Raw genomic sequence first — 144,179 nt, forward strand, 5'->3', positions numbered from 1 at the left:
CAGCAATGCCCAAATCCCATGAATGAATAAAAAAAAATGTTTTTAGGGAGGGAGTTCCAGGATTTCGACCCAGGGGCTGTGAAGCAATGAATGGTGGGGATATGAGCATGTTGAGTGACTTGAAGGGCAACTTGCAGGTGGTGGTGTTCCTGTGCATCTGCTGCCCTTGTCCTTCTAGGTGGTAGAGGTTGCAGGTTTGGAAGATGCTCTCAAAGGAGCCTTTGTGAGTTGTTGCACCATCTTGTATATGGTACAAACTGCAGCTATTGTGCATCAGTGTTGGAGGGAGTGAATGTTGAAGGTGATGGATGGGTTGCTAAGCAGATGGATTGCTTTGTTTTTGGATGACGTTGAGCTTCTTGAATGTTGTTGGTGCCGCACTCATCCAGGCAAGTGGAGAGCATTCCACTACGTTCCTGAGTTTTGCCTTTGAGATGGTGGACAGTTTCTGGGGAGTTAGGAGGTGAGTCACTCACCACAGAACTCCCAGCCTTTAACCTACTCTTGTTGCAGCATCCAAATGGCTAGTGCAGTTAAATTTCTGGTGAATGGTAAGTACCCAACCTAGTTCCTGATGTTGATGATGAGGGATTTAGTGATGATAATATCATTGAATGCCAAGAGGAAATGGTTAGATTCTCTCTCGTTAGAGATGGTCAGTGCCTGGCACTTGTGTAGCGTGAATGTCCTTTGTCTGCTCTGCATGATGTGTGTGCGTATGTGTGCGTGTGCGTGTATATGAGAGAGTGGGAGAGAGAGAGAGAGAGAGAGAAAAAAATGACTATTGATTATACATCTATTGTAGTTTTTGTTTTATGGCCATATTAAGCTGAGAGAAAGGCAGTGGATCTTTCCTCATCCTAATTTGTTTCTTTTTCTCCTAATGCATAGTATTTCATACCATTATTTCTGCGCAATTATATGTTACGCTGAATCACATTTGCTGCCCGGCTGCCTCCTCAGATTTAAATTAATTTTTCCTCCAGGTGTTTTATCTAATTTAAATTTGAATTTGAACCTCTGAAAGTGCTTCATTGGTGTAAATTAGAAACCGTCACTAATCCAGATCACTTCTGTCATCACTCCCTCAACTCCCCAATAAGTGCCCACTGCTTCCTAACCTTCAGCCACATTCTTATCCGTTCCCCAGTTTTACCGTGAATGCAGCTAACCTAAGATTTAGGAGCAGAACTTCATTCAAAGTAAGTAAAGTTATAAATGATACAAGGAATGCAGAATATTGAATCTACATGCTATGCATGAATTAATAATAAACTAATATCACATCAGAGTCAGATGAATTGTGAAGCTTGCCAGCTGTACACAGGGTGAGCTTTAATTGTAATTCATCAGGAACCCTTGAAACAGCAGGCAAGCAACATGATACTGTTTAGTTCTGGGAAGATGTGAAACTTGCACTGCAATCTAGACCTGCTGTGATCCTTAATTTGCATTGGCAGAAAAGCAACCACATTTCAGGAACATATATTTTTTAATGAGGCAAAATTAGTGCATGGCCTTTGCATAACCAACAGCATTAGGCATGATAAATCATGGAATGTGCTACTTTATATGGATTTAGTGGTATTCCATGCTATGCACTTTGGCTTTGAAATTCGTTTACCTAGGCCTCTTCTCCAGGTGAAAAATGGATACTGAATGATTCAACATGGCGGACAGCCCGTTCAAGCTCAGTCCGAAGCAATGGAGTGTCTCATGCCGCACTGGTTTGGGATCACTGTAGTAGTCGGAAGCTGGATTAGGCCTGTGACACATACAAATCTGGGACCTAATGTCTGTTGCAGGCCCCTTTCTGAAATTGGTGCGCAGCGGACTGCAGCATGCACCATAAGGTTTTGTCAGGCACACAGCTGCTGAACCAGGGGTTCTTAAAAGGGCAGGCAGAAATTGGATGGTGTTGGAATAGTCTGAGCACAGAGGATAAATAGACCTGGAGCCTGTTCAAAATTGGGCCTTAGGCCTCATTTAGATAGGAGCTGCAGACGCTTGCTATCCCGACCCCATGTCCTCTCAATCACACTGATAGCTAATGCCACCTTTGTGACATTGTCCCCTCCCCTACTTCAGCCCATATTCGGCTGAACCCCTCAGCCACCCAGTTGTCAGCTCCATTCTCAACTATTCCAGTGCTTAAAAGCAAAATACAGCTGGCATTGGAAATTGGAAATAAGAACAAAAAATGTTGCAAGTACACAGGAAGCCTGGCAGCATCTGAGGAGAGAAAAACAGAGTTAATGTTTCAGGTCAATAGCCTTTCATCAGAACTGGTGATGAAAGGTCACAGACCTGAAAAGTTAACTGGCTGAATGTACAATAAGAGGGCTGGAGGGGTCTCCATTTAATGTCTCACCTGAAAGGAAGGACCTCTGACAGTGTAGCATTCCCACAGTCATGTTCTAGATCATGTACTCAAGTCTCAACAGTGAGACTTGAATCCATGACCTTGCAATTCAGAGGCACATGAGCTACCATTGAACCAATGCTGATATCTACACCTAAGAGCGACTGGTATTGTAATTTTGATTATATAGATCAGCATCCTATTTATTGTTCTGGTTGCTTCTCTGTATTGATTGGATGCATTGAGATCCCAATCTACTAAAACCTTAATCTACTAGACCTCCTTTTATTTTGACGCTGTTCAATTGCTTAAGGTACCCTGAGTTAGAGGAAGGAAAGTTTTCCAGAGCTTCACCTTGACTATGACACAAACTTTTGGGAGGTGCGCACATAAGCTGACTCTGGGGTAAAGCTAGGAGTGGGCTCTGCTGCGGTATCCTTCAGAGCAAGATGAATTCATTTTCTGACTTACCATGGCTTACACTCATCATCAAGGCCCATTGAAGGCCTGGGGAAGTTGCCAAAAAAGGAACCATACCATAACCCAATTAATAGTCTCAGACAGGAAAGGAATTGTAGAGAAAATAATGTCAGAAGAGAGGAGAACACTCTCTCAAATACCTACAGGCCAATATCACAGAGTTGATGCTAGGAGACCGGTGATAGTTTGCTTGCTTGCTCTCTACCTGTCAGGAGCAGCTGGAAGACCCACAGAGAAATAATAAAATACCTTGAAATGAAATAAAGCAAAGTGGAGTTATCTTAAATGTGCATATATGAAGCTGAGTGCTGTGTCGCCATGACAACTCTCCAACATCCATTTCGATTACAATCGAATGGCTTAAGAGAGCTTTTAAAGCACTTTTCTGGGAAAGTTAATTTAAACAGAAATACAGTGCACAACTCATTTCCAAGGGTGGAGGTTTCCACACAAAGTCAACTGCACCTGATGGAAGAGCATGGACTGACTCAGAGAACATGATTATCAGCTGATGCATCATTGTAAGTGGGGCACACCATTAAATAAATGGAAATAAGACAAGGTCCTTGGATCCCAAGCACTTGTTTTCATTTGGGCAGGCTTTCCAACAACAAAAAAAGCACATACGCACAACACAATGACCAATGTTAGCTTTATCCCAGCTTGATTTTAAGCAATGGAAAATTAAACCCATTTGTTACTTTCTAAAGGAAATTCTACAGTTGTGATTCAGGGTACATAACTGCACTTCAATTTCAGAAGTATCAATTGACCTTTAGTTTGTTGATTTTATTTCTGATCTAGTTGCCGTTGGGTGAATTGTGCAAAAATGATTCTGTTCTCCATCTCCAGGTTCAGTTCTAGCTATTTTAATAAATGCCATGATAAAGCGTAGAGAGGAACTGCAGTTATCTCAAATACCACGAAGAGAGATATTTATATAATTATCTTCTGGCCGCCTCTCCTAGAAACATAGAAAATAGAAGCAGGAGTTGGTCATTCGGCCCTTCGAGCCTGCTCCGCCATTCAATACGATCGTGGTTGATCCTCTATCTCAACGCCATACTCCAGCTCCCTCCCCATACCCCTTGACTTTTTTAGAGTCTAAAAATCTATCTATTTCCTTCTTAAATATATTCAGTGACTTGGCCTCTGCAGCCCTCTGTGGTAGAGAATTCCACAGGTTCACCACCCTCTGAGTGAGGACGTTTCTCCCCATCTCAGCCGTAAATGACCCACCCCATATCCTGAGATTGTGACCTCCTGTTCTAGACCCCCCCAGCCCGAGGAAACATTATCCCTGAATCTAGCCTGCTGAGCCCTGTCGGAATTTTATATTTTATATATTGAAATTGCTAGTAAGATGTCTCCTTGGAAACAGCTGGTTTTGTGCAAATTCTCCCTTCCTTATGTGCAACAATAGTGGCAATGGCATTTCACTGAATGAGGGCTGAGAGATGCCATTGTTACAGTTACAATACTGTAAAATATGATAAGAACTTGAGTGTTTTCAGAAGAGGAAAAGTCCATTCATTGCCCCTTTTTCCTTGATTGATGCCACCTATTATCATCTCACTGTATCCTTCCAGAATGCCTATTAAATTAGAGCCAACATTTCAGGGAACAATTGGTAAACCCATGGGGCAGGATCTTTGGGGAGATGATGAAAGCAGCCAGTGTTTATTCAAGCAAATTCAAATTAGATTTCTTTTATTGGGATTGAGGTTATGATTAGTTTGAGACATATCGTGGTAAGTGTAGTACCTTGGGAGTAACGGGTGACTTTAAACCTACAGGGCTGGATTTTCATGGAGTCACGGCTCTTGAAAAAACATTGCTTGAATCTGATTCTGGGATTTCCAGCCCCATTCCTGGTGCCCCCAATATTTGTCAAGGTGGGATAAAGGTGTTGGCTGGCGTGGGTCGTAAGTCTGCACCCTGCACTCCTGACTTGGTTGGCTCCATGGCAGCATTGCCTATCCTTCTGCAATTTTTTGTGGAATAGGGCCAGTTTTTCAAAGGGTCCTAGTTCACAGCCAAGCCTCATTATGTATTCCCAGCTGAAAGCCCAGGCATCCATTAGTCTCTTGAAACAGCTGTGCCCAAAGGAAAACATTGCTTGATTGCTCTTTCTCTGTGATCTAGTCTGTCAATTGGACAATGTTTATTTACACAAGAATACGAGGTGTCAAGTATCTGTAGTTTCTGCTATTGAGACTTTAAATGTCAGAATAATTGACACTTTTATACGGCTGTAGTAAAAGCAGTATTTTTTTAAGGAAGTAGAAAGTTATGAATGAATGACTGGGTTTTAGAGCTTTTCTACAAATGCTGTCATCACTATAGGGTTCATTGGTTCTGTATACTGGGTGAATAGGCATGGAATTGCCATAGCTTGGCATGGAAGATATGAAGGGCTATGGGGGTGTGGGTAGAAGAGCATGAGGTGGCATGAGTTGGCATGGATCAGGCCACCACCCCCGAAACCCCTCCGCCACCCCCACCGAATGAAAATCCCATCCTTACAGGCACTTTCTCCCGAGGTGAATGGGCCAAACTGGGAAATTTCTTGATTCCCGCTACCCTCCCTCTGGGATGAAAATCTAGCCCATAGTTTCCAAAGCTCTCTGCCACTGGGAATTTTCCTTACACCTTTTCAGGGTCCACTGCAGGCTATTTGGGTAGAGATTACTATCTTTGAGATGTCAATCGGGTGACCTTGACGTCTCTATTTCCCCGAAAGCTTTAATGGTCTTAACTTGCACCCATAATTTAACTCACTCAACATGTGGCATCTGTCGAGCAAGGGGTCGATAATTCCCTTAAATTCCCAATAGAATGTTAGTTTTTAAATACAAAAAATTCCCATCTAGCTTTGTACTAACACCTAGCAGGACGCTGAGCTTGTGGAAGCCCATTAAAGATTCATGTTATTGCAGGCTAAAAGCCCTTTCGGCTCGTATAAAGATGATTGGGGCCCTGGAAAGATTGTTCATGTCGTAGTTTGTTATTAAAACTGCAACTCTTTCCACTACTTCACACTATTCTCCAAAGGGAGAACATGAACAAGTGGTAAAAGAAAACCCACTGAAAATACTTAAAATATTGATGTGGAGCCACAGAAGAGACAATGGCATTTATAAATTGGACAAAGCGTAGGCATCAATTTATGAAAATATTTTATTGCCTTCAGCCATTTGACTCTTCTTTCTGTGGAATAAAAATAAAGTGAAAGCACAATTAGCTACAACAGCTTGTCTTTTTAACAATGCTCCTTAGAGAGAGAGAGAGAGAGAAAGGGTCTGGTGGTGGCGGGAGAGAATCGCAGACTGTTTACTGGATGGAGAAAGGGAAAATGGATACCAGCAGAGGTCAAAGGTGAATATTGATGGGTTTGAAGGTAATCAAGGCACAAAGAAAAGGGTGGTAAGAAAGAGGGATTAGGGCGAGGAGGTCCGCAGAACACATGTAAAGCCTTACTAAGCGGCCATTAGTGATGGAATGGAAGGTGCATACTTGTATCAAAGAAGCAAAGAGTGTATATGGAGGACTTGGACTCTCATGTGTCACGTTAAACATAACAGCTGTTGTCGATCTTCTGGGCAGAGCAGGCAGAACTCTGCAATTACCATTTGTATTCACGCATAGTATAGTTACTGGGGGGAGTTTTTAAGTCCAGGGCAAACACGTCAACTTGCTGTAATTACTAATCAACCAAAGAAGGCTTTGCTGGCTTGGACAGGTTCACAGGGTGGAAGTTGGCCACATCCCCAGGGATATGCTATATGGGGAACTAGTCAGTGCGAACAGACCAGCAGAGCACTCAAATCTCCAATTCAAGGATGCTGTCAAAAGAGACGCGAAAGCCTCCAACATCAATCATGACAAGTGGGAAACTCCAGCTGACGACCGATGCAAATGGCGACAGCTGCGGGCAGGAGTTTGGCACCACAATGACATTTGGTTTCGGAAGCTCCAAAGCAGATGCCAACCCTGCCAACAAGGCATCAGCAGGGATCATTCCACACCACCGGGAAGGGGCAACTTCACCTGTGGCAGGCTTTGTTTCATCAGAATTAGCTTGTTCAGCCATCTAAAGAAGTACAGCAAATGATCTCATCCGACCTCACCAAAGTTCTAAGGTTGCATTCCCAACCTCTCTCACAGATGGGAGGATGCCTATCGGTTTCTCAACGCTGCCCTCTGGGCAGTAACCTAATGCCTGCCTATTGTAGAACCATTTGTTGCAAACCCTGCCTGATGAAATGAAGAGGTGAAGCTGAAAACTGCTCCTTTAAAGTCCAAGCTTCAACAATACTTTTATTAGACTCATGGACTCATAGACGTTGACAGCACAGAAGGAGGCCATTCGGCCCATTGTGCCCATGCTGGCCAACAAAGATCTGACTACACTAATTCCATTTTCCATAGCGCTGGAGGCTATGGCAACACAAGTGAGTATCTAAATACTTCTTAAATGTTACAAGAGTTTCTGACTTAAACACCCTCTCAGGCAGTGAGTCCTAGACTCCCACCACCCTTTGGGTGAAAATGTTTCTCCTCAACTCCCCTCTTAGCCTTCTACCTCTTACCTTAAGTCTATGCCCCCTGTTTATTGACTCCTCTACTAATGGAAAAAGTGCCTTCCTATCCACTCTATCTATGTCCCTCATAATCTTATACACCTCTATCAGGTCCCCTCTCAACCTCTGCTGCTTCAAGGAACACAACCCCAGCCTATCCAATCTTTCCTCATAGCTCAGACCCTCCAGCCCAGGCAGTGTCCTGGTAAATCTCCTCTGCACCCTCTCCAGTGCAATCACATCCTTCCTGTAATGCGGTGACCAGAACTGCACTCAGTACTCCAGTGGCCTAACCAGCATTTTATACAGTTCCAGCATAACCTCCCTGCTCTTGTATAGCCTCGGCTAATAAAGGCAAGTATCCCATATGCCTTTTAACCACCTTATCTACCTGTCCTGCTATCTTCAGGGATCTATGGATATGCAAACCAAGGTCCCTCTGATCTTCAGTACTTTCTAAGATCCTACTATTCATAGTGTAATCCTTTGCCTTGTTAGCCCTCCCCAAGTGCATTACTTCACACTTTTCCAGGTTGAATTCCATTTGCCACTGCTCTGCCCACTTGACTAGTCCATTGATATCCTCCTGCAGTTTACGGCTATCCTCCTCATTATTTACCACCCTACTAATTTTCTTGTCATCCGCGAACTTCTTGATCATACCCCCTACATTTAAGTCCAAATCATTTATCTACACCACAAACAGAAGGGCCCCAGCACCGAACCCAGCAGAACCCCACTGGAAACAGGCTTCCAGTCACAGAACTATCCCTCTACCATCACCCTCTGCTCCTGCCTCTCAGCCAATTTTGGATCTACCGTGCCACTTTGCCTTGGAACCCATGGGCTCTTACTTCCTTGACCATGAGAGACACAAAAGTAAATGGGGTAAAGTACGTATTGTAAAAAAAACACAGACTTTTGTTGTCCAAAAGTCTTCAAATGAAGCAATCAAAAACTGTCCAGGTCAAAGTCAGTTGGCCAGCAATTATATTGCACCCGCACCCTGGCAACAGATTAATTACAGATTGGAAATGGTACAGCCAAGGTGTCAACGAACAGCGTTTTGCTCCTCAGTTCAGTGAATGGCAGGGAGAAGGGAAAAGACACTGTTGTAGAATGAGGAAGACGCAGCAGATATAACTTGTGAGCATGGAGTCCAAGTTCCTCCACATGTACCTCCATTTGCTCGTGGATCCAGTCTAGGTATTCGGTGACCCTGGCATACACTCCGGGTTTGTTCTGATTTGCACAGCCTGCTCCCCAGCTTGTAATTCCAACTAACTTCCAAGTATTGTTCTCATTGCAGGCAAGTGGGCCTCCACTGTCTCCCTATTTACAGCCAAAGAGAAAAATTCAAAGATGAACAGAAAACCATGGATAAATTGCCCTCCGAGTATACCTGTACACCTCACACAAGTACAAGAGCACATGGGATACACAGGATTTTAGGTTTTGGGTTGGGACACTGGCGTCAGGGTCACATAGGGGTCATGACCCCACTCTGTGTGGGGAACAATCGCCCGGTAGGGATTTTCGCTGAATTGGTCAATTAGTGGCTAGAGGGTGGGCTCACTGCCCAGGTGATCCTCAAAGATGGAGGGCCAATAGGAGGCCTGCAGTTCAGGTCAGGAAGAGAGAGGGTGTCTCGATCTTGAGGGTCCCCACCCCTCAGCAAATTCCAAAGTTTTTAAATTTAGAAATGGCCACAGCTGCCAGGAGGCCACGATAGTGGAAGGGACTCCTGCACAGGGTGGTCTGTGGCTGCAGCTGTGACCAGGCAAGTAGGGAGGGTCTCAAAGCCTGCCTGGAGCACTACTCCCCTTCTCCTGGTCTACCATTAGGAGACCTCCTCCAGGCAGCTGGCCTAGTCCCAGCATGCCTCATAGAGCCCCCAGGCTGACTGGGAAATTCCATTCAGCCTCCGACAACAGGCCTTAGTAGGCCTTTAAATATCCTAATTTGCCACCTGCCACTTGCTGGTGGAGTGTACTTTGAACCCTCATCCTGTGCCCAAGAAAATGGCCCGGGAACGGAATGGAGCTGGTGAAAACTCACACCGGACAACAGCAAGTATTTTCACACTTGCCCAATTTGCTATTCACCCCTACATGGGGCAAAAACTCGGGGGATCTCAACAACTGGAAATACAAAAGTAGATATACACGGATACTTGTCCGCAACCTGTAAACATGTGAAGCTTTGGGAAGCAGGACTGGGCACAACCCACCTTCTGCAAAGGCAGAGCCATGTGGACTAATGGGGTGGATCCTAGGAGCAAGGGGAACTGGAGCTTTCTTACTAACCTACAAACATTGAAATGCAAGCAATCTAAAAAATAATGGCCCCGATCTTCTGTTCTCTGGATGGTCGTACCCTGGAATATGCGCTGGGGAACCCCTTGAAAATTGCCTGGAAGGTTCAACTTCCGTTGGGCAACTCACTTATGTCTGGAACCCTCCGAAACCCTGAGTTAAAGTCGGAGGCTTCAGATGGTTCACTTAGCAGAATAGTTACCCAAGAAATGCTAGAAGGATTAAAATCATTTCTAATTCCTAGGTAACTACGATACTGACTCTCCCCAACTCCCCACTGGACCTCCTGACTAATCCCTCCCGACCCCCTGACTACCCTCCCCCACCTGACAATGCCCCCACCCTCCTGGCCCCCCAGCTAATATCCCCAGACACTGCAAGTACACCCAGACTACCTCCCCACACCCCGATTACCCCCTACCTCCCTACTGCCCTCCTGACCCCTGACTATACCCCACCCCCAACCTTCCCCTGACTACCCGAACCCCACTGACCAACTGACCCTTCCCCCGATCACCCGACTCCCCCAACTGACCACCAGAACCCCACTCCCCGCAAACCATGCCACCCCCTCACCGCTTACCTCATAAACTTATCTTCTTTCCAAGCTTGTCAGGAAAGCTGGGACATTTAAACTTACTGGAATACAACAACTTGTGCCATAAAATGGGGGTGTGGCTTTGCTTTGCCCAACAATCCTTCTCTCAGAGGGGAAGGACTCCAGGGACGGGTACACTTTATATTTCTCAGCGAGAAATATGGAGCTCCAGTCTAAGGTAAGAAAATGGGAGCGGAACAGCAATCCGATGCGTTGTAAGCTTCTATAATTCTATAGAACTGTTTCTCCTATGCACTGCTCTAAAAAGTAATGGGAAGAATATTGCAGCCTCTCCCATCACTATTCATAGATCCGGACCACAACATGCATGGAAAAGTGCACGCTGTCACAGCAACTCGGACTCCTTGGGGAGCCAGTTGTTGCCTGGAAGGCCAATGTGGATCAGATTGGTGCCAAAAGTATGGGGTTTGATCCCCATTCTAGCTGGGACCTGCCTCCTTGCCATAACCATGGTGGAGGTTGCGGTGCGGTGGGTCAGAGCTGTGTCCGAGCAGAGAACTGAAGAAGTATGTCCATGGCCCTGAGAATATTTCACAGAATCATAGAATCTCACAGTGCAGAAGAGGCCCTTCGGCCCATCGAGTGTGCACCGACACGTGAGAAACACCTGACCTACCTACCTAATCCCATTTACCAGCTCTTGGCCCATAGCCTTGAATGTTATGACGTGCCAAGTGCTCATCCAGGTACTTTTTAAAGGATGTGAGGCAACCTGCCTCCACCACCCTCCCAGGCAGCGCATTCCAGACCGTCACCACCCTCTGGGCAAAAAAGTTTTTCCTCACATCCCCCCTAAACCTCCTGCCCCTCACCTTGAACTTATGTCCCCTTGTGACTGACTCTTCAACTAAGGGGAACAGCTGCTCCCTATCCACCCTGTTCATGCCCCTCATAATCTTGTACACCTCGATCAGGTCGCCCCTCAGTCTTCTCTGCTCCAACGAAAACAACCCAAGTCTATCCAACCTCTCTTCATAACTTAAATGTTTCATCCCAGGCAACATCCTGGTGAATCTTCTCTGCACCCCCTCCAGTGCAATCACATCCTTCCTATTTGGTTTTTACAGCACCATTGAAAGGCATGGGAATGAATATTCGCTGAGAGAAATAGGTATTCACAAGTAATGCGCACTTTTATAAACAACATAAAATACCAAAGTTAATCATGATTGGGAGGAGCCCTGATGGTGAGAAGTCTTCGTGAGTGACCAATTGCCAAGGCTTCTGGTGCATTTTGGGACCATACCTGGCAGGAATCGATCCCTCCCTGAAGGTATCCAGCACAAATCATTCTGGAGCTTATCCTCTTATGGTAAACCTCAGGCCGGTTGCACACGGGATTGGATAATAGGGGAACCTGGGCTGCCATCAGACTGAAAGAAATTTCATCTGCTGGATTACAAATGCACATCATTTAGCATATTTCACTCAATGGAACAAGACAATCAAAAATGCATTGGCCCAGGTTTAGCTGGCAAAGGTAATGGTGAGTTTAAGGGCATCTGACGCTATTAATGTGCGAATCAGCCAGCAGCCTGTGGTGAAGAAGAGATACCCCGTGGGTTAGAAAGCACCAAAAGTTGCTGGATGATTTCACCTGCCAAAAATGGCAACTTGCCCTCAACCTCCCTGTGAATTTTATGAAGTGGCTGCTGTTACCTATTAATGTCCACTCAACTCTTTTCAGAAAGTTAGGGCTGCAACTTAGCAGCGTAAGTAGCTTCCTGAGGAGAAGGTTACCTTACTCAAGTTGTCCATCCCAGAAAAGGAACAATTTAAACCATGAAGCTTCATTCCGACAGGTAGTAAATTGTTTGTTAGGGGTTTTTAAAATTCAAATTTATTATTTTTTCTTTCTTTTCCTTTCTGTCTCTCCTTTCTCCCTCTCAGTTCAATCTCTTTTTCTCCAACTGATTGATTTGAATTCACCCTATTTCCTCCTCTGTTGTTCTTAAATCACACTACACAAGATCTATTGGCCCCAATGTTTACTAAGCTGCCCATTGCCTTCACTATTAACTCACACTTCCAGTAACTTACAAGTCAAATAATTATCATGATGATGAAAATGATGGAGAGTGAGGGAAGAATTCTAAATAATGGGATCAGACTGCAAAATACACTGCTCCAACAACATCTGGACTGCTACTTATAATTTACCAAGAGATGTACAGGATTGGAAAAGCTCATTACAATCAATCTAGTTGGTCCCAAAGTTCAAAATATATTACACACTTGACCACTTGCCCCCTCCAGAAATCTACCCAGCTCCCTTTTAAATATCCATATAGTCATGATCATTTTTGTGAAGCTGTCAAATGTAAACTGTTCATTGACCTTCCCCCACTTTGAGCTTGTGTCCATGCCCCTAGTTACAGTTTTTGATAATGTTTTATAATTTATTGCCGCTTTGTTTAACACCAGTCGGAAACGGACTATATTTTCGTCCTTCCTAATATCTCCCCTCCGCCTCCTCTCATGTAGACAATGGAGGGTAGAATTTGACTTTGAGTGATAGTGTAAGCTGGCCTGCGGAACATTTCTGTTCATTGACATGGCATCAATCATCCAATATAAACCTTTTCACGCTATGGCTTAAAGTGGGGATTATACCCATTAGCCGGGACTTTCCGCTCCTGTTTACAGCGGGTGTCATAGCGGGCAGGAGTGGGAAATATCGGGATGTCGCCAAAATTGGTCTCACCTCGTCGTAAAATCAGTTTGCGATTCTGCTCCACCTGTCAATGGAAGGCCAGCACATTGGGGAGCTAATTTCAATACATTAGCATCTCATTATAAGCCCTGCTCAGTGGAACCATCCCACCACGCTGGATCATGAGCACACAACGTTTTTAAAATTCTTTCACGGGATGTGGGCGTCGCTGGCTGGGCCAACATTTATTGCCCATCCCTAACTGCCCTTGAGAAGCTGGTGCTGAGCCGCCTTCTTGGATGCTGCAGTCCACATGGTGTAGGTCCACCCACAGTGCTGTTAGGAAGGGGGTTCCAGGATTTTGACCCAGTGACAGTGAAGGAACGGTGATATATTTCCAAGTCAGGATGGTGAGTGACTTCGAGGGGAACTTCCAGGTGGTGGTGTTCCCATATATCTGCTGCCCTTGTCCTTCTAGATGGTAGCAGTCGTGGGTTTGGAAGGTGCTGCCTAAGGAGCCTTGGTGAGTTCCTGCAGTGCATCTTGTAGATGGTACACACTGCTGCTACTGTGCGTCAGTGGTGGAGGGAGTGAATGTTTGTGGATGTGGTGCCAATCAAGTGGGCTTCTTTGCCCTGAATGGTGTCAAGCTTCTTGAGTGTTGTGGGAGCTGCACTCATCCAGGCAAAGGGGGAGTATTCCTTCACACTCCTGACTTGCAGATGGTGGACAGGATTTGGGGAGTCAGGAGGTGAGTTACTCGCCATAGGATTCCTAGCCTCTGACTTGTTCTTGTAGCCACAGTATTTATATGGCTAGTCCAGTTCAGTTTCTGGTCAATGGAAACCCCCAGGATGTTGATAATGGGGATTCAGTGCTGGTAATGTCATTGAACATCAAGGGGCGATGGTTGGGTTCTCTCTTGTTGGAGGTGGTCATTGCCTGACACTTGTGTGGCATGAATGTTACTTGTCACTTGTCACACAAGCCTGGATATTGTCCAGGACTTGCTGCATTTGAACATCGATTGCACACCAATGTGTTTCACAACTGTACATAAGCAACATGCACCTCACGAGCTGCACCTGACTTGGGACTTCAAAGCTTGTTTGCCTACCTTGCTTCAGGCAGCATTCATGGTTATCAGCGCTAGACTTCACAGGCAGTGCCCCTTCTCTTTTAAGGGGGCTCACGGGCAAGTCTGTACCTACCAGACCAGCAGTAAGGTGGCGGTGGCTTTTCAATGGCTGCAGGGCTAGGGTTGTACTGGGGAAGGGGGGCATCCCAGAGCATGTATGAAGACACATGTTGATCTGTGCAAGTGGCCTCAAGGTGGTGAGGGCTGAGGAGGCAGTCTCCAGAGGAGGTGAAGCCAGATGGAGATGTGAGGGTGTGTGTGAGAGACTGAGTGGTGGTGTCCCTTTAGCTGGCAGTGAGTACGATGCTAGTGGATATGTGATGGTCTTGTGAGTGTGTGAGTTTGGAGAGATGAGATGGTTGCCTTACCCTGGCGGCACGGATGAGATCGTTCATCCTCTTCTGCACTAGATGGCCAACATCTCCTGTGCAGCATTGGCACTGACCACCACTGACACCACCTCCCAAGCCGGAGTGGTGAGATTGCTGGACATCCGTGCGGCCAGAGCAAGGCTAGAGGGCATCACGTCGGGCCTTCAAAAGGCATTCCAGTGACGGGTCACTGAACCCTTCTTGGCTTTTGGGGCCATGTCTTCACTGGAGCCGTCCTGGGCTGCAAGGATTGAGAACTGTGTGCGCGGTTGCAGTTTTGATCTGGCACCTGGAGCGAGGAAAGCGTGAGGTAATGGTGTGGCGGTGATTCGGAGGCTGCCTGTGAGCAATAGGGTCTGTTCCCTGTGGCTGTATAATTAATGAGGTGGGAAGCGGATGATGCAGCACAAAATATTGCCCGTGCCGCTGGTGGGAAAGCTCTCTTATTTTTAAGCCCGTCACCGCACTTGGTGCAATTGAGGGAAAATCCTGCTTATTGACTCCTTACTGGGCTTTAGTTCCATAGGCGACTCTCTCTCAATGTCTCACTCAGTTGAGCACTGTTTATATGTCAGTTTGGATGGCAAGTATCGTTGGACACACCATCCCACAGTGAACAGTGTCATAGTCAAGCCTTATATTCACAGTATGGATTAGGATCAGGAACGGCAACCCTGGCTGATTTTCTCTTGCCTATTCTTAAGACTGTGTTAGACTTAAGGTCAACCTATTTTCTTTTAAGTCATTTTAATCCCACTTTTTAACCCACGCTTTCTTTTACTACAATTTTTATGAATGTTTGTGGGTGGGGTTGCCTTAGATACGATACTCATACTTGTAAGTGGCACTTTGCAGTCCTGTGTGCAGAGATGGACAAAGGTGAAACAGAGGAAGACTGTCTAACTGAAGAAATGGGAAAACAGAGTGTACATGATTGCTTAATTGACAAAGGCTAAAAATGTGTTTTTCTGCTTTTGGCTTAACAGACAAAATAGCCCACCTGCAAAAACTGTGGGCAGGATAAGATAGGCACTGAGATAAAAACAAAAAACTGCGGATGCTGGAAATCCAAAACAGAAACAGAAATACCTGGAAAAACTCAGCAGGTCTGGCAGCATCGGCGGTGAAGAGTACAGTTGATGTTTCGAATCCTCATGACCCTTCAACAGAACTGTTGAAGGGTCATGAGGACTCGAAACGTCAACTGTACTCTTCTCCGCCGATGCTGCCAGACCTGCTGAGTTTTTCCAGGTATTTCTGTTTTTGTTTAAGATAGGGACTGAGACTGTTTACCCTCAAGAAAGTCCTGCGGACCATGGAGGATCTGTTCTGAAGTGTTTTTTTTTTGGCTCAAGGTTGAACTTTTATGAACTTGAACAGGGATATGTGCCACCGGGGGTGTGAGCATCGGTGCGAGTGACACACTTCACACTGTAAACATCTGGAGCCCAAGAGGGTCCGGGCAATCGTCAGGAAGTGGTGACCTCGTCAGCCACTGAAGACGTGGAGAGGGTTCATTCGGCAGAGTGACCACGCTGGAATGGGACCCTGGAACGTGGAAATGTCAATTGCCATTTTGTGAGTATACTTCTCATGACTTGGGATACCCAGTGAAGGAGTCTGATTAATCCACACGGTTGTTCTGTGCGGTTATACACCCAGAGTAAGACTAGAAGCTAAGCAGAGTATAGCCCCAGGTAAGGGAGGAGCTTTACAACTGACATGACATATGAAGTGTTTTCAGAGCCTGATGCTTTGTGACAATGCATGCCTGAGCATTAATGCAGGGTAACACTGTAGGATGTTACCCATTTACCCCTCTCAAACTTACTCCGTTCTTCTTTTGAAGAGTTGACCCTTTCTGTGGGGCAGATCCATAGACAGAGCAGCCCACCAGCAGCTCACTCAATTGGCCAATCCTTGTAAAGTAAGTCTGTTTGAACATGGGGGCGGATTTAATCTAAAGCTTCCGCTAAGTGCATTTCCCAGCAGAGATCATTTCATCATCAGGAGCAGGGGCCCTGGATGACCTTTCACCTCCTTGACCCAGCAACATGGAGCCCAGTTGCACTGCTCTGACTGGTCGAGATTATGCAATCATTTCTAAAAACGCTATTTACCTCCTTCATCGGTCAGACCCCATCCTGAAATCCAGCAGGCTGTACCTTCTGCAAAGTCCTGGCCTGAATTGGGAAGACAGATAGGCTGAATCCAATCTGCGTTGAAAAAAAAATCTGCAAGTCATTCCCTGGAAGCACTTTCCCAAACTAGGACTTCAAAACAAAATCCTAAAATAGCACAAGTTGAAAGTAAAACACGTCTTTGATTTCCATGAGTTGACGAACACTTTTTTGAGGGGTGACGGGATCTGGAGAGTGACAGTGAGTGAATTACTTTCTCTTTAGAGGCCAGGCAGCAGAAGGCACAGCCACCAATGGCACATCGGTGACAACTGGGGATGTGGGAGGGGATAGAATTGAAGGAAGGCAGAGTTTTTGGAGGGTTGTAGGTCTGGAGCAGATCGCAGAGACACAGAGGGCTGAAGCCATGGTGGGGCATGAAAACAAGGATGGGAGTTTTATAATCGAGACATTTCTGGAACAGGGTCCAATTCTTTATCTCCCTTTAGGCTTCTCTGTGATATCAGATGACCTTTCCTCAGTTTTCCCTGAATCCTGCTGGGCTCCAGGCTGTAACGGGCACTCTGAATCTTGCCTGGGTCACTCTGGGAACGCTTGGCCTGCTGAATGATGCCAGGCACAGAGAACGGAGTGAGGTTTTCACCCTACATAGTCGAGCCTGGTTCAGAGTGAAGCTCCCTCTACTCTGACCACAACTCAACGCCATCCTTGGCAAAAAAAAAAGTCAGCCTGTTGCGCTTGAGTGTCATTTCCATATCCCAGAGCAGCAATCCTGCTAATCTCCGACCAAGCCTAGACTTGGCTGAGTTGGGGTAGTTAATTTTAAAGGAGTTTTAATCTCAGAAGAGAACTGCTGCATTGTGTAATGCCTGTTTGGAACACTAGTCTTTTGTGTGGCCAGTCTGAGTGTTGTGTCAGTATTACGCCAATGGGTGGATAATTACGTACTGAATTTGTGCTGTGGACTCAGGCTCAGGGGGAATTGTATTGAAAGCGTGCCCAGGTTCGTTTTCAGATAGCAATGTTAAAGCTTAGCGAACAGAAGAGGCTTTTACCCAATCCACTTGGACTAAACCTTGATCCAGGTCACAAGTGAAAGGGCAGTTTGCTGATGCGCCCATTAAACAATTGCCACTGCTTTTATGTTTCAGAACGGGTCCAAAAAACCAAAGTTAAGGGTTTTTTCGTGAGCTTGGAAAGTGGGAGATGAAGTTACCATGAAACATCAGTGGCCTCTCCAGTTTTATGAGAGCAATATCGTGATCGTAGCTCCGACCTTTGTATTTCTTGTGGTGTATGATCTTCTCCACAATGTAGGACGAACTTTCACTCAGAGGCTGCTTTACAATTCCCACATATACTTTCCACGAGGAGAGGAATATAAACCTGAGGCCAGAATGGACAATCCTGGATTAGGCAGATGCATTTTGGAAATGCTCATTCTGTGATCCTAGCTGCCCTTACCCCTTTCCCAAGTGAGAAATCGCACTTACCCCAAGTGTAAGATTGAAACATTAATCCCCGCAGGGTCAAAATCTCGATGTGGGAGAGGGTTTTTTAAATGTTTATCTTAGTTTTCTGTCCTCTGCCCTTTCAGGTGTTGATCCAAGTACACCTTTCCCAGATGATCTCTATCCTCCTTTACCATGGCCAAAACAATGGCCTGTATGGGCCCAGCCTTGACTATCACACTGTTCCCCTGACCAGCCATCCACCTTCCACCCTTTGGAAACATGTGCTCATTCCAGGACTCTGCACTAAGACCCATTCACCCACCACCCCTGTAGCTTACTGACATGTATTAGCCCCCCCCAGCCTGGCAATGCCTCAACGTTCAACTTCTCATCCTCGTGTTCGGGACTGCACAGGACCTCACCTCTCACCCCTGTATCTGTAACTTTCAGCAGCCCTGCAGTCCTCCGAGATCTCAGTGCTCATCCAATTTGGTCCCTGATTTCCATTGCTCCACCATTGGTGTCTGTGCCTTCAGCTGCCCAAGCCCTAAGTTCTGAAATACCTTCCCTAAATCTCTCTCTCTCTCTCTGTCCCCATCTCTCTCCAGCTCTATCTCCCACTCTTCAATTTTAAGATGTTTGTTAAAGCCTCTTTCACCAAATTTTTCATCGTCTATCGTAATATCACTTTCCACAGCTCCGAGTCTGGTTTCCTTCTGATAGTTCTCCTGTCAGGCGCCTTTGGATGTTTTGTTATGTTAAAAGCGCTACATATATACAAGTTATACAAAATGACTCATATTTGCAGGCCATTCCAGCTAGGCCAATCCAGAACTCTCTGATGGATATCCACTTTCCATCAAGGGTCACCCTGGGTTGAGGTCAGGGCCGGAATTTAACGTGCGCAATGGGGACTTCAAACAGGCACTTACCTGGGCAGAGTCGGGCTCCCCATTTGTTTAAGCCCCCAATTGGATCAAAATCCCACCCCCAAGAGCTGCCAGCCAATCAGAGGCTGGCAAACCCCCAACACCAGCAGCGCCACCCAGAACTGTGGCCACTGCCAGTATTACACTCGAGGCTTCAGGAGGGGTCGGCGATTGATCCAAGACAGGGGTTAGTGTGGGCAGGATTGGGGTTGTGGGCGGAGGGTCACCTGTGAGGGGGGAGTAGGAAGGTTGGAAGCAAGGGGTGTGGCTTACTGCTGGGCCCCCAGTCCCTGGTACCGGATCTCTGAATTGGGCACAAGAGCGCCCATGAACGAGAGACCCTCCAGCTAGCTGCTGGGCCGCCTCACCGGATGACAAGTCCCCCGTTAGTTGAATATCAGCAATGGTGGGATGAAGCTCTTAAGTGATTCTTAAGTGGCGCCTTAAGGGCCACAGTTGGCCTCTGGGTGGGAAGGTTGCCTGCAACCTTGATCAGAGGAGGGCAGGGAGCTAGAGGGATTTCCACCCCACACCGACCCACCTGATCACACAGTCCCCCCCAATCTCTGAACTGACCAGGGTGGGAATTTGGGGGAGGGGGTGCATTAAATTCTGCCCCAGAAGGCGCGATGTGACTTACTCAACAACGCAGTGTGCAGCCGTCGCTATCCACCGTGAGGCGATGATGGACCCTCCACATAGGTGCTGTCCATCGAAGTGAAGACTTGCTTGCCAAGGCCACTGGCCTACCACCGAGAGATTGCCACCAACAATTCGGGGCGAGTACCTCGGCCGAGAGCCACACTCTGGACAAGGAAAGTCACACACATTTCAGGGCAAGCTACACATTTTAGAGGTTTGGTTCTTCTCTTCCCTCCTCACTGCCTGTTCCTCCCTTCACCCGAGAATCATAGAGTCATTTATGGCACAGAAAGAGGCCGTTTGGCCCATCAGGACAATGTCATCTCTCTGTAGAGCAATCCAGTCAGCCCCATTCCCCTGTTCAACCCCTGCAGCCCTGACAGTTTATTTCCTTCAAGGGTCCAACCAAAATCCTTATGGAATCTTTCAACGTCTCACCTTCCACCAGCCTCATAGGCAGTGAGTTCCAGGTCACTACCACTCTGGGTAAAAAAGTTCTTCCTCACACCACAACCATCCCACCTCCCCACCCCAGCCCACACCTGTCACCCAAAATCTTAAATCTGCATCCACTAGTCCCATCAGCTAATGGGAACAGTTTTTCTTTCTCTACTTTATCTAAACCTGTCACAATCTTGTACGACTCTATCAAGTCACCCGTCAATCTCCTCTGCTTCAAGGAGAACAAGCCCAGCTTCTCCAACCCAACCTTGTAGCTAAAATCTCTCATTCCTGGAACCATTCTGCTAAATCTCCTCGGGATCTGATCAAGGGTCAATCTCCCTAACTTGCAGTGCCCAGAGCTGGATGCAATACGGCCATTGTGGCCAAACCTGAGCTTTATAAAGTTTCACCATAACTTCCCTGCCTTTGTACTCAATACCTCTATTGATGAAGCCCCAAGATCCCATTTCTTTATTAACCACTCGCTCAATAAGGCCTGCCAGCCTCAAAGGTTGATGCACATGCACCCCTAGGTCGCTCTGCTGTTGCACACTCTATGCCATTAATTCGATATTGCCTTTCCCTTTCCCTATCCCTTCTGTCTCTTCTTCCCTCTCCCCCTTCCTGTACCCCTCTCACTTCATCCCCTTCACACACACTCCTACCTCACTCCTCCTGTGATAAGAATCTCCATCCCTCACTCCTTCTCCCTCCTTCACTCACACATTCACCCCTCGAGCTCCCTTGCTTCTCCCTCTCCCACGCCTTCTCCTACACTCACTTGGGCTCTTTCCTTTCCTTATATACACACTCCCTCTCCCTAACTCACTCCTTCTCCTGGAATATTCTCCTTCCCTTCCTCACTTTCACATCCCCATTCTCACTCCTTATATCGGCTCCTGTTCCCTCTCCCCACTCGCCCCTCATTGACTTCCTTCTGTTCTAATTTTTTAACCCTTTTCCTACCCACCCTCGATCCAACTCCCACTCTTTTCTGCTCCCACCTCGATTTGTGAATATAATGAGGCTGCTGTCTGTTTCGGGTGGGATGCTGCTCTCCTGATTTTGTGCCTGCTCATTGTTCTGGAGTGGTTGTGTAGTGTGTTAAATTTTCAGCCTGCTGCCCACCCCATTTCCACAGCAAAATGCGGATAAAAAAATAACCCTCATAGCAAAATGCACATCTTTAACTCCAAATCTGCAAACATCAACACTTCAATTTATCCTCCAGCTGGTGGTGGTGTTGTACCATTAAATGACATGGTCTCAGCAGTGCCACTTAAAGACTAGCGGTACTGCACCCTAGCGACCTCATTTAATTTACCAAGTGTTGGGTGTTTGTTTCATGAGATTTACAGCGTGTTACATTTCTATTTGTCTATCACCTTCTCACAATATTTTGTTTGTTAGTCTCTCTAACTTCCATCAACATCCTATATGGTCGCCAATGGCAAGGTGTCTTTTAACCTGAGAGTGTGGCAGAGGGATTCAATTGAGGCTTTCAAAAGGGAATTAGACTGCTATCTGAAAAGGAAGAATGTGCAGGGGTTATGGAGAGAAGACGGGGAAGAGCACGAGGTGAATTTCTCATTCGAGAGCCAGCGCAGACACAATGGGCTGAATAGCCTCCTCCTTCTGCACTGTGACAATTTCCTGATTCTGTGAATCTGTTCAGGCTGCTATTGAAATGCAAGTTTCTCCATTTTAAAAGGAATTTCTGTATTGGCTGGCGGGTAAAATTGTGGCGGGCGATGTTTTCTCTTAACATATTTGCATTAAATTCCTCAGTTTGCTACTTCAACGGAAAATAAGAAAGTAACCAAAAGGATCTCACAAGAGTTTAACAAACAGTTAGTGTGCAGGTACAGCAAGTAATTCAGGAGGCTAATGGAATGCCGTCCTTCATGACGAGAGGGATTGAGCATAAAAGTAAGGATGTTATGCTTCAGTTATACCGGGCATTGGTGAGACCGCATCTCGAATACTGTGTGCAGTTTTAGTCTCCTTATTTAACGAAGGATGTTAATGTGTTCAGAGGAGGTTGGCTTGATTGATACCGGAAATGAGTGGGTTGTCTTATGAGGAAAGGTTGGACAGACTGGGCTTGTTTCCACTGGAGTTTAGAAGAGTGAGGGGTGATTTGATTGAAGATCCTGAACAGTCTTGACAAGGGTGGACGTGGAAATGATGTTTCCTCTTGTGGGTGAGTCCGGAATTAGGCGGGGGGGACCACTGTCTTAAAATTAGGGGTTGCCCGTTTAGGACAGAGATGAGCAGAATTTTTTTTCTCTCAGGGGGTTGTGTGACTTTGAAGGGGGTGGAGGCGGAGTCATAAAATATTTTTAAGGTGAGGTAGTTAGATCCTTGTTAGGCAAGGGAATCAAGGGTTATAGGGCATAGATGGGAATGTGGAATTAGTAATACAAACAGATCAGCCATGATCTTATTGGATGGCGGAGCAGGCTCGAGGGGCCGAATGGTCTACTTCTGCTCCTATTTCGTATGTTTGTATGTTCATATGTAAATCGACACTGCACCAAGTGAGCTTATCACATCTATTTTAATAAATTCGTTTCTTCTTCTGTTGGTTTCCCATTGCCACTTCCTCCCGTTTTGCCTGACCTTTTGCGGCTTGACCCCAGAGATTCCTATAATGGCAGGTCAGAGTTCAGGGGTCAGGGATTTGTCAGAGATTGGCTGATGTGATAACTCGATGGAGCAGACAGGTTCCGTAAAGAAACTGTAAAACTTTATTACGGAGACATCTCGGAGTGTTTGCACCTAGACCCGATCCCTCGTCCGAAAGGCTCCGCCCCCCGGATCGTCTGCGCTAAGAGCTCACTGGTCAAACCACCGCAGCATATCACATGACCTGTGATTGACAGGAGGGAGGGACAATACATCCATTAACCCCATTTCCTCCCCTTTTAGTTTCTTACAATGACTCTTTACAGAACACATTTGAACACCCAACAAACATATATAAAATTTCAGGTGATTATAAATCAAGTCTCTGAGGTGCTCGTCTTATACAGCTAGAGCAGGTTAGCTATACCACTGGAGGTTCCCCAACAGGATCGACAGGGTCTGGAACTGCAGCATGAGACACATCGTCAAAACTGGGCAGCTCAGGATTTGGCAACTCCTCTGAAACATCTGGAATCTCTGATCACACAGCTCAGGGGCAGAATTTTCTACCTGTCGGGGTGGGGGGCTTGTGCAGGAGCGGGCGGGAGCTGACAGGTTCCCGATTGGCCCCCCCGATTGGGGGCGCGCCGCCATTTTAGCGTGACGTTTTCCCTGAAGTGCTGTGCGCTCCCTGTGCGGTGGGGGAGGGGGGTGGGGTGGGGATTCAGTCCCCAAGCAGGTCTGTGTGCTGTTTCGTGTATGCGTGTGGAGGAGGGCACAGATCTCTCTGAGGCAAAGTGCTGCCTCAGGGAGATTGGTTGAACTTTTGAAAACTTATTAAAGGTATGAAAATATTTTCCTGAAATGTTCCCTCATGTGACGCTGTCACATCAGCTGGGACACGTCCATTACTTTTATTTAAAAATCTTTCAGAACATTTTAAATCCCTCATCCTGCCCGTGGATGAGGTTTCATGCTTTTTCGGAAGGCCGCCTGGGATCTTCGCCTGCCCGCCGACCTTAAGCATTGATGGGCAGCCCCATTAAGTTCATTAATTAGTGATTTAATGGCCACAATAGGTTGTTAACAGTTTGGCGGGCACACAGCTCAGTCGGCTGCACGTCCATCGAACTGAAAATCTAACTAGCACAGGGTGACGTCGGGACGCAGGCCTGAAGTCACCCCACGTCATTTTACGTGTCAGCGGGTGGGCCCTGCCCCCGCCCCCTCTGGCCGACCTTGTCCCTGCCCCCTCTGGCCGACCTTGTCCCCGCCCCCTCTGGCCGACCTTGTCCCCGCCCCCTCTGGCCGACCTTGTCCCCGCCCCCTCTGGCCGACCTTGTCCCCGCCCCCTCTGGCCGACCTTGTCCCCGCCCCCTCTGGCCGACCTTATCCCCGCCCCCTCTGGCCGACCTTGTCCCCGCCCCCTCTGGCCGACCTTGCCCCCACCCCCTCTGGCCGACCTTGTCCCCGCCCCCTCTCGCCGACCTTGTCCCCGCCCCCTCTCGCCGACCTTGTCCCCGCCCCCTCTCGCCGACCTTGTCCCCGCCCCCTCTCGCCGACCTTGTCCCCGCCCCCTCTGGCCGACCTTGTCCCCGCCCCCTCTGGCCGACCTTGTCCCCGCCCCCTCTGGCCGACCTTGTCCCCGCCCCCTCAGGCCGACCTTGTCCCCGCCCCCCCAGCCGACCTTGTCCCCGCCCCCTCTGGCCGACCTTGTCCCCGCCCCCTCTGGCCGACCTTGTCCCCGCTCCCTCTCGCCGACCTTGTCCCCGCCCCATCTGGCCGACCTTGTCCCCGCCCCCTCTCGCCGACCTTGTCCCCGCCCCCTCTCGCCGACCTTGCCCCCGCCCCCTCTCGCCGACCTTGCCCTGCCCCCTCTCGCCGACCTTGTCCCCGCCCCCTCTTGCCGACCTTGTCCCCGCCCCCTCTCGCCGACCTTGTCCCCGCCCCCTCTCGCCGACCCTGCCCCCACCCCCTCTCGCCGACCGGAAAACGCTGCCCCAGAAATCGACGGTTCAACAGTAATGGCAGGTTGATCAGTTAATTGTTGGAATTCTCTCTGGCACTGATATGATTTACATACGTATGGATGATTCTATCCCTCACTTGTACCTGGAAAAGTAATGGACCAGTCGCTGAAACAATGGCTCCCAGAGCCCAACAGGGTCCACTGTTGGAATTTCGCATGTAAACCGTGTCACCTACACTGAATGTGCGAGCTTTACTGTGTATACCATGGTTAAATTTCTGATTACTCTGGTCCCACGCTACCTTCCCCTCTAAATTCGGAAACACCAAGTGTAAACGTGTACGCAGACAGCGTTTCATGAATAACTCCGATGGTGTTGGATCCATAGTCGAATGTGGCGTTGGACGATAACTTAAGGGAAACCGGGAAAGTCGAGATTCCAGAGTGCCTTCTGATAACTTTTTCATACCAGACTCAAAAGCTTGTACAGCCCTCTCAGCTAGACCATTCGATGAGGGATGCCAAGGGGCTGTTTTAATATGTCGGATTGCGTTCAGATCCATAAATTTCTGAAACTTGGTGCTGGTAAAGGCTGTACCATTATTAGAAACGACAATTTCAGACAGGCCACGAATGCTGAAACAGTGCCATCGCTTCTCGATAGTTGCGTTTGACGTTGGCAATTTGATTTCATATAAATTCATCCATTTTGAATGTGCATCTACAATTATCAAGAACACGATACCTAGGAATGGACCTACATAATCAATATGTAGTTGAACCCAGGGTCGACCAGGCCACTCCCACGGGTGCAGGGGAGCCGAAACAGGCAACTTCTGTTGTTGCTGACAATGGAGACAGTGCTTGACCATGTTTCAATGTCACTGTCAATGCCTGGCCACCAGACATAGCTTCACGCAAGCATTTTCATCTTTAATATGCCTGGATATGCACTGTGGAGCTCTGTCAAGAGTGGCTCTCTATCTTGAGAAGGTGCAACAGCTCTTGAACCCCACAACACAATTCCGTCTTGACAACTTAATTCCGTGTTTCTGACATGGAATGGTCTCAATTCTTCAGATACAGGTGAGTTTGGCCATCCTTGCAAAACAAAGTCTTTGACTTTCAACAATATTGGATCTCTGTTCACCCAATTCCTAATTTGTTTCACGCAGACACAGGCAAAGGATCTAAGAAATTCATTAATAGCACTAATTCTTCTGGAATGGGAGTATTTACAATACCATTTGGTAATGGGAGATGACTGAGTGAATTTGCATTTGCAATGTGTGGGCCAGGGCGGTACATAAAAGTATACTTGTATGCAGGTGATGTCAGAACCCAGCGTTGTATTCTTGCTGATGCTATTGGCGGAATGGCCTTGTCCTTGCTGAATAATCCCGTTAATGGTTTATGGTCTGACACAATGGTAAAATGTCACCCATGTAAGTGCTGATGAAATTTCTTTGCACTGAATACTACTGATAATCCTTCTTTTTCTAGCTGAGAATAGCCATTTTTGGCTTGGGAAAGGGTTCTCGAGACATAGCCAATGGGTCTTTCTAATCCCTTTTCCATTTTATGTGATAAAACGGCTCCTACACCATAAGGAGGTGCACCACATGTTAATGCCAGCTCTTCCGATGAGTCATATAAATACGACAAATACAGCAATTTCTTTGCTTTCACAAAGGCTTCTTCCTGTTGTAAGCCCCATGACCAAAGATGGTTCTTTATTAGCAGCGAGTGTAATGGCGCCAAAACAGTTGACAGGTTGGGTAAGAAACGGCAATAGCAGTTGATCATACTCAGGAAGGACATGAGTTGTTACATTGGATGGTAATGGTGCATCTTTTGTTGCCTGAGCTTTATTTTCTACAGGATACAAACCCAAGGCATCCACCCTGTGGCCTAGATAAGTGACTTCTGGTGTTTGAAATGTGCATTTTTCCCTCTTTAACCATACGCTGGCTTCCAGGAACCTTCTCAGCACCTCCTCCAAGTTGGCTAAGTCTTCAGCCTCGGTTAACCCAGTGAAAAGAACATCATCCAAATATACAATCACTTGTGGAAGTCCTTGCAGAAGCTCTCCATTGTTCTCTGAACAATAACGCATGCTGTTGAGGCTCCAAAAGGTAAATGAGTGCACTGGTAGAGACCCTTGTTTGAGTTAATAGTAATGTATTCTCTTGATGTGGTATTCAATCCTAATTGTTGATAGGCGCGGCTCATATCTAATTTTGTATCTGACTGGCAGCCTGCTAGCTTGGCAGATAAGTCATCTATCCTTGGAATGAGGTACTCGTCTATTTTTGCTACTTTATTTAATGTCAACTTGTTGTGTTCGCATATATGTCTGGTCTGGTCGGGCTTGACAACTGGACCTATGGGTGTGGCCCACTCAGAGGATTGAACAGGTTGAATTACACCCACCCTGCATGGCCCTGCATCCATCTTTTCTTTCAGTGCGTAAGGCACGGCTTTGGCCTTGAAGAAACGTGGCGTTGCCTGGGGATCGACATATATCTTGGCCTGCAAGCCTTTCAACTTCCCTCATTCATCCCGAAAAACCATGTTGTATTTCTCCAGAAGTCCTGGGATCCCACCTGGTTTTATATGAAATATCTCAGAGCAGTCGAGTTTCATCTTCTGTTGCCAACCTCAACCTAAAAAACTGGGTCCCTCCCCTTTTATGACTTTCACAGGCAGTTGGGCTCTTTGTTGCTTGTAAGAGACTGGGACGGTGGCGACGCCCTTGACTTGAACAGATTCTCCCGTGTAAGTTTTTAATTTAGCAGTTGTCCACTCCGAGTTTATTGGCTGTCTTCCTTCATTAAGGTACCTGAAAGCTTGCTCTCCTACCACTGTAGTTGAGGCACCAGTATCCGTTTCCATATACAGTGGCTTCTCATTTACTTGTACTGTCACCGCAATAGGCTCAGTTTTCACAGCGGTTACATTATACAGGGAGTGCACGTTTGCATCAGCAGCTTCAGCCTTTGCTGTACCCGCTAACTCGATCATGCTTGTTTGCTGTCTTGCAGGCTGCCTCATCTTTGTCCAGCATTGCCTAACCACGTGTCCCTTCTCATGACAATAATGATATTCTGCCTCTCTGAATTTGCAAGTATCTGCTCCGTGGTCACCTCCACATCTATAGCAATTTTGTCTTGAAGTCATTGATAAAGCCTTCCTGTTAGGCTTCTTAACGTTTCTCACGGTGGACATTGAATCGTGCTTTGATTCTGCAGGTCCGGTTTTTGCGCCAGGCTCAGCGGCAGGTTCTCACCCCACATGAAGTACGGCGCCATTATCCATGTGTTGCAAAGCCTGCGAGTCTCTCGCAGCACGTTCCATGGCGAGGGAGATTTCTAGAGCACACTTAAAATCGATACTGTCCTCAGCAAGCAAGCGGCGCTGAATGGCATCGTCCTTGACTCCACATAGCAATCGGTCCTACAGCATACCGCTTAACGCGTCCCCAAGGTCGCAGTATTCCGTTAACTGCTTTAGGTTCACCAGATGGGTTGCAATGGACTCTCCCGGGGCCCGAAGTGGTGAATTGAATTGAAAGCGCTGCATTATCATGGATGGTGTTGGCTGGAAGCTTGTTTTCACTCGGTTCACTAATTCACTATATGACTTGGAATTGAGCGCACTCAGGGCAGTCAGGTTGTGAATCAGGTTGGATGTTTTACTGATGCGCACACTTAATAGGATCACTTTCCCCTTTTCTTCAGCATTTCCTACAAAGTAAAGTCCGAGGCGCTCAGCATACTGGCTCCAATCTTCATTAGCCTCATATGGATCGATTCTTCCCAACAGCGGCATGGCAGGTGAGGAGTTTTTAAAATTCAATTTACTCACAGTAACAGGGTGAGGTGCACAGTCAAAGTCGATTTTACCCTCATCGCCAAGTGTGATGACTCGATGGAACAGAGAGATTTCGTCAAGAAACGGTTAAACTTTTATTACAGAGACATCTCGGAGTGCTTGCACCTAGACCTGATCCCTCGTCCGAAAGATTCCGCCCCCTGGATTGCCCGCACGAAGAGCTCATTGGTCAAAGCCCCTGCAGCATATCACATGACCCGTGATTGACAGGAGGGAGGGACAATACGTGCAGTTACCGCAGTTGAGTTCCACTTTTCTAATTCCTATGCATTCTTGGTGCATCGTTGAGCTGTATCACAGCACCACTTTTCTCTGTGTGCCCTCCTATCAGACCAGTCTGGCCTCACTTTGTATTAATTTCACAGTTCCATAAAAATGTAGCATTGAATGAGAAAGGAGGAGGTTTATTAATCTTCAGCTCATGCAAAACTCTACTGCCTGTTCCCTATTCTGCACCAAGTGCTGCCCCTACACTTGCTGATCTACCTTGTCTCCAGGTCCAGTGACACCTCCAATTTAAAACTCTCATCCTTGTGTTAGGTTCCTCCCTCACTCTATCTCTCTAACTCTTTATAACATTAGAGCTCCCTGCTATAACTCTCCATTTCTTCAACTCTGGCCTATGGTGCCCTTCCATTCCTTTGCTGCACCATTGGTGGATGTTGTAGGTTTGTCTGTTGTTGTCTCATGAAGAGATCTAGAGGTTTGTATGTTAGAACAGTAACTGTTTATTCTTAAACACAACTATATACGTATGTACAGTGTTCAGTCTGGCTACCTCAAGGCAAACTTCCAACCTACTACACACTAATACTGAACTACTACTATAGTCATGTGACTCCCTTTACATCACTATGTGGGCAGTAATACTTCTCCAATCCCACATTAACCTTTTCAGTCCTGAACACCGTACTACTACAGTGGTCATGCCTTAAACCAGCTAAACACAGGAAATGGGGGAGGCAATGGTGCAGTGGTATTGTCACTGGACTAGTAATCCAGAGACCCAGAGTTATTCTCTGAGGACCTGGGTTTGAATCCTTCCATGGTCAAATTTGAATTCAGTAAAAATCTGGATTTAAAAGTCTAATGATGACCATGAAACCATTGTTGATTGTCATAAAAACCCATTTTAGGGAAGGAAATCTGCTGGTCTGGTCTACTTGTGACTCCAGGCCCACAGCAATGTGGTTGACTCTTAAATGCCCTCTGAACAAGGGCAATTAGTGATGGGCAACAAATGCTGGCCTGTGCAGCAACAGCCACATCCCATGAATGAATTAAAAAAAAAAAATTAATCCCAGAACATTGGAACACAGGAGAAGGCCATTTGAGTCTGCTCCACCACTCAATAAGATCATGACTGATCTGGTTGTGGTCTCAGCTCCACTTTCCTTTCTACCCCCCCATAATCTTTTCCATCTCTCTCTCTCTCTCCCCTGCTTAAAGACCTTCATTAAAACACACCTCTTTAACCGAGCTTTGGGTCACCTGTCCTAATATCACCTTATGTGGCTTGTGTGACCTAGTATGCAAAGCACTTTGGGAAACTCTTCTACATTAACAACAATTTAATAATAATCTACACCTTCAAACAATTCGAACAGGATCCTCTTTCTATGAAACTCACCTAAGCATTTTAGTGATGTCACCTTGCCTGAATTACATTCGGTGCTGCCAAGAAAAGACAATCAGAAAATAAAATCAAAACTGAGCAAATACGTTCATACTAAAATATTAAAATGGTGACCAACACGGTGATAAAAAGGTCTTTGAGCTTTGCTAAGGTTCAATTTTTTGTTTTATTCCAATGGAAGTGAACTCCGAATACCTTGGCAATCATTGCTGGGTGTCCATTTACTGTCCACATCCTCCATATGCTGTTAAAATAACTGGTCTTACTACAGGTCGTTAGGTTCATCTCTGACCTCAAATTATACCCTGCACAATCCCTTCCAACATATTTAAAAACAAGTTAGATACTGTAATGCTCTGATATCCTGCCAAATTGAGATCAAATGAGCTTTGGAAATTTCTTTATCAAAACTGCTCCTGTGACCTTTAGATCTCATTATTATTACAGTAACTTCAAAACCACATTGGAATCTCTCAACTTGCAATAAACTCTTGTCTGGAGCCTGTAGAGCATCGGAAAGAAAATCAATGCTAAAGCAAAAAGCAGTGATTATAATAAATCATTATGTGTGCGTCTGACCAACAGTAATACCATCAGACATTAAGCTGATTATTGGATTGCACAGTTTCTTTCCTGCAATGTTTTCAAAAGTTGTTGCCTGAGAATGTGACTGAATTTGAAAAGTGTTAAATTGCCATGGCAAGGCAAAACAGTTTATATGAACGTGTTAAGCTTATAAAACACATCAGAGCTACTAATTTTTAATGGTTTAGGTACCTCAGTGGGATCACCATTTGTATCTTGGGGCTGTGGATTCTGTGCTGGCTAAAATTTACTTCCACAAAGTTAAGCTTCAGCTTCTCCTCAATGGATGCGATAGGGAACTCTGTGGAGTTGATGTAACTGGGGGACAGAAATCAGAGACATAAGGGAAAGGCCTCACTGATTGCAAAGCCAAAACCAACAGCGCTTTACAACATACAAATAAATATTCAAATGATATGTAAAATATGCTAAGTTATATATGCAAATTGGGAAGTCATGCCTTGGGCAAGAGACTCGGCATCACATGGCCTCCCGAGGAAAATCCAGGGAATTTCCCCATTTTATTGCACGTACAAACACAGGAACAAAGGGGGGACAGAAAAAGACCTGTTGCTCCATTCAGGCTGCCCCATGCGAGTGTGATACTTTATGTATCACAGTACCCGTTAACCTCTCCAGCCTGGAAACCTAAAGTTCGGAAACACCAGTTATCCGGAAATGTTTTGAGCAGATCCAAGCGACTCATGGCATCATTTTAATTCAGGACTTTGGGGGCAGAAACATGGAAGATACGAGATTTGGATAACTAAAGCAATTTTTGTTACAGTTTTATAATGTTTCATCACAGCTTTATGTTTCAAATCAATATTCATATCTACATTGCTTTCTGGTTCACACGCTTGTGGTTAGGCATTCTAATGTCATTGTATAATCCAGAAAACTCTGAAATCCAGAAATGACTTGGCCCCATGCATTCTGGGCTAGAGGGGTTACAGTGTATACTCTCTACACCACTCAAAACCACATGGCCTCTTGGGAGCTTGTGGAAAAAAAGCAGATTAAAAAAGGACAACACAATTTAAAATCATACAACCTTAGAATGGTTAAAGCAGAGGAGGAGGCCATTTGGCCCATTGTGTCTATGCAGGCCTCTCCGGCTGGCTCCCTGCCCTGCCTCCAACTGGTTCACTCTGGTCCTGATAACTTTATGCATTGTCTACCGTTTATCTGAGTTATCAGATCTTCTGTGCATCTATTGCACATCAGAGGCTGTGCAAGTTCCAGTTTCTGAGTGAATCTAATCATCAATCAATCACTTGCCCTACCAATCAGGCTATGTGAGAATGCCATGCTGTTTGGTAAGGGAGGAGGCCATTAGGCTCCATGGATCTGCTCTGCATCCAATTAGATCACAAATCTCACCTACATTTAACCACCGTTAACACATATCCCCCTTGATATCCCTCAGCAAACAATAATCAATCGACCCCAGTCTTGAAAGTTTCAATTGACTCAATGTCCATGGCCTTTTCAGGAGACAGTTCCAGATTTCACTTATATGACTACATGTTGACAATTTCCTCACATTTTGGGGCACCTTTTGTGTTTATTTTCCTAATGTTACTCCTTCCATTGACTCTCAGGTGTAAGGTTGCCTGTGTCACACACTCAGCTCCTTCAGATACTCTTCAACACTCATAACTTGAAGGCGATCAGGGATGGACAATAAATGCTGGCCTTGTCAGCTACAGTCACATCCCAACAGCAAATGAAAAACAAAACTCAGTGAGCATTGCTTGCCCTTCTAGGATGCTGTGCTGAGACACTTCAGCCAGAAGGTTCTACGTTCACTCCAACTTCTGTGCTGAGTTATCTAAGTTCATCAGTGATGGTGCTAGAAGCAGTACAGCATCCCTGATGTAGGGAAGGGTGAGGTGGGCAGGTGGGGGGTTGGGTGGAATTAAAACAGACTTCCCTCTTCATGATTATTAGGCTGTGTCTCATATTTGAAGTTCTTGGGGGTCATCATGACTCAGGACAATAATGCACGCAGGCCAGAGCACATCTCTCTCGATTGAAGCGAAAAGCGGGATTGATGTACAATGGGCAGCTGATCCAATGTGGTCCATTATACACTGTTAACCAAAGTCATAAATACCCCCATTGAGTGTACAAATTGGGCAATTGTGAGATTGGATTCTTCTGTCATGACCTCATCGATTGAGTGGCAGCTGGAGCTCACTGTCAAGTTTCTCATGACTATTCACACCGTTTGGACAAAGCCTCAGAGAATGCTGTTTGGCAGAGAACTATAAAAAAAGAAGAAAGACAGACCTGCATTTCTTTAGCGGTTTTCACGCTGCCCCCTCAACACCTCCCAAAATATTTTACAGCCAGTTAAACACTTTTTGAAGCATAGTCTCCGCTGTAGTAAAGTGTGGCAGCTAGTTTTCACATAAGCTCCGACAAAGAGCAGTGAGATGAATAACCAGCGGGATAAGGGTGTTCGGCAGAGTAAGGGTTAATGTGGGACTGGAGAACATTCCCACCCACCTAGTGATGTAGAGGTCAAAAAGAAAATAAACAGTTGAAAGAACAGCTGACTGTCCTTCAAGATCAAATGCAAATGGAGTAAGTAACCCTTCAGCAGTATGAAGAAATGAAGACTGTTGTGAACAGCAGAATGGAAGAGCAGCAGTAGAAACTCGAGGAGACTCTGTTGAATTACAAGAAAACTCAAGACGAAGCAATTGAACTTCGCAAAGAAAAGGAAAACCTGTTGAAGGACCTTCGCGTGTTACAAGGTCAAAGTTTGTTCCTCTGGGACAATTACGAAGGGAAGCAAAATGAATTTAAAGTCACCCTGAACAAACTGAAGAACCAAGATAAAAGCAAAATGCTGCGGATGCTGGAAATCTGAAACAAAAACAAAAATTGCTGGAAAACCTCAGCAGGTCTGACAGCATCTGTGGAGAGAAAGGCAGAGTTAACGTTTCGAGTCCGTATGACTCTTCATCAGAAGAGTTCTGATGAAGAGTTATATGGACTGAAGAACCAGTTGGCAAAGAAGACTCAGCAATATTCAATATTCCAGGAGGAAGCCAAGAGGTACAAGAAAGAAACCGAAGAGCTGAAGAACCGGCTGAATGGAACAGAGGAAGCATTGAAAGGAAAAGCTGTAGAACTTACCAAGTTGTGAGCAGAGGATGAAGCCATGAGTAGCACAATTACAGAGCTGAAACAAGTTAAAACTTCACTGGAGACAGACTTGGCCAACAGGGAGACCAAAATGATGGACAAGGACAAAGCTCTGCTGCAGACAGAGAAAGAAAAGACAAAAATAGGATTGGAAAATGCAAATCTAATGCTGAAGTTCAAGAAACTAGAAAAGAAAGCACAGGATGCCTCAAATGTACCGAGATCCATTGAGTTGTTGAAAAATGGCATAGCTGAAATTGTGAAATGAGTGGAAATGAAGGTTCCATTTTTGAAATGTCAACGTCCAGCAAGAACATTCGAGTCCGCTCTAGGAATGAGCAGAGTGCACATTCCCTTCAGAAGGAATGGGACAAGCCCATGGTGCCAAAGTAGACGGGCTGTTGATAAAGAGAAATGCAACTCGAAGGTGCACAAGGTAACCAGGTAGTTCAAACACAGATTACTACAATTTAAACATCAAACCAACAAAGTCAACTGAAAGCAACTGAGACTACCATTGCTCCAAACATGATAGGATGAGATCTGGAAGAATTGTCAAGTCTCCAGACCATCTGCCTTTTGAAGTCAGAGACTTGAGGCGGGGGAGGGGGTGGTGGGCAACGGGGGGAGAAGGGTAGCAAGCAAAATAAATATTGTATTGTGACTGTAGTTGGCTAAGGAATTGGGGAGGCGGTGTAGGATAAGGGTGTTCGGCAGCGTAAGGACTGGAGAACAGTATGGACTACATAGTGATGCAGAGAATCACGTGATAGTAGACTGTCTGTGGGGTAGAGTCTAGAAGGAGCATGGGACAGCACCCATGCATGGCAGTACCTTGGATATGTACATAGTTATGGGTTACCAATAAACAGTTTATGTTTAACCATACAAGCCTTCAGACCTCTCTGTGAAACACCAGACAACCTTTACAGCAACCAAATCATCTGTTTTGGTGATGTTAATTGAGAGAGAACTATTGGCCAGGACACCGGGGAGAACTGCCCAGCTCCCCAGCTCTTCTTTGGGATCCTTTACACCCGCCTGACAGGGCAGACCAGGTCTAGTTTTCATGTCTCACCAGAAAGAAGGCAGCTCCGACAGTGAAGCTCGCAAGTCCTTCAGTTTTTAAGAGATTAGGCTAGGGAAAGAATATACATTTTTAAAAAAAAATTGTATTTACCTGCTGTATCCCAGTTGTTTACACGCAGCGGTACCATGCACAGCATTCCATCCCTCCCAACACACCGTCCTCCAGGTACCAGCCGTATAAATCTGCACCACTGAACTTTTCCCACTGACTCGCACTGACAAAGCCAAGCAGAAAAGGAAAAGAGGGTAAGGTCACGGCTGGAGCAGATACACCTCCCAAATCGACAGTATAAGCAGTCAACAGTAGGCATTCCCCTGCCGAACTCTTCAAAACCAGCAGGCATAACATCATCCTGAAGGTCTGATGCTGGTTTGTCATGTGAGTGGGTCTGCTCATCGTTTGAATTATGGAATTATGTTCCATTCCTTAGCAATAAAAATCTTACGCTGTGCAAAGTACAAAATCTCATTGAGCCAGGTCTTTCTGAAATGGGGTATCCTCATGATGTGCACCATTAGGTTAGTGTTTTTATTGTCCCCATCAGCTCAAACGTTCCCTGCGCCATGACATTCTGGAAGTTCAAGCTGATAATGGCGCAGAGAGGGCAAAGGACCTTACTGTACGATGAGCCGATCTCCTTAATCGCCGAGGTTTGAAGATCAGAGAAGCAACAGAGGGAAAATGGAGAAGGAAATAAGGTGAATCAGAGTCAAATCAGGTAAAGAAAAGAAACAAAGAGAGGGGAAGGTTGATTAGACAAAGAGAGAAAAGGTACAGAGAAAAAAAATAGGGAAACCACGTTGAACTTTAAGGTTTGATATTTTTGAAAACCCAGAGAAGAATTTACTACTTGCAGGAATGAGGTTGAACAGGTTAAATTGGTCCCTTCCTGAGCCAGAGAGATTGTTTGGCATTGCATTGACATGTCATTAAATCATCCTGTCATTAAAGGATATGTATGCTATTAATTACCAACTTTCTGTGTCAATAATGAAGGCTAAGGATTAAATGTCATTTGTGTAAAGCAAGCAATGTAAATCGATCAGCAAATTCTGGAGATTAGCTACTCCCAGCGTATCTCTTAATCCCCTGCATTTGCTGGCCAATTTGTGCATGTATAACGGTGTGTAACATTAACGTGCTGGTATCTCTCCAGCAAAACTTGGCCCATTAGGAAAATGAACATTTAAATAAATTAATTTTCTACTTTACCACATCCCAGTTCATCTTCTCCCGAAGGGCAGTCTTTGGTACCATCACACCGAGCTGTGTGCCATATACACGATGAGGATGTGTGACACTGGAACTTGCCAATGCAACTGTGTGTGACTGAAAGAATTTTAATTGGTTTTGTAATTATTACTGGCTTTTAACAGTTGTTGTCTTACAGTGAGCTTTGTTTAAGAATAAATTAAAAAAAAACCAACTGGATTGATTTTACTTTATTCTCTCGTAGGACATGAGTGTTGCTGGCAAGGCCAGCATTTGTCACCCACCCCTAATTGCCTTGCTAGACCATTTCAGAGGGCAGTTAAGAGTCAACTGCATTGCTGTGGGTCTGGAGTCACATATAGGCCAGATAAGGATGGCAGATTTCCTTCCCTATAGGGAGTGAACCACCAGATGGTTTTTTTATGGGAATCAATGATAACTTCATGGTCACCATTATCAAGATTGGCTTTCAGTCCCCAGGCTTAATTGAATTTAAATTCCACCAGTTGCTGTTGTGGGGTGTGAACCTGCGTCCCTAGAACATTAGCCTGGGCACCTGGATTACTAGTCTAGTGACACTGCCACTATGCCACCATCTCCCCACAATTTTTTCATGCCTGCATTTTGGTTAAACTGTTTTTGCATCTAATATTTTTTCTCATCTGAAAGTAATGACTCAGATCACATTTACACTACAATGAGTGTAAAAGATCCATCCTTCAGGGTGTCTCTATTTCACTATGGAGTCAAGTTGGGCCCTAACACTGTGTTTACACCGGATAAGTCATTTTTGTGGTGCAGAGACTGTTTAAACTTGAACACTGGCAGCACAGCCTCATAAAATTATTCCTTATATTTTAGCATTGATGCAAGGTGCAAACACTTTGAATGGATTTCAAGCCTTTCTGTAAACGAGGCTGGAACAAGAGTTAAGGGTGAAATTTGTATTAGTACGAGTTTCTTTAATATTTTCATAATACAAAGGGCTATAAGTCAAATTCACTCTCAGAAATTGTCCCCCAGCTTAAGTGAAAGCACTTTGTTCGGCTGGTTGCTAGATAGTTTGTTTCAGGGAGGAGCCAAGATTCAACTCAACTCCAAATATGCTGCATGATTTGTTCAGCCATGAGCCTGAGTGCAGTTTTGTTGAGTTGAATAGACGGCTATTTACATTTATTCTGTGGCAATTATCATTTCAGCAGAATTTAAAATTCTGGTGCTTTTAATGGGAATCTGATCTTTACTGCCCGTTTGATGTCCCAATCCAAATTGAAGGTTGCACCATAAGCCCCTATGATTAGTCGGCTGCATAAGAAATATATTTTAAATAAGAAACGTTATTTCCCTGATAGGCTTATGCTACCTTTATTGTTTTGTCAATATTTGTGCCATCAGTATTTTGGTATACTTTCCTGATTCTGTATAATTTTATGACTTCTCAATAAACTTGACTGTTATTTCTGGCCATAATGTAATGATCTTACAGTATGATACATATTGCCTTCCAGAGTGGATAGAAGCGGGGAGGTGATGGCATAGTGATATTGTTGCTAGACTAGTAATCCAGAGACCCAGCGTAATGCTCTGGGGGGACATGGGTTTGAATCCTACCACAGCAGATGGTGGAATTTGAATTCAATAAAAACCTGGAATTAAAAGTCTAATGATGACCACTGTCAATTGTCATAAAACCCAACCTGTTCACTAATGCCCCTTTAGGGAAGGAAACCTACTGTCCTTATGTTGTCTGGCCTGGCCTACATGTGACTCCAGATGTGGTTGGCTCTTAAATGGCTCAGCAGTATCAAACCACTACAAAGCCTCAAAAAGGAATGAAACCGGACAGACCACCTGGTCATTGCCCTAGGCACCGGAAATGACAACGGCAAACTTGGCCCTGCAAAGTCCTCCTTGCTAACATCTGGGGGTTAGTGCCAAAATTGGGAGAGCTGTCTCCACAGACTAGTCAAGCAACAGCCTGACATAATCATCCTCATTGAATCATATCTTACAGATAATGTCCCAAAAACCACAATCACTATCCCTTGGTATGTCCTGTCCCACTGGCAGGACAGACCTAGCACAATGGTATACAGTCAGGAGGGAGTTGCCCTGGGAGTCCTCAACATTGACTCCAGACCCCATGAAGTCACATTGCATCAGGCCAAACATGGGCAAGGAAACCTCCTTCTGATTACCATGTACCACTCTCCCTCAGCTGATGAATCAGTGCACCTCCATGTTGAACATCACTTGGAGGAAGCACTGAGGGTGGTAAGGGTATAGAATGTACTCTGGGTGGGGGACTTCAATGTCCATCACCAAGAGTGGCTTGGTAGCACCACTATTGCCTGAGCTGGTCAAATCCTAAAGGCCATAGCTAGTAGGCTGGGTCTGCAGCAGATGGTGAGGGAACCAACAAGAGACGAAAACATACTTGACCTCATCCTCACCAACCTGCCTGCCGCAGATGCATCTGTCCATGACGGTATTGGTAGGAGTGACCACTGCACAGTCCTCATGGAGAAGAAATCCCACCTTCACATTGAGGATACCCTCCATCATGTAGTGTGGCACTACCAGCATGCTAAATGGGGTAGATTTTGAACAGATCTAGCAACTCAAGAGTGAGCATCGAAGAGGCGCTGTGGACCATCATCAGCAGCAGATTTGTACTTGAACACAATCTGTAACTTCATGACCCAGCATATCCCCAACTCTAGCGTTGCCATCAAGCCTGGTTCAATGAAAAGTGCAGGAGGGCATGCCAGGAGCAGCACCAGGCGTACCTAAAAATCAGGTGTCAGCCTGGTGAAGCTATAACACAGGACTATTTGCGTGCCAAACAGTATAAGCAGCAAGTGATAGACTGAGCTAAGCGATCCCACAACCAACAGATCAGCTCGAAGATCTGTAGTCCTGCCACATCCAGTCATGAATAGTGGTGGACAACTAAACAACTCACTGGAGGAGGAGGCTCCAAAAATATCCCCATCCTCAATGCTGGGGGAGCCCAGTCAGTGCAGAAGATAAAACTGAAGCATTTGCTACAATCTTCAGCCAGAAGTGCCGAGTGGATAATCTATCTCGGATCCTCCATAGGTCCCCAGCCCCACAGATGCCAGTTTTCAGTCAACTCAATTTACTCCACGTGATAACAAGAAATGGCTGAAGACACTGGCTATTGCAAAGGCTATGGACCCTGACAATTTTCCGGTATTAGTGCCGAAGACTTGTGCTCCAGAACTTACCACACCAAAACCAATCTGTTCCAGTATAGCTACAACACTGGCATCTACCCAGCTATGTGGAAAATTACCCAGGGATGTCCTAGTCACAAAAGAAAGAACAAATCCAACCTGGCCAATTACCACCCCATCAGTCTACTCTAGATCATCAGTACAGTGACGGAAGCGGTCATCAACAGTGCTATCAAACACAGCTCACTGACGCCCAGTTTGGGTTCCGCCAGGGCCACTCAGCTCCTGACCTCATTACAGCCTTGGTTCAAACATGGACAACAGAGCTGAATTCCCGAGGTGAGGTGGGAGTTAATGCTCTTGACAACAAGGCCGTGTTTGACTGGGTGAGACATCAAGGAGCCTTAGCAAAACTGGAGTCAATGGGAATCAGGGGGATAACTCTCCACTGGTTGGAGTCATACCTAGCATAAAGGAGGATGGTTGTGGTTGTTGGAGGTCAGTCATCTCAGCTCCAGCACATCATCGCAGGAGTTCCTCAGGGTAGTGTCCTTGGCCCAACCATCTTCAGTTGCTTCATCAATGACTTTCCTTCCATCATAAGGTCAGAAATGGGGATGTTCACTGAGGATAGCACAATGTTCAGCACCATTCATGACTCCTCAGATACTGAAGCAGTCCATGTCCAAATGCAGCAAGGCCTGGACAAGATCCAGGCTTGGGCTGACAAGTGGCAAGTAACATTCGTGCCACATAAGTGCCAGACAATTACCATCTCCAACAAGAGAGAATCTAACCATCTCCCCTTGACATTCAATGGCATTGCCATCACTGAATCCTCCACTATCAACATCCTGGGAGTTACAATTGACCAGAAACTGAACTGGACTAGCTATATAAATATTGTGGCTACAAGAGTGGGTCAGAGGTTGGGAATCCTGTGTCGAGTAACTCACCTCCTGACTCCCCAAAGCCTGTCCACTATCTACAAGGCACAAGTCAGGAGTGTGATGGAATACTCCCCACTTGCCTGGATGAGTGCCGCTCCCACAACACTCAAGAAGCTGGACACCATCCAGGACAAAGCAGCCCGCTTGATTGGCACCACATCCACAAACGTTCACTCCCTCTATCACCGATGCACAGTAGCCGCAGTGTGTACCATCTACAAGATGCATTGCAGAAATTCACCAAGGCTCCTTATACAGCACCTTCCAAACCCATGACCACTACCATCTAGTAGGACAAGGGCAGCAGATAGGTGGGAGCACCACTACCTTGAAGTTTCCCTCCAAGCCACATACCATCCTGACTTGGAAATATATCGCCATTCCTTCACTGTCACTGGGTCAAAATCCTGAAACTCCCTCCCTAACAGCACAGTGGGTGTACCTACACCACATGGACTGCAGCGGTTCGAGAAGGCAGCTCACCACCAGCTTTTCAAGGGCAACTAGGGATGGGCAATGAATGCTGGCCCAGCCAGTGAAGCCCAAATCCCATGAAGGATGAATAAAAAAAAAGAATTCCTGGTAATTTATACAACATGGCAAGTGCAATCGGTGATTCCCTGGCCTGGAAACCCAGTTAAGTCACACATGAATGTTCAAGCTTACATTGATGGGAGATTTCCTCTTCATGGAGCTACTTCTTGCTGTGAACACAGGTAAATAGAGTTATGAGAAAGCCGAAGGTTTTTAAGCTATGCACGTTCCCCTGTAAATGAGTGTGTACACACCTTGCTTCACTGACTTTCGAATATATGGATCTGCGGAAGCCCATAGCTAATCCTATGTTACCCAGGATTATAAACTAATAATATTGAAGCTAACTGGAAGGTAGTAAAGACTACCTTAGTAAATGCTCCTCAGTGGAATATGACACCAATTGTGTGCTTTTGCTTGAACGGTTTGAAAATAAGATGATGGATTCTCTCCAGAAACATGAGTGCGAGAGATCAAATGACAGTAGGAAAGGCAATGCTACACAGAATGACTGATCAATGACATATCACTGTCATGAGAACAGAGATCAAGTTTAGCAATTACTAAAACAACCTTATGTCTAACAATTGGTTATTTTGAAATTTGATTTTGTTTCTGTGTGGAACAACCCCAACTGCAACCGTTGTGTAAACAATTGTAGCGTGGCATTTTACCATGTGGGCCATCACAACACCGCTTCCAGCAGAGCTCATTATCAAATTGAGAGGCAGAAATGTTTTCACCTCCCTGGTGCAAATCCACTGAGAGTCACCATATCACCTTTGTGTCAACTGTGAGGCCACCTAGCTCAGTATCGATCAGGAATTGAGCCCAGGACCTCTGGTCTACAGGGCACAGTAACACACCAACTGAATCATCAGGGCAAGCTATCCATTCACCTTGACTGGCGGCCGCTTTCTGTGTGCAAATTCTTTGCCATGCTTCCCTATATTGTAACAGAAACTGCACTTCAAAAGTGCTTCAATAGCTGTGAAACACTTTGGGGGTGACCTGAGGTCATGAAAGGAGCTATAGGAATGCAAGTTCTTTATTTCTAATAGATTTACAGCATTTTTTACATACTATCGTGGGATGTGGACATCGCTGTCAAGACTAACATTTTTGTGTCCATCACGAATTGTCCTTGAGAAGGTGGTAGTGAGCCATCTTCTTCAGCTTCTGCAGTCCATATGGCATAGGTACACTGTTATGGCACAGCAGATGTTAAATGTTGAGTTATTCAAATCTCGAAGGGAAACTTGAAACAACTGCCACAACTTGTTTTGCAATCTGTATAAATTTTGAGAGGTGTCCTTTGAATTCAGTAGTAATAAGACCACAAAGTCTTATAATTTTTTACAAAACTAGATTAAACATTTATTAACAAGAAAAATGATTTTAAGCACATACATGGATCTACAAATTACTCCTGTGATAACTTTTAAATCCCCTAATTAATCTGAATCCCAGTTATACTATTGTTAAGGCAACAGTAAGACACACAGATTTTAAAAGACCCAGGCAAGGTGACGCACGATACCCTGAACCAGTCGAATTCAAAGTGAGTTTTCTTAACTTCAGTTACTTGAAGACAGTAGCTTGAGTCATAGCTGCTGAAGGCTTTTCACACTTGTTAGATCCTAAAATGCCTACTGTTACACACAGCCTTTGCTCCTTTATATATATATATATATATATATATACATATATATATATATATATATATAAATTTATATATATATATTTTCCCCTTTGAATGTAAATTCCCATTGTTTCACTATATCTTTGAACTTTACCTTCCTGATAATAAAAATCTTTCATAGTACTAAGTTTTAACAGTAAGCTTTGGGAAAAAATAAACACATTGGGCAAGACTTTTACCTCGTCAGGCAGAGGCAGCAGGCGGGCCTGGGAGCGGTCATGAAACCGACGGCTGCCTGCGATCGGACCCCGATCGCGATTTCACATGGCTGGCTAATTAACGGCCAGCCAGTGTGAATCGTGCGCTGCAACGCTGAGCGCTGCAGGGGTGGGGGCGGAAGGAGAGTGAGTGCGGAAGTCTGCTCATGCGTGCGGGTGCTCGGACTGAAAGCTCCCTGATAGCACTGAGCTGCCTTAGGGAGCTAAAGAATATTAAAAACATAAATAAAGAATTTCAAAATGTTAAATCATGCCCCCTACATGTGACTCTACCACATGGGCAGGGACATGTTAAGAATGAGTTTTAAAAGTTTTTATTGTTTTAAATCACTAGTCGAAACCTCATCCCACCCGTAGATGAGGCTTTGCAAAAAATGCAAAGGCCGCTTGGCCTACTCGCCCGCCCGCCCGCCAACCAAGCAGTTGGACGGGCAGTGAAAAATCTGATTTAATTAATTTATTAAGGGCCTTAATAGGCCTCTTAATTGTCGGCCGGTGTGCTGCCGCCTCTCGAGCACACTCGCTGAACGAAATATCGTGAGAGTGCGTGATGGCGTTGGGATACTAGCCTCATCGTGCACTATTTGACTCTCATTTGGGTTGGGCGTGCACCCGCCTGGCGAGGGAAAGTCTCTGCCCATTGTTTCTGAACTTTACCTGGCTAGGTGGTACTTTTCACTCCTCCTTTGAAAACAATCTAGCCTGGTTTATTTAAAAATGCAAATGTTCCCTTGACACCTATGTTTACCGACTTAACATTTCAAACCTAGCTCATCTTTTACCACATCAGAGCTTTCAGACCAGCTGCCTTTAATCCTAGTAAGTCTCATATACACACACAAACACACACACATACGACATACACATACAAACACACACACACAAACACGACACAGATACCATTATTTTATAATAAATTTCAATAACATTATGAGGATTATTAGATCTTCCTGACACACACTTACAGTGCTGTTAGAAAAAGGGAGTTCCAGGATTTTGAACCAACGACAGTGAAGGAACGGGGATATAATTCCAAGTCAGGATGGTGTGTGGCTTGGAGGGGAACTTTCAGGTGGTGGTGTTCCCATCTGTCTGCTACCCTTGCCCTTCTGAGTGGTAGAGGTGATGGGTTTGGAAGGTGCAGTCGAAGGAGCCTTGGCAAGTTGCTGCAGTGTATCTTGTAAATGGGATACACTGCTGTCAATGTGGATCGGTGCTGAAGGGACTGGATGTTTAAGTTGGTGAATGGCATGTCGATCAAGTGGATTGCTTTGTCCTGGATGGTGTCTGGATTCTTGAGTAACATAGTAAGAGTTTCAGTCAGCAGAGGAATTCACTCCGTCTAGTTCACCTATCCACGGTATTCCCATGGTACATTAAAACCCAATTGTTCAGAAGAATCTGTTGGGTTCCTTGTTGAAACTCATTGGGGAGAATTTTCTCCCCATTGGGGGGGTTGGGTGGGAGCCGGCGCAGGCGGGAATGCTGCAGGTCACCGCCCGCGATCAGCTGTGCACTGCCCTTTTACGTGGGTGGGCCAATTAAGGCCCGCCCAGCGTGACGCACACCCGGAAGCGCTGAGTGCTCCCTGTGCGGGCGGGGGGGGAGTAGGCTGAGTCGGGGCCTGCGCTCTTTCACGCGCATGCGCAGGAAAGGGCGCAGAAATCTCCCTGAGGCACAGAGCTGCCTGAGGGAGATTCATTTGATTTGTAAAAATTTTAATAAAGATTAAAAAAAAAATTAAGACATGTCTCTTCCTGCGACAGTGTCACATGAGCTGGGACACATCAATGAACTTTAATAAAAACTTTCATTCAATTTATAAATGCTTCATGAAACCTCACCCCGCCTGTGGGTGAGGTTTCATGATAAATGTGAAGGCCGCCTGGGCTCTTCACCTGCCCCCCCCCCCCCGCCAACCTTAACTTTGGACGGGCAGCTCAGTTAATCACTTTAATTAGTTTTTAAATGGCCTTAATAGGGCTTTGACAGTTCGGCGGACATGTAGTCAAGTCGGCTGCACGCCCGCTGAATTGAGGCTCAGAATGACGCGCGGTGACGTCGGGACGTCCGGCCTGACATCACCGCGCGTCATTTTACCCGATGGCGAGCAGGCCCCACCCCCGCTCACTGACCCGAAGGTTCTGGCCATTAAAGTGTCTTGTTTCGCCGCCTGTGATGTCAATCTGCTCCACATAATCACCCTCCGTTCTATAAAAATGTTCCTCCTTCATTTTTTATTTGTTCTTGTTGTAGATATGGCCCCCTGTATTTAAATTCTATACATGGTCTAAACACTTACTTTGGATCCAATTCATCAAAGCCTTTCATCATTTTCAATACTTCTATCGTATCTTGGCCTCTTTCAAGAGAGAAAGGATCCAGGGTAAGAAATCTTTCCATATAAGCTATTAACTTAGACTCTGAAATCTTCTGTGTAGATCTTCTCCATATCCCCCACAACAACTAGTTACCTTTTTTGAAACAGGGAGGTTAGGACTACACACTGTACCCTAGGTAGGGTCTCACCAGGATCAAACTTACAATGACTTCTCTCAATTTATAAATTATACCTCTTGCTATGCAACCTAACATACTTTTCTTTAACAAAATAGCAAAATACTGCTGTAAATCAGAAATAAAAACCGAAAGTGCTGGAAATACTCAGCATCTGTGTAGAGAGAAACAGGGTTAACAGTTCAGGCCAATGACCTTTCGTGAGAGCTGGGAATAGCTGGAGGAACAAGTACATATGCAGGAAAAGGGGGAAGGGGAGGAAAAGAGCAAAAGAGAAGGCTGGTGATAGGATGGAAGACAAGGGAAATGAAATAATAGAAGAGATGAATGGGGGGGGGGGAGGGGGAAGGGGGGGAATGGATGAGTAAAGAGGAGTGCAAATGGAAAATGCAGAATCACTACTAACAGCTGCAATCCAAAAACAAACAACCAAAATTACATGGGAGCAGAGGTTATGATCCAAAATTGTAATAATGCCACCCTATCACTCTGGTTGATTTGGCACAATTCTTTCCCTTAAAACACTTGGAAAGTAAATAAAGAATAGTGGTCCCAATACTAAGCTTTGTGGCATTCCACTGGCAAGTTGCTGCTGACTACATGCTTGCTCATGCAGGACAACTCAGTTTTGTTTAAAAATCATGTCAATTCATTTCAATACATTCCCATCTTGCTGATAAGGACATAAAAACTTAAGAAATAGGAGCAAGAGTAGGCCATATGGTCCCTCAAGCCTACATCGGTATTCAGTACGATCATGGCTGATCATCAACCTCAACTCCATTTTCCCACTCACTCCCTATATTCTTTGACATCCTGAGAAACCAAAAATCTGTCTATCTAAGCCTGAAATATATTCAACAATAGAGCATCCACAAGCCTCAGTGGTAGAGAATTCCAAAGGTTCACAACCCTTGGAATAAAGAAATTTCTCCTCACCTCTGTCCTACGTGATCAGCCCTGATTCCTGAGACTGTGCCCCCCTCCATGTTCTAGATTCCCCAGCCAGAGGAAACAGCCTCCCAGTGTCTACCCTGTTTAGCCCTTTTAGAAACTCGCATGTTTCAATGAGGTCACCTCTCATTCTTCTAAACTCCTTAGAATATAGACCAAATTTACTCAGCCTTACATTATAGAGTATCCCTCTCATCCCAGGAACCAACCCAATGAACCTTTGCTGTACTGCTGCCAAGGCAAGTAGATATCTCCTTCGATATGGAGATGAAAACTATGCACAGTACTCCAGGTGTGGGCTCATCAATGCCCCATAGAATTATAACAATACTTCATTATTCTTGTATTCCATGCGCCAGCCTTCAGTCCATTTGAGTGCCTCCACGTAATATCAAAAAATGGCTGACAGCACTGGATACTGCAAAAGATCTGTGCCCCAACAATATTCCGGCAATAGTACTGAAGACTTTTGCCCCAGATCTTGCCATGCCAAAGCCAAGCTGTTCCAGTAAAGCTACAACACTGGCATCTATCCAGCAATGTGGAAAATTGTCCAGGTATATCCTGTACAGAAAAAGTAGGACAAATCCAACCTAGCCAATTACCAACCCATCAGTCTACTCTCGGTCAACAGTAAAATGAAGGAAGGTGTCATCAACAGTGGTATGAAGCGGCACTTGCTGAGCAAAAATCTGTTCACTGACGCTCAGTTTGGGTTCAGCCAGGGCCAGTCAGCTCCTGACCTCATTACAGCCTTGGTTCAAACATGGGCAAAAGAGCTGAACTCCAGAGATGAGGTGAGAGTGGCTGCCTTTAACATCAAGGCAGCATTTGACCGAGTGTGGCGTCAAGGAGTCCTAGCGAAACTGGAGTCAATAGGATTCAGGGTGTACACTCTCCACTGGTTGGAGTCATACCTAGCACAAAGGAAGATGGTTGTGGTTGTTGGAGGTCAGTCATCTCAGCTCCAGAACATCAATGCAGGAGTCCTGCATCTGGGCCCAACCATCTTCAGCTGCTTCATCAATGACCTTCCTTCCATCATAATGTCAGAAGTGGGGATGTTTGCTGATGATTGCACAATGTTCAGCACCATTTGCGACTCCTCAGTTACTGAAGCAGTCCATGTCCAAGTGCAGTAATACCTGGACAATATCCAGGCTTGGGCTGACAAGTGGCAAGTAACATTGGTGCTACACAAGTGCCAGGCAATGACCATCTCCAACAAGAGAGAATCTAACCATCACCCCTTGAGGTTCAATGGCATTACCATCACTGAATCCTCCACTATCAATATCCTGTGGGTTACCATTGACCAGAAACTGAACTGGACTAGCCATATAAATATTGTGGCTACAAGAACAGGTCAGAGGCTTGGAATCCTGCAGCGAATAACTCACCTCCTGACTCCCCAAAGCCTGTCCACAATCTACAAGACACAAGTCAGGAGGATGACAGAATACTCCCTCCTTGCCTGGATGAATACAGCTCCAACAACACTCAAGAAGTTTGACAACATCCAGGACAAAGCAGCCCGCTTGATAGGCACCCCATCCACAAACATTCACTTCCTCTACCGCCGACGCATAGTAGCAGCAGTGTGTACCATCTACAAGATACACTGTAGAAACACACGAAGGCTCCTTAGGCAGCACCTTCCAAATCCAAAACCACTATCATCCAGAAGGACAAGAGAAGCATGTACATGGGAACATCACCACCTGGAAGCTCCCCTCCAAGCCATTTGCCATCCTGACATGGAAATATATCACCATTCCTTCACTGTCGCTGGGTCAAAATCCTGGAACTCCCTTCCTAACAGCACTGTGGGTGTACCTACACCACATGGACCACAACAGTTCAGGAAGGCAGTTCACCACCACCTTCTCAAGGGCAATTAGGGATGGGCAAGAAGCCCACATCCCTTCAATGAATAAATAATTTTAAAAACCCTCGAAATAAAGGCCAACAACTACTTGTCTTCTTAATTGCTGCGCCTGCATGCTAACTTTCTGTGTTCTGATAATTGACCTAAAATGTTTCTCTTTCCACAGATTTTGCCAGGCCTACTGAATATTCCCAGAATTTTCTGTTTTCATTGCTAACTTTTAATGTTCCTTTTATGGTCATGGTTGATGGATGCTTTTGCGAATGGAAAATATTTTCTAGTGACATTCCACAGGGCTCAGTTTTGGCTCACTTGCTGTTTGTTGTAAATATTAATGATTTGGACTTAAACGTGGGTGGAATGATTGAGAAATTTGCTCATGACACCAAAATCGGCCATGCAGTTGATGTTGAAATGGGTAGCTGTTGTCTCCAGAATGAAAACAATGGTTTGGTTGGGTAGGCGGAGAAGTGGAAAATGGCATTCAATCCAGAAAAGTGTGCAGTAATGCATTTGGGGAGGGCAAACAAAGTTACAGAATGCACAATACATGGGAGGATATTGATGTACAGGAAGTGAGGGACCTTGGCATGCATGTCCAAAGGCCTCTGAAGGCGGCAGGACTGATGGATAAGGTGGTATGTTAAGCAGGTTTATTAGACTGTTTTTGAGGATGTTACTAGTAGAACTGATGAAGGGGAACCAGTCGATGCAGAATACTTGGATTCCCAAAAAGGTATTCAAAAAGGTTGAAAGTTAATATGCAAGGTAAAGGTTCATAGGTTTGGGGGTAATACATTAGCATGGATAGAGAATTGTTTAATGGAGCGGAAACAAAGAGTAGGGTTAAACAAGGCATTTTCAAGTTAGCAGGCTGTATTTAGTGGAGTGCCATAAGGACCTATGCTGCGACCTCAGCTATTTACAATGTATTGGCGGGATTTTCCAGCCGTGACACCAGTGGGCATCAACAGCTCTCCAAATGTTCCAGTCTCATTCATAACGATGGCCGCCACTGTCAGGGCTGGAAGATTCCGGCCTATATTAATGACTTAGATGAAGAGACAGAGAGTAAAGTATCTAAATTTGCTGATAATACAAAGCAAGGGAATGTAAGCTGTGAGGAGGACACAAAGAGGCTACAAGTGAGTGGCAGCAAGATGTTTAATGTAGGGAAGTGTGAAGTTATTCACTTCTGTAGTGAGAATAGGAAAGCAGAATATTTTTAAGAGGTGTGAAACTTGTGAATGCTGATGAACAGAGGGACTTGGGTGTACTCATAGAACCATAGAAAAGTTACAGCGCAGAAAGGGGCCTTTCAGCCCATCGTGTCTGCACTGGCCAAAAAAACAATAAAATAAACCAGCTGCCCATTTTAATACCACCTTCCAGCACCTGGTCCATAACCTTGCAGGTTATAGCACTTCAGCTGCAGATCCAGGTGCCTTTTAAATGAGTTGAGGGTTTCTGCCTTCACCACCAAACCAGGCAAGGAATTCCAAACACCCACCACCCTCTGGGTGAAGAAACTTTTCTCATGTGTCCTCTAATCCTTCTACAAATCACCTTAAATCTGTGCCCCCTGATAATTGACCTCTTTGCTAAGGGAAACAGGGCATCTCTACTTTATTTAGGCTTCTCATAATCTTGTACTCCTCAATCAGGTCACCCCTCAGCTTCCTCAGTTCCAAGGGAAAAAAACTTTCAGTCTATCCAATCTTTCCTCATAGCTGCAATTATCAAGCCCTGGCATCATTCTTGTAAATCTCCTCTGTACTCTCTCCAGAGCAATTATGTCCTTCCTGTAATGTGTCGACCAGAACTGTACACAAAATTCCAGCTGTGGCCTAACCAGCATTTTATACATTCCATCGTTATATCCCTGATTTTGTATTCTATACCTCATCCAATAAAGGAAAGCATTCCAGATGCTTTATTTTTTAAAATTCATTCATGGGATGTGGGTGTCACTGTCTAGGCCAGCATTTATTGCCCATTCCTAATTGTCCTCATTCAGAGGGCATTTAAGAGTCAGCCACATTGCTGTGGGTCTGGAGCCCCAAGTAGACCAGACCAGTTAAGGACAGCAAGTTTCCTTCACTAAAGAGACATCAGTGAACCAGATGGATTTATTACAACAATTGACCATGGTTTCATGGTCATGCATCAGACTTTTAATTGCAGACTTTTATCTACTGTGGCAGGATACAAACCCAGGTTCCCAGAGCATTACCCTGAGTCTCTAGTCCAGCGACAATACCTCTACGCCATCCCCTCCCCCTGACCTGTTGGGACTATTCCGGAATCTAGGGCCAGGATTTTACCGCCCCACCGCGGCATGTCTCCCCCCCGCCGACGGACGTGGCGAACCATTTAAATTTCCAGTCAGTTCGGCAGGACTGTAATATCCCGCTGGGTTGGAGGGGCTATAAAATTCTGGCCTAGGGAACTTTGGAGAATCATAACCAGTGCATCCACCATCACTGCAGCTGCCTCTTTGAGAACCTTAGGGTATAGAGCATCAGGTCCTGGGGATTTGTCAGCTTTTAGTCCCCTAAATTTCTCCGATACTTTTTCACTGCTGATATTAATTACCTTAAATTCCTCACTCTAATTAGCCTCTTGTTTGCCCTCTATTTCTGATATGTAATTTGTGTGTTCTACTATGAAGAGAGGCACAAAATACTCATTCAAGGTCTCTTCCATCCTGATTCCCTATGATAATATCTGTTAGCTGCCTCGAAGGGACCATGCTTAACTTAGCTACTCTTCTTTCTTCGACACTTGCAAAAGCTGTTACCATCTGTTTTTTATATTCCCGGCTAGTTTAATCTCATATTCCATTTTTTCCCTTTTTATCACCTCTTTGGTCGCATTCACTGTTTTCTAAAACACTCAAATCATCAGATTTACTGCTACCCTTTGCAACAGTATAAGCCTCCTCTTTTAATCGAAAACAATCCTTAACTTCCTTAGTGAGCCAGGGATAGGTATTTCTTGCTGAGTTTTTGTTTCCTATTGGGACATATTTTTCTATAATTTCTTTAAAGGTTCTCGTTGTTTATTTATCGCCACACCTTTTAGTCAGTCAGCCTTAGCCAGATCTCTCCTCATATTTATGTAATTAGTTTTCTTTCAATTTAAGATTTTTGTTTGGGCTTGGGTCTTATGTAGTAGCATGTTGTGTAGACTGGGGTTAGATGCTTTCCTGAAATCCAGGTAGATAATATCCACTGTCTCCCCCATCTAGGTGAAGGTGACATCAAGGCCACATTTGATGAGGTGTGGTATCAAGGAGCCCTAGAAAAACTGAAGTCAATGAGAATCAGGGGGGAACGCTCCACTGGTTGGAGTCATACCTAGCATAAAGGAACATGGTTGTGGTTGTTGGAGATCAATCATCTCAGTCCCGGGACATTGCTGCAGGAGTTCCTCAAGGTAGTGTCCTAGGCCCAACCATCTTTAACTGTTTCACTAATAACCTTCCCTATATCATAAGGTCAGAAGTGGGGGTGTTCGCTGATGATTGCGCAATGTTCAGCACCATTCGCAACTCCTCAGATATTGAAGCAGTCCATGTCCAAATGCAACAAGGCTTAAACAACATTCATGCATGGTGGCAAGTGACATCTGCACCACAGAATTATGGCCAGGCAATAACCATCTTCAACAAGAGAGAAACTAACCATCACCCCTGGACATTTAATGGCATTACCATTGCTGCAGCCCTCACTATCAACAATGTGAGGATTACCATTGACCAGAATCTGAACTGGACAAGCCATATAAAGTTCTGTTTGAATTGAGTTTTGTTGAAGGGTCATGAGGACTCGAAACGTCAACTCTTTTCTTCTCCGCCGATGCTGCCAGACCTACTGAGTTTTTCCAGGTTTTTGTTTTGGATTTCCAGCATCCGCAGTTTTTTGTTTTTAAGCCATATAAATACTGTGTCTACAAGAGCAGGGAATTCGGCGAAGAGTAGCTTGCCCCCTGATTGCCCAAAGCCTGGCCATCATCTACAAGGCACACGTGAGTAGTGTGATGGAACTCTCCATTTGTCTGGATGACTGCAGCTCCAACAATACTCAAGAAGCTTGACACCATTCAGGAAAAAGCAGCCCACTTGATTAGCACCCCATTCACCACCTTAAACATTTACTCCCTCCACCACCAATGCACATTGGCAGCATTGTGCACCATTTACAAGATGCACTGCAGCAACTCACCAAGATTCTTAGTCAGCACCTTTCAAAGCCAAGACCTCTACCCCCTAGAAAGACAAGGGCAGAAGATGCATGGGAACACCACCACCTGCAAGTTTCCCTCCAAGCCACACACCACTCTGACTTGGAACTATACGACCGTTCTTTCACTGTCACTGAGTCAAAACCCTGGAACTCCCTTCCTAACAGCAACGTGGGTATACCTACCCTACATCGGACTTGCAGTGGGACAGGGGGGTGTCCAGTGGTCGTGGTCAATGCAGGTACCAACGACAGAGGCAGGATGAGGAAGGAAGCTCTATATATGGGGGAGGTGGTGGCATTGTGGTATCGTCACTGAACTAGTATTCCAGAAGACCCAGGGTAATTCTCTGCGGACCAAGGTGTGAATCCCACTACAGCAGATGGTGAAATTTAAATTCAATAAAAATCTGGATGACAACCATGAAACCATTGCTGATTGTCATAAAAACCCATCTGGTTCACTAATGTCCAATATGAGATCTGCTGTCCTTACCTGGTCTGGCCTACATGTGACTCCAGTCTCATAGTAATGTGGTGGACTCTTAAATGCCCTCGGATTAGGGAAATTAGGGATGGACAATAAATGCTGGCTTAGACAGCGATGCCCACATCCCATGAATGATTTTAAAAAAAAAGTCAGTGTGATGAGCTAGGCACCAAATTAAGAAGCAGAGCCTCAAAGGTAATCATTTCTGGATTATTACCTGAGCCACCTGCAAATCAGCATAGGCCAGGTCAGAGAAATGAATGCGTGGCCGATGTGGGAGAAGCAAAAGTGAGTTCCAGTTTGTGGGGCACTGGCACCAGTATTGGGGAAAGTGGGGTCTGTACCATTGGGACGGTCTACACCTGAACCGTGCGGGGGGTGGTGTCCTTGCAAGCTGAATGACTAAGGAAGTAGAGAGGGTTTTAAATTGAATAGTGGAGGCAAGGGGTCAAATTTGGAAAGATGTGGTAAACCAAAGAGTAGAGACATGACAAGAGAGGAAGGTGTCTAGAAGGGAAATGATAAACAGACTGTGACAGGAAGGGACAGAGAGCACAAATCTAAGAGTAAATCAGCAGATAAGGCTAGAGTTACAAAAATAATTAAAGGACAAAACTAAAGGCTTTGTGTCTAAATGCACATGGCATTCGAAACAAAACAGATTTACTGATAGCGCAAATAGAAATAAATAAGCACGATCTGACAGCCATTACAGAGACATGCTTACAGAGTGACATACAGTGGGACCTGAATATTGAAGGGTATGTGACATTTAAGAAGGACAGGAAGTTAGGAAAAGGTGGAGGGTGACTCTGTTAATTAATGATAGTATTAGCACATTAGTGACAGGTGACTTAAGTTCAGGAAACCTGGTGTAGAAGCGGTTTGGATTGAGATGAAGAAAGATAAAGGCAAGTAGTCACTTGTGGGAATGGTGTACAGGCCCCCTAATTGTAACTGCAAGGTAAGACAGAGTATAAAAGAAGAGATAAAGGGAGCTTGCCAGAAAGGTACTGCAATAATCCTGGGGAATTTCGATCTACATATGGACTGGAAAAATCAGATGGGCAAAGGTAGCTTAGATGAGGAGTTCATAGAATATTTTCAGGATAGTTTATTAGAACAGCATGTTCTGGAGCCAACTGGAGATCAGCCTATACTAGAACTAGTACTGAGCAACAAAATAGGATTAATTGATAACCACATAGTGAAGGTACCCCTAGGTAGCAGCGATCATAATATGATTGAATTTTACATTCATTTTGAGGGACAAACAAATGTGTCCAAAACTAGTATTTTAAACTTAAATAAGGCCAATTATGAGGGCATGAAAGAGCTAGTTAAAGTGAATTGGCAAATGTGGCTAAGGGATAGGTCAATAGAGGTTCAGTGGCAGGCATTTAAAGGGATATTTCAGAATACACAGAATAGATTCGTTCAAACAAGAAAGAAAAATTCCCAAGGGAGAGCCCACCATCCGTGGTTAACTAAAAAAGTTAAAGGCGATAGCAAACTTAAAGTAAAAGCATATAATTGCGCATAGGCGGGTGGCAGGTCAGAAGATTGAAAGAATATAAAGAACAGCATAGGATGACAAAAAGATTAATGAGAGAGAAATTAGAATATGACAGAAAGCTAGCTAGTAATATAAAGATGGATAGTAAGAGTTTCTATATATATTTAAATAAGAAAGGAGCTAACAAAATGAACGTTGGTCCTATAGAAAGTACGGCTGGGGAATTGATAATGGAAAGTAGGGAGATGGCAGATGAATTAAACAAGTATTTTGCATCGGCCTTCACTATAGAGATCACAAGTAACATCCTGGAAATTGCTGTAAATCAGGAAATGGTAGGAAGGGACGAACTCAGGAAAATTACAATCACCAGGGAAGTGGTATTGAGCAAATTGTAAGAGTTGCAGGCTGACAAGCCCTCGGGTCCTGATGGACTTCATCCTAGGGTCTTGAATGAAGTGGCTAGTGTAATACTTGATACATTGCTTTTAAACTTCCAAAATTCCCTACATTCAGGGAAGGTTCCATTAGATGGAAAATAGCAAATGTTACTACTTTATTCAATAAGGGAGGGAAACAGAAAGCACAAAACTACAGGCCAGTTAGTCTAATATCTATCATAGGGAAAATGTTAGAAGCTATCATTAAAGACCTTAAAGCTGGGCATTTTGGTAAATTAAGGTAATCAAGCAGAGTCAACATGATTTTGTAAAAGGGAAATTCTATTTAACCAATTTATTGGAATTCTTTGAAGGACTCACAAGTGCTGTGGATAAAGGAGAACCGGTGGATGGACTATACTTAGATTTTCAGAAGGCATTTGATAAAGTGCCACATCAAAGGTTATTGCAGAAAATAAAAGCTCATGGTGTGGGGTTAATATATTTCCATGGATAGAAGATTGGCTAGCTAACCAGGAGCAGAGAGTTGGCATAAATCGCTCTTTTTCTGGTTGGCAGGATGTGATGAGTGGTGTGCCACAGGAATCAGTGCTGGGGCCTCAACTCTTCACAATTTATACAAATGACTTGGATGAAGGGACCGAAGGAATTGTTGCTAAGTTTGCTGACAACAAAAAGATACATAGGAGTGTAAATTGTGAAGAGGCTGTAAGGACGCTGCAAAGTGACACAGGGCAGAATCTTGCCATCGGCATGCGCGGGCGGGCCCGACACACCGACGTGTACAATGACACGAGATGATGCCGAGCGTACATCCCAATGTCATTGCGTGTTATTTCAATATTTCATTCGGCGGGCATGCGCCGGAAGCGGCTGTGCGCCCACCCAACTGTCAACGGCCTATTAAAGCCATTCAAAAAGTAATTTAACTTATTAACAATGCTGCCTGTCCAACCTTAAGGTTGGCGGGCAGGCAAAGAGCCCAAGCGGCCTTTGCGTTTTTCAGGAAACTTCATCCATGGGCGGGATGAGGTTTCCTGAAGGTTTTATAAAATAATTAAATACATTTTGCGAACTTCACAAACATGTCCCAGCTCATGTGACAATGTCACATGAGGGGACATGTTTAAATCATTTTTAACTTTATTTAAAAAAATTTTTTATTGTGTAGGCCCCGACTCTCCCTCCTTCCCCCGCCCGCACAAGTAGCACTGAGCACTACCAGCCGCGCATTACGCTGGACGGGCCTTAGTTGGCCCACCCACGTAAAATGGCGGTGCCCAGCCGATTGTGGTCAGCAATCGGCTCCGCCCCCGCCCTCTCCCGCTCCCACCCAGCCCACCCGCCATTGGAAAAATTCTCCCCATGGATAGGTTAAGCGAGTGGGCAAGGATCTGACAAATGGAGTATAATGCGAGCAAAGATGGAATTATTCATTTTGACAGGAAGAATAAAAAAGAAGATTATTATCTAAAGGGTGGGAAATTGCAGAGCTCTGATATTCAGAGGGATCTGGGTGTCCTCGTGCACGAAGCACAAAAGGTTAGTACGCAGGTACAGCAGGTAATTAGGAAAGCTAGTAGAATGCTATCATTTATTGTGGAGGGCAATTGATTACAAAAGTTGGGAGGTTATACTTCAATTGGTATGGGTAGTTGTGAGACCAAATCTGGAGTACTGTGTACAGTACTGGCCTCCTTATTTAAAGAAAGATGGAAATGCATCAGAAGCAGTTCAGAGAAGGTTTACTAGGCTAATAACAGGAATGGACGGGTTGCATTTTGAGGAAAGGCTGGACAGGTTAGGCTTGTATCCACTGGAATTTAGAAGAGTAAGAAGCGACTTAATTGAAACCTTTAAGATCCTGAGGGGTCTTGACAGGGTGGATGTGGAGAGGATGTTTCTCTTGTGGGAGAATCTAGAACTAGGGCTCACTGTTTAAAAATAAGGGGTCGCTTATTTAAGACAGAGATGAGGAGAATTTTTTTCTCTCAGAGTGTTGTGAATCTTTGGAACTCTCTTCCTCAAAAGGTGGTGGAAACAGAGTCTTTGAATATTTCAAAGGCAGATCTAGATAGATTTTTGATTAACAAGGGGGTGAAAGGTTATCATGGGTAGGTAGGATAGTGGCATTGAGGCCACAGTCAGATCAGCCATGATCTTATTGAATGGCGGAGCAGGCTTGAGGGGCCGAGTGGCCTACACTTGCTCTTAATTTGCATGCTCGTATGTAACGGTTCAAGAAGACAGCTCCCCACCACCTTCTCAAGGGCAATTAGGGATGGACAATGAATGCTGGCCTAGCCAAAGATGCCCACATCCCATGAATGAATACAAATATATTTCTCAAAGAACTCCAATAAATCAGTCAAACATTATCTCCCATTACAAAAAACCACGCTGATTGTCTTGGCGTAGCTCTAAGGTGGTCCCTTACAACATCCTTCAGATACTTTAAAATACTTTAGTGCAAGTGACATCTATAATTTTACACTCTAGTTCAAAACAGGAGAGGGGATAAAGTCAACAATTACAGGCCAGGCCAATAATCCAGGAAAAAGTTGGCTAAATTAATTGAGCTATCTGATGAAGTAATGGAAAAGCTTGATGATGGTCATGTGGTTTCAAAAGGAGATTTACAAAATATCACATAATAGGCTTGTTAGCAGAATTAAAACCCAGAGGATTAAAGGGACAATGGCAGCATGGATGCAAAATTGACTAAGAGACAGAAAGTAGTAGTGAGCGATTTTCGTCCAGGATGAAGGGAAATATAGGTGGTGTACCCCAGCAGCAGTATCAGGGTCACTCCCTTTCTATTATATATCAATGAGCTGGACTTGGGCATATAGGTTATAATTTCAAAGTTTGCAGATGACAAAAAACCCAAACATGTAATAAACAATGAAAAGGTTAGTAACGGATTTGAGGAAAACATGAGAAGACTGATAAAATAAGCAGACACATGACAGATGAAATTTAAACCAGAGAAGTGTGAAGTTATACATTTTAGATGGAAAAATGAGGAGAGGCAGCACAAACTAAATAATACAATTCTAAAGAGGGTGCAGGAACAATCATTAGCCTTTTCCATTGCTTCATTGTGGTGTATGTACATAAATCTACGAAGATGGCAGGTGTCACAACAGTGGATTAGAGGCCTGAATCACTTACAGGCACATTGAACTTTTTAGGGAAGTCATGTGTTTTTTTTAGAGACATAAAATTGAAGGCATTGAGCAAAAGATGGCTGAGAATGTAAAGTAAACACTTTCTGGAAAATTCCTATGTGGATAATACTTGACCAACTAGTCCCGAGAGAACATAGAATGTCGCACCTAAAAAGGCGCCAAGGCCTATTTTGTATGTAGTGGTTCAAGGAGGCAGCCCCCCATGACCTTCTCAAGGGCAATTAGGGATGGGCAATAAATGCTGGCCTAGCCAAAGATGCCCACATCCCATGATTGAATAAAAAATACTTCTCAAAGAACTCCAATAAAGTAGTCAAACATTATCTCCCATTGCTAAGAACCATGATGATTGTCTTGGATTAGCTCAAAGGTGGTCCCTTACAATATCCTTCAGATACTTTAAAACACTTTAGTGCAAGTGACATCTATAATTTTACACTCTAGTTCAAAACAGGAGAGGGGATAAAGTCAACAATTACAGGCCAGGCCAATAATCCAGTAAAAAGACATTTGAAAGGGAGAAATGAAATGTAAAATTCTGAACTTTAATCTCCTGTAGTTGCGGGAAAATGGAGACTCACTGCCACATCTCATCAGACATCCAGAACCCATCCTCTGTTGAGTTATATCTTAGAATGTGGAAATGGTCTGAGCTGAAAGAAACAGACTCTGGGTGAAAGACATGTTTGTTTTTCCCTTCCAGGAATACACAAGGAAATGGGCTAAAATGCTAGCTGTAGACCTGATCTGTGTGTGCTAGTGTGCTAGTATGCTGTGAGAGTGACAGCAGAAGAAGATCAATTTGGCACCACTGCAGCTTATAGGCAAAGTCTCTATCCCTCTCTCTGTTGCTGGAGGCAAGTCAGCAAAGCCGCAATCAAAAAGGAAATAGAGCATTCTTCAGCCAACCTGCAGAACCTAGTGTCTCCAAACCAACTGCTAAACTGCCAAGGTCAACTCTACCATAATCACCCAACTTAATGGACACAACGTATCACCATCTACGCCTCACAGACAAGCCAAAGACTGATTTGTATATTTTTAAACTTTTATTTTTGGACTCAGCTTCTCATTTCTGATCTGTGTATTTGTGATGCATTTGTATTATTTTTTTCTCAGGTTTTTAGTAACTAATAAACTTATTATTTCTTTGACTCAAGAAAGACTGGTTAAATTGGCTCCTTCTAAAATATAAATACATTTGGACTAGGAGAAAGTATCCAAGGGGAAAAGGGGTCCCTTCTAATTAACCTTGTTGCGATCAACCGAGCCGAGCGGGGGTTGAATAAAGAAGGGGAGCCAGCTCATTCCTCCTCACCCAGGAGCAAAACAAAATTGGGGTCCTGTTCGGGAAGTTAACGAACTGGGGGACCTTGCCCGGGGACCGTTCAAGTTGACAAGGTTGTTAAAAAGGCATATGAGATCCTTAGCTTTACAAATAGGAAAACAGAGTACATAAAGTAAGTAAGCTACTGAAAACCTTTATAAAACAACTGGTTCGCACTCAGCTGGAGTATTGTGATCAATTCTGGGTACCACACTTTAGGAGGGATATTTTGGACTTAGAAAGAGTGCAGAATACTACCAGAGATGGGGAACTTCAGCTATGTGGAGAGGTTGGAGAAGCTGTGATTTTCCTCTTTACAGCAGAAACGGTTAACAGAAGGTTTGAAAGACTGCCTTAACTTATTCATGCTTTTGAAAACTCAGGAGAAACTGGTTCCAATGGCAGCAAGGTTGGTGACTGAAGGACACAGGTTTAAGGTGATGGGTAAAAGAACTAGAGGTGACCCAATTTTTTTAAACAGAGAGTTGTTGTGATCTGGAATGCACTGTCTGAAAGGGTGGTGGGAACAGATTTAATATTAACTTTCGAAAGAGAACTGGATAATTACTTGAAAAGAAAAAAAAATGACAGGGCATTGAGGAAAGAACTGGGGGCAGGGAGGCGGCAGTGGTTGGTGGTGTTGGTGGGGGAGGTGGCTGCATTTGGGCATGGACTGCTTCAGTATCTGAGGAGTCGCGAATGGTGCTGAACATTGTGCAATCATCAGCGAACATCCCCACTTCTGACCTTATGATGGAAGGAAGGTTCATTGATGAAATATGTGATGGGTGGAGGACACTACCCTGAGGAACTCCTGCAGTGATGTCCTGGAGCTGAGATGACTGACCTCCAACAACCACAACCATCTTCCTTTGTGATTCCAACCAGAGGAGAATTTTCCCCCTGATTCCCATTGACTCCAGTTTTGCTAGGGCTCCTTGATGCCACACTCGGTCAAATGTTGGTTTGATGTCAAGGGCAGTCACTCTCACCTTACCTCGGGAGTTCAGCCACATTTGTCCATGTTGGAACCAAGGCTGAAGTCAGGAGCTGAGTGGCTCTGGCTGAACCCAAACTGAGCGTCAGTGAGCAGGTTATTGCTAAGCAAATGCAGCTTGATACTGTTGATGACCGTTCCATCTCTTTACTGATGATCAAGAGTAGACCGATGGGGCAGTAATTGGCTGAGTTGGATTTGTCCTGCTTTTTGTGCACAGAATATACTCGGGCAATGTTCCACATTGACGTGTAGATGTCAGTGTTGTAGCCATACTGGAACAGCTTGGCTAGGGGCACGGCAAGTTCTGGAGCACAAGCTTTCAGTAGTATTGCCAGAATATTGTCAGGGCCCATAGCATTTGCAGTATCCATTGCCTTCAGCCATTTCTTTATATCACATGGAGGGAATTGAACTGGCTGGACACTGGCATGTGATGCTGGAGACCTCTGGAGGAGGCCAAGATGGACTATTCACTTGGATTTTCTGGCTGAAGATTGTAGCATATGCTTCAGTCCTATATTTTGCACTGACATGCTGGGCTCCCGCATCATTGAGGATGAGGAAATTTGTGAAGCCTCCTCCTCCAGTGTTTAATTGTCCAGCACCATTCATAACTGGATGTGGCAGGGCTGCAGAGATTAGATCTGATCCATTGGTTGTGGAATCGCTTAGCTCTGTCTATCACGTGCTGCCTATGCTGTTTGGCACGCAAGCTGTCCTGTGTTGTAGCTTCACCAGGTTGACACCTCATTTTTAGGTATGCCTGGTGCTGCTCCTGGCATGCCCTCCTGCACTCTTCATTGAACCAGGGTTGATCCCCTGGCTTGGTGGTAATGGTGGAGTGGGCGATATGCCGGGCCGTGAAGTTACGGATTGTGGTTGACTACAATTTTTAAATATATATATTTGTTCATAGGATGTGGGCATCACTGCCTAGGACAGCATTAATTGCCCATCCCTAATTGCCCTTGTTCAGGTGGCATTTAAGAGTCAGCCACATTGCTGTGGCTCTGGAGTCACATGTAGGCCAGGCCAAGTAAGGATGGCAGATATCCATCCCTGAAGGCTGTTCACACTCTCAGGACATCCCAAAGAACTTCACAGACAATAAAATACTCCATGAAGTATAGTCACCATTGTAACATAAAAAACCTATCACAGTATCACAGTATCTTTACAGTGCAGAAAGAGGCCATTTGGCCCATCAGGTCTGCACTGGCTCTCTGAAAAGGCATTCCATCCAATCCCACTACCCTGCCTTATCCCCATAACCTTGCACATTCTCTCTTTCCAGGTAGCAATCCAATTCCCTTTTGATCGAACCTGTCTCCACCATCCTTTCAGGAAGTTTGTTCCAGACTCCAACCACCCTCTGGGTGAAAAAAAAATCCTCACATCACATTTGTTCCTTTTGCCAATTATTTTGAATCTGTGCCTCTAGTTCTTGATGTTCTCTTGAGTGGAAACAGTTTCTCACTATTTACCTTGTCCGTACCCCTCAGGATCTTGAATACCTCTATCAAGTCTCCTCTCAGCTTTCTTTTCTCCAAGAAAAACAGGCCCAAACTTTCCAATCTATCCCTATAGCTACAGTTCTTCATCTCGGGAATCATTCTCCATCCTGGGAAACAGGGCAGCCAATTTGCAATCAACAAGTTTGCATAAACAGTAATGTGATGATGACCAGGTAATCTGTTTTTAATGATATTGATTAAGGGATAAATTTATTCAGTACAGGCTGGAAAATTACACTGTACTTTTTCCAATAGTTCCAAAGGATATTTTACGTCCATTTGAGAGGGCAGATTGGGCCTTGGTTTAACATCTCATTTGCCACCTCAGACAGTGCAGCACTCTCTCCGCACTGCACTGGGAGTGTCAGCCTAGATTATGGGCTCAAGTCCCTAGAATGGAGCTTGAACCTGCACCTCTTGACTTGGGCAAGAGAGCCACAAAAATGGCCTCAAAATCTCACTCAAACCAGCAAACATAAGAACTTTTATCCAGTACTATAATGACTTCACTAATAGTAATATAGGGCTTTTCTCCCACCAACCTGTCTCAATCTCTATCCCCAACTGGGGTGGGGGCGCGGGGGGATGGAATGGCTAAAAAGAGGATTGAGATCCTTAGAACCTATATAAAAAAAGATATTTTCAGTTCAGAAAAGAGCACTAAAAGCATACAGCTCAAACACTGAGAAGTGTAGACATTGTACTCACCACCCACAGCGATGGTGATTATAATTAATACTGCACCGATCACACTCACTGCAACTAAAACCAGAAGCTTCTTGGATGTAAGAAAATGGCACTTTGAGGAGGTTATGTCCTGGTTTCCTGAAGAGATTAGAAAAAGAAACTCCTTTAAGCAATTGAAATATTGAATTTTGTTTTGGGTGACAGAGTTGAACTATGGAATCAGATGCAACCCTGCACCTTTCTCAACCAATTGAGTTGAGGTGGGAAAGGATCTGAGAGTGAGTAGATTTTGCATTTTACAGTGGAACAGCAATAATCAGATAAATTACAACTTGGGAGCAAAGTGTTTGTTTAAATCTGGTCTCATTCCTGAATGTACCTGAAGGGGTCTGATCTTCATCTTCTCAATCCTCTCCACTAGGGTCTTGAAGAGGTCGAAGTTAAAGATTCTATCAGGTCCCGATGAACTAATGGAGCCTTAGTTATGCAAATTAGGACACTGCCAAAAACGACTGGACACGGGTAAGTAATCTGGTGAATTTTAACTGTTTACCAGTTCAATTTCCATCTGGATTAAAATACGTGAGCCCCCTCCCCAGGGCCATAAGTGAATTTATTTGGGCAGTTTCAAGGTGATACCTGGTGTATGCGGCCAAACAATCCAGAGCTGCTTCTGATTCAGCATTGGATGGCATTAAGTGGGTAGATTCCATCAGAAAGTTGGAGAGGAAGATAGCAAACTTCACCTGACCCTCTCTATTCAGGGATCTAGAAAGACCAATATCATCAACAGGTTGACCAAGCACTGATTGATGTCCTCTTCATCTAAAAATTCAACATACTCGACCTTCCTTCCTACCAAGGTAGTTCCATTTAGGCCAGCTACAATGGAGAGGCATTTGCTCACATCCATGTGCCTGTCACCTCTACATGGATGGCTTTGCCTTTCCCTTGAAGGGCTCACCATCATCCGCTGCTGTAAACTCTGCAGAAACCAAAGAGAAATGGCATAAATGGTTTCTCCTGTTTCTTTAGATCTTCCAAAGATGTTTTGGGTACGTGCTGGGCGAACCCCCGTGAAAATTCATGCCTTCCCCCATGTCAACATTTGAGAATAGCGTTGATAATTGAAGGGAAGTGATTTACAGAACTTGGATGGGTCCCTGGCATGAGGAGCAGTGTTCATGTGGAGGATTGCAGCATATTGACCCAGAGACGATGAAGGAATGACAATATATACCCAAGTCACAATTATGCGTGATTTGGAGGGGAAATTGGACATGGGGGTGTTCCTGTATATCTGCTACCCTTGCACTTCTTATATGGTGCTGGCCATAAGTTTGGTTGAGGGTTAACTAAGCAACCTTAGATGGTCAGTTGCTGATGCCAATGAACTTATCTAGTAATGAGTGTATTGTTTGAAAGATGAATGATTCATGTCTTTCAAAAGGAGATCAACAATTTGCTGAGAGCTTGCCCATTTAAAATTAAATAAACAGTACATCACTGAGATATATTTGTTTGTTTAGCATGAGTATTGTAGTAGAGATGGAAACATCGACTGGGATCCAAGTGCAGATGTTACTTATGTGATCTACAAAGTACTGAGCATGGGAATGAAATGACCTAGACCACTAGCTGTAGTGAAGTGATACATATATTTCTATAGAATACATTTCCAGCTTTTGCTTTCTAAAGGAAACTTTCCACTTCAATTGTATATATTACATTCACTGTAACTAAGAGTGAGACATAATCCATACAATTGGATGAACTGCAGCAACTCACCAAGGCTCCTTTGACAGCACCTTCCAAACCCACGACCTCCACTGTCTACAAGGCAGCAGATGCATGGGAACACCAACACCTGCAAGTTCCCCTCCATGCCACACAACGCCCTGACTTGGAACTAGATCGCCGTACCTTCACTGTCACTGGAACTAACAGCACTGTGGGTGTACCTACAACAGATAGACTGCAGCAGTTCAAGAAGGCAGCTCACCACCGCCTTCTCAAGAGCAACTAGGGACTGGCAATAAATGCTGGCCCAGCCAGCAAAGCCCACATTGCACAAATGATAAAAATCATCGTGCTGTACAGAAGTAAATGTTAGTTGTAACTTAGTCCAAACTCAGTGCAGCCAATTTTTACATTGGCGTAGGCGGCAAGCAATGTGATTGCACCACCAGCTGTCCCATGTCCTTAACAACAGGCCCATGCCTCTTTGATAGCTGGCCCTCATCTGTATAATGCCTATTAACTTTGAGCATGCGACCAGCACTCAGAGGCAGTTCTCCTGCCTTAGAGGCAGGGTGGGTGTTGGGGGTGGAATGAGAAATGCAACAGCTTGGAGATGCAGCCAAGCCCGACATTCAGCAATCAGAGAGGGGGTGCCAATCAGTGCAGGGGAGGGGGGGTGAAGCTTTTTGCAGGGCCAGGAGGAGCATTTGTGCCTCTTTTGGTCACATTAAACTCTGAAAAAAAAAAATCCTGGGAGGGGTCAGCCTGTGGCCATCATTTCACAATTGCTGATTATGAGGCTCAGTGCTTAGTGCCAATGGGTGGAGCCTGCATAGTGTATTGGGGGCCATACCGCTGGAATAGAACTCTATTGGATATTATAGTTAGGCTCTTGCTTGACTGTCCCCCTGATGGCCTCATCAGAAATGTCAGTAGACCAACCAGGAACAAGAACGGGGCAGTAAGTTCAGAGACCTAATCGCAGCCAAACTGCAAATTGATTCCCACCTGGAAATGCGGAGGACAATCACCCCCTCACTTCCCCTGTAAACGAACAGGGGCTAAAATCAGCATAAACCTATGGCTGTATTGTAGCAGTGGACCTTTGCCAATTGCTTTGTGTGTTGATTCTGCAACGTAATCCTCTTAAATAAACGCTTAAAGTCGGGCCCTCATGGTAACTGTCACAAGAACAGAGACGGAAAAGCAAGCACATTACCTGCCTCGACTGGCAATACTTTTGCTTCAAGAATGTTGGAGATTCTTTGTGCTGTATGGGGGAGTTCGATGGTAGGCAGCTCGTCTTCGGTGACTGATACTATTTCTAAATTTGTGCTATCTGGTTTCCCCGTCGCCTCAGCTTGCACCTGCAGTCCATTAAGTTAAAAAAAAAAAATCATTAAAATAGACACATGCTACTGCTCCACAGTAGAACCGGGCAACATCAAAGATCGAGCTTTCTAAAATATATATCTTAAAATCCCCAGCAGGGGATCACACTCCAAAGGAGTTTAATTTGAAGTTTGGCTAACGAACTGTAGTGCTGATTCTTTAATGTATGATGACTTTAGCCTATCTGAGCTATACAGTTCCAGGAGGATGCAGGAGTCGGGTGGGGAATGGTGTGGAAGAACCTGCAAACGTGGACAAGGACCTTGAACCCAGTGTTCTCGGGAAGAGGGAGCCATAGTTAGTTGGCAGGGCTGCCGTCAGTAGGATTTAGCTGGTGTGGGATACAGACGGGGTTTTGATGAGGTATGCGCAGGGTCGACAGCAACAACAGTCCTCTCTCTTCTGAAGCACTTTAATTCTTCCTAAGTTCCATATAAAAGTTTGACATACTCTTCCCTCCCTAGTATATTCATGCCAAGAGACACCATGTTCTGCTCATTCTTTCTGGGAATTTCAAAATTGAAACTGTTCACCTTGCCAAGCTCTCCCTCTCCTCCTGAAATCTAAAACCAAGTCTTGATTTACATCACCTTTGATGGTGTCTTAAAACATGGGTCTTGGCTTTCCCTTTAAGTTTCCTGAGGATTCAGTATCTCCTGCCAGTTGCAAAGCTGACTGCAATGTAGCACCGAGGCAGTGCAGCATTGCTGGAGGTGCTGTCTTCCGGACGAGGCGTCAAACCAAGGCCAGGTCAGCTCTTCACAGAGAGACATAAAAAATCCCATTGCACTATTTTGAAGAAGAACAGTGGAGTTTTCCTAATCAATAAACATATCCCTCAAAAAAAGCGTCATTATAAAACAGGTTATTTGGCCATTATCACATTTCTGTTTGTGAGAGCTTGCTGTGCACAAATTAGCTGCTGCATTTCCTACATTAAAACAGCGGCTACACTGCAAAGGTACTTCTTTGGCTGTAAAGCGCTTTGGGATGTCCTGAGTCATGACAGGTGCTGTTACAAATGCAAGCCTTTTGTTTCTTTAACAGTTCTATCTCAAATAGGGGAACCTAAAGATTACTGGTCAACCAATATTTCTTAGATGTCTCATAAAGCTTTGCCAAAAAAAAACAGACCCATAAATGATTGAACATCAGGCCAAACTGTTAAGGACCTAATTATTTCTCTTTAGCTTACCTCTGTGGAAGACATTTCTCACACAGATTATAAAACCAACTCAGAGCATGTACATGACTTAATCCAGCAGGACCACTGGTCTTGAAGAAATCGCAATGAAAGGCACTGTTGCCAAAGCCGGTTGTTTGATAATCCTTGTGTGAGGAACAATGAAAGCCGAGAGAGCCAACAAAAAGCTGACAGTGACTATCAGGTTGCTCCTCCACTGAGCAGGTGGCTATGGATACCAGGCAGTGCTGCACCGCTCTTCATTATGATCAGAATCAAATGGTAAGCCAACACCACTTCGTGGTTGACCCGTGAATTTAACACAATGTGTGCTCCAGAATGCCTGTGAAAAGCTACATTCCAAGTGCCCATGTTGCACACAACTGTTCCCAAATCTCACACCCTGTTATAATTTTATCCCTTCCATTCTTGCGGAAAATGTTTATGTATTTTACAAAACACTAATATTAACAATTGTTGTAACTAAAAAGACATCTCAAAGCTAAACGAATGAAGTACATCAACTGAGCATACAGCAAATTGAATCTCCCACATCAAACCATTTTTAAAAGCACCATATAAAAAAAGAGAGGTTTACATTGACTCAAAAAGTTCAGTCAAAACAATGGTGAGGCTAATAGCGCTGGTTGACATTTGAGTGCAAATAGCATAGAAAATTCAGGTGAGGGCAGATGCACAATTAATCACAGAAACCAAGATGGTGTTGGAAATTATCCACTTTGTCATTGTTTCAATAAAAATGGTATCTCTGTCTGGCACCCCATTCAATTAATTAAGCAGGTGAAGTTCCTGCACTTGCACAGTGGATATGAGTTAAACATGCTACAGAAAGTTAAGTCAAGTCAGTTCAAGTCTAAGTGTACTAATAACCGCATGATAAGTATTAATTACAGCCAATCAACCTCTCTGGCATTGAAAATAAACTATTGCAAGTGTGAAGTCTCATTCTTTCAGGCTTTCTTTGTTGTTGAAGATTAAAAATATATATTTTTCTCTTTTGGTCTTTCTTTTCTCTCTTTTAATCCAGTCTTTCCTTCCCTCTCTGTAATTTTCTTTCTGTACCTGAATTGACATTGATTTCACACATTCTAATTTGAACTTCCTAGTTCAGACCTTACACTCTCATTTCACAATCCTTCAAACTGATTGGTTAAGGAGGTATGCAGTTTATTCAGATTCCAGATGCCCTCTCGAGGGTACCATGCCATTTCCATCTCCCACTTCCTGCAACTTGCAGAGCAAAATATCTTCAACATTAAACAGGCAAGGGCAGGTCTAACTGAGGAGGCTAATCATTGGCCTGGCACACCAATGTTTGGCCATATAAGATGTTTGGGTTGGTTAATGAACATTGTGAACCTTGAATTCGAGCCATGTTCCACTTTAAGTTGTTCAAAGACTGAGAAGCATAACCCTCCACGTTTAAACCCATGGTCTGTGACAACTACTAACACACTCACATGCACACACATACCAGGCTTCACTCACTTCCTTACAGGTGACATAGTAAATGAGATATTGGTGTAGATGTTTTAATTATTTGAAGTACATTGGTGTTGTATTCTGCCAAGTCATAAAAAAATTTCCATCTCACCCATCCCTTTGCCAACCAGGCCCCCATTTGGAGGGTTGCTCAGGAGAAGTAGGCCTTCAGGGCTTGCACCAAATCCTGTTGAATCGGTGCATTAGTGGGGAAGATAGTGGCTCGGCAGATAAACTTCTTTAAATAGATATGCCAATGAGTGATGTAGGCTAGGATGTATCCGTGACATTGGCAGTCATGTGCTAGAGACTCAGGGGAGATGTGCCTACTCACCTTGTATATATTGTACATAGTGTAAATAAACTAGTTTTAAGTAATTAGCTGAGTCAGGCTGCAGTCCGTCTTCATAAGAAACATGGCCTACCACATCCATTAAACATGGAAGCAGCGGTAGGAACACCAGGTTCACAGAATTGTAGCATGATTATGGTGAAGAAAGAGGCCATTCGGCCCATTGTGTCTGCACCGGCTCTCCGAATGTGCATTATGGCTCAGTGCCATCCTCCTGCCTTTTCCCCGTAACTCTGCGCATTGTTTCTATTTAAGTAATCATCTAATGTCCTATTGAATTCCTTGATTTAAGCAAGAGATGGTGCCATTGAAGGAACATATACAGCCCACGACAGCAATCATCCCTGGTCAGACTGACATCCCACAAGTGCTCCTAAGCAACAAGCTAACTGAAAAAGTGTAGCGATGGCAGCCCCTACCCAGCCTATTTGAAAGTGTTGAGTGTCCGCACAGAGGCTGCTGTTGGATGACGTGATGCGATAACTTCTTGAAGTAGCGAGAAGCCTCAGGTCTCATTACCAAAGCGCTGCAACTCCAGGTCAGTTTGTTCTTTCACTTTGTCCCCCTCCTGTATGGTGCACAGTCTCTGCAGTTCAGCTTCCAGATCAACAACACTGATCCGGAATTTCTCTAGCTGCTTACACTTTCTGCAGACATGTTTGTCCTGGATCGTCTTGTTGTCCAAAAGCTTCCACATCCCACATTTCACAGCTGTAACACGGTACCTGTCCTGCAATTGTTATTTATGTTATTTAGTTAATTTAATTTAATTACTTTCTTAATTAACACAGAGTAATTCTTATGTATGTTACAATTTACTATGCTTATTAAATGCTTGTACCACTGACAACTAAAAGTTACACATTTCTTAATTACACATTTATGTGTTTTAGGTGTTTGTTTTAATCATTTTATTTTATTTTAATTTTAAAGTCTTAGTTCTTTTTATTTACAGATGTGCCTTAACTCCCGTGTCCTAAGCTAGCTATTAACATACTGTCCCTGACATTAAGCATGAAGAACAGACCTTAACCACTCACCAGATACTTATCAGATACTTACCAAACAGATGGCTTCTTCCCCTGTAGTAGAGCAAGAACAAATTTCTACAGCGTAAAAAAGTTAGAAAAAGAAAAGGAGCACCTTCCTCTCCTCCTCACTGACCTCACTCAACTCACTTCAGAGGGACAGCAGATTGGCTGGCTATTGCTTCTGGACAGCAAGCAGAAGGCTGGCACCACAATGGTTGGTGATTTTGGGTCCTGCAGGTCTCTGAGGTTTACAGCTTTGATGAGTTTACCTACTCCACTTCCAGTTGGATCTGGGCCAGCCATGTTCAGATCTTTGCAGGCAATGAACAATTCGGGTGTAACGCAATGGTAACACAATGGAGTAAAGGGGGATGCTTTCAGATCATAAAAGGTATGACCCACTTATGGAAACTGCAACCTGACCTCCGGATGAGAAGCCGCTGATGAAGAGACCATTCACTGAAATAGTCACAACCCATTCTTTCACCCAGTGTTAACTTATTTAGAATTAACTCATGTTAGCTCCCTCAACACAAGACACCCAGCACTCCATTGAGGTCCCATTCTAGTGCTAAGTGAAATGTCTGAAACTAAAGGCACTAGCTGAGCCCAGGTACAAAAAACAGTTCAGGCTAGTTTCCTTAATTAACTATCTACAGCTGCTCCTCAGTGGATCACTTCTATCTCCCTGCTTGGACCCCTGGATGTGATTTAGAATTAAACAGTACTTGGCAGTTAAATGTTGTGTTAAATAGAAACAAAATTAGATTTTTAGAAAGAGATTTAAGATTGCCTCAGCTCACCAAACTCCTAGCACTCTGATGAGGTCGCACTGTAGACTTTGACACATTTTACTTCACCTTGGGATACCGCTGTTGGGCGAAAATGCTACAACCACGGGTCCCATGAACCAAGGGAATTGGTTGAATCGCTTCCTCCTATTTCACACACCATCGCTAGTCCTCACGAACCGGAGCCGTGACAGATAGGTGTGTTCCTAACTCGACCATTTCATGGCACTTAGCAGGTTGGCCTAAGCATATGAATTTGGCCCATCACCCACCGACACCGCCCACCGTCAGCAAGGTCCACTCATTCTTTAGACTCGAGCGCAGTAGCCATGTCCATGCTGAAGCCCTTCAAACGGGCCAGAAAGATGGGAACCTGTACCACCGCCATCTTGAAGTGTTTACAAGGCAGCATAAAGAGACAACATAGACAGAAAGACTGCCCAGCAGGAGGTGCAGAATGCTTCTGATGTGGGGGACAGGACACTTCCAGTGGTTCCGTTCATTTAAAATCTCTAATAAGCAGAGAAAACAACAGAGTTACTGCAGCTCTCCCAGAATATAGACCACAAAAAGACAAATGCCATCTCAGACCTCCTGGCTGAGACCATTGCCAAGAATTCTGGTCAGTCCCTTTAAAAGTCAAAGGGTTTCCAACCCGCTTTGAGCTCGATACTGGAGCTGGGGTATCAGCTGATTATTTGGCATGGCTCAACACACTTCCAGGCCAAATATTAATCTCCAAGATCCGGAAGGAACTAATCTGCACATCAAGGGTCAGATCACAGCCACTCTATGCCACAAGGGGCAACAGATCACAGAGACTCTCTATATTCTGTGTAATCAAAGTATCTCTTTACCCAACAGGAATGTGTGTAAAAACAAAAAGCTAAAAGCTACTGCGGATGCTGGAAATCCAAAACAAAAACAGAATTACCTGGAAAAACTCAGCAGGTCTGGCAGCATCGGTGGAGAAGAAATCAGTTAACGTTTCGAGCCTTCACGGCCCTTCGGCCGTGAAGGCTCGAAACATTAACTGATTTCTTCTCCACCGATGCTGCCAGACCTGCTGAGTTTTTCCAGGTAATTCTGTTTTTGTTTAGGAATGTGTGTATACAACTGGGCATCCTATGAAAGTAGATAAGGTCCTTTCACTGGAGAACAGGACTGAATTCTGCCAGGAGTTTCCATGACTCTTCCAGATGTTGGGTAAGCTAAAAAAGGAATATATTTTGCTGCTCCCAGACTCCATGCTGATTCTGCCTGCTCACCTCCAGGGGGGCACCACACCCTCTACTACTGAAGGTCAAGGAGGAACTTGGCCGCATGCCACACAGGGATGTCATTTCACCGGTCACATAATCAACCCGGCGGCCGAACAGTCAGCTCAGGCTGTGCGTGGACCTCACGCAATTAAACAAAGCAGCCCAGAGGGAAGTCCACCCAATGGCATCTGTAGACAACAGTCTGGTGAAGCTTGCCAAGCTCGATGCCAGTACTGGCTTTTGACAAATACCTCTCGATTAGGTATCCAACCTTTGTCACGCCGTTTGGCCGATTTTGTTTTAATCGCCTGCCTTTCGGCACCTCATCAGCCCTGGAGACATTCCAATGCATTATGTCCATGATCCTAGGAGGAAAACAAGGAGTCACTTGCCACATGGATGACATCCTCATCCACAGCTCCACAAGAGAAGAGCATGACCACAGGGTCTGAGAAGATCTTAAGGCCCTCCAGAAAGCAGGTCTTATGCTGAATCACAAGTGTGAATTTGGCAAGATTCACATTAAACTTTTAGGCCACACCATCCAAAGACAGGGTATCATGGTGGACTCTCACAAAATAAAGGCCATAACCGGCTTTCCCAAACCGACCTGTATTACAGATGTCCAAAGGTTCCTAGGGATTGTAAACCAGGTGAGCAAGTTTATCCCAGATTAGCCAGCATCACAGCACCTATATCCGATCTCCTATGGAAAGGTCAGGAGCATAGTTCTGGAGCATTGAACAACGCAATGACTTTCAATCTATTAAAGGCAGGCTAGTCTCTTCAGATGTGCTGGCACACTACAATCCAACATTACCCACTGTAATGGCTGCTGATGCTTCCCCCACTGGCCTTGGCACTGTACTTATCCAACTTCAGAAGCTTATAAACATGCCTGGGCATAATTATGTGCTCAAGGACACTAACATCCTGTGTCATATCCTCTAACACAAGACAGTTCCTGAAGAAACAGGAACTAGCCTCCACGTCACCCCTGCAAGGCATTTACAAATTGTAAGATACCACAATCTAACAATGGATAAAATTAAGGATGCCCCTAAATAACTTGTCAACTGAATCCTGGAAACTGAGTGTAGCAACCACCATCTGCACATTTCAGTTTCTTGTTCGCTTGAGGGATGTTTACTAAAGGGAAGCATGTTGTCCAGCATGTATGCTCAACATACTTCCTGCTGCTTCAGCTCTTTTGTGGTATAAATATTGCAACCTCATAGTAGGATTTTTAGATTCTTTTGATTCACTCCAGCATCTCTCAAGGTAAAGGTAGATGCTACAGTGCAGCGATGGTAGTTTTTCCCATAATTAGAATGGAGGCATCTCATTGGACCCAATAGCTTTCTACTTGGGGATTTAAGGTAAATGCTCCTTTAAATATTGATCTTGAGTGTCTCTCTGTAAAATTAATAAAACTTGAATTCTCTATTAGAAGAAAGATTATATTTCCTTTTCCTAGAACCATCAATGTTGCGATTACCATCAAAAGTGAATTGCTTGTTCAGTTCTTTAATAAACTTTTATATAATTTAGAAAATATATTGTCTCATACAGTCTTCTGTATCCAAACTTGAGAACCTATCTCTTTACACTCTCCAGTGGAGTGGTACATTGTTGAGGTGAGATGCTTGGACACTTATAATATGTTATGATCTGGCTAAAACTTGTTAAAAAGGTTATCTGGAGCACAGTATTATTCTCTGGTGCTTCATGCCCATCAGGGAGAGTTAGGTTAATTCTTCAGACCCATTTAAGTGTCTTTCTCAACCTTAAGTGAGAATGATGATCCGAGGATTATGCCTGATCCGGAATAGTCCCAAAATGGGGCTAAGGTTGTAATTCACTTCAAGATACCCATGGAAAATCTGGTGCCATCCCATTTTCCACACTAACCTTGGCAGGAATTGAGGCTCAACCTCCTTGACCATCAAGGCAAGACATACCTGGTTGCCACAGATTACAACACTAGATGGCTGGAAGTAGTCAGACTCCACACCACCACAGCATAGCCAGTGATCAGGGTGTTGCAGGCTATTTTCCATACCCATAGCTTCCCCAAGGAAATCATCTCGAATAATGGTCCACAATTTGCTAATGACCACTTTCGGAAACTCACTGCTGACAATGGGTTCACCCATATCACCAGCTCCCCTCTTCATCCTTAAGCTAACGGGGAGGCTGACTGAGCAGTCAGGCCTAGGAAGACCCTGATGTCTAAGAACCCTGACTGACATTCAGTTCTGTTGCATTATCGAGCCACACTTCTAACTAACGGATTCTCTCTGGCTGAATGGCTCATGGGCCAATGTCTAAAGACATATGTTCCTCTACTGCCTCGGACCCTCCAACCTAATGTTACCCCTGCTGACCACAAGAGGGTGAGAAATAGGGAGACGGGTATCCGTGAGAAACAACAACAGTGGTGTAATTCCAGACATAGGGCCAAGACGTTATCACCTTTTACTCCAGGCCAGAGAGCTTGGATCTATGATCATAAGCAGAAGGTGCCATCCTTACCAGAACAGAGCACCCGCGATCATACCTGGCCCAGGCACCGTCTGGTACTTACCGACACAACAGGAGAGCTCTCATTTCACTGGTACCCAGCAGACTACTGGTCTTTGGTTACCACACGATGTGGGATGAAGGCCCTAACAATACTTCGAGTGCCTTAAGAGATGTTGATGTACCCTCGTATTGACTTCCAGACCACCAGCCTTGTGGGACTACCACAACAACACAGTCTGGAAGAATGGTGGAGGCTCCACAGAGACTTAACGTCTAGCTGGGGGACTCTGGGATGGGAGGAGTTGGCAGTGCCAATGTAATGTAAATAGTTTAAAGTAAATGTGATATAAATAGTTTGGATACAGTTAACACTGTTATTAAAAAGTAGATAGTATATGTTACGGAGACTAGTGTAATGGGTTAATTGAATAGGTCTGCTATTGAGTGATATAGACTATGATGTATCTGTGACATCGGCAGTGATGTGCTAGAGACTCTGTAGACAGGCAGCACTCAGAGGAGATGTGCCTACTTAGTTACCCATCTTTTATATATTGTACATAATGTAAATAAGCCAGTATTAAGTAACTACCTGTGTTAGGCTATAGTCTCTCTTCATAAGATACATGATCTAGCATGTCCATCAAACACCCCACTTCTTGCCCGGGAAGTGAAAGCTGTTGGGCTGCCCGCTTGACCTTGACATTTCCCTGCCAAGGGTAAAATAGCAGTGGGGCGTTAATGAGGCACTTAATCGGTGACGTAAGGGCCTCAAAAGGCCCAGGGTGGGTGGGCTGCCCGATCTCTCCACCGCTGCCCCCATAAAGTGACAGACAGTTCAGGGGTGGGCGGGAAGACGATGGGAAGCCACGCATGGTATTTTATGAGCCTCCGCTGCCTTCAAACATGCTGGTGAGGGAGCGTATAACCCAGCCCAAGGATTGCGATAAATGGCAGATTACAAACTGCATGCCTGCCTGAGCTACAATGGGACTGGAAGGGGCGTGGATTTTCGGAATTGTGTGTTTGTGATAGGGTTCCCGGTTCTGATTGGATGTATTCCTGGAGGTTTCATCACATGGCCTCCTGGCTCCATCCACCCCTCCCCCATGCTCCCACCATTGGTCACCCGACATATCCATTACCATGGCACCCTGTCTTCTCACACCAATCGGGAAATGAAAAGACACTTTGTTCCTGGGTTAGGTGATTTTTGCTTCTCGGTCAAACTGCCCTTTGCCCCCCATCTCCAATATTTTTATAGTGATTAGTGCAAATGTTCAAAGAAAATGAAGAGAAACCCTTCTTTTTTTCTCTCTCCTGGGCTCCTGGCAGTAATATTCTTGTAACTACTCTACAATTCCTAGGGAATTGGAAGCCAGGTTAATCCTGGAGTGTTGGCAACTCTTGTGAGTGAGAGGGATAGAGGGACAAAGGAAACAAGCAAAGACCATGGGTCACAGTATCACAGTATCACAGAATTTTTACAGTGCAGAAGGAGGCCATTTGGCCCATTGAGTCTATACTAGCTCTCTGAAAGAGCATTCCACCTAGTCTCACTCCCCTACCTTATTCCCATAACATTGCACATTCTCTCTTTTCAGATAGTAATCCAATTCCCTTTTGAATACCTTGATCGCACCTGCCTCCACCAACCTTTCAGGAAGTTTGTTCCAGATTCCAACCACCCTCTGGGTGAAACAATTTTTCCTCATATCACTTTTATTCCTTTTGCCAATTATTTTAAATATGTGCTTTCTAGTTTTGATGTTCTCCTGAATGGGAACAGTTTCTCACTATATACCCTGTCCATACCTCTCAGGATCTTGAATACCTCCATCAAGCCTCCTCTCAGTCTTATTTTCTCCGAGGAAAACAGTCCCAACCTCTCCAATCTATCCTTATGGCTACAATTCTTCATCTCGGGAATCATTCTTATGAATCTCCTCTGTGCTCTCTCCAATGCCTTCACATCCTCCCTAAAGAATGGCGCCCAGAACTGGGACGCAGTACTCCAGATGAGGCCTAACTAGTGTCTTATACAAGTTCAACATGACCTCCCTACTCTTGTACTCAATGCCCCTATTAATAAAGCCTAAGATGCTATATGCTTTATTAACTGGTCTCTCAACATGCACTGCCATCTTCAATGACCTACGTCTGTCTACACTGAGGTCCCTAGGTAATAGGTAATAGGTAAGCCACCTTATCAACAACTCGATGGCAGACCCCTGGTGTACAAGGCAATGACGGACAATCCCCCAATATCTTCGAAAGCAGAGGTTTAGAAGTACGTATCCTAGGCAACAAGATCACTAGTGGAGCAGCCATGTTGAAAATATTAAAAATATTTCAGTGGTTGATTATGAAACATGCTGAGCAATGATCCTCTGGTTCTTCTACATTTTTATCATCCTCTGTGTCTTCAAAGATCTTCGATCAAACACTTTCCTTGTGCTTTCTGTATTACCGCCCCCGCTTAAATTGACTGCCTTTTCCTCTCGCACAATGCTCAGAGCATCATTTTTACACACAAAGCACAATATAAATGCAGCATAAAATGCTTCTGTAAATTTATCTCAATATTCGATGTGTTGGATGAGATATTCGAGATGAGATGTCAGTGGGTTGTTTTTTTTTAGCCAGCAGTGTACTTACCACAGATGATAAGATAATCAGGCCGTGTTTCAGTCAGGCCGACATCCTATGACTGAGGGTGAAAAGTCCACCGGAGGACACTTAGCAGCTCTCACATGATGATCAGAGACTCTTCCGCTCTGTTTTTCCTGTCATTTTGATTCAGCTTTCCCTCCACATTTCCTCAGGCAGAAACATTTTAATCCATAGCTGTGGGCACAGGCCGCTGAATTTCTGTCGAGTTCTTAGTGATTTTTTGGCATCATTTTGTTGCAAGGTCAGTGTAAACCCTGGAGAAACGGTGTAAACGGTCATTCTCACCCTTATCCTGTTTCTCTTCTCAGACCTCCTCTCAGGGAACCTCCACAGAAATTTCAGGTGACTTTTTTCTTTCCACTTGCCACTCTTTTTCTACCCTTTTTTTTGTCCTTCCTTCATTTCTATTGTTGTTTATCATTCTTCACTCGCTCTCTCTCTCTCTCTTTCTCAGCGGCCTCTGCGAATACTCCTTTCTTCAACATATCATTGAGGAAAAGCAGATGCACCGATCTTTCGTTTCGCTGGTCTCTGTGAGGCCTTGTCATGAATTAAAGGCCTCTTGCACTTATCCATAGAGCACCAGTAACTATACTAGAAAAATAATTTCTATAGGAAATTTCTGAGACATAGCAGGGTTCTATGGAAATACACGTTCATCTCCTTTCTTCTTTTCTCCGTTCTACTCCAAAGAAAGAACATGGCATTTATGCAGGATATCCCTGCCATATGCTTTACAGCCAACCAAGTACTTTTGCAGTGTAGTTGCTGTCACAATGTAGGAATGCAGCTGCCGGTTTTCACGAGAGCAATGTGATATTGACCAGGTAAACTTGTTTTAGGAGGTGGGTGGTGGGGTACGGGGGGTGGGGTGGGGAGAGGGGGCAGGGGAGGAGGCTTAAAATCGGTTTTGCGCCCACGTGAAAGCATAGCGGCATCATCCGATGGTGTCCACCGTGGCGGGACACCAATCCCGCTGGAGGTCGGCATGAGCCAGCTTTGTATCCCGCGAATGGGATGCAATGTAAGGCCCGACCGGAATTCTCAGATTTACTGTTACGCTGGCAGGAAAACACGTTGGCTCAGAACACGTCTGGACAAGCGAGACGTGCAGACGTTGGGACTTACCTTTAGGGCCTTACTCCGAACGCGGACATTCGAGGAGCAGAAGAATAATTTTAATAGAAGTGGAAACAATCAGTCTTTTAGCGGTTGGCAGTTTAAAAAAAGAATGAACGCTACTATTGCCACAGAAATGGACATATGATGAGGCAGTGGAAGGGAAGATTCAAGCAGGTTTGTGAACCAAAGAAGAAGCCCAAGCAAATATACAATGTAGAAGAGCCTCAAACAACCGATTCAGACATTTACTCATTGGTTAATTTGAAAGTTGGAAAGTCAGAACCAGTATTTGTCACAGTGAAAGTAAATGGCAAACCTGTTGAAATGGAAGTAGACACGAGAGCTCCCATTACTGTAACTGGGGAACATACTTACAGATATTTGAATTATGGTGAACATCAATTAAGCTTGGAATGAACAGCTGGCAAGCTAAAGACGTATACAGATGAAGACATTCAAGTAAAAGGCGTAAGCAGAGTAACTGTCCATTATGGAAGCCAATTGGCAAAGCTACCAGTGCTGATATTAAGAGGCAGAGGACCAAGCCTTCTAGGGTGAAATTGGCTAAGGGAAATCGACCTTAATTGGCCACTGAGATTCCAAAAGAAAGCTGGAAGTGTTCCTGTTTTGAAAAGGGAGTGTGTAAGGACTCAACAACCTGAAGAAATGCAGGCTGTCTTAAGCCAAAACCTGGAAGAACAGCAGAAGGAACGCAGAGAGACCCTGCTTGATGACAGAGTTCGAGGCGAGGTGAGTGACCATTGCAGGGAAAAAGAAAACCTGTTGAAAGACCTTCACACACTACAAGATTCCCTCAGGTCAAAGGTTGTACCTCTGAAAAAGTATGAAGAGAAACAGGAAGAATTCAGCACTTCTCTGAACAAACTGGAGGATGAGTTGGCAGAGAAGACACAACAATGCTCAATTTTCCAGGAGGCAGCAAACAAATACAAAAAAGAGACGGAAGAGCTGAAGAATTAGCTAAATAAAACCAAAGAGGCTTTGGAAGCAAAAGTCACACAATTTTCCAAGAAGCAGAGAGATAATGAAATTTTGGGAGACTCAGCCAGTGAGCTCAGACAAGTTGAGCTGGCATCTGAGAGAAGCCTGGCCACTAGTGAAGTCAAACAGAAGGTCGAGATTAAAGTCTGCGCTAGAAAGGAGAAGGCATGTAGAAAGAAGATATCGGAATACTAATAGGGCTTTAATTCATACTTTCATACATGGGCCAGACAATCAAATCACAAACGCCAACGCCCTTAGTCAATTGCCTTTACAAGAAAATGATGAGCATGTCCCAGTTCCGTAGGAGTTTGTTTTATTGTGAAATTTCTTAGATTCCTTGCCAGTATTTGCTCGAAAGATCAGAGACTGGACAAGTCGGGACCCAGTCCTATCTCAAGTACGAGAAGTGCTTCATGGTTGGTCACAGGAGCCCGTATCTGACGAAATGAAACCGTACTTCAACAGAAGACATGAAATAACCAGTCAGGATGGCATCTTATTGCGGGGAGCACAAGTGATGGTTCCTCCAAAGGGCAAGGAGCGTTTTTAGTTGAACTAAACAAGTGCCCATCCAGGAATTTCCCCAGTGAAGACCATAGCACACAGCTATTCATGGGGCAGAATTTTGTGCTTGACGTGTGGGCGGTGGGCCCCGCACGTCCGCGGGTAAAATGATGCGCGGTGACGTCAGACGAGCGTCCCGACATCACTGCACGCCATCGCGATATTTTGCTGGGTGGGTGCGCGATGAAGTTCGATGCACGCGTGCCATTAATTAAAGAGCTAGTTAAGGCCCTTAAATTGGCAATCAACGCCGATTTACAGGCGCCTGTGCGATCTTTGGCTCAGCGCCCGGGTGCAACGGGCAGGCGGGTAAGAGACTTTTTAATAAAACTCATCTACGGGCGGGATAAGAGGGCTCAGTGGGGTCGTCAATCTGGTCTGCGAGTATTTATTGCAGAAAGTTTTTTAAACTTGCCTGTGTGATCTGTAGCAGTTCAGAACGAATTCTAGCAGCTTTCTGTGTACGTTTAACCTTGAGGTCAGCACTCTGCAGTCAGTAGTCTTTATCGGACCTGCAGCTTTCTGGAGGCCACCCCTTAGCCTGGGTAAGGGTTCTGACGTGTCCACTGGAGGCAGCTCCTCTGAGGAGGAAGGGAGGGCTAGAATAGGGAGGAGGGCAGGAGTGCACAATCAACCTCCAGGGGAGTCACCTTTGGGAGTACAGACGCAGGCACAAGGGGCGCAGGGCCAAGAGGTAGTCCAAGGTACAAAGGTGGATGGATGGCTGCTGGGTGACAAGGGCTATCCCCTCAGAAGGTGGCTCATGACGCCTCTCCGCCATCCAAGAACAGAAGCTGAGCAGCGGTACAATAGGAGCTATCCTCCACAAGGGCTGTGGTGGAGGGAGCCATTGGTCTTCTCAAGATGCACTTCCAATGCCTGCACTGCTCAGGGGGCACACTGCAGTACCCCCCAGATTGTGCGTCGGTGACAGTGGTTGCATGCTGCACTCTCCACAATCTTGCGCTGGAAAGGGGGGACACAGTGGATGATGAAGGTGTTGACGCAGTGGATGAGTCCAGCACTGATTCTGAGGATGATGAGGCACAGGGGAATGATGAGGGGCCAAACGCTGACCCGGGGCTACACCAAGGAGGCAGGGACGCCCGGGACACTTTAATCCAATGAATCTTCAGCTAGCTCCACACACATGGATCAGCAGGACCAGCCTTGCCTGGCACTTCCATAGTCGGCACTTAAGTCCTACATCTACCACTTCATCAGCTGCAACTAAGGGCTGTGGACATAAACCTCAATGTCCACTCAAACACTCATGACAAGTATGTAAAACATACAAATGCAGAACAAAGGAGCTACCCTCAGCCATGGTCACACATCTGGTTTTAAGTTTCTCCATCATAAGGTCACACAAAATCAAACCAAAACGTTTTTCAACCAAACAAATAATAATTCCCTAATCTCGGGCCAACACAAAAGCACCAGTGAGAAACCCGTGGTGTGCCTAAGGTGCCTAATGCTTTTGCTTACGGGTGCTATGCCTTGGTGCTGCCCCCTCGCTGGGAGTGGTACCTGAGCCAGCCTGCTGACTCTGCTGTCCTGTTGGCCTCGATGACCTTGGCGGGCGTCCTCTGGCCTGTGGAGCCTGTGCTGGCCCCGCCTGGGAGGGAGCTGCCAGTTCCACAGCTGGCATCACCCCAATCATCGCACGCTCACCAGATGCAACGGTCACTGGGAGAGGGACGGAGGAGCTGTTGCCCTCATCTGGAGCGTAACCCCCGGAGAAGCTGCTTGATCTCCTGGAAGCCCCTCTCCACGAGGGTCGCCACTCTCTCCATGGAGGAAATATGATGCTCTGCCATGAGGCTCTTCCATCACTGATTCTCCACGTGGACTCCTCCACCATGGACACCAAGCGAAGCATAGCCTCATGTATCACTCCCAGATGTTCCCGCACACCCGGCCGCATTTCCTGCAGCTGCTGCATCGCGGACGACTCCAGAGGCACATCATCAGGCACCGACTCAGCATGTGCCTGGTCCCCTGCAGTCCTCCAACTGCTGGCCCCATCGGCACTCCCTGTCTCCGCCATCTCCTCCAGCGATTGTGAAGTGCCCTCTCCACTGTGCCCCGGGACACTAGCCGGTGTTGCAATTCCCACCGATGTGCTAGTACCTGCGCTGGTGCCTGCCTCGCAGAAATGGTGCGACTCAGGTGACAGTTGAGGGCCCTCAGGTGTGAGAGGGGGCATCTGCAATTGCTCCTGGTGGATAGGCTCTGATGATGCTGAAAATAACAAGGACAGTGGTCAGTGACGTGCTTGGATCTCCAGGTGGCCATCGCGAGCATCCTACAGGAGGCTGCCAGGCCCTCTTTTAAACAGATGGCCAGGTCGCCATTGGACCCGGTGGTCTGTACACGCCCGCCGCAGCCCACACACTCCCGCTATTCACGGGAGTCGGAAATGGCCCGCCCGTGCAAAATGGCGGCGCGGCCCCGATTGCGGGTGCTGATTGGGTCCGTGCCCGCCTGCGTCCACTCCTGCTCCGCCCGCCCGCTAAATGGAAAATTTTGGCCATGGTGTCCTGGGATTGATGGTGAAACAGAGTATGGTAAAGCATTGTAGGCAATGTCAGCCACTGCATAAGTTGCTAGTGACAGCTTCATTACATCCATGGGAGTGGCTCGGTAGACCCTGGGTGCGGTTACACATCGACTACATTGGGCCTTTCCTGGGAATAATGTCTCTGCTCATTGTCAATGCCCATTCAAAATGGTTGGACGTATATGAGGTGAAGTCACCAGCGTTGGGCGTTACAATTGAGAAACTACGTCAGAGTTTTGCCATTCACAGACTGCCAGAAGTAATCGTTTCTGATAACGGCACGGTGTTTACAAGTGCTGAGTTTCAACAGTTTATCAGCCTCAACGGCATCACACATGCGAAAACTGCACCGTACCAGCCTTCCTCAAATGGACTGGCCGAAAGGGCGGTTCAAATGTTCAAGGCAGGCATGAGAAAGCTAACTGGTGATTCCTTGGCAACCAAGCTAACACGCTTTCTTTTTCATTACAGGACTACCCCTCACAACAACAGGTGCCACACCTGTGGAGTTATTGTTGAAACTCCATCGCAGGATGAGACTGAGCTTAGTTTAGAGGGGAAGGTGGAAAGGAGTCAGGGAAGCCAGAAAACTAGTCATGACTGACATAGTCGCGAGAGGAAATTTACCGTGGGAGAGACGGTATATGTGAAAAAATTTGGGGAAGGACCAAAGTGGTTACCGGGTGAAATAAGTGCAGTGACTGGACCCCTATCTTACCACGTGGAGATGGAAGGCCAGATCATCCATAAACATGTGGACCATTTAAGGAAGAGAGAGACAAATCACCAAGATATTGTTCCACCAGTGATCATGACCGGGTCTGTGTTTCCTGTTGTAGATGCTCAACCCAGGACAGACACGAATGATGTTCCTGTAAGAGTTGAGGATACAGGATTGCAAGTGCCCACCGAAGCACCTGATGTTCAGACAACTCCGGAAAAGGAGGCTCCTGACAAAGAATCTGAATTTGTGGAGCTGCGACGTTCCACATGTACCAGGAAACCACCTGAAAGACTGAACTTGTACATTCCTTACCCAGTGTAAATATTATGCTGTCTTGAAAAATATGTACTTGTAGATGTAATATGTATGGCTGAGTTAAATGGGGAGGAATGTAGTAATTATGGTTTTATTTAGTTTGTAATGTACCTTTAAGAATAATACTTGTTAGGGAAGATCACATGATCTGTAGTAACCAAAAGGAGAGTACCGCAGGCTACCTTAGCAATCGGTGTAGCAATAGAGTTGGAGTTGAAAGCACATGTGTAGTTGCTGCTGTGTATATTGTAAATAAACTTAATGTTTCCACTCAAGAGGTGTCTGCAGATCAACTCTATCAGCAATAGTAGCAACTCGGCCATCCTACAACAAAGGCCGAATCCAGAGGTTCATCACCTGACTGGGATCTCACAGGTGCCTCTTCCCCAGCAGTCCTCCGAGTTCCGGGGAGCTGGGCTAAACCTACCTCCTCCTGCTGCTGACAAATGTCCTTGCGGTGACCACTAGATTGTGAACCCAAGCCAGCTCTAGACCTAGGACCCACCGAGGTGTGTGTCTCTGCGCTGGTGGAGGGCGTGGGTGAACACCCACACTGCGCTGAGTCTTCCAGGCTGCTTATGGAGGAGGAGTCCAATGGAGGAGGAGTCCTCTTGGCTGGAGGCGATGACTTGGGTGGAGCTGAGGGACTGGCTGCCTGAGGGTGTCGGTCGTTCAGCAGAGCTCCCTGTGAACCAGAGATAATCAGTGCACAGAGGCAGAGTCACAAGCAGGAAAGAGAGCATTGATAGTTGTGCTGAGAGAGGGGTGATGTGATCCTCATGTGGGTGTTCACCGCCGATCTCACCGTCACCGCAGGCACAGCCCACGTCCTCACCAGTCAGCACGATGGCACACTCCTCAACGTGGGTGAGGCGTCTAATGTGGGTCACTCCACCCCTGGTCTGGGACCTCTCCCTGCTGATGTGAGCCGGCTTCTCCAGCCTGAAGACAGATGGAGAGAGTGTGAACAGGTCACATGACGCTGTGTGGAATGTTTGTGTGGTGAGCGGAGACATGGACGGGATGAGGACAGGAGCTCGAGAGGATATGAGCCTGATGGAGATGTGAGGGTGTGTGTGAGAGTTAATGGTGTTGTCCCTTGAGCTGTGAGATCCCTGTGGATGTGCGATGGGTTTGTGAGTGTGCGAGTTGAGAGTGATGAGGTGGTTGACTTACCCTGGCGGAACAGATGAGACTATTCACCCTCTGTGCACTGGATGGCTGACCTCTCCAGTGCTCCAGTGGTGCTGACTGCAGCTGCCAGTGTCTCTCAGGTTGGATTGGTGAGTCTGGTGGATCTCCTGCAGCCAGGGTGGGGGTAGAGGACATCCCGACGACTTTCCACTGCGTCCAGCAGGTGCCCCAGGGAGACATCACTAAATTTGGGGGCTGCCACCTTCTTTGTTTTCAGGGCCGTCTGTCGCCTGGAGCAGTCCTGGTCTGAAGACATGAAGTAGGCCGCGCTCTGGTGCTTTAAACATGGCGCCCGGAGCAAGAAAGCGCCGAGGTCGAGGTGGGGGTGGGTGAATTGCAGCCGGCCCACCAGCCATTCAGCGTGTTTCATGTGCCTGCATTATTAATGAGGCTCTGGGAATGGGATGGCACAGCACGATAACCCTCCATTGCGGCCGGCAGGGAACATGTCCTTTTTCCCGCCCGCTACCGCACGCTGTGCAAACCTGGGGCAATTCTGCCCAGCGTCTCTGTCTCTGAACCCGAAGCTCTGGGTTCAAGTCCCTCCCGAGGACTCGATGGCCGAGGAAGATGGCATCACGAAGCAATCAGACCAGTTAAGCATCGACCTGCAAGTCTTTCCAACACATGTCCACGGTGTTAGTGCAGGTGGTAAGAGCGGGAGAGATTCCTGGTCGGTTATGTGAAAGGACATTGTAGCCTCTACCGTCGATATTCATAGCTCCAGGCTACAACGTGCATGGAAAAATGCACATTACTGCAGCAACTCAGACTCCCCTGAGTGAACTATAACACAACATCACCACCGATCTTAATTTAGTGACGTTGGTTGAGAGAATAATATTGGCCAGGGAAGCCCCCGGGGAGACCTTCCCTGTTGCCTTGGAAGGATGGCAGCCACACTGCCAGAGGTGGGCGTTGCCCCTGCAGGAAGGGCACCGGGAGGGCGCACCCATCTTGAGGTGCCCAGTGAAGGGGTTTGTGACCTTTTTTTCAAGCTTACCTCTGGCCACAGCTGCCAGGCTCACCCTGTGAAGGTGAAGCTCCTCCACAGGACGGCCTGTCGATCCGAGCTGCTTCGGTGGAGATGGCCATCCGCCGGCAAGTAGCCTCCAGGCACCTCCCGGGCTTTGGCTTCAGTGCGGAACCCACCTACTGTTGGGAAGACCCCAGCGGTGTCCCCAATCAGCCCACAGTCGGGAACTTTCTTATTCAATTTCACCAATTGCCACCGCTGGGTGGGTAGCAGGTTGGTGGCGGTGACCAATAAGATGTTGCAGTAACTTTGCCCAGAGGCGAGAACATGTCGAACCACTGACCCAATTCCCTCGTATCTAATTTTCCTCCTCTTCCTGCCTTCAATCCCCCCCTTTGTGGCTTTGGGAGGATTCCTGCCAACAAACTCTCACCAGATAACTGAATTTAATAATCCTGGTTGAGGGATAAATATATAGGCCAGGACACCAGCAATAACCCCTCTACTCTTCTTCAAGATAGTGCCATGGGCTCCTTTACATGGCCTGAGATGGCAGAAAAGGCTGTGGTTCAACATCCCACCCAGAAGACAACACTTTTGACAATGCAGCACTCCCCTCAGTACTGCACTGGAGTGTCAGCTTAGAGTTCGAATCTCTGAAGTGGAATTTGAAGCATTAACTCTGGCTAAGGGGGTGAGAGCATTAACATTGAGCAACGGCTGTCACCTTGAAGGTGTATTTTCTGTGGATCTGCTTCGCGACCAGGAGAAGGGGGAAAAAAGTGAGAAGTAAAGCCCCGATCCACTAAGGGAGGAAAGCTTCGAGAAATTTGCGTATTGCTGAAAAAAGAGACATACTGTCTAAGCTTTTCACCTTGCACTTATCAGGATAGATGCAAGGATACTACATTTCAAAGGGAGCAACAATTTATACTGCATGAGAAAAGGTGCAGATTGGCTGGCAAGTCAACTCTGATTGGTCAAAGTGGGGAATGCACTAGGGAACTATTGTCCTCCATGCTTTTGTTTAATTCAATAGTTCAACAGTATAAATTGTCAAGATTGTCAATAAAACTTCATAAGAACGTAAGAAACAGGGGCAGAAGCAGGCCATTCAGCCCCTCAAGCTCTGTCTGCCATTCAAGAGCCTGAATTTTGTACTCGTCATTGGCTGTGATTGGTGGGCCCAGGAGTTCCCCCCGACTGCGATCGGTCCCTGCCCGCGAGTTCAACCAACCAGCGTGAAACGTGCACTAAGAAAGGCTCAGCACCGCCGGTGGGGGATGGGGGGGTGGGGTGGGAAGAGAACGGGCGATGATGTCACCGCGGGTGCTGGTGAGCGCTTCCACTGAGCTCGCTGAAGGGCAGACAGCTGCCCCCAGGGAGCTGCAGGCCTCCCAATAATAAAAGAAAGCCCAAAATTGCTGCGAAAAATGTCCATGCAGGACAATCGAGCACCTGAAAGCAGGCCTCATAAAAACGCTGCCCCCGGGTATTTCTTTTTATTTTATCTCCTGACGGAGATTCCATCCCGCCTGGCCGATTGGCCCGTCCTCCAGCCGTAAGGTTGGGCGGGCCATGGAAACTTGCTCCCAATCGGGCCGTTAATGATCTTAATTACCCGCTTACTTGTTGGCAGCTGCTCTTCCGACTTTTGCATGTGCCGCCCAAGGGAAATATTGCGCGAGTGCCCGATAACGCCGGGATGCTCACCTGACCTCACCTCGCGCAGTTTTACGCCCTTTCGGACTGGGCGCACGCCCGCCCGCATGATGTAACATTCTGGCCAAGGGGGTCATAGCTGATCTTCTACCCTCAACATCACTCCCTTGGCCCAACATCCCATGAATGAATCAGGAAACCTTATCAATCTCTGTCTTGAACACTGTCAATGACTGAGCCTCCATTGTCCTCTGGGGGAGAGAATTCCAAAGATTCACCGCTCTCTGAGTGAAGAGGTTCCTCCTCTTCTCAAGGCTCCTCAGGCCTACCTCTTATTCTGAGAATGTGTCCCCTGGTTCTAGACCCCCAGCCCGGGGTGGGGGGGAGGAGGGGGAGTAAACATCCTTCCTACATCTCCCCTGTTGAGCTCTGTAAGAGTTTTGTATGTTTGAATGAGACCACCTCTCATTCCTCTGAACTCCAGAGAATAAAGACCCAGTCTATCTAATCTTTTCCCATAGGATAATCCCTCCATAACAGGAATTAATTTGGTGAACCTTTGTTGCACTCCCTCTATGGCAAGTATATCTTTCCTTATGTATGGAGTCTACTTTTCCTGAGATTGGATTAAACTCATATGTGCATATTTACCATAAGATTTAACAGTAGGCTCAGGGATCTTAAATGGTTAACAATGAAGGTCAGGCATTACCTTGATTAATTCTGTCATCGGTTCTCAATTAAATGGGCCAAATGTGTGGGAAAATCATCATTGATTCAACTGAATAATCCCTGGAGCGTTATAATGTGGTTCCATGTCTGACATTATTATAGGATAGTGCCTTCCAAACTTTTCTATGTAGGGATGTCTATCCAGAGATGTCACATTGACATCCTACAGACATTAACACACTCCCGAGTGCTTCCTACAAGAATGATACACGCCCAGAGACCTCTTCCAAATATTGACCAACATGAAACACCATTAATGGAGAAAATCTCCCAAAGCCACTTCAAGGAGGCAAATTTAGACAAAAATGGGCATTGAACCAATAAAAAGGAATATTGACATGACCAAAAACTGGGTCAAAAAGCTGGGTTTTAAGGAAGGCTTAAAGAAGAGGAGGTCAGTGTTGAGAGCCAACCGGACAGGTCCATCATAGGAGGGAGGAAATGAAGTCTACCTCTGGCAATCTTAGCTACTCACCAGAATCAAATTGTCTTTCAAGGGACTGTCCCTGTACCCTGGGGAAGGTCTTCACACTGTGTTAAAGGCAGTACACAGTAAGCCTTCAAACACTGTTTGGCGATCATGCTCTTTTGTCGGGGTGTAACTGCTTTGATTCAGTGTTAACAAAGTAAAGCATTAACTTTCACAAAATGTCAGAGGGTTGACGCTAATTTGTGGTTTGTAGTTATTGGATTAGGCCACCAGGTGGCAGAGGTGCTACATGTAAAATATTGCTGCGAACAGGCTTCACCCTGGGGCAGGATTTTGAGGTTGTCGGGCGCGGGTGGCGGGCGGACCTGGGACTGACTGGAAACGGGCCGCTGCCTGCCCAGCGTGAAACGCGGCACCGCATTGGCTGGGAAGGGCTGAGCGGGGGCGGGGGCCTGTCCGCCACCGGGTTCAATGGGGACCCGGTGACTGGTTTAAAGTGGCCCAGGCAGCCCTTGGATGGCTGTCACAGAGGATGGCTGTTCAGCGTTCCCAGTGGAGTCGAGTGTGGCTGGACACGGCAGAGGGGAGGGCAGGTCGGGTGGGCAATCAAACCCCCCCACCAGCTTTTCCGATCTGTGCCTCACGGTCCCCCTGGAGGAGGTGGCTGCCAGGAGGAACACCCCCGTGTCCCCAGAGATGGGAGGAGACCACCGCACCTCACCAAGAGGGCATGGGAGGAGGTGGCTGCACTGGTGAGCAGCCGTGACATGGTGCAGCGCATCTGGGTGCAGTGCCATAAGCAGTTTAACCACCTGCTACACTCAGGGAGGGTGAGTGCCACATTGGCATGGGTCAGTGTGCAGGAGTGTTAAGGTGTGGCCACCCCTCTGTGGAGCTCAGGAGTGTCAGAGTCTGAGTGCCAAGTGTCAATGATGCCCGAGCTGGCTAAGGGGGTGAGCCCTAGCTGCTTTCTCAGTGAGAGAGCCCTCAGCATTCTCCTCACCGTGCTCCTCTTCTAATTCACCACTGAACCCATCCTCTGTGGCCTGCGCAGATGTGTCAAGATCCTCTTCCTCCAGTGGGTGCCCCCCTTGCCAGTGCCAGGTTGTGGAGAGTGCAGCATGCAGCCACTATCAGTGACACCCACTCTGGGGGGTATTGGAGTGCTCCCCCTGAACGGTCCAGGCATCGGAAGCACATCTTGAGAAAACCTATGGTCCTCTGTACCACCACTCTGTGGAGCCATTACTTATATATTATAATGCTGTTGGGCCTCTGTTCTTGGGTGGTGGAGAGGCTTCATGAGCCATCTCTTCAATACATACCCCTTGTCACCCAGCAGCCATCCATCCAGTCAGGCTGGAGTACTGAAGAGCCCCGGTACCTGGGAGTGTCTGAGGATGTAAGCATCATGGGAGCTGCCTGGGTACCTTGCACAGACTTGTAGAATCTGCATCCTGTGATCACACACTATCTGCACGTTCATGGAGTGGAAGCCCTTCCTGTTGACAAAGGCACCGGGTTCACCTGCTGGCACCTTGATGGCCACATGTGTACAGTCTATAGCACCCTGGACACGGGGGAAGCCAGCAATGGCTGCAAAGCCCCTGGCTCACTCAGCCTGGCTGGCCTGGTCCGTACGGTAAAGAATAAAGGTCAGTACCCACCTGAACAGAGCTTCTGTCACCAGCTTGGTGCAACTGTGGACAGCTGATTGGGAGACTCCACACAGATCCCTCACTGAGCCCTGGAAAGAGCCAGAGGCATAGAATTTGAGGGTCACTGTGACCTTCTGAGCCACTGACATGGGGTGTGCACCCACACAGTCGGAGCTGATCTCAGGGCCTATCATCTGACAGATATAGTTGACTGTCTCCCTGGAGAGACGGAGCCTCCTTCGGCACCGCACCTCAGACACATTGAGGTAGCTGCTTCGCTGCCTGTGAACCCTGGCAGCAGGATAGAGGCATCTTCTGCGGCCCCTTCCGCCTTGGACTTCCTGCTGGATCTGCGCCCCTTGTGCCTGCGCCTGGCCTCCCACAGGACCCTCCCCTGGAAGCTGCATTAGGACACCTGGCCCCCTCTCCCTCCTGCCCCTCTCTTCCTCCTCAGAGGAGGTGCCTCCAGCGGAGACCCCAGACCCCATTACCGGGGTAAGGGAAGGCTGTCTGATACCATCCACATGGCTTGAATCCTCCAGGGCCCTTGTAGGTGCCAGTAAGTCCTAAAATGCAGCCTGGAAATGCTAACAATGTAGTCCCAAACAGAGGTGGAGCTGCCAAGTACCAACAAGTCACCAGCAGCGAACTACCTACCAAATTCCTCACCACTCACACTGGCAATGCTGCTGACCCTTTCTATCCCGCTCTTGGATGAGGTATTTTAGCGTGTCGGCCGCCTGCCCGTGTGACGAGCGCAAAATCACACAGGCAACGAAAAATCGTGTTCAATTGGACTGTTCATGGCCTTAAGTGGCCTGTCAATTAATGGCGGGCGCGGCTCTGTCACCTGCGCTCGGCCGCCAAGCGGAATATCTCGCGAGCGCGCGATGAGGTCAGGGTTCTCGCCCGACATCATCGCGCACTATGTTACGCCCGATCAGGTCGGGCACACGCCTGCCCACGGGGTGTAAAACTCTGCCCCCTGGTTTCGGTGAAGAGAATTTTCATCGAAAGTGAAAAACGAAAACGATGGTCCCCCCCCGAGTGGGACAGGGATTTGATTTAATTACTATAGGACTAAAATCGGGATTATTAATAACAAACCTGTCAGGGGCATGACTGAACCTGTAGGATTTTGCAGCACAGAAGGTGGGCCTGCCCCTTACCAGCCAATGTTAAATGGTCACAAAATGGCAAGGGCGGGTGGGCTGAATGGTGCTTTGGAGCTGAGGGAACCGGCGGCCGACCGATTACCCCATTAGCTGCTGAGCCAAAATCGAGCCCCGTGTCCTGACACTTCGCACGGGCGGGTGTGTTTTACTGACACTCAACCCACGCTCGGAGAGTTAATGGCAGCAGGTGCCTGGAACTTCCCCATTGCACCCATAAAATGCAACCTTGTGTGAGTTTTATTTATCACCTCCCATGGAAGGGGTGCGCCTTCAAGGGAGGAGAGCCAGGTGGGGAGGCGGAGAGGCGTAGGGAGGGAATTCCAGAGCTTGGAGCTGAGGGAACTGAAGGCAGGGCCACCGACGGTGGAGAGGCCGGGATCAAGCTAGGATGCTCACGCGGCTGGAACTAGAGCACCCCAGGGGCTGGAGGAGGTTACAAAAATAGGGAAGGAGAGGCCATGGAGGGGTGAGGAAACAGAAAGTGAGAGTTTTGAAATCAAGACGTTACTTCACTGGGAGCTAACGTAGGTCAGTGAGCACAGGGGTGGTGGGTGAGTTGTATTTTGCTTCAGGTTAGGACATGGACAGCAGAGTTTTGGATGACCTCAAGCTAATGGAGATTAGAATGTGGGAGGGCAGGCAGGAGGGCATTGGAATAGTCAGGGCTGGGGGTAATAAGGCATGAATGAGGGTTTCAGGGTTCACAGGGTCGAATCATTTTCTAAAATTATTCATTCATGGGATGTGGGCGTCGCTAGCTAGGCCAAAATTTATTGCCCTTCAGAAGGTGGTGGGCAGTCCATGTGGTGTAGGTACACCCACAGTGCTGTTAGGAAGGGAGTTCCAGGGTTTTGACCCAGCGACAGTGAAGGAACGCCAATATATTCCCAAGTCAGGATGGTGAGTGGCTTGGAGGGGAACTTCCATGTGGTGGTGTTCCCATGTGTCTGCTGCCTTTGTCCTTTTAGATGGTAGTGGTTGTGCATTTGGAAGGTGCTGCCCAGGGAGGCTTGGTGAGTTGCTGCAGTGCATCTTGTAGATGGTACACACCGCTGCCACTGTGTGTCGATGGTGGAGGGTGTGAATGTTTGTGGATGTGGTGCCAATCAAGGCAGGCTGCTTTGTCCTGGATGGTGTTGAGCTTCTTGAGTGTTGTTGGAGCTGCACTCATCCAGGCAAGTGGGGAGTATTCCATCACATTCCTGTCTTGTGCCTTGTAGATGGTGGACAGGCTTTGGGGAGCCAGGAGGTGAGTTACTCGCTGCAGGATTCCTAGCCTCTGACCTGCTCTTATAGCCACAGTATTTATATGTCTAGTCCAGCTCAGTTTCTGGTCAATGGTAACCCCCAGGATGTTGATAGTAGGGGATTTAGTGCTGGTGCCATGCGAATGTTACTTGCCACCTGTCAGCCCAAGCCTGGATATGGTCCAGGTCTTGCTGCATTTGGACATGGACTGCTTCAGAATCTGAAGAGTTGTGAATGGTGCTGAACATTGTGCAATCATCAGTGAACATCCCCACTTCTGACCTTATGATGGAAGGAAGGTCATTAATGAAGCAGTTGAAGATGGTTGGGCTGAGGACACTACCCTGAGGAACTCCTGCAGTGATGTCCTGGAGCTGAGATGACTGACCTCCAACAACCACAACCATCTTCCTTTGTGCTAGGTATGACTCCAACCAGCGGAGAGTTTTCCCCCTGATTCCCATTGACTCCATGCGTGGAGTCGGGCGATGTTACAAAGATGGAAATAGGACAAGTTACTCTTTCCCCAGGGTGAAAACCACACAAGTGCCGGGCAATGACCATCTCAAACAAGAGAGAATTTAACCACTGCCCCTTGATGGTCAGTGGCATTATCATCACTGAATCCCCCACTATCAACATCCTGGGAGTTACCATTGACCAGAAACCGGACTGGACTAGCCATATAAATACTGTGGTGGCCTTATTGACAGCGTGGATCTGTTGTTGAAAGCTCATCTCTGGGTCAGACTTTGCATCAAGCCTGTGAACCATCTGGTTCAGCTCAGACAGTTCTTATATCTTGTGGCTTCAGCACACAGATGGTAGTAGCTCAGGAAGGTGGCTGACAATCACACTCTCAAGGGCAACTAGGGATGAGCAATAAAGACGACACCCGTACCCTGAGAATGAAGAGATGAGAGAAACAGTGGCCCCCTAATTAGATGAGCCACTGTGGACAAGTCACTCTTTCCCCAGGGTACAAACAAACACAGGTCCCATTCAGTGCTACTCTGCTCTTTGGGCTTTGTGTGTGTTTACATACGACTGCAATCAGGGATAGAAGGAAAGGCAACCACATTACTGATGTTCAAGGATGATTTTGGTTAATGAACCAACTACGCTCCCAGTGGGTTGAAGCCAAGCTGTTGCGATTTTTCCATATTAACATCAAGTCTATATTTATGCAGAGCAGTGCTCGATATGTGTGAATAATAGACACAATATCAGAAACACATTTTGTTGGTTTGGTGTTTCTCTTTAATGTGTGGTGTCTGATTAATAACAGAAAGACGCTGGAGACTGAATGACGGCATTGGGTTGGGACCTAGTCCTTTCACCTCTTTGAATCAGGAAATTGGTGTATCATCTTTAGCCCTGAGGCCCAGTCTGTTTCTGGGCCTTAATGTGGTAAATGATGTTCCACAGGAGCATAAACAAGTGTTCTGGAGTTAGAAATTGTAGAAACAATGTTGAAATTTGCATATGGCAGCATGTCGGAGGGCTGATGGGGAGTGACTAAAATCTGACAGGGAATATAAGCTAACAGGGTGGGCAGCAATGTCACAGGTGCAATTCGGTGCAGAAAAAATACATTTTTGGATCAAGAAACACCTCATCAATGGCCAGATTTTAAATTGAATGGCCAAATAAATGGACCTTGGTGTACAGATGCTCGCATCATTAAAGGTACAGATACACTGATCATTATCCAGCTACATCCCTGGCTTTCCAAAGGGAATTTGACAAACACTTGAAGGGAAAAAAAATTGCAGCGCTACGGAGAATGGCGTGGACAGTGAGACTATAGTTGGATTACTCTTGGAGACAGCCGACCAAGAGCTTGACGGGCTGAATGGCCTCCATCTGTGCTGTAACTCTTCTTTGATTCTGTTGAAGGTGTAGATGTTCAGCTTATTAAGGGTGGTAGATATTTGCCACCTGCGGGTGGATTGGGCCTCCTGGCCCCTGCGCTAAGAGGATTGTTAATGTTGTGCCAGTCAAGTGTGCAAAGCCAGATTCTGGAGTTGGGTGTTTTTCATATTGATCCTTGACCTGCAATTCTAATCGGCTCCCACTGGAGGGCAGGAAAGCACCACGTAAACAAGAGAAGGCACCAGCCTGTCAGCAATGACTGCAGATTGTCCATTTAACCTCTGCCACACTGACTATCAATCAGAATCCAATTAAATCCCAGCCGGAGGAACAGAACTCATTTCCTTGGCTGATTTGCACCTCAGCTTCATTCACCTGCCTTTGCCCCATGTCCTTTAATTCGCTTGGGCCACGAGAAATGATCAATCTCAGCTTCTTGAAAGCTCCAATTGTCTCCCAGGATTCAGAGCCTACTGGGGAAGAGAATTCCAGATTCCTGCTTCACCGTGAGGAAAAGCGCTTCCTGAATTCGCTTCGGAGTGCCCTGGCCTGAACTTTTAAGATGATGTCCCCTGGCTGTTAATTCGCCCGCCAGAGGGAATATTGTGGGAGATATTCTCGGTGTTTCCTAACAGTGAGTCGAGAAAGGATGACTTACTGATGAGAGAGAGAGAGAGGGATGCGAGAGGGATAAATCACCAGTGCGACATAGACTTGCTATGTTTATCGATGCTAAATGTAACGTTGCCAACCCAGATCGGATGTATTCCTGGGGGCTTCATCATGTGACTTCTCACCTCAAACTGCCCCAATCTCATGCCTCCCCCCCCCCACCTCGAACCCTCTGCTTCACCCTCCCTCCAGGTACCACTGCCTCCCCACAGCCAATCGGAAAGCGAGCGGACTCTCTGCTATCCAATTGGGTTCATCTTGACTGCAAATCAGGCAGCCTTTCTTCCCCCCCCATCTCTAATATTTCTTAAATTTATGACTGAAAAAGGTTGCGGGGGTGGGGGAGACAAAAAGACCCCACGCAATTTTGGGTAATGCGCCCGTGATTATTATTTCCCCGGGTTTCACTCACAGCAGTGCCGAGGAAATTAATCTTCAGTTCCAGGAGGATCCCTGTCGATCCTGGAGTGAATTAAACTCCAGAACATTAAGAAATAATTGTAGGGGAAACATTTTATCAATGTCTACTAACAGATATATTAAAAGCCTAAAAGTACCACCGCACCTGTCTAAGAACAGTAAATGGGACTGCTTAAAAGATTCTAAAAGATTTTGTAGCACCATTAAGCTCTTGTGCCAACCACTAAACTTAACCGTTAATGGTTGCCCATGCTCGCCAAGCGCCGCCATTTTAAATGGAACGCACTGTATCATTTGACGGGCTCATTCCTCTAAAACTGAGAGTAAAAGTATTAGGCGGCGGCAGGCCGCAGAGGTGTAACCAGACGAGGACTGGTCCCTCTCAGCCTCCGGCTCAGACATCACGAGACCCTCAATGCCAGCAGGAATTCTGTGTCTATCTGAGTCACCGTGCACTTAAGATCATAGCAAATAGAATCCAGGTTCGCAGGGAGACTCCGTTGCTAAACAACGCCAGTCTCCCCGTGGAGGTAGAGTTAGGATAATGAGGCTTCTCGCACTCTGCTCCCTCCCCCCCTCCCCGGTCTGCCATTCACTTGTATAAAATGGTGAAACAAAAACAGAATTACCTGGAAAAACTCAGCAGGTCTGGCAGCATCGGTGGAGAAGAAAAGAGTTGACGTTTCGAGTCCTCACGACCCTTCAACAGAACTGAAGTATAGTTAGGAGAGGGGTGAAATATAAGCTGGTTTAAGGTGGGGGGCAGGGGGAGAGAAGATGAGGGTGGGGTGGTTGTAGGGACAAGCAAGCAGTGATAGGAGCAGATAATCAAAAGATGTCACAGACAAAAGGATCAAAGAGGTGTTGAAGGTGGTGATATTATCTAAGAAAAGTGCTAATTAAGAATGGATGGCAGGACACTCAAGGTACAGCTCTAGTGGGGGTGGGGTGGAAAGACTGACAAGGTATTAGTTGTAGATTTAAAAATAATGGAAATAGGTGGGAAAAGAAAAATCTATATAAATTATTGAAAAAAACAAAAGGGAGGGGGAAGAAACGGGGTGGGGATGGGGGGAGGGACGTCAACTCTTTTCTTCTCCACCGATGCTGCCAGACCTGCCGAATTTTTCCAGGTAATTCTGTTTTTGTTTTGGATTTCCAGCATCCGCAGTAGTTATTTGTTTTTATCTCTTTGTATAAAATGGTGCTTGACTGATCCATGGTTAGTCTACTGGAGCTAAATTCCCGAAGTTAGGATTTCATTCCCAAAGTCAGTTGAATGTTTTGATCTTCTCCAGATGCAGATTTGTTGCATTTTTCTCCCTTTTCTTACTGGGTGCAAACGCACCAATCATACAACAAGGATTAGTGAAGCAACCATATGAGTTCCCCATTTGAAGATGAGACGATACACAGATAATGGGAACTGGGAGGATATGTAAACACATCTGACCTATAGCACTGCTGCTAAGTTCTATCTACAGAGTCATGGGATTATACACCACATCCTGTCTCATGGTGGATAGCGATGGACAGCAGTTTATGATAAGCTCCTTAAAGGGCCATCACAAGACCGGAGACAACTTTAACTGTGTCTCGAGGGTGTGAACGGAGGAGTGGGGAGAGGATGGGTGCGTGGAGTGGCCTAAGTTTTAGGGCACCCACCGGCCATGTATGTGGCGCACTCTGGCCTCTGCCCTGTTGGTCAGCTTCCTTTCGATGGTGGTCAGATTGCCAGCTGGGTTCAGGCAGGGGGCTGCTCCTAAACATGGGAATCAGGGAATGGGGCATTGATCACGACATTGAGACACAAGCATGTGGAGCATCTGCACCGCAAACTCTTCCCCATTTGCACCAACGTTCAACAGCTGAATTGACGTATCTTAAAGGGGCCACGCAAAAAAGCACTGCCCCAAAACCATTTACATGATTAATTTTTGTGGGAGCTAGGGATGATCAATTATTGTGAAAGCTATTTGTGCGTCACAGAAATTAACTGTGCCATACGACTTATCAATTGCCTAGGAAAGTGTTTGTCTTTTCTGAGATTGTTTCAAGCCAGGATCTTGGTTTATGAAATGTGTAGAGCACCCAATTAACACTGGACTGTGCAAAGATATTAACATTTCCTTTAGCATCCCCAATTAAAGGTTTTCTTTTATTTTTACCCATATCCTGTGTGACCCTCACTAATCCCTCCACTCAGGAGGTCCTCAACCCAGCTTTCACTTCAGGACCCGTAAGATCCTTTAACCCACCTGTCCTGTGGGGGCACCTCCAATATCTCTTTCTGACAAGGGGCAAATGCTCCCCACAACACCCCAAGGCTTTGTTCTCACTTTAAGACAATCTGTCCGTCAATCAAGAAATCAGCGGCCCTTTAAAAGCTGCTGCCGCACCTCCCCTTCCTCTCCCACTCTCAGGAGCCTCCCCGTTTCTAGTGAGGCCCCACCATGTTGCTTGCACTGTTGTTGTGGGTGAGATGAGAGAGTCAGTAATTGGAACTCATATCTGGACGCCCTTCATCGCTGACAATGTACAAGCTTCAATTCTAATGTTGAAACCTTCTGAGTTCAGCGTCAGGGACTTTCCTTAAGGAAACTGACTGGCACAGCAACAGAATTCAGAGTTAATTAGAGCCAGGAATAAAATCTCATATCATACACACAGCCCATCACTCCCTGGGTTTACTTTGACATTACTCTCACTTCTTGGGTACATTAGGGGCAAGGTATTGCATTATTTTAGCAACCTGGGAATCCCAGGCCTGAGGTTTGCTGCATCTTCCTATAATCCTCTGACTCCTACAGAAAGCAAAACATATTTCATTTGGTTGGAAAGTAAAGTTTCCAAGTTCTTGTATTGAAATCCATCCTAACATTCCAACACGAAAGATAGTTTCTGTGAGAATAATGCTCCCAGGAAACAGCTGCTCCTGCCTCATGGTTCTATTGACAAGTCTTCCAATGGGAAATATTTAAAGTATGCAATTTTGACAGAGGGCTGTTGAACCCTGTCAGCCAGTGCTCAGTCCTTGGGGGCCACACGCGAGGCACATTTTGATGCAGTTTTATGGAGAGTGACCATTGTGTTTGCTATTGCTTTACTAATGACTGCAGTTAAGGGCCAAGTGTTAGCATGGTGGAGCTTTGTATAAGAAGGGCCAAATTGAAGTTCAGAATCATGGGCCAATAGGGAGACTGTAATGAGGAGAAACTTCTTTACTCAAAACGTTGTGAACCTTTGGAATTCTCTACCCCAGAGGGTTATGGACACTCCAATGTTGAGCACATTTAAGGCTATAATGGACAGATTTTGCTCTCTCAAAGAATCGAAGGGTGTGGAGAGCAACAGGAAAGTGGAGTTGAGGCAAAAGATCAGTCATTATCGTATTCAATGGTGAAGCAGTCTTGAGGGGCCATAGGAGTTACTCCTGCTCGTATTTCCTTTGTTCTTGTATACTTATTCTAGTGGCACCCATGCCAGCCTGGTTATGTTAAACAGCTAACTAGATGAAGAAGCTTGGGTGTGACTGGTGCTTTAAGAAGGTAGGCATGGCTTTTTCATCATGATTGATGAGCTGACAGTTTCCTCCAATAGGATAGATGGAGTGGGATGGCCAATGTCCCAGTTGAAGTGAACTTAGTCCATGTTAATTAGATCCTCTGGGACATAAGCATATCACAGCACCATGACCTCCATGGATAGGACAAGGAGGCAGGTCCCGAACCCACCCCAGCCTGAACAGGAATTGAACCCTGTCCTGTTGGCATCAATCTGACCCACACTGAGTGTCCAGCCAGCTGAGGCAACCACTGCCCCCCTTTTCCATGCATGTTGTAGTCCAGAACAATGGATCGTGGCAACAGAGGTTCCAATTTTCTTTCTATCACATGGCTGACCAGGAATCTCTCCCACTCTTACCACCTGCCATTGGCATGTACCGGAAGGATTTGCAGTTTGATACTCAACCTGTTTGGCCACATTATGAACGCACCTCCCTTGACCATCAGGTCCTAGAGCGGAACTTGAACCTGGAGCTTCTGGCTCAGAGGCAGGAACACTTCCCACTGCACCACAAGACTTCCATAAGCATTCAACCAGTCTTGAATTAACACTATTGGCTATCTAACTCAGAGAGCTGCGGAAAATACGCAAATGCCACACTGCTGCAGCTGGGTTGCACGTTGTTGAGACAGTTCTCACTGGTGCCTGAAATGGAAAGTGGTCCATTTCCATTCACTGACATTCCTCACCCGATGAATAGAAAAATCCTAAAGAAACGGAGAAAACTGCCAATCGTCTCCGAAAGATCTCCTTCTGCCTGCAGGCCTGTGCATAAATGAACATCACTAATCATCTCTTCTTCAGAGTCAGAAACAGTGTACTGGTGATGTTTTCCCACTATACTGGTGGACTTTGCCATATAAAATGGGGGTCTGCCAGTCCACAAAATGGTCTTTTCCCTATCCAGGCGACGGGGACAGGTTTGAAGTGGGATGAAGGGAGACTGGACACTGTCAGTTCCACCACTCCTGTCAAAAAGAAGTCAAGGGAAGCCAGAGGCTGATCCGCCCTCAGATGTTCCTTCCAGCAACAAGGCTTTGTAAGTATTCGCCGGACATAATTCAACTTTACATTTCCAGCTTCGCTCCCAAATAAATGAAGTCATGAGAGTCAAACACTTGATGTACTTTGCGAACGAACCATTCTGAACGTGATGAACGTTCACAAACCAGCAGTGTGTCATCAGCAACATTGAATGATGCTGTAGGCTGAGATGAAGTATGTGAGGGAGGAATCAGTGTAGTCATTGTGTGTAACTGTACAGAGAGTACATCCAAAAAGGAACATGGCTGAGATTTCACTACACAGAATTACCACAGTAGATTCCCCAGGATATTCTACTGTGGGCAGAAATGGTCTTCTTCAGTTAATTCATTTCACACAACTACCTGAGCATCTGCCGATGCCCCTATAGACCAGCAATGGGACGTCCCATCACTGCCAGGACAGCCTAGAGTAGAAAAGAACCAGATCTTAAAATAAATGTCACAAGGCTACATTATTCTCTTCAATTCCTATTCGTCATTTTAGCTCAGTTACTTTGAATGAATGAATCTCTGCTAAAAGTGTCATTTAAGCACTTCAAACCTTTATTCGCTCGGAGAGCCGACAGGGGTTTTTCAGGCTGCACTATCTAATCATATCCTGTCCTGTGAGTGGGCAGCAGTTTGCCTGTAAATGGAATTAATTCCACAGCATGAGTGGCCAAGGCTATGAGATAACCACTTGAAACAGTTCTGTAACATCAGTGTGATCTAAAACCTGTCAAACCATGTGCGCATCATTTAAACAGTAAACTATCAGCAGAATACAAACTATATTCTGTCACATGAAAAGAGAAATGACAGCAAAGAGCTTTCTCCTTGGCTAGCCAACTATTCTGAACTCAATCTGAACTTGGAGGAGTGCGGAGCGTTATGTTGAACACAAAGCGCGGGATATTAGACTATGTATGGATGGTGGCTTAACACATTTGCCGGAAACTTCTCTCTTTGTTATTTTAGTTGAGGCGTTAACCCACTTTAAATGATTCAACTTATACCATCTAAAAGAAAGAAAGACTTGTAATTCATGACCTCACGACATCCCAAAATATTTTACAGCCAATGGCCTACTCCTAAAGTGTAGCCATCGTTTTAATATAAGAAACTTAATGAATCAATGGAATTTCATGAGTAACTTAAATGTTAGTGATTTTGCACAGTCTAATTTAAAGGTTTAATACAGCTTAATACATAAGATCAATTGCTACCAATCACCAACTGAGGTTAGCTCAAGAGTAATATTGTTAGGACCTGGCCTTCCACATGGTCAACAAAAAGAAACAACAACTTTGTGCCTGTTTCAGCTAAGCGAAATAAGTGTCAGCCATTAGCTGATTCCTTCCTCCGGGTAGTGCCTTGACCAATCAGGATCAAACTGCCTGGTTTAAAGTTTGAACAATGCTTGGCAGTGAACTGTCAGTCACCATCAACTCGTGCATTCTCAATGGCAATGCCTCAACCAATCAGAGCCCACTTGCCAACCAATCAGCACTCTCTTCTCATACAGTATAAAATTGTTTCCCTTACGCTGGTAGTCTTGCGAATTGTCCTGATGAGTACAAGACGAAAAGCTTCGACAAATATCTTTATTTTTTAGCAATACCAATAGAAAGGTTGGGTAAATGCCATTAATCCCATCTCCACCCCCCTCCTCACAGACAGTGGAAACCAGTGCTGACCCACATACCTCCACCTCCCAACCACACATCCTGCGGGAAAAACAAATCTTGCCGCTAATTCTGGAAAAAAAAAGTCTTGGAAACTATTTTCTGACTTGCGAAGGGAAAATTAGTCAGGCCATTATGGGATGTGGTAACCCATGGTATCACCCAGCCACAATGGATGTGGAAACCTAACTGAGATTAGGTATGATGTTGGACTAGTGACCCAAAGGTCGTGAGTTCAAACCCCAGCAAGGCTGTGAAGGCCAATTCTTTTGGAAATTTGAGAGATAGAAGCATAAATTACTGGTGACTAAAACCCAACTGGCTCATTAATGACCTACAGGAATGAGAGCTCATACGTAATGCTAGCTATATCTTGCTGAGTCAAAGGACTAGTAATGGTGGCCAACGATTTGCTGCCATGCTACTGGCACTTACATCAAAAAGCAACAGACTATTAACACATCCTTTATGACTAGACATACCTTTCTAACCCAGTTAAGTTTCCCTTGAACGGACTCTCGGGAATCCAAAACTCATCACATATTCAGGTCATCTGTTCCAGAGGGGAGCGGCTGCTTGGTGGGGTGAGGGGTGGAGAAATTTCCTCACATCTAACTTAATGTTCTTTTTTGTCTATCCAGTTGATTTTTGCAAACAGTCCTCCGTTTCTTAAACCTCTTCACAGCTTCTCAACGAAACAAAAGTATTCACAAGCCATTGAATCCATTAATTGCAGTCTTGGCACTCTGAGTCATCACTATAAGGGGCTCCTTTATCTCCTGGTTTCCAGTTTTGATTTTGGGTGAATACCTGGAGCCATAAGTCTGCAGTTCCAGAATCCTGACTGAACAACAACAACATATATTTATATAGCACCTTTAACATAATAACATATCTCAAGGTATTTCCCAAGAACATTATCGAACAAAAATTGACAACCAGCCACATAAGACGACATTAGGACAGGTATCCAGAAGCTTGTTCACGTAAGAAGGTTTTAAAGAACAACTTAAAGGGGGAGGAAGAGGTGACCATGTGAAGTGGTTTACGGAGAGTATTCCAGTTCTTGGAGCTTAGGCAGCTGAAGGCAAGGCCATCAATGATGGGGTAAGTAACATTGGCGATGGACAAGAAACCAGAATCGCAGAGATGTGAGAGGCTGGAGAAGGTTGCAGAGATGAGGTGGTAGGGGTGTGGGGGCTGGGTGGGGGTTGGGGGTTGGTGCGGTGGTGAGGGGGTGCAAGAGCATTAAAGGATTTGAGAGCTAAGATGAAAATTTCAAAACAGAGGAGATGCTGGACTGGGAGACAATGCAGGTCAGTGAGCATAAGAGCCAGGTTGTGTGCTCTCTGCTTACGGAGAGGTCACTCACTTTAAATACCATCCATTTGATCCCAATTTGGCCATTACAACTTAGCTGGAAACACAGGAAGTACTGACCTGAGGGAAACCTGCCCTCCCCTATCCAGTGCCATTGGGCAGGATGTTACGCCTCACGAGCAGGTGTAAAATAATGCACGATGACGTTGGGCGAGCGTCCCGATGTTATCAGAGGCGCACGCGATATTTCAGTCGGCGGGCGCATGCAAGAGTTGGCAGCTTGCCTGCCGGCAATTAAGAGGCCTATTAAGGCCTTTCATCAATTAATTTAAACATATTTTTTGCTGCCCTTCCAACCTTATGTTTGGCAGGTGGGCGAATCAGCCACATGGTCTTTTTGATTTTTTCTTTAGCAAACCTCATCCACAGGCGGGTAAAGCTTCCACAATTAAATTAAAAAAAATACATTTTTGGGCAGAATTTTTATTCTGTTGATGTTATTGTGAGCAAGCTCCCTGAAAGCTCCCTCCCTCTCTATGTTAAAGGCGCTATATAAATGCATGTTGTTGTTGTTCAATCAAGCCTCTCACTCTCACCACCGTCTTTCTATTCTCATCACCTTCGCACCCTCACCATCTTCCCACTCTCATCATTTTCCCCCTCTCACCATCTTCCCACTCTCACCATCTTTCCACTCTTGCCATCTTCCCAACTTTTATGCTCAGTTTACCACCACCCTATTTACCACCACTCTGTGCACTACTATCCTAAACACATTCAATTTTAAGTGAAGACATAATGAAAGATAAGCAGGCAGAAGATACTTTATGGGCAGAATTAAGAAATATAGAAGAAATTTAAGTCTGTAGTTTATTATGGTATAGCCTAAGTTGAAGGCTGAGTTGCTCAAATCCCAGAGAGAAACGTGAAATAACTGTCATAACCCATTTTTGCAATTTGTATGTTTCGAGATGCAGGCTTTGAATTCAGTAGTAATAAGATCACTGAGTCTCAAGGGTTTTTTTATAAAACTAAATTGTAAGCACATACATAGGTCTACAAAATTACTACTATAATAACTGCAAAAATCCACTAATTAATCTGACTCTCAGTTATACCCCTGGTAAGGCAACAGTAAAACTCAAAGGTTTAAAGACTCACCTGGCAGAGCACACCCTGGGCAGTCGCATTCAAAATAAGTTTCTTTCAGCCCTGGGTCCTTGCAGACAGACTTGAGGTTTACAGGCTGGAGGCTTCTTACCCTTGATGGATCTTAAAAATGCCTCTTCTATATTTCACAATCTCCTTTCTCCTTTATACAGATCTCTCTCTTTGAATGTAAATTTTCCATTGCATCACTAGGCTTTTAATTTTACCTCTTCTAACAATAACATCCTTTCATTCCACCAATTTTATTAGTAAGCTGAAAAAAAAAGGTATTGCTTGGCGTCTTCTAGCTAGGTGCAAGATTGCACCCATGCTTTTGAATGCTTTATTTAAAAATGCAAATTGCCCCCTTGTTTGTAAACTCCACCATGTTTATCTAATTACCATTTAAAACCTGCTTCTTTCTATACATCAAAGCCTCTATACCAGCTGGCTTTAATCCAATTAAGACACACACACATGCACACACATAGGGCAGAATTTCACGACATCAGCATTTTACGCTCCCGCTGAAGTCAATAGGATTTATAATGTCTCACCGCATTTTATGGCCCCGCCCCGGCCGAAACAGGGCCATAAAATTCTGCCCATAGAAACAGACACCACTAAACTCTATTTAAAAATATAATTTCCAATAACATTATAGACATCAATATCTCCTTATGACAAGTTGAAGATTTCCAACAGCTCCCTGTAGCAGATTGTCGGATTTTGGATCCAATGGCGATGAGGCTCAACGCCCTCTGCAGGAGGGGCAACATTCCAGACACCTGCGGGGGGCACAGAAGTGGAAAGAGATGCAGGAAGGGCATGAAGGGCATATCCTCAACACAGGATCTATGATGTAGATGACGAGATCCAGTGCTGTAGGAGAATGAGACTCTCCAGGCAAATAGTCATAAACATCTGTGCCCTCGTTGTCGAAGACCTTTACCCTTGCATCACTGCTCACCGTGACTTGCCAGCAACCATCAAAGTCACTATGGCCTTGAAATTCTTCACTTCAGACTCCTTCCAAGAATCAGCTGTGGAGCTCAGTAGCATCTCAGAAACTGCTCACCACTGCATCTCACTGGTCACTGATACCTCTTTTCCAGAGTTGGACAGAGCATTCATTTACCGACAGACACAGCCTCCCTGGAATAAAGGGCATTGGCTTTTTGCCACCATTGCTTGATTTACCCAGATGTGGTGCATCATCAGTTGTACCCATGTGGCCATCAAAGCATTCAGTGCCTTGATGATTCACCAATCATACCCACCAAGAGGAAGGCCTCCTACTCCCTCAAAGTCTAGCTGGTCTGCGACCACAACAAGAGCTAACTCCATGTGTGTGCTCACTTTCCTGGCATCTGCCATGACTCCTTCATCCTCTGCCAGTCCATGTGGTCTCAGATCTTTACTCCAACACCCAAAGTGCGTGGATAGATCCTCAGAGAGCAGGGAAATCCCTTGAAGAGATAGCCACTGATTTCTCCATGGGAGCCACAGACAGAGGCACAGTGGCGCTACAACCAATGCCACCTTCTCACTGGGACAACCACTGAGCAGGCCATCGGCTTCCGAAGATGCAATCCTAATTCCTGGACCGGTTGGGAGGCTATCCTCCAATACCCCACTGCAAGGATCTAGGTCATTACGGTGGTGTGTTGCATTCTCCATCACATGACCCTGCGGAGAGTTCTGGACCTTGAGGATGGTGAGGTCTTGAAAGGATGCAGCTCATCAGAGGAGGAGTCGGAGCAGTAGGTAAGAGAGGAGGAAGAAGTGAAGGTGGAGGAACGTGCCCCTGCTGCACTACAAGGCGGCCAGGCATGGCTTGGGGTGCGAAGAGCTCATGAGGATGCAATGAATTTCTGGGATTTCCTGATTCAAGTGAGCCCCTGTCCCCCAGATTGAGGGACATCGTATGGAAGGCAGCCAGAGATACCTATACTAACACATCAATGAAGGAAAGGCCTGGAACTTCAGATTTCATACTACCATTGAAGATAGGACATCTGCTCAGAGGCTTTGCCTTTGGCGTGGAGAATCACATTATCCCTTTCATCACCTTATGCCACTTTTCCTATCACCGCAGCAACCAAAGAAGTCCCAGGCCTCTAACTTAAAGTGTCATCGATCATGCAGTGGAAAGAGAGGAAAACTTGGCTTAGCTGAGAGACATGTGGTGATTATCCTCATCTCAGAGGCATCTCCGGAGACCACTGCACCTCAGCATTAAGCAGCATCTGTTACCAGGCCCTTCTGCACAGATGGTCCCTCAGACAGAGGGGTCAAGGAGGCCAAGGATGGTGAGGGTGACCCGTGAAAGGTGGCAGCGTATCCTCCTCGATGACATCCTCAGCCCCTGCCTGGCACTCCAGATGCCTGGAGGGGGCACCTGCTGGGCCACAATTAGCATCCCCTCTAAAAGCCTTGGTGCCAGCAGCCCCACTGAATGATTCAGGCTACACTGCATCTCATGCCTTCTCTGTACATCAGTGCACAATTCCTGCAGACACTCCAAGTGCTGCCATATATGGCTCTCCAAGAGGTTGGCCACTCTCTCAGTCGAGGAAATCATGTACTCATAGCCTTGAGACATTGAGACATACATGGGCTGGATGGGGTCCTCCACTCTCTGCCCCTGAGCCTCAGGTAACTCTGACATGCAGGAGCACATCTTCTGCTACCTCCTTTCCGGTAACTCCTGAGACCCTGCGTCTGTGCCCAGCTGTCTTCTATCCTCCGAGGGGAGCTGCCCACAGCTGCCTCTGTCTCTGGCACCTCCTCCTGCACACTAATGCTTTGCTGATCACCCAGTGACACCCTATCTAACTGTGCATGAGGATTCACCAAGGTAACAATATCTGCACTGCTGGAGGGTGTGCTTGTAAGATGTGATGATTCTTCTTCACCCCCTTCTTTCTCCTCTGTGTGCCAAGCTGTTAAACAGGTTGGCATGCAGGACACCCCTTTAATGACCACATCACTCTCTATAATCACCAGGTCCACCATGAGCTCTTGTTTTGCCAGGTCCATCTGCCTCCTCTTCCACTATCCTGGCTATCTCCATCACCACCTGACCCGTTGGGATAATTCTATTGAAGAACAGCACCCTTCCTCCCACCTGATCCCTCTCCCTCACATTGTGCGCCCATTTCTCCTGCATGGATGATAGAGAGCGAGATAAGGCATTGCTGTCCTCTGTGTCCAATGCCATCAATGCCCACATCCGTTTGGAGCTGCATGTCTCAGTGCTGGCATGTTCTCAGCGGCACTGTGTCTGTGAACCCTTCTGAGGAGTCAGTAAGTGCCCTGGGCGCACACCCCAACATGTGTCCAGATGCTTCTCAGATGGGTTGTCTACTAGAGGGTGCAGGCCCTGTGACCTGTCCTGAGGCTTGGGGGTTGTTCGTACCTTTCCAGAGCGTATGGGGTCATTGAACCTTTTAAGGCACTGGATCCAGGTTCTTCTAGTCTCGATCCTGCTGCTCCTGATGGCTGCAGCAATCTGAACCCGGGCCTCTTCAGTTTCAGCTGGTGGCCTCTCCCAGCCACCCTCTTGGAGTATAACCTCCCTCCTCTCCCTTAGGGCCTCCAAAATTACACCCACGTCAGCACTGATGAAGTGAGGGATAGTCGTACCCTGCATGCCAGACCTTCAGACCCCTGTGACATCTCACTTCCCTCCGGTGCAGTATAAGGCTTTGTCACAAACTGCTAATCTCCCTTTGGGACAACCATCAGCCTCAGTGATGGCTGCCGTGGGAAGTCTAAATGAGGCCCACACTTCATCTGATCCACTTCCATTCCCGCCCCTTGCTGGCTCTAATTGGATAGGGAACCCATCTCCCTATATGAACATACGAGGTAGGAGCAGGAGTAGGCCTGTCAGCCCCTCGCGCCTGCTCTGCCATTCAATAAGATCATCCCGCCTACTCCCGATAGCATTTCACTCCCTTGTTAATCAAAAATCTATCCACGTCTGCCTTTAAAATATTCAATTATAAAAATATCCATATGAATTAAGGCCCACCCACCACCCCCAACCCCGTGAAAATTGTGACTTTTATTCAGTTTCCCACTGGAGAAGACTTCCTGACCCAAAGACAACCTCAAATCCTGTTCCACCTTCCATGGCAAAAATTCAGCCCCATTATTCAAGAGGTGAGAAAAATGAAATTGCCCCAGTGGAAGGACAGCGAGAGATTCATCATCCCTCACATGTTGGCAGCACAGGCAATAAAAAGAAGGGAACTTGGTGCTAAGTGCACATTATGTGTCAAGGGATTTTCCCTCAGCCTCCTGAATCCTAGTTGTCTCCAGGTAGAATTCAAGAACAAACACACTTTCCTCAAAATGGAAGGGGGTGGGTGGGGGGGGTGTGGAGAGGAGGTGGTTTGGGGATGGAGGGAGAAAGATTTGTGGATGTGTTGCTAGGACCAGAAGTGACTTCGATCTTTGGCTTGCAAAGCCCATGTTTTGCCAAGTCTCTGATCTACTGCGGAAGAATAATGATCTTCAGGGACAACATTGTTCACGTTCTGCACTGGGGCCTGACTGACTTATAGGTCTGGGTTTTTTAGCAGACAGGAGTTCACAGATAATATAGCACAGATTCTTTACATCTAGCGGAGTATATATTTTAATTAAGTGCCTTCCTTTTTAGCTTTACTAATTCTTTGATAGGATCTCAGTGGGTAAGAATATCCTGGAGTCCTCTGTGACTGTGTGAGGTTATTTGGTCCTTGGTCACTATGGAAATAATAAACCTTCATGTACTCTCAATTAATTCAACAGGTTATGACTTCCTTCTGCTTTCTCAATCACTGCATTTTGCACTTTAAAAGGTTCCCTAATCTAAGCCCCAAAGCAAGAGGTCTCTTCTTATAGACAACAAATTGTATTGTGCATTTGTTGTGGATTCTGTGCCGTTTTCATTGCCAGTAATTGTGGTTAGATTTCTAAATACTAGGACTGAAGGTTTGTGACACACTGGCGGTATGTTATGCACTCAGCTTAATGTAAAGAATCATGTCCTGTGGTTTGTGGCTGATGCCTATTTGTACTGCTGTTAAGCTGAAACCTATTTCTTCTTTTGAAGCATTTTCTTTTTTCTTTTTCTCACTTTTTCTTTCATTGAAGTGAGGATTGACACTCAATGAATTAGAGGTGAAGCAGGGCTAACAGCAGGTTTGACAGCAAACAGTCTCCATGCTCCGGTCTATTTAAGCAGCACACTACAGCAAACTGCGTATTTACTCAGCAGAGTCTATTCAAAAAAAGACTCTTTAGAAACTACAGCAAAACAGAGCCAATGCCTGAAAATACAGCAAAGTCTCCCAATAGAAGCAGGATTATTTTTGCAGCAAAATGAAGTGAGTGGAGGATAGTTATACAATATAAAAGAATTATTTATTCAAGCAAAATGCAGTGAGCAGAGGATAGTTACTTAATAAACCGATGCATGTAAAATGAATCCTAGGCACTTGCAGTAGCGTAGTCTCCAGGTATGATTGATGGGGGAAATTACATAATCATCTTCACTCTTGCTTGGATTTGTAGTGACATTTTCTGCTGCCTTCTTTCATGATATCAGCACATCCCAAAATGATTTACAACCTATTAAGTACATTACAGCGTAGTCACTATTGTAATGTAGGAAATGCAGAAGCTAATATTTACACAGAGCAAAGTACCACAAACAGCAATGTGACAATAACCTGATAATCTTCTTTAGTAACATTGGTTCAGGGATAGATATTGGCCAGGTCAATGGGAAAAATTACTTGCTCTACTTCGATGTAGTTCTGTGGAATCTTTGACATCTACCTGAGAAGGCAGGCGGGGACCTTGGATTAACATCTCATACAAAAGACAGCACATCCTCAATACTGCAGTGAGGTGCCCACCTAGATTCTGTGCTCAGGGGCAGAATTGTTCCAGATTTGCACTAAGTGCGGTAATAAGCGACATTTTAACCGTCAGCCACAATTGTGGCTTCTCACGCCGTATCCTCCCAAATTAATTATGCATTCCCAGGAAGCACACCATTTCCATGGCAGGCGGGCTCTCATGCGCCCACCACACCATCACCTCGCCGCTTCAGCACGCCGGACGCCATATTTAAAGTGCAGCTGGTCACAGGCCTCTCAGTGCTTCCAGCCCACAACTGCTGCATGGAAGACATGGACCCCAAACGCAAAATGACTGAAGCCCCCAAGTTCAACGACGCGTCCCTCGAGCGTCTTTTGAACGTCATGGAGGCTCATGGTGATGTCCTCTACCCCCGCTCTGGCCATAGGATGGGTAGCAACATCACCAACCTGTCTTGGGAGGCAGTGGCAGTGGTGGTCAGCAGCAACGCCCTGCAAAAGAGGGCAGTCACCCAGTGTCACTAGAAGATAAATGGCCTCATCTGTTCCGCCAGAGTCATCACTCTCAGGGCCCTCACTCACTGCCGGTTCAACATTATCATTCTCTCCCTCTCAAGCACCTTCATTGTCCTCATCCAGTCCATGGGACAACAACACCACCCACACATGCCAGGCATACTGGCCTGGCAGGTGTCCTGCTTACACTCTCTCCATCCCTATCCATGCAGGGCAAGTTGGCACACAACAAGAGGGAGTGGTCGCAGACTGGTGGAGGAATGCCTGAAATCAGGGTCCTCACAGCCATCCAGCTGGCCGGCAAGGATCTGGACCATTCCTGTGCTGACAGTGAGGTCGGCGTGGCTCTACCAAGTGAGGATCCAGCAGTGCAACATCCATCAGACAATTATTCTGTGAGTGATGTGCCCTCTTTCACAGGCCACTGCCATGCACTAATTATCTCCCCTTGGTTTCACAGGCACATCTGTCAAACAGCCAATGGATTCCATGACCTAGGCCCTTCAATCAAGCCTCGAAAAAAATCTCTGAAGAGGAATCTGAAGGCACCCTCCTTGAAGTCCCGTCACAGCGCTCACCCACACCCTCCACCAGTGCAGAGACACGCACCTCGGTGGGACCTAGCTTTAGAGTAGCCTCGGGATCACAATCTGATGAGCACATCACACTTTCTGATCCACAGCAGGTGGCGGCAGGGGCTTCCCAGGTCCCCGGCACTCGGGGGACTGCTGGAGGCCAGAAATTTGCTGTGTCCGAGTCAGCTGACAAACCTCTGGACTCGGTCATGTTACAGTTTCTGGAGCTGCAAAGGCAAGCTCGGGAACATCAGGAAGGGATGTTCGCTGCAGTCCTCAGATTGCAAGGCATGACGCAGGTGTCCGTCAGCCTTCAGGCTGAGGTGATAGCGCTGGCATGCCAATATACCAAGGTCAACACTGGCCCAATGGTGGCTGTCATGGAGACCTTGGTCCAGGATGTCACTCCTGCACTGCTGTACGGGCTGAACTCCCTCGCTGATGCCATAGTAGACCTCCTGCAGTTTGTATGCGTGAGAGGTGCAGGGCAGCTTGACTTCACCCCAGCTACCCCTTCTCCTCAATGAGTCAGCCAGAAGCCCTTGGGCACCCATAGGGAGGAGGATCAGCAGGTGCACCCCACCGGGGTCATCCATCCTGGTGACTCTGGAGTGTCCGGTCCATCCAAATCCCTTCTTCCTGTGACCTCAGCAGCTCCAGTTCCACAGGCTGTGGAGGGTGCCACTGTCACACAGCAGGACCTCAAAAGTAGGCTGGGGCGCTCCAGATCTCATCCCTCCAGGGGACGCCTGCCAAGGTCATCACAGACAGGACGTAGCAGTCTGCAAGCTGCCTCCACCTCCTCTGGGGAGCACCAAGACGTAGCGGCAGGGTTAGGACAGTTAAGAAGAATTAGTTGCACAGCCTGGGCATGGGGGTTAATCACTGGTGCTTCCAGTTCACTATTGTCAATAAACTCCCAAGAAGGTCTCCCTGCCTATGGCTCCTTGTTCTGATGAACAGTGTTTGTGTCACTCAGATGTGAAACCTTTCTGCACAAGATAAAGTGTCTCAGTGCAGGGCCTCTTCCCTGTGCTTTGTGCAGCCTTCAGACCAAAGTGACGGTCCGGCCTCACACTCCCGGGACACGTTAGCGATGCCCACATCTCGATGCTGGTCATTGCTGCCAGAATGTCGTGGGCAGGCGTCACAGAGTTCCATGATTCTCTCTGTGTGCTCTCTGCACCTTTAAGGTGGGGCTGGCTGTCAGGAATATATAATAATTCTCGTAGTGTTATTGGAATTTATTGTAAAGTAGAGCAATGGTCAGGCCTGTGTCTATGGGTCTATGTCTGTCGGCGCGGTTTTCCACGCCAGCCCGCTGCCACGACCTTCCGGTCCCACCGCAAGTCAATGGACTTCTGGCTGGGGCGCTGCCTCGCCCACGCCGGGTCCCACCCACAACAGAGGTGGAAAATCCCGGCCTGTGTGTTGGTGTGTGTGACTTAATTGAATTAAAGGCAGCTGGTCTGAAGGCTTTGACGTATTAGAAGATAAGTCAGGTTTGAAATGTTGAGTAGGTAAAAATAGGGGGTAAAGGGAACATTTGCATGTTTAAATAAACCAGACCAGGTTGATGTGAAAGGAGGGGTGAAATGTACCACCCAGCCAGGAGAAGTAAGAAGCAGCGTGTTTATTTTTTTTTACAAAGGTTACTGGTAATATTGGTACTATGAGAGATTTTTATTATCATAGAGGTAAAGTCCAAAGACAAATTAAAACAATGGGAATTTGCATTCAAAGGGGAAATATGTATAAAGGAGTGAAGGCTGTGTGCAAGGGCAGGAATTCTAAGATCTAAAAAGTGTGAAACACCTTCAGCATCTAAGCCTCAAGCTGCTGTCTTCAAAGAACTGAACTTAAGAAAACTCACTTTGAATTGGATTGTTCGGGGTATCATGTTTCTTTGCCGGAGCCTTTTCAAATTTATGTGTCTTAGTTTTGCCTTAGCAAAGTGTAACTGGGAGTTAGATTAATTAAAGGATTTAGAAGTTATCATAGTAGTAATTTGTAGATCTAAGTATATGCTCAAAATCATTTCTTCTATTAATTAAGGTTTTTATTTAGTTTTGTAAGAAATCTAGAAGACTCAGTGGTCTTATTACTACTGAATTCAAGACATGCATCTCAAAATAAATACAAATTGCAAAACAGTTGTGGCAGTTGTTTCAAGTTTCCATTTTTGATTTGAGCAGCTCAGCATTTACTATCGGCTGTGCCATAACACTGACCCCCATCTCTTCAGCATCTGTGACCAGTGACGCTGTGCTCCTGAAGAGGTCAGGTGCTGAAGGCGGACACAGGATCAGATGCTTTTAAAGTTTCATGGCTGCATCTCCATGATATGATCCTGATCACAGAGTGCAAGCGAGCTGCCTTCAGCCAGATAGGAGTCAGACATTCTCAGAGGCTATGTAAAGATCTGTGGAATGTCCTCACTGCATTTCATCATCATCCTCCTGCAATTGAGCGACTATTAGGGCCTCTACTGCATCTCCATAACAGGAGCATTATCACAGAGGGCATGTGCGCTGCCATAGGCCAGGCTGGAGTCAAAAGTTCATAGATGCAATGTGAGGATCCATAGTTTCTGCTAATTGCATGTGGTCATCATCCTCCACAAATCTAGCAGTTATGAGGTCCTCCCTAGCATGCCTGACTCATCTGGCCAGTCCAAGGTCCTCATCGCTATGGCCTTTGAGGACATCTTCGCCCTCATCACCATCAATGTCCTCCTCACCGGAGGAGACCTCCAGCTCCCCCATCTCCTCCTCAGCCAGCTCCCCTCCCCATTGCAGTACCAAGTTGTAAAGGACGCAGCAGATGATGACGATGTGTGACACCCTCTGTGGACTATATTGCAGTGCTCCACCAGACCAGTCCAGGCACTGGAACCTCATCTTCAGCATCCCGATGGTCTGCTCCACCAAGGTGCGAGTTGCAGCTTGAGCCTCATTATACCTTAACTCTGCTGCAGTCTGAGGCCGCCACACGGGTGCCATTAGCCACGTCCTCTGTGGGTAGCCCTTGTCCCCGAGGAGCCATCCCTGAAGCCTTTGTAGACCCTGGAAGATGTCAGGGATCTGTGCCTGATCTAGAATGTAGGAGTCGTGGATACTTCCTGGAAACCTTGCATAGACCTGCAGGATGAGTTTGTGGTGGTCGTACACCAGCTGCATATTCAGCGAATGGAATCCCTTGTGGTTGGCATAGTTGACCCCTTGTTGTGACAGAGATCTGAGTGTCTTGTGAGTGCAGTCGATCACACCCTGCACCTGTGGGAAACCCGAGATCTGGAAAAATCCAATCGCTCTTGCACCCTGGCTCTCTTGGCCCTGAGCGAAATGCACACAGCTGTGTGCCTTCGTGAAGATGGCATTCTTGACCTCATGGATGCATTTGTGGGTGGAGGCTTGTGATACCCCACAGAGGTCACCTATGGAGCCCTGAAAGGAGCCACTGACATAGAAATTAAGCACTGTGGTCACTTTCACAGCCACTGGCAGTGGATGCCCTCATTGTCCCCGTGGCACCAAATCCTGCAATAGCTGGCAGATGTAATTGACCAGTTCCCTAGACATGTGCAGTCTTCGGCAACACTGGTTGTCGGTCATCTGCAGGAATGAAAGGCGGTGTCTATAGATCCTGGGTGTCGCTAGGCAATGACCAGCGATGGCTCACTGTAGCTCTTTGGCATTGTGTGCGGGAGCCCCAGCTGCCCCTTCTTCCAGAGAACTGCTCCTGTCTCCGCACAGCCAGGAGCCTCTGTTGCTCTCTTCTCCATTGTCTCTGCTCTCTGTACACCATGAGGTATACAGTTAGTTCACCAGGCTCCATGCTCTAGATGTACTCCTCCTACAGGATGAAAGAGTTGGCCACCACTTGGATGGCCAGCGTTTAATGCGCTGCATGGCTGCCTGAAACCCCACCCTCTTCCGCCCAACTCCACCTGACCAATTGGCGGCACCTTTGGCCATTGGACTGCACACTGTGCTCCCCACTCAGGAGCAGGCATTCTCCTGTCCTGTGCTGCAAGTCTGCTCTGTCATCTTGAACCATGGGGGAGACTGGTCCAAACCGGGACGATGACATTGCAAGGGGCTGTGAGCACCTCCACCAGTGACTGCTCCATGTCCAGCGTTAGCAAGGAGATTGTACAAAGTGTGCAGTCATCCCACTGTTCTGCAGTCCACTAAAACGCTCATTAGTTTGCAGTCTGTGCCCGAGGGGTGAAAAGCTCCAGAGCACTTGGTGGCACTTTCATGCCTCTGCGTTGCTTGAGTGGTCAGATAAGCTAGAGACCCGACTCCACACGTGTCAATGTGGCTGCATCTGAACTGTCTCAGCTGCAGAGGATTGGTCACTTGATATAAGATTTCCCTAAAGCATGGCAGCTTTTTTTTCATGGGATGTGGGCATTGCTGGCTAGGCCAGCATTTATTGCCCATCCCTAATTGCCCTTGTTCAGGGGGCATTTAAGAGTCAACCACATTGCTGTGGGGCGGAGTCATATGTAGACCAGACCAGGTAAGGACAGCAGATTTCCTTCCTTGACATTAGTGAAGCAGATGGGTTTTTATGAAAATCGGCAATGGTTCATGGTCATCATCAGGCTTATCATTCCAGGGCCTGAATTTTTCCCACTTCGGGTGGGCTCAGCGAGGGCAATTGGGGAGTCGACTGCCCCCCATGATCGGCTCTGCGCCGCGATTTCACGCCAATTAAGGCCCGCCCTGCGTGGATTGCGAGCGGCAGCGCTCAGCGCTACCTGTGCGGGCGGGGGGGGAGGAGGGAGAGTCGGCTTTAGTGCGGAGTTCGCGCATGCGAGAGAAAGAGCGCTTCAGTCTCCCTGAGGCACAGAGCTGCCTCAGGAAAATTGAAGCACTTTTTGAAAAAAATTATTAAATGCAATAAAAATTCAATGAAAGATGTCTCCCCATGTGACTGATTCACAGGAGACGGGACATGTTTTTAATTTCGAAAGGGAGTTTTTGTGTAATTTGTAATAGCTTGTAAAGACCGGTTGGCCCTTTTCGCCTGCCCTCCAACCGTTACTTAATGACCTTGTTAATGGTATTAATCGGCCTTTCAATTATCAGCAGGCTAGCAGCTGACTCCAGCACGCGCCTGCCAAATGAAATATTGCCACGGTGCGAGGTGACGTTGGGACTCACGCCCGATGTCATCGCTTGTCATTTTACCTTCCAGCGTGTCAGGCGTGTGCCCGCATGATGAAGGTAAAATATTGAATTCAAATTTCACCACCTGTTGTGATGGGATTTGATCCCGGGCCCCCAGAGCATTACCCTGGGTCTCTGGAAAGCTGGTCCAGTGACAATACCACTATATCACCACTCCCACCCCCCCATCTCACCCCCGCATGTACTTGTGCACTACCAAGGCAGCCCTTGCCCCCACCCCCACATTGCCTCAGCCGTAGGGCAGCCCTTGCCCCCACCCCCAAGTTGCCTCAACTGCAGGGCAGCCCTTGCACTCATGCCTCCAATACACCTCAACCTTGAAGCCCAGCAGGCGACCCGGGCGAGCACTGTGCAACATTACTGTGCCCTCACCTCCGAGTTCCTCTCAAAGTGCAGCCCACCAGGTGCACGCCTTGTATATGCTGTTGTGAAACACGTGGGCGTGCTAGCACACTGACGTGGGTGGATGATCCTGTTAGGGGGGAATGGATTATTCAGGCCAGCTGGCCTTGAAATGCCGATATATTATGATGAGGCTCCCGACATCTGATGGCAGCAAACGCAGCCCACCTTCCCCGGGCTGTGCGAATGATCGCAAACTGGTTTCACGATGTCGTGAAACCGATTTTTGACCTACTTGTCACGTTGCCCGCTCACACCGCCGACCACACCCGACGCCAGCGGGCACGGACGTTTCCACCCCAAGTCTCTGGAATAGGTCTCGAATCCATGATCTTTCCGACTCAACAGTGAGGACTGTATGAGAGCTTTGCTCCTTAGGGGGTTTTAGTTTTAATGATCTGTTATCACAAAAATATCTGGAGTTTCATTAAACAAGGTTCAAACATGTGTCATGTTCTTGGAAAGCACTGAGTAATGATGCTTTTGTCCAACTGTTTTGGCTTTTGAGGAAAACTTTCCTCCTAATAGGATTTACATGTAAGTTTGTCAAAATGTTTTAAAATACATAACTAGGCAGTTAGCTCCTATGCTTTTGGCTTTCTCAGTGTTAACAAACCTTATGTTTGGGAGATGTGGAGTTTCTTTTTTCTTCTGGACAAAGGAGGGAGTTTTGTTTTGTATTATTCTTCATTAACATATGTGGTGATTTTGAATGTATTATATAGCCCATGCATAGCTTTGGGTAGGGGTACATTTTAACTAAACACACAAATTATAACTTGACATTTCTCTGGCATCTCTCTTCAGTAAGAAACCCATTATGATGTACCATGACAAATGGGAATTCTTGAGAAAGGATAATGCAGGAGTGGAGATGGGTGGGGAATGAACTTCCTCATCACAGGCCACCACAACCTACTCTAACTCATCCATTCCAACAATTTCAGAACTGTGGAACTCCTCACCAACTCAGACTCTCCTTTCCATAATCAAATCAAATTGGCATCGTGTAATTATTGCTTACTAATTTGCCATGCCTTTCCTTTTTGATTTAGGTGATATCCTGCACTAGGTCTCAAATTTACATACAAACAAACATACAAACATATGAATTAGGAACAGGAGGAGACCATTTGGTCCCTTGAGCCTTCTCCACCATTCAATAAGGTCAAGGCTGATCTGACTGTGGCCTCAACTCCATATTCTGCCTCCACCATCACCACCCTCGCCAGGTAACCTTTGACCCTCTTGATAGTCAAGAATCTACCTGCCTCTGCCTTAAAAACATTCAGTGACCTAACCTCCACTGGTCTCCAGGGAAGTTAGTTCCAAAGGCTCACTACCCTCTGAGGGAAAAAAAAAAATCTTCTCATCTCCATCTTAAATGGGAGAACACTTATTTTTAAACTGTGACCACTGGTTCTAGTCTCCCCCATTAGAGGAAACATCCTCTCAGCATCTACCCTGACAAGTCCCTTCAGAATCTTTTATGTTTCAATAAGATCACCTCTCATTCTCATAAACTCCAATGGATACAGGCACAGCCTGTCCAACCTTTCCTCGTAAAATAACCATCCTCTTCCACCACCCGGTCCCCCCACCCCCAAATCCCAGGCAGCAGTCGAGTGAACTTCCTCTGAACTATTTCCAAATCATTTAATAACCTTTGTCTCAAATTTAAAAAGTCATGAAGGTTGGTACTTAGATAACGAGGTACAGGTTGCTTCTTTCAGATAAGTCGTTAAATCGTGTTTGGTCTCTCAAATGTATGTAACAGGTCCTGTGATACAATATCAAAGAAGTGCAGGAGTTATCCCTGCCGTGCAGGTCAATATTCAACCCTCAACCAACATAACTAAAACAGTTAATCTGGTCACTATCACATCGGTGTTTGTAGAAACCTGTTAGGCGTAAATTGACTGCCACCTTTCCTACACAACAATAGTGGTTACAGTGCAGAAGCACATCATTCAATGTAAAACGCCTTGGGACATTCTATAGTCATTAACAAAGGGCTTTTCAATTCACATCCTTACTTTCACTGAGATAAAAACAAAAAGCTAAAAGCTACTGCGGATGCTGGAAATCCAAAACAAAAACAGAATTACCTGGAAAAACTCAGCAGGTCTGGCAGCATCAGTGGAGAAGAAAACAGTTGACGTTTCGAGTCCTCATGACCCTTCGGCAGAACAGGGCAGAAGAGACAGGCGGAAATCCTGTCGGAGAACAGAGCAGTACTTCTTCAGGGAAGGCATTTCTTGAAGAAAGGTGGCAGTCAATTAAACACAGAGATAAAAACCTTACTTTCACTGCTTTGCAAGATGGTATCAGTGGGACACTTTAAGTTAATTGCAAGAAGAATTAAAACAGAAGTTAGAAACTCAAATCTATTCCCTCTCTTGGCCTCAAAACTGTAGAACTCCTCACCTCCCTTATTTAGAAACTGGAATTCTCTGCCACAAACTATTTCTGCAATGGTACATTCTGCGAGTCTGTAAATTCCCCGAAAGGGGAGTTTTTAAATTTGTTTATTGTTTCATAGGATGTGGGCATTGCTGGGAAGGCCAACATTTACTTCATCTCTAAATACTCTTGAACTAAGCTGCTTGCTAGGTCATTTCAGAGGGAATCAACCATATTTCTGAAGTCACATGTAGGCCAAACCAGATAAGGATGGCAGATTTCCTTCCCTAAAAAACATTAGTGAACAAGGTGGGTTTTTACAATAATCGACAATAGTTTTACAGTGATAAAAACAAAAAACTACTGCGGATGCTGGAAATCCAAAAGAAAAACAAAATTACCTGGAAAAGCTCAGCAGGTCTGGCAGCATCGGCGGAGAAGAAAAGAGTTGACGTTTCGAGTCCTCATGACCCTTCAACAAAACTGAGTATAGTTAGGAAAGGGGTGAAATATAAGCTGGTTTAAGGTGGGGGCGGGGGAGAGAGAAGTTGAGGGGGGTGGGGGGAGGTGGTTGTAGGGACAAGCAAGCAGTGATAGGAGCAGATAATCAAAAGATGTCACAGACAAAAGGAACAAAGAGGTGTTGAAGGTGGTGATATTATCTAAGAAAATGTGCTAATTAAGAATGGATGGCAGGACACTCAAAGTACAGCTCTAGTGGGGGTGGGGTGGAAAGACTGACAAGGTATTACAGTTGTAGATTTAAAAATAATGGAAATAGGTGGGAAAAGAAAAATCTATATAAATTATTGAAAAAAAACAAACAAAAGGGAGGGGGAAGAAACGGGGTGGGGATGGGGGGAGGGAGTTTAAGATCTAAAGTTGTTGAATTCAATATTCAGCCCGGAAGGCTGTAAAGTGTTTAGTCGGAAGATGAGGTGCTGTTCCTCCAGTTTGCGTTGGGCTTCACTGGAACAATGCAGCAAGCCAAGGACAGACATGTGGGCAAGAGAGCAGGGTGGAGTGTCAAAATGGCAAGCGACAGGGAGGTTTGGGTCTTTCTTGCGGACAGACCGCAGGTGTTCTGCAAAGCGGTCGCTCAGTTTGCGTTTGGTCTCTCCAATGTAGAGGAAACCGCATTGGGAGCAACGAATGCAGTAGACTAAGTTAGGGGAAATGCAAGTGAAATGCTGCTTCACTTGAAAAGGAATGTTTGGGCCCTTGGACGGTGAGGAGAGAGGAAGTGAAGGGGCAGGTGTTGCATCTTCTGCGTGGGCATGGGGAGGTGCCATAGGTGGGGGTTAAGGAGTAGGGGGTGATGGAGGAGTGGACCAGGGTGTCCCGGAGGGAACAATCCCTACGGAACGCCGCCGGGTGGGGGGTGAAGTGAAGATGTGTTTGGTGGTGGCATCATGCTGGAGTTGGCGGAAATGGCAGAGGATGATCCTTTGAATGCAGAGGCTGGTGGGGTGATAAGTGAGGACAAGAGGGACCCTATCATGTTTCTGGGAAGGAGGAGAAGGCGTGAGGGCGGATGCGCAGGAGTTGGGCCGGACACGGTTGAGGGCCCTGTCAACGACCGTGGGTGGAAAACCTCGGTTAAGGAAGAAGGAGGACATGTCAGAGGAACTGTTTTTGAAGGTAGCATCATCAGAACAGATGCAACGGAGGCGAAGGAACTGAGAGAATGGGATGGAATCCTTACAGGAAGCGGGGTATGAGGAGCTGTAGTCGAGGTAGCTGTGGGAGTCGGTAGGCTTGTAATGGATATTGGTGGACAGTCTATCATCAGAAATTGAGACAGAGAGGTCAAGGAAGGGAAGGGAAGTGTCAGAGATGGACCATGTGAAAATGATGGAGGGGTGGAGATTGGAAGCAAAATTAATAAATTTTTCCATGTCCAGACGAGAGCAAGAAGCCGCACCGAAGTAATCATCGATGTACCGGAGAAAGAGTTGTGGGAGGGGGCTGGAGTAGGACTGGAACAAGGAATGTTCAACATACCCCATAAAGAGACAGGCATAGCTGGGGCCCATGCGGGTACCCATAGCCACACCTTTTATTTGGAGGAAGTGAGAGGAGTTAAAGGAGAAATTGTTCATTGTGAGAACAAGTTCAGCCAGACGGAGGAGAGTAGTGGTGGATGGGGAATGTTCGGGCCTCTGTTCAAGGAAGAAGCTAAGGGCCCTCAGACCATCCTGGTGGGGGATGGAGGTGTAGAGGGATTGGACGTCCATGGTGAAGAGGAAGCGGTTGGGGCCAGGGAACTGGAAATTGTTGATGTGACGCAAGATGTCAGAGGAATCACGGATGTAGGTGGGAAGGGACTGGACAAGGGGAGAGAGAAGGGAGTCAAGATAGCGAGAAATGAGTTCCATGGGGCAGGAACAGGCTGACATGATCGGTCTGCCGGGACAGTTCTGTTTGTGGATTTTGGGTAGGAGGTAGAAGCAGGCCGTCTGAGGTTGGGCGACTATCAGGTTGGAAGCTATGGGAGGAAGATCTCCAGAGGAGATGAGGTCAGTGACAGTCCTGGAAACAATGGCTTGATGTTCAGTGGTGGGGTCATGGTCCAGGGAGAGGTAGGAGGAAGTGTCTGCGAGTAGGTTTTACAGTCACCATTACTGAGACTAGCTTTCAATTTCAGATTTATTAATTAATTGAATTTAAATACTATCAGCAGCCGTGCTGATAGATTGTTTCTATTAGTTGGAAAATCTGAAACACAGGGGTACAGTCTCAGGATAAGGGGCCAATCATTTATGAACTGAGATGAGGAGAAATTACTTCACTCAAAGGGTTGTGAATATTTGGAATTCTCTATCCCAGAGGACTGTGGATACTCCATCATTGAATATATCTGAGGTTGGAATAGACGGATTTTTGGGGTCTCAGGGAATTAAGGGACAGGGAGAGTGGGTGCAAAAATGGACTTGATGTCCAAGGTCAGCCATGATCATTTTGAATGGTGGAGCAGGCTAACTGGGCCCCGTAGTCTACTCCTGCTCCTATTTCTTATTCTTAATTTGAACAGTGTTCCCAGAGCATTAACCTGGGTCTCTGGATTACTAGTTCAGTGACATTACCACTATGTCACCATCTCCCCCTATGTAAGCAACTGCTTAAAGAAAAGGAATATTAATGGGTATGGGGATTGAGCAGGAGAACAGGGTTACAGTGGATAGCTAGCATGGGCAAAAACACCAATGCAGAGTTAAGTCTCAAAGGGTTGGAATATTCTTTCATTCCAAGATCTCTCTCCTGAATAAGAGCATAAGAATGTTCTCATGTGAGACCTCCATGAACTTTGGCCATGCCATTACACTTAACCTAAGCTAATCCAGTGAGTCTAGGACTGTGAGCCTGAACACTGAAGCCAATTATGTGGGATAAAGGAAGGAATGGGGAGACAGAAATTAGAGGCAAATTGAATTGAAACAAGATCGTGTGCGATATTACATTGCTCCTCTACCTCCCTCTGTAATAACATTGGCAATGATGCTGATTATGGTATAGCAACACAAGTGTTTTGTATACAAGGAATAAAATATTTTCACCCAATGTTACTATGTTGTGCATAAGGGTTGCTGAATGATTTTTTGGGATGACATGTCAAAAAAACACTTGGTTGCCTTATGTAGGCCCACTTGACTCTAGACCTAATTACAGTGAAGGTGAAGTGTCAAATTTCTTCATAACTGACACCATGTGGAATTTGATGTCTGCACATGCACAGTAACAAGTAGCAACCTTCCGTCCCTGAGTACCATTCATAGGAACACACAAAATCAGCAAGGCTTAAGTATCTATTTTCCCCACACAGGTTCAGAAATGGATAGTGCACTCGATTATGCACCAAAAGAGGATGTCATGTGAAAGCTGACCGATCGCTGACCAGATCGACAGGACGTTTGTGTTTTCCTTTCATAGGGTGTGGTAACAATGGGAAGCGGGTACCTTGGAATGATTCACATTGCATTCAACAAATTGAGATGGCATCTGACCTGAAAATAAGAGAGCATCATCGTTTCGTAAAATTAGTCACAGATTCCTGAGGGGCGGCTCCCTGATGACAAACAGCAGGCAAGTGCAACCAGGATGTTGGAGTACAGCGCTGAACATCCTGGATGAGCGGAGCTTTGATTTGTGGCTTTCAGGAAGTGTTAGGATTTAAGAAACTCACATGTCTTTGATGTGGATATTTAATGGGGGCATCTGGAGCTGATCATGTAGCGATCATTTGATGAATCAAGAGCAGGGCTGCCCTTCCGTCAGCTTTTATGACACCATTTCCAACAATATCTGGCATTCCCAGTTTTTATTCAGCATAGTCCCTCAGAGTGAATAAATCAAACAACGCTTTCTTTTTACTCTATTGCACTCTCTGTTCTGATAGACCTGACCACCTGATGTATGAGTTGTGTCTCAATGGGTAGCCCTTTCGCGTCTCAGTCAGAATTGGCTCAAGTTCCATTCCAGAAAGGTGAGTATACAATCTAGTCTTGAGGCACTCCTAGTGCAGACTAAGGGAAGATGAAATCTTAAAACAAGGCCCTGCCTACTATCCCAGGTAGACATAATAGGCAACATTATGAAAAAAAGAGTCAGGGAGCTCTCCCTGGTGCCCGAACCAATGTCAATCCCTCAAACAATATCACCAAAAATCAGATTATCTGGTTATTATCAAATAGCTGTTCATGGAAGCTTGCTATGCACAAACTGTTTGCCGCGTCTCCTTACAAGAGCATCTGGATATCAAAAGTCCTTTATTGGTTGTTCAGTTGCCTAGGGCCTAGGCTCAGGGATTCCCTCTCTACTCCTCTCCTCTTCTCTACCTCATATTTCCTCCTTCAAGGCACTCCCTAAAAACTAACCCATTAACCAACCTTTTGGATATCTGCTTTATCTCTGCCCATGTAGTTCAATGTCATATTTTGTTTTATAGTGCTCCCCTGATGAGTCCTGAGGTGTTGCATTATGGTAAAGGTGCTATATAAATATAAGCTGCTGCTGTTGTTGTTTTTACTATGTTTTGGGATGTCCTGATTGTTTGCTTCTCTTTCTGCTTTCAAGCATCTCAAGCCTTCCAGCATCTTACCCACATACTGCCCTTCATGTATGAGTGCCTGGGTAGGAAATGCAAGCAATATGTTTTTGTTTATGTGACATCACAGTCCAATCCTTTCTTCACTTGCCATCCAATATTCACACATACAAAGCAGAAGCAGACCATTGGCTAGCCATCGGGAATGGAAACACTGGATCCTTTATTTTTGCTCCCTCTAGCTGCAGATAATTGTTTTCAACTCGCAATGGCATCCCGTCTGAATCCAGCTAATAAAACAGAAACTAATGATCAAACCTAGCTATGTTTGTTTTTTTGTTCCTGTCTACAATTAGTTGTTTGTCTCTAACAGACTAATGCATGAAGTCTCAAGATATGGAAAGTATTGAGTGTAGAAGATCAAGAGGCAATCTATTGGAGGTGTTTAGGACAATTAAATGAGTTCATAGGGTAGATAGAGATATTGATTTCCTCTGGAGCAGGGGAGACCAGAACAAGGCAACATATTGGAATGAGAGCTAGGCCATTTGGTTGTGGTGTTGGAAAGCACTTCTTCACTCATAAGTAGTTGGAATCTGTAACTGCGTACAATAACAAATGGGCAACAATACGATGAATGATCAGTTAATATGCTTTAGTGCTATTGGTTGAGGGAGATATATTGACCAGGGCATTCCTTATTCTTCAGTGATGCAATTTTAACTAAAAAAGCAGCCCGTTTGATTGGCACCATATCCACAAACATTCACTCCCTCCACCATCGACTCGCAGAAGCAGCAGTGTGTACCATCTACAAGATGCACTGCAGCAACCCACCAAGGCTCCTCAGGCAGCACCTTCCAAATCCATGACCACTATCATCTGGAAGGACAAGGGCAGAAGATAGATGGGAACACCACCACCTGGAAGTTGCCATCCAAGTCACTCACCATCCTGATTTGGAAATGTGTCGCTTGGTCAAAATCCTGGTGCTCACTTCCTGACAGCACTGTGGGTGTACCTACACCACATGGACTGCAGCGATTCAAGAAGGCAGCTCACCACCACCTTCTCAAGGGTGACTATGGATGAGCAATATATGCTGGCCCAGCCAGCAAAGCCCACATCCATGAATAAATAAAAAAGACCCCTACTTCTAGAATAGACAAAGAGGGCCTTTCTGTACTGGGTCAGCTGAGGATAAATGCTTGTCATTTGAAATTATAATCTAAAAGTATTCAGTACTATCACTTTGATTTCTGAAATATTTAAATCTCTTTGTGGCCTTGCTCCTCCTGAACCCAGTAACCTCTTCTGGCCTTACTGCTCAACCCCAGAACTCTCTGTTCCTCCAGTTCTGGGCCTTTTGTGCATCAATCCTCTCACTTCCTTCACCCCATCATTTTGGGCTGTGCCTTCACCTGGCAAGTCTCATGTTCTGGAGAAACCACCCCCCACCTCGACCATTCCACCTCTGATCCTCAGTCTCTTCTGTTAAAAAGCCCTGCTTAAGACTCAGCTCTTTGACCAAGCTTTCGGTCACCCCTCCCAATAAATCCTGAATGTGTTGTCCCAATCTACTGATGTAACTGTGGTAGGAAAACAGAAGAGAAATGGTGCAATTGGTCATTTACACTATTACCTTGGGTTTTCCATTGGTCCTCTACCAAAGTTACGATAGGAGATTGAGAGAAGCCCTAAAAAATTCCATCCCTTTTGCGTCCAAGCTGGGTGAGGAATCAAGTTCCTGTGAAGCTGAGATTAGGTGAGATATACCTTGGCATTTGAAAGCCTGTAGATGAGAGGACCAGACCCAGAGAGGAGTGTTGTTTGGTGATCCTGTCCTTACAGGTGCAGTTTCTCAAATGGCTTGGCACTTGTGTCTTTTTGGTCCAGTTGGTCCTTTTCTCTGTTATTTTGCATTAGATTCCTGCTTAACTTGTGCCAGGCAATTGACTGAAATTGTTGAATGGAGAGCAATTTTCATTTTGTATTATTTTCTACTGTTCTTTTAAGCCAAAATATAGTGCAATCATTGTGCATAGATTCTCAATACCATGCACTGGACTTGAAACCTAAGACTCCTCTGTAATTGCATTGTGGTCTCCCTGAATGAATCCCGAGAGTTCTATAGATCATAGCAATTTCATATTTAGCAGAGTATATATGGCAGATTTATGATTATGTGTTGGTCTGACAATGAAGAAAGCGTTACATCCTTACTTCAACTGTGCCTTAAAGCACATGTTTAATACTCTCCCGTCACAAATACAATTTGGAAATGGAAGTTTATTTTAAGCCAAAACACCTCTTGAGTTGATTGCAGATTCAAGTTCCATTCTGGGACGAGAGCATATTCCAGGCTGGGACTCCAGTGAGATACTGAGCGAGTGCAACAATGTTGGAGGTACTAAGCTGCGAATGAGTCTTATTGGCCAGATAGAAGTTCACCTTGCCACTCTTCAGTTAAGAGCAGGGAGTTGCCCTGGCCTCCTGGCCAATCTCAATCAATGCAACCAACAACAATAGCTTCACAGTCACTCATTTCTTTACTGTTGGATCTTACCGTGTACAAAATGGCTGCCAAGTTCACCCAAGTAATTCATTGTGAAGATGTTGCTGAGAAAATCATAAGATATAGTGTAGTGGGCAAACCTAGTCAGCACCTATTGAAATGTATTCCCTTCTTTCATGGGCTGAATTCTCCAGTCGGCAAGTGAAGGCGGGGCCCGCTCACCAACGCGTAAAATGATGCGCGGTGACGTCAGGCGGGCATCCCGATGTCACCGAGCGTCACTTAGATTTTCAGTTCGGTGGGCGCATTGCCGACTTGGCTGTGCACCTGCCGAACTGTCAAAGGCCTGTTAAGGCCTGTTAAACACTAATTTAAACAATTAGCTGAGCTGCCCTTCCAACCTTAAGGTTGGTGGGAGGCAGGTGAAGAGCCGGGGCGGCCTTCGCATTTTTCATGGAACCTCATCCACGGGCGGGATGAGGTTTCATGAAGTGTTTAAAAATTCAATAAAATTTTTTAAAAAAATCATTGCTATGTCCCAGCTCATGTGACACTGTCACACGAGGGGACATGTTTTAAAAGTTTTCAAATACTTCATTTAGAAATTTTAAACTTAAACAAATCTCCCTGAGGCACCTCTGCGCTCTTTCTTGCACATATGTGAAAAAGCGCACTCCTGACTCAGGGAATCCCCCTGGCCCGTACAGCGAGCGCCCAGTGCTTCTGGGTGAGCGTCACACTGGGCAGGCCTTAATTGGGGTCAAAATTCAGCCCCATGTTTTAACACAATAGGGCTGCCCATTTCCAGATGGGAAAACTATGAGCCAAGCCCTAAAAGTACGGACCCACTTACTTTGCCCATTTTTAAATTATTCATTCATGGGGTGGGGGCATTACTGGCTAGGCCAGGATTTTTTGCCTATTCTTAATTGCCCTTGAGAAGGTGGTGGTGAGCTGCCTTCTTAAACTGCTACATTCCATGTGGTGTAGGTACACCCACAGTGCTGTTAGGGAGGGAATTCCAGGATTTTGACCCAGTGACAGTGAAGGAACGGCAACATATTTCCAAGTCAGGATGGTGAGTAGCTTGGAGGGGAACTTCCAGGTAGTGGTGTTCCCATCTATCTGCTGCCCATGTCCTTCTAGATGGTAGTGGTCATTGGTTTGGAAGGTGCTGTCGAAGGAGGCTTGGTAAGTTCCTGCAGTGCATCTTATAGATGGTACACACCGCTGCCACTATGCGTCAGAGGTGGAGGGAGTGAATGTTTCTGGATGGGGTGCCAATCAAGCGGGCTGCTTTGTTCTGCATGGTGCCAAGCTTCTTGAGTGTTTTTGGAGCTGCACTCATCCAGGCAAGTGAAGAGAGACCTGCTCTTGTAGCCACAGTATTTATATGACCAGTGCAGCTCAGTTTCTGGTCAATGGTAATCCCCAGGGTGTTGATAGTGGGGTTTCAGGATAGTAATGCCATTGACTATCAAGGGGCGATGGCTAGATTCTCTCTTGCTGGAGATAGTCATTGCCTGGCACTTGTGTGGCAGCAATGTTACTTGCCACTTGTCAGCCCAAGCCTGGACATTGTCCAGTTCTTACTGCGTTTGGACATGGACTGCCTCTGTATCTGAGGAGTCGCAAATGGTGCTGAACATTGTGAAATCATCGGCGAACAACCACATTTCTGACCTTATGCTTAAAGGAAGGTCATTGATGAAGCAGCTGAAGACGGTTGGGCCTAGGACACTACCCTGAGGAACTCATGCAGTGATGTCGTGGAACTGAAATGATTGACCTCCAACAACCACAACCATCTTCTTTTGTGCTAGGTATGACTCCAACCAGTGGAGAGTTTTCCCCCTGATTCCCATTGGCTCCAGTTTTGCTAGGGTGCCTTGATGCTACACTCGGTCAAATGCTGCCTTGATATCAAGGGCAGTCACTCTCACCTCACCTCGGGAGTTCAGCTCTTTTGTCCATGTATGAACCAAGGCTGTAATGAGGCCAGGAGCTGAGTGGCCCTGGCGGAACCCAAACTGAATCAATTCTACCAAATTATCAGCTGCTTGAACTGGAAACTCTTATTAATTGAAATGAAGCTCATTTATATAGTGAACATGATTGATGTTTATTTTACCAAACTATTATTTGAAATGCTTAGATAAAAGCAAAATACTGCAGCTGCTGGGAATCTGAGACAGAAACAAAAAATCCTCGAAAAACTCAGCAGGTTTGTCAGCATCTGTGGAGAGAGAAACAGAGTTAACGTTTCGAGTCCATGTGACCTTTCTTCAGAGCTCTGAAGAAAGGTCGTACGGACTTGAAATGTTAACTCTGTTTCTCTCTCCATTTGAAATGCTTAGTTGGAGGCTCTTGTGTATCTGATAATTAATGCTGAAAAAGAAGGAAAGTTCCATCTAATGTTTTTTAAACCTGTGCTGAATAGAATAGATTATTTGTTCTCCCAGTGTTTATTAGGTAAACGTGCCTCAAGGGGTGGAATGAACTCATATGGACCAGAATGACCAGTCCGCTGTCTGGGATGAGTTGCCTGAGTTGGGTGTTACAATTGGCCCAAGTGTCACTTGGCGCAGAAGGCAAAAAAAAAAAAAAAACACCCAGTGTTTTGTTCTCGACTGCTATCGAGTGTCTCCCCTCTGGAAAGTGCTCATGATGAAGGTCAGGCAAGGACAGCTTCAGAACCAGCGTTAGCGTCATCGATGGTCAAATCAAAAGAAAGAATTTGCTTTCATAAAACGCCATTTACAGGGTCCTGCTGGTCTGCAAAATAAATCAAGTACTTTGAAGCTGTTGTAATTGAGGAAATGCAGCAGCTAATTTTGCGCATGGCAAATTCCAACAAATGACAATGTGGTGATGGCCAAATAAACAGTTTTAGTGAATAGGGTAAGGTTGACAAATACATTTTGCTCATAATGACTAGTAGTCGACCCCTGTTCTTCTTGAAAGTATTCCCACAGGATCTTTACATACACCCGAGAGATCAGTCAGCGTCTTGGTTTAACATCTCACCTGAAAGATGACACCTCTGACATCTGGCAGACATTTAGTCCGCGCTGTGAAAAGAAATAAATAAGGGAAGGCTTGCATTTATATAGCGCCGTTCATGATCTCAGGATGTCCCAATACACTTTACAGCCAATGAATTGCTTTCTGAAGGGTAGTCACTGCCGTAATGTAGGAAATGTGATAGCCAATTTACACACAGCAAGATTCCCTACATGGCAGCAATCCAATAATCTGTTTTCATGATTGAGGGATAAATATTGGCCAGAATGCTGGAAGAATTCTTGTGCTTTTCAAAATACAGTTGTAGAACCTTATACTTCTGCCTGAGAGAGCAGATGGAGAACAAAACAAAAACAGAATTACCTGGAAAAACTCAGCAGGTCTGGCAGCATCGGTGGAGAAGAAAAGAGTCGACGTTTCAAGTCCTCACGACCCTGGAGACCTGATTTAATGCCTCAAGGTGGCACCTCCCACTGCGCAGCGCTCCCTCAGTACTACACTTTAGGCGTTAGCATAGATTATCTGGTCAAGTCTGAGGGGTTGTGATTAAATCCCACAAATATCTGATTCAGAGGTGCTCTTAATACCTTGTCAATAAATGTTACTATCTAGGTTATCTTGGGCAAGATGCAGGAAAAATTGCCAGTGCCACAGAACTGGAACCAGCAACAGTCAAGACCTTCAGGAAACAGGAAGGTTAAAAAAAATATGCTGGAAGCTTCAATAAGTGACCACTATAACACAGATTCACCTAAATCTTTCATTTCCTGTTGATAGTGACACTAAATAGTCGTTAAAAGAAGCTGTCTCTGCTAAGCAGCTGGATTTTACAACATAGTTTATAGCCCTTGTATAAATACACACAACCATTAGCTGAGCCATTTGGAGTTTGGCCCGCTCATTAACATGCCCCGATTTCAGATCTTTAGTCACCATGGATTCCTTGTATGTTATACCACAGAAGATTGTGTCTTGAATTTCAGTTTTCTAATCATTATTGTAGCTTTTATAGTTTATGAATCCCTCAAGCTGAACTGAAACTGTGTCTGATTGTCCCTCAAGGTATATTTCAACATCTGAGATACCCATTCAAATTCACTGCACAGCCACTGCAATCTGATACTGAGGAGTCAAACAAAAGCAAAGTGCATTGGTGGCCAGGATCTGGTCCAATACTTAAGTAAATTTTGAAGCAAAAGAAGTTCAAAGGCTTTGCTTTGGCAGTTTCTTTTCTTAACTAACATGTACTTTTTAGTGATTTTTTTTCTCTTGGATGTCAGGCCTATTAGTGGAACATTTGGCTGCCCCAGGACTGGACTCAAACCAAGTTCTCGAGATGAAAGAAGCGTAAACTCCCCCACTGCATCCTGTAGCCACCTACACTCTGCCGTGTTGGTGTTTATGCCACATCGGTGCAGCGTTCTCAGAGAAGCCTCATCAACATAGATAAGTCACCCTATTCACCTATATAGCTGTAGTGTTCAATTGGTCTGTGTTTCATTGTGTGAGTCTGTTTACTATTGATGCTCACTGTGCTTGATTGGTTAAGCCTGAGTATGGCCTCAAGGAAAAATAATCAAAACTGTAGAAAGAGCTGGAAGCTAGACCTGAAGCATGGAGTAGACATTATAAGGCACTGTGAATAAGACCTGTTACACACATAGAAACTAGAGTCATTTCTGTATAGATCCAAGCTATAAAGCACACAATAATCACCTGGTAGTACATGTTTTGTCATGTGTTCGGGCTCTATACAGGGAACATTGGGGCTTGTCTATTCTCCCTAAGTAAGCTGCTTTAGATTGTAGTTTGTTCAAACCATTGCTTTTTATTTACAGCTACTATATACATATTGGGGCCTCTGTACAAACTTAGAACTTCTCCTCCCTTCAGATCTCTGTTACTCAATCATGTGGTGTTCCATCTTCATTACATCAGCATCATGTGCTTCTGATGTTCACCCTTTCCAGTACAGAACTTGAATATTGCTGAAAGGAGAGACATGATGCCAAAGCCTTTTGTCTTGCACTCATCAGCTTTGGCAACATACCTGTCTTTGCTGCAATATATTAAAATAACCAATGCTGCTAGCAACAGAACCTAGGAGAGAGATAGAGTTAGACCTCAGCAGCAAATCTTCCACTTCATTGGTTGGAATCAAAACCTCCCTCCAGAAGAAACTTCACCCAATGAAGGTCTTGGTCCAGTTTGAGATCTTTGATGCAATATTAAACTCAGTTTTTACTAAGGGCGGGAATCAGGTGGGTGGAGTTTGGGCTGGGCAACAAACCCTCATGGCGTTTTTTTAGTTTGAAGCCCAGGCCTTTTAATGGCCCAGGCCTGATTTCAATATGACGATGCCCTACCTGTAGCTTGTCAACTCTAGTTGGGTGTATTCCAGGAGACTTCATCACATGACCTTACACCTTGTCCCTATGCTTCCGCCATTGACTGTCTGACATGTCAAACTTCATGGCAAGCCATCCTGTCACACTAAGCTGAACAAAGTCATTGTTGCCTGATTCTGGTCGAACAGCTTTTCCTACCCTTTTCCAATAGTTTATAGCCAGTTGACTAACAGTTTTTCTTTTCCTTAATGCCTCTGTGGGCAGATGCCCTCTTTGGGCGGGCATGTGCCTGACCCAATTGGGCATAAAATCGCGCCAGGTGATGTCAGGTGAGCGTCCCAACATCGTCCCTCACTCGCACGATATTTCACTCGGCGGGAGCGCAAAAGTCGGAAGCACGCCCACCGACAATGAAGAGGATAATTAAGCCCATTAAGAGCGCAATTGTCTCCGAACTTTTGTGTCCCGTCCAACCTAACGGTTGGTGGATGGGCGAATCGGCCAGACGCCCTTTACATTTTTCACCAAACCTCATCTAAGGGCAGGATGAAATCTCCATTATGAAATAAAATAAAAATTAATATCTGTGGACAGCGTTCTTGTGAGGTATATTTTCAGGGGCTTGATTGTGATACATGGACATTTTTTTTTTGCAGCTTTTTAAACTTTATTTCATCCTTTGAAGGTCTGCAGCTCCCTGAAGCAGCTCCCTGTCTTCAGTGAGCTCTCTCGCAGCGCTCACCCATGCCCGCGGTGATGTCATCGCCTACCCTCTTCCCGCCCCCACCCTGGCAGCGCTGAGCTTTTCATTGGGCGCTTCACGCTGGCTGGCTGTTAATTGGCTGTTAATTGGGGGCCGATCACGGTCGGTGGTCTGTTTCCTGGTCTCTCCCAGGCCTGCCGATTGCGTACTCCCACCAAAGGCAAAATTCAGGTCTTTGAGTTTTTTCCTGGGATACTGGAGATGCTTTCTGTAAACTTCAGGGCAATCCTGAAGGGTTGGCAACCCCTACCTCCCTGTCACCTGTAGAGTCCAGCTGTGAAAGAAACAAAGGCCTCTTATGACCTTGAGAGCTACTGGAAAAGCATGCCCATTCACTCCTCCCTCAGCAAGTAGCAGCTCCCATTGCAAGAGGCTGTGGAAGCCTACAGTAGTTTGCCCAAAGAAGCATTGTCTCCATTTGCATTTTTCCTCTGATAGGCCCAAGAAGTTGACTCTTGGCCTGTTCACCTTGTGTGCTGTTTATGAGAGACGTATCCCCCACTGAGTCGTCGAGATGTTCAGGGGTTACTGAGTTGCTCCCTTACCCCTTTCATCAACTTTCACCTTTGCTATTTGAGGCACATCTGGGTAACTCATGGATGAACAACATCACGAATGCGGCGGTCCTCTCAAAGGCAAACCTCCTGAGTACGTTGGCGCTCACCAAGAAGAAGTGGCTCCACTGTCTCGGAGGCATTCGCAGGGTGAGAGATGGTTGGATACACAAAGATTTTCTGTATGGCAAGGCAGCTGGAGCCAGACCAGTAAGATGCTTGCAAACATGACCTGAAAGCCCTAAAAATCGATTTTCACAACCGGGAAATGGCGACGTCACTTGTGGGACGACCTGTGCCACCCTGACGATCAGTGGCTACAGTGGTTTGGCAACAGGTGCCAACACTGAAAACAACAGCCCATAACGACACCTGATAACCACTTCATATGTGGCACAGGTGGCACAGCCTGCATCTCATGGATTGGTGTCTTCAGTCATCAGCAAAAGTGCACCACATGAAACTACCCCACCCCCCTCAATGGATTTGCTGCATGTCCATCATCTTATACAGATGGAAGGACCCTTGTATTAATTATCCCCTCCATCCAGGAAAAGGCAGCACTAAATGTAATTATAACAAGGTAAGGAAGCTTACAGAAGGGTGGTAATGCCATAAAAAAAATGGCAGGCATCATTTGGAAGCTGGAAAATCAGCTCAAGTCCCTGGAGTGGGGCTTGAACCCATGATCTTCAAACTCAGAGAAGAGAGTTCTTCCATTGAGTTACCCTCGACAGAGGAGACAAAAAAGAATATAAACCCACAGACCCAACCTGAAGCAGAAGATAAAATCAATCTAGAGAAATCAGCTTCTTAATGTTGTTTGTGGAAAAGGCTTAAGTCAATATTATAGAAAAGGTTAATTTAAACATACGCTCCTTTGCAAAAAAATAAGATGTACAGGAAAACCTTTTTTTCTACCAGTTAATTTCCTTTCTTCCGTCCCCAGTGAATTTTATAATTACTGGGACGTTGCTCCTTCAGTGAAAGGATGCTGTGGTCATTTTTATTAGCCCGATGATTTGTGTGGATCTGTGGAGGTGTAACACTGGAAGCTTTCAATACTCTGGAGCCTGTGTTCAGGAAATCTGATTTACAGCACAAATCTGCTGAGCTTCACTTTTGAAGTGTCGGCCTGCTGATGTGACAGATATCCAGAAATCCTTCAATGGCTTTTGTTGCTGTGTGTGAGCATGTGTGTGTTCTGTTGAGCACACTCTGTTACCACATGTCGAAGGGAAGAGATGCCACACTGCAAACAAAAGATATTTTGAGCGGGGCCTAATTAAGGAAATCAGTGAAGTTTTAACCCCCTCCTCTTACCTCTGGGTTGGAAGGTTTTCTCTGAGTGTGAATTGGGAGATTGAGGGTCAAATGTGGATCCAGCTTGCACGTGCTCAGTCTTTGCTGGAAGTGTGCCACTGTCATATTGGTGAGTTGCCCAGTACACCTACTGAAATGGGCCATAGTTAATTTCTAGGCCTTACCAGTTCAGCACCCCCTTCTCTTACAGAGCCGTGATTGAGCCCAGCATGCCTTTAAAGAACCATTGGCGGCTGCTAATAGGAATGCTTTACTTGTTCTAATTTGTTTTTGTTACTTTAAACATTGGCGTTCACAGGAATCAATTGTAACAACTGCTGAATCAGGTTTCTAATGATACATTACATATATATGAGCCTTTATTGAGGTCATGATTCACGATGAGAATTCAGGTACATATTCCACAGTGCAGCATTGGTCACAACATTCAATAGTTTACTCAAAACTCTTATACCAATACCGCCTGTGACCTCTACATTCCATACATACCCCCCAGATATACCTGCCGCCACTTCATTTCCCCCTATCAACTAGCGAGCTGCCTCTGAGGCCATGACTAGTGCCTCGCAGGTGATATACCAGCGAATGTAAGTAAATCACAGGTAATGTACAACTGCGGCCCACAGAATAATTTCCCATGGTCCAGACACTGGCCTTTTAAGACCTATGGGTTTAAGATCCATTCTAAATATTAAGCACTTATAGTTTGGCACTTCAGCATAGAACATAAACAAAACAGCAAAATCTACCATATTACTGATATTACTGATCACATGGTCAGGTTGGAAGAAGGACATAAAGCTGTTCTGCTTAACATTCCTCCAATAACCAATAGCACCGTAACTAAATTAACTGGCTGGTCATCTCAATGCTGAATGATGGAATCTTGGTGGGTGCAGCAAAAGGATGTAATAAATGTTTTTCTCTACCTAGCATAAATCATAGGAATATAAGAATAGGAGCAGGACATTCAGCCCCTTCAACCCAGTTCTACTTATCGACGTGATCATTGCTGAAAAAAGAGACATGTCAAAGCACTCTCTTCACATACAGTATAAATTGTTGTTTTCCCCTTATTTTGGTATTCTTACAAAGTGTCCTGATGAGTGCAAGATGAAAAGCTTTGCTGTGTCTCTTTTTTCATACTCAAGTTCTGTACTACCAAACAACAATTTGATCATCTTAACTCCATCATCCTATCTTTTGTTTTTTAACACTCAGTACCCTGGTCAAACTTGAAAGGAATCCCCTGTATGCAACATGCCTTGAGATGTTTCAGACAGACTTGATAAGGCCTGACTTAAATGCCAGTTCTTTTCTTTTACATATGGATATCTCAGAAGTTTCATGCACATCAGCAAAACTAACTTAAAAGGCTAAATGCTCAGAGTTTGTGTCATTGGAAAACTCAGAATGCTGTTTATAATCAGGGAACTACAGTAAGGGTATGTGCCTATGAAAGGGTGGAGAGGACACTTTGCTGTGCTCCTTCTGCTACAGCGATCCTCTATACTGAGAAGTATGAGAGTTAAAAAAAAAAAGATGAGTTTAAATCCAAGAGGAAATCCTGTCAGACTGCGGCTGATCTAATCCTAGAAGTAATGGTTACTACATGCTTCCTTCCTGCACAGTGGTGAGGGTATTTTCATAATTTTCCTGAGTTCCATCAGTCATTTCCCATAGCAGCGGGTGAATGGTTGCACAGCCATAACCTCACATCACAGATGGTTAATGTGTGCGAGTGGACGTTATGTGTTGGAGATGATCACAACTCAAGGGAAGGGATGCAGGAAGTCACAGCTGGGAGCTCAGAGAGGGTGGCAAGTTTATCCTGGATTACTAATTGTAAATGCTAAATATCTCACTGGGAATTCAAACTGGGAGTAGATTTTTTTTTCAAAAAAAGGTACAGGAAATCCTGAAGAATTGAATTTGTTAGTTCCAATGAACTTATTTCCATTTTGTAGCATTTTTTTTTTTCAAAATGTTAAATTTGTTAACATTTTCCATGCTGCACATTCTGTACTGCTAACTGATTCACCACTGCAAACACCATTGTTCACTCATGCAAATACCTTCATTAGTGTCTTTTCCGCCCAAATTTCCATCTCCTCTTCTGAAAGCACCGACTCTTATTTCCTTTTTGTTCAGCCTTGGAGTTATGGGCATTGCTGGCACTGCTTGTTGCCCTTGAGAAGGTGATGGTGGATCTATCTCTTGAGTAGCCCGTATGCTGTATGTGCTTCCGCAGTGTGCCAGGTGAGGAGTTGCAGGATCTTGACCCAACAACAATGAAGGACGGAACTAGAAAGGGCTACAGTTCTTAGCCCAGTTGTAACATTCTCACTTTTGAGTCAAAGGTTGTGGATTCAAGCCCCACTTCAGTGACTGGAGAACAAATTACAGTTTGATGTTAACCACATCCAAGCTGGTTGTTGAAGCCAAAAGCAAGACGCAAAGTGTATCTTTATTAAGAGAGTTTATAAACTTGTTCAACTCACAGCTCTCCTCTCACACAACCTAGTGCCCCAGCTATCTTCTATTTACATGTGCTCAAAGGGCAATTAATACCCATCGCCTGTTTCTCTTAACAATCAAAATATAATTGACATTAACAAATCTTAACAATGTAATTGACAAGACATTAACACTTGATACCCCACCCACGTGCTGTACTATTAGTGGTATTGTCTTTCACATGAGATGTTAAACTGAAGCCCTGTTGTGCCCTCTGATGGATGTATCCACTAAACTATTTGAAGAACATTAGTGGAATCCTCTTCAGTGTACTGGCCAATACTTATTCTTTCACTAACTTCACCAAATCAGGTTATTTGACCGTCATCTCACATTGTTTGTGGGACCTGACTGCCTGTGAATTGGCTTCCATGTTTCCTATATTACAACAGCGATTGCACTTCAGAAGTACTCAATTAACTCTAAGTTGCTTTTGGGTGTCCTGAGGTCAAAAAGGGCACTATATAAATGCAAGTTTTTCTTTTTTTCTTTTTCTTGTTCCTTTCTCAAAGACGTCATTCCTAAAGTGTCAGATGCACTGTTATTAGTGCCTCAGGCTGTTCCTCACTAATCCACACAATCTTTCTCTCATTGGGAAGTTGTAACAAATACAACTTTCACGCCTGCCTCTCACATAATGATGCATCGCAAAACACTTTATGAAGTGATTAAAGGACAAAATGCAGGATGAGAGATGGAATTTAGGGAAGTGTTGGAAAAGCAGGTTCAAATAATTTAATCTTTAGGAAGCTTTTGGAAGCAGGGGGAGAGTTAACTCACTCTTCAAGCAGGTTATCAGGGGCTCTACTTTGCAGCTGGTCGTTCTATATCTGCCCTTTCATGACAATATTTCATACTGATACTGAAGTATATTTGCCTGACTCTGCTATTTTTGCTGCAATATTGGCATGAATAAAGTCATAGGACAGAATTTTACAAGTCGGCGAGCATAAAATGACACGCGGGATGATGTCGGGGGGAACTCCCGACGTCACCGCGCTCAATTTAAATTTTCAGGAAGGCGGGAGTGCAGCAAAATCAGCTGCGCACCCACTGACCTGTCAATGGCCAATTGAGGCCACTGACAGGGTCAATTAAGCAATTAAGGGACCCGCCCGTCCAACCTTAAGGTTGGCGGACAGGCCAGGAGCCCCGGCAGGAACTAGAAAAAACATGAAACCTCATCCAGGGGCGGGATGAGATTTCATGTAGGCTTTAAAATTTTTTAATAAAGTTTGTGTAACAGTTATGGACATTGTCACATGAGGGGACATGTAAGGGAAATTTTATTTTTCTATTTTTATCTTTTTTACATGTACAGCCGATCTCCCTGAGGCTGCACTTAGCCTCAGGGAGATGAGTGCGCTCTTTCATGCGCATGCGCGAAAGAGCACACTCTCGATTTTGGGATTCTCACCCCACCTTCTCAAGGGGCGCATAGCGCTTCCCTGCGGACGTCACGCTGGGCGGGCCTTTATTGGCCCGTCCACATAAAATGGCGCCACGCCCATCAACCTCCCCCTGATGGAGGGAAAATTCAGCCCATAGAGTCATTACAGCGCAGAACAAGATCAGTTGACTCGTTGAGCACATGCAGGCTCTCTGTAAGGCAATCCAATCAGTCCCATTCCTTCTCTCTATCCCCATAGCTCTGCCAGTTTATTTCCCTCAAGTGCCCATCCAACTTTCTTTTGAAATCATTCATCAACTCTGCTTCCATCACTCTTGTAGGAAGTAGGTTTCAGGTCATTAGTATTCACTGTATAAAGAAGCTCTTCCTCTTACTCCCTTGTATCTCCCACCCAAAACCTTAAATCCGTGACTCCCGTAGTCCTTGTATCATCAGCCAATGGGAACAACTGTTCTTTGTCTACCTTATCTAAACATATCATAATCTTGTACACCTCTGTCAGATCTCCCCTCCATCTCTCTGCTCCAACCAAAACCCCAGCTTCTCCAGCCTAACCTTGTAGCTAAAATCCCTCATCCCTGGAACTATTCTGGTAAATCTCCTTTGCAGCCTCCCAACGATCAAAACATCCTTCCTAAAGTGTGGTGACCAGAACTGGACAAAATACTCTAGTTGTGGCCTAACCAGAGCTTTATAAAGATTCAGCACAACTTCCCTTCTTATGTACTCAATAGCTGTACTAATGAAGCCCAAGATCTCATTTACTCTCTCAATACGTCCTGCCATCTTCAAAGTTCTATATGTATGAACCCCCAGGTTTCTCTGTCTCTGCACACTCTTGTCCAAAATGGACCACCCTGCCACAGATGGTATTAAATTCCATCTACAATTTGTTTGCCCATTCTGCAAGCCTATCCACATCCTATTGTATGCATTTGGTATTATTCACACTGTTTGCCGCACTTCCTAGAGTGGCGTCATTAAATTTTGAAATTTTACTCTGTATTCCAATATCCAAATCATTCATATCTAAAAAAGCAGTGGTTCCAGCACTGACCATCAAGGAATATCACTATCTACCATCCACCAGCCTGAAAGATATGCATTTACCATGATTCAATGTTTTCTGTTCTTAAGCCAATATTTCATCCAAGATGACATGACCCTCCTATTCCATGAGTGTCAATTTTGTCAACCAGCCTTTTACATCGCGTTTTATTAAACGCTTTCTTATAATCCAGAAAGACAACATCCATTGCATTACCATTGCCTTCTCTGTTCATCAAAAAATTCAATTAGGTTAGGCAAACATGATATGCCTTTTACAAACCTTTACAAACTCCTTCTCGTTAGTTAGCTCAAGCCTCTCTAAGCGCCTGCTATTTTTTTCTCTGGTTAATGTTTCCGAACCTTACTCATCACTTATGTTAAACCGATCGGCCTGTAGTTACTAGGAATGTCTTTACACCCTGTCTTGACCAAGAGTGTCGCATTTTCCACTTTCTAATCCTCTGACACCTATCTGGTATTTGGGAATAATATAAGAGAAAGCCCTTTTTCTATCTCTACCCCATTTCTTTTAGCAACCTGGGTGCAAGCCATCTGGACCAGATGACTTATCCACTCTCAGCCTTTCCAGTAGATCCTGTCTGTCAATTTTCACCCATCCATTACAGCTACCGTCTCCATTTATACTGACACTTTGTTAACAGCCTTCTTCTTAGCCAGCCCCTCGGGACCAAGGATGACTTCCTTCCACTCCGGGGTTGTGGGTCATGAGGTGACTTAAAAGTCCAACGCTGGATCCACACACTCTGCCACAGGCGGGGCAGGTAGTGTTTGATGAGGTGGGTGGGTAGGGTTCTCGCATTTTGGTACACTTTTTCTGCTGTTTGTGTTTGGCCTCCACCTGGGTCTGCCGAAGATACTCAAAATCGTTTGCACTGTCGTGGATGCTTCTTCTACAGTTTGGGCAGTCTCAAGCAAGCAGCAATGAAAAGCATTAATTGAGTATTCTAGGCTTGCCCTGGGCCCCTAAGCTTTTATCACCCTCTTTGTTCCTAACAGGCCCCCTCCCTGTTTTACTATCCTCTTATTAATTATATGTGGTAGAAGAGTTTTGCGTTCCCTTTTATTGCATCTGCCATTCTATTCTCATATTCTTTCTTTGCTAGTCTTATTTTCATCCACTTCCTCTCTCAATTTATTTCTTTTGGCTTGGTTTGTGCTTGAAGAATTCAATTAACACATCATACACCTTTTTTTGCTTCATCACCTGCTCCGTGTCCCTCATCATCCAAGGAGACTGGGCTTTGGTTCCCCTGCCTTTCCCTCTTGCTGGAATGCACCTAGCTTGTACCTTAAACATCTCCTCCTTAAAGATCCCCCATTGTTCAGTTATAATTTTTCCTGTAAACCTCCATTTTACCCTCTCCTTGTATTGAAATTAGCCCTCTTCTAATTTACTTTAGCTTGTACTTTGCTCTTCTCCAACACTATTCAAATAATCCGATGACCACTCTTACCCAAGTGTTCTCCACCTACATTTGGTCCACTTGGGCCTCCTCATTCCCTAGTACCAAATCCAGCAATTCCACCTCCTTGGACCAAGAACATATTGGCCAAGGAAGCTCTTCTGAATGCATTTCAGAAATTCCTTCCCCTCCTTACCCTTTACTCTCACATTATCCAAATCGTTATGTGGGTAATTAAAGTCCCCTGATGTCACCATGCTATAGTTCTTGCACATCTTTGTGATTTCCCTTCAGATTTGCTTCTCTGTCTGTCTGTCTGTCTCACTCTCTCACACACACTCACTATTTGGAGCTCAGTAGCATGATCATACCCATTTTGCTCCTCAACTGTAATTAAATGGGTTCTGTTTCTACCCCCTCAAGGACTTCTTCTCTTTCCAACAGTACAGTTTCTTTCCTAGTCATTATTGCCATTCTACCTTCCTTTTTTCCTTCCCCATCGTTTCTGAACACTTTGCATCTGTGAATAATAAACGGCCAGCCCTCACCAGTTTTAAGCCACTTTTCTATAATTGCCACTACATCATATTACCACACAGCTATTTTTGCTTGTAACTTACTAACCTTATTCACAGCATTTTGTGTGTTCACATATATGCATTCTAACCCAGCCTTTTTATTTCTTGTATCCGTTGTCTGATTCATTCTAACATGGTATGACTTCCTTTTCTGGTACAATCCAACATTCTCACTTCTTAATGTGCCTTGTTCCTCTTCTCTACTTTTATATGTTGAAGGCTTTGTGCCCAACCCTTCAATTTAGTTTAAGCCACACTAATGAACCTTCCCATGAGGAGGTTGAAGTGCATACTGTCCCTTTTGAATATGTGCCTTCTGCCCCAGAACTGGTCCGAATGCCCCGATAATCTGAAACCTTCCCCCCTGCACCATATCTCAAGCTATATCCTCCCTATCTTCAATAGCACCTGGCAATGCGAGTAATCTAGAACTTATCACCTTTGAGGTCCTACTTTTAATGTTTGGATGGAAATTAATGCCCTCTGCCTAGGTGAGTTTGGAGGCAGGAGGGGCATTAAATCAGGCTAGAGGATGTGGGGTGGGGACCTTATCTCCTTCCCAGCTCTGCCCTGAGTAAGTCCAGGGTGAGAAGGCAAGTGGATGGCCTTCCTGCCTGGGTGTCAATTGAGGTCTTTTATTGGTCAATTAATTGCCACCTTAATGGCCTCATCCCACCGCCACTGGTGTTCAACCAGTAGCCAATGAGAGTCGCCATGTGGGGAACTCGAAAACTAAACCCTCTCAGGTTTTCTTGTGGGCTCATGGGGGAGTCCCTCATTCATATGTACTCAGCGCCTGACCATGGGACCTGGCATTGGGAAGGGGGCATGGTCCCACTGAGATTCACCCCCCTTTCCTTTCTTCTGACCCTCCTGCCCTAGCTAGCTAGCGAGCGACTCCCTCTCCATGTCTCCCATCCCACCCGAACTCACCTGTGGCCTATGTCCCTCGCTGATCCTGGGCCTCTGGTAAGTGCATTGCTGGCAGCTGCCACCACTCCCGATGGTGCTGATGGCAACAGAGAGCTGCTGGCCTCAGTTTGGCTGGCAGCTCTTGGGCCCCCCCCACCCACCCCCCACCACCCCCCAGGGATCCTCGATCCCAGGAAGGACCACCGCCGTCCATTTAGGTGCCTGACTGGCACTTAATAAGTTAGGCCTTCCGCAAAGGGGGCAACGTGGGATTCTTGCTGACCCTCCAACCGGCGGGCAAAACCCCCATCGCCTGGATTAAAATCTGCCCTCTGTGAAATGTAAACACCAGCATCTCTTGCTGTAACGAGCGAACGGAAAGAAAGTTCACAAAATATATATTCCAACCTGCAAAGGGAATTTCCAACCTCAAAGGATTAAATCGAAACCTTGTTAGGATCATTCCTTCTAAATGTTTTGTTTTAACAAGGTTCATTTTGACAGAATATCAAAACTTTGTAGCTTCCCATTTAGATTTAATTCATATTTATCCTTTGAAGTGGTTTTAGTTAGAAGCAGCAGATGGTGCCTATTAGAAAAAACCTGTGATGACTCCTAGGTCCGGCCACATTACTATGAAATCCAGGAAGAGTCAGCATTTGCTTCCCCCTGTTTACTCGTTTCCTTTAGAATGGTGACGTTCAATGTACAAATGGAAACTTTTCCCACACTGGGTTGGGCATTTTGGCTGACCTTTACAACCCCAATGTTTTGGCTAAGTGAAGCAAACTAAAAAGCTCAATGAGTTTCAGATTGGCAGGCAAGAAAGAACCCCAGGCTGCAGCCACAGGCTCCGAGGTAACCAGGACATGAGGGTCACTGACCTTATAAACTTTGTGGTTTATTAAATAACTTCCTTTCCCTTTAAAACTAATCTCTCTGGCTGGTACTTGCTGTGGTAGTGGCCAGAGCATGTCAGGTTTAATTCAGTAATTTATGTTAGCCAGCTGGGGTGTTAGTACTGACCTTAGAGTCTCCATGTTTCGATAAAGTACCTCCCTCACCACTGGTAATCCTCTATTCACTTCACCAAGTTACCATCCTTCAAGTGTGACCCTGGGTCATGAATGTTAACATGCTATTTAACCTGATCGAGGGACTCTGCATCGGGAATGCGGGGGGTGTCCCACTGAAAGCCAACCCCCTGTCCATTCTTCTGACTCCCTGCCCCCCGCAGCTGGTGACCTCCTCCCCACAATGCCCACCCTGCCCTCAATCACTTGTGGCCTAGGCCCCTTGCTGATCCTGGGTCTCTGGAGAGTGCATTGCCGGCTGTGTTTCAGCTGAGGACAATTGCTTTGGGCCACATCTTTGTAATTGCATTTGTATCATGAAGATGGAGCTCAGTCTTGGTGTAAAAGCATCCAGCTGCTCATACAACTAGGGCTAATGTACCCCTCAGGGCCTTGGCATTCAGGGTCACCTGGAGCCTGGTCTATCATGAACATTGCACCAGAGTATTGCAAACCTGCCTGGTTGAAGTACCAAGTCTGCCACTGGGAGTTGACT

The 144,179-nt window shown here is 45.7% G+C and overlaps 1 protein-coding gene and 1 long non-coding RNA gene across 2 annotated transcripts; one reads left to right on the forward strand and one right to left on the reverse strand.

The window, feature by feature from the left end:
* Positions 1-6,005: 6,005 nt before the first annotated feature.
* Positions 6,006-66,773, reverse strand: tmprss3a (transmembrane serine protease 3a). The gene is made up of 13 exons (XM_078560478.1): positions 66,735-66,773; positions 65,597-65,744; positions 62,659-62,775; positions 36,305-36,421; positions 35,183-35,306; positions 31,036-31,161; positions 30,253-30,296; positions 19,686-19,851; positions 17,879-18,048; positions 16,642-16,737; positions 11,606-11,748; positions 8,605-8,757; positions 6,006-6,052 (listed from the first exon to the last, which is right to left on the reverse strand). Exons 1-13 carry the CDS (start codon positions 66,771-66,773, stop codon positions 6,032-6,034), a joined length of 1,464 nt encoding a protein of 487 aa, XP_078416604.1. The 3' UTR covers positions 6,006-6,031.
* A 202-nt stretch (positions 66,774-66,975) lies between these two features.
* Positions 66,976-119,411, forward strand: LOC144691998 (uncharacterized). Its single transcript, XR_013579250.1, has 3 exons — positions 66,976-67,234; positions 71,730-71,835; positions 119,287-119,411. It is a non-coding gene; the product is annotated as an uncharacterized LOC144691998 (long non-coding RNA).
* Positions 119,412-144,179: the final 24,768 nt, after the last annotated feature.

Source organism: Cetorhinus maximus, chromosome 16 (assembly GCF_964194155.1).
Source record: "Cetorhinus maximus chromosome 16, sCetMax3.hap1.1, whole genome shotgun sequence".
Classification (NCBI taxonomy): Eukaryota; Metazoa; Chordata; class Chondrichthyes; order Lamniformes; family Cetorhinidae; genus Cetorhinus; species Cetorhinus maximus.

Coding starts and splice junctions, on each gene's coding strand:
- tmprss3a (XM_078560478.1), bottom strand. CDS start 66,773: ATGACTCAGGACATCCCAAAGCGCTTTACAGCCAAAGAA. Junction 62,776..65,596: donor AGTATTGCCAGTCGAGGCAG/GTAATGTGCTTG, acceptor TAATCTCTTCAG/GAAACCAGGACATAACCTCC. Junction 18,049..19,685: donor GCTGCACACTGCGTTGTTGA/GTAAGTCACATC, acceptor TTCTGGCCTCAG/GTTTATATTCCTCTCCTCGT.